This window comes from Amblyomma maculatum, chromosome 11, assembly GCF_055883805.1.
Source record: "Amblyomma maculatum isolate TAMU_Amacu chromosome 11, ASM5588380v1, whole genome shotgun sequence".
Taxonomy (NCBI): domain Eukaryota; kingdom Metazoa; phylum Arthropoda; class Arachnida; order Ixodida; family Ixodidae; genus Amblyomma; species Amblyomma maculatum.
In genome coordinates this window covers 28,453,532-28,587,547 of record NC_139354.1, presented here as the reverse complement: position 1 = coordinate 28,587,547, position 134,016 = coordinate 28,453,532, and the positions used below count along the sequence as shown (strand labels likewise).

The 134,016-nt window shown below is 43.8% G+C and overlaps 3 protein-coding genes across 3 annotated transcripts; all 3 read left to right on the top strand.

Annotated features, from left to right (window-relative positions):
• Nucleotides 1–29,364: 29,364 nt before the first annotated feature.
• Nucleotides 29,365–64,192, top strand: LOC146173263 (venom metalloproteinase antarease-like TtrivMP_A). Its single transcript, XM_084584989.1, has 13 exons — nucleotides 29,365–29,554; nucleotides 31,518–31,690; nucleotides 32,025–32,120; nucleotides 33,099–33,237; nucleotides 34,993–35,156; nucleotides 47,621–47,692; nucleotides 54,835–54,962; nucleotides 55,030–55,079; nucleotides 62,022–62,130; nucleotides 62,246–62,416; nucleotides 63,500–63,638; nucleotides 63,736–63,846; nucleotides 63,959–64,192. The coding sequence occupies exons 1-13, from the start codon at nucleotides 29,425–29,427 to the stop codon at nucleotides 63,995–63,997; spliced, it is 1,521 nt and encodes a 506-aa protein (XP_084441115.1). The 5' UTR covers nucleotides 29,365–29,424; the 3' UTR covers nucleotides 63,998–64,192.
• An 11,644-nt stretch (nucleotides 64,193–75,836) lies between these two features.
• Nucleotides 75,837–98,180, top strand: LOC146173262 (venom metalloproteinase antarease-like TtrivMP_A). Its single transcript, XM_084584860.1, has 13 exons — nucleotides 75,837–76,087; nucleotides 79,852–80,024; nucleotides 80,822–80,914; nucleotides 82,155–82,293; nucleotides 83,081–83,238; nucleotides 85,093–85,164; nucleotides 85,258–85,385; nucleotides 85,509–85,558; nucleotides 86,369–86,477; nucleotides 88,135–88,305; nucleotides 93,835–93,970; nucleotides 97,454–97,576; nucleotides 98,036–98,180. The coding sequence occupies exons 1-13, from the start codon at nucleotides 76,018–76,020 to the stop codon at nucleotides 98,069–98,071; spliced, it is 1,458 nt and encodes a 485-aa protein (XP_084440986.1). The 5' UTR covers nucleotides 75,837–76,017; the 3' UTR covers nucleotides 98,072–98,180.
• A 10,434-nt stretch (nucleotides 98,181–108,614) lies between these two features.
• LOC146173261 (venom metalloproteinase BumaMPs1-like) lies at nucleotides 108,615–122,855 on the top strand. The gene is made up of 13 exons (XM_084584393.1): nucleotides 108,615–108,749; nucleotides 111,011–111,183; nucleotides 112,224–112,316; nucleotides 112,945–113,083; nucleotides 113,686–113,843; nucleotides 115,258–115,329; nucleotides 115,402–115,532; nucleotides 115,625–115,674; nucleotides 116,041–116,149; nucleotides 117,703–117,870; nucleotides 119,591–119,729; nucleotides 121,953–122,090; nucleotides 122,479–122,855. Exons 1-13 carry the CDS (start codon nucleotides 108,698–108,700, stop codon nucleotides 122,632–122,634), a joined length of 1,578 nt encoding a protein of 525 aa, XP_084440519.1. The 5' UTR covers nucleotides 108,615–108,697; the 3' UTR covers nucleotides 122,635–122,855.
• The last annotated feature ends 11,161 nt before the right edge of the window (nucleotides 122,856–134,016 follow it).

The following is a 134,016-nucleotide window of genomic DNA, read 5'->3' as shown; positions in this document are numbered from 1 at the left end:
TGAGTTTTAGCCAATTTTACCTCAAAATTTCAGTTTTTGTTCAGGAGCATGTTCGTGGTGGAAAATCAGGTAAAACCGGGTTTTACCCGGAAACTAAAGGCCATATTTATACATACCGTTAAATGTATTAAGATATTGTCGCACAGTGGGGCTGTCCAGGAGTGAGGAAAACGGCGAAAGGCTTCGACAAAAATTAATTTACCGGGATGATCTGCGCGCGCCCGCTAAGAATCCCACACTCGGCGGTGCCAATAGCAACTATGGGCTTGGTGGTAACTCAAGAACAGAATGGCTGCTGCACTTGGCTACGTTCAATTTATAATGGGAGAGGCAGCTTCGAGACAGCGTTCCAAAAAAAAAAATAACTACATTCTGAAATAATGTGGAAGCATTTAGGCTCGGCCCTAGTTGTTCGAGATAAATAAGCTTTCACACATTTTACACAATTTATCTAGGTTAAAAGCTTCCATTTGTTGCATGGTCCGGCTTGACATAATAGCTTGCACAGTTCGCTCTCGAGGCCTTAGATTTTTTTTCCCGTGTGAAAAGATGTAGTTGGCATTTCAAAATATGTAATACGTCGCTACACTTTGGAGATGACTGAAGACGTGTTTTGTTTTGGGTAAATATCGTGTGAGCCCTTCGAATATTTTTGGACAGTATCAAGCTTCACCTTCGACAGCTCAGGTAGCAGAAATACAACTTTACCGTTCAATACAAATCAAAGACGATGTCCACGGTATCGATTCGATATGTTTCTCATAAAAACGCACACTTGGGGAGCAATAATTCAGAGTCCATCAACGTCTTTTGGGGTGACGGCGCGTCTCCACATGTGTCGTACAACGCGATACCCTTTCGTAGTTGCTACCCGAACCGCAGCAGCAGCCAGTCATACAACAAGCTAGCAGCATCAAAATTCAATGGCTTTTCAAAATGCGAACTCGCGCGCTTCGAAACTGCACTTTTCAAAACGCCGCGAAAAGAAAGCGCCACAACTGCACTCAGCAATACATCGCTTGATTGATTGAAATTCCTTTATTTAGAGGGGAAGGCACAATACATGTACATCGCTTTCTACGCAGTTAGCGTTCGCACCGCCGCTTCGTTCCTTCATGACATGAACATAGATTGACGCCAGCGCCTCCGTGCGGCCGCGTTGGGCAGCACAAGAAGTTCTCCCGTAGAGTGGCGGAGAACTTTCACGACCATAATAACAATGGTAAATAAACAAAAAGCAGTCTAGACTTTTGAGCAGAGTGACAAGTGATCAGTTCTACCCCTTTTTCACAATCAGTAAGAACGTTCATATTGGAACATTGTTGATTTCTGGCGCGTCATGGCTCATTTTCTGAGCGCGAGGGTTACATCATAAGGATTTCGGTGCAAACAGTCGTTGACGGGGATAAAAGTGTGAGTCATTGTTTATTACTGCGATCGCGAGAAAATAAAACGAGTGCAATGTTCTCTAAGGATCGTTCAGAAGTGAACTGCAAGGGTTTCCGGGCGAGTAATGTTTTTTGTAGCGCTTATGACTATTATTGCTCCTTCTTTAGCAAGGCACCAAGGTAAGAAAATGTGAATATTTAAAATAATTATGATGTGAATTTAAATTTAGTGGCACGCCCTAAATTCATTCACCAAAAGCCATCCCTCAAAAGTTGTATTAAGAAATTTTGTATGTATGCCGAAAGTATAAAGATCTTACGAAATTTATAAATATAAAAATAAATATTGTTGATCTCTAAGCCAGCTGTGATCTGCACGTACGCTTTACACATTTTCTTCAGTCGACACATATATGGTCCGAGATGATTAGTTTGCGATGTAGGTACGCGCCCCTCTCACCCCCTACTAATGTGCACGAGCGGGCACGCACGCACCCAAGCACGCACGCGCGCGCACGCACACACACACACACACACACACACACACACACACACACACACACACACACACACACACACACACACACACACACACACACACACACACACACACACACACACACACACACACACACACACACACACACACACACACACACACGCACGCACGCACGCACGCACGCACGCACGCACGCACGCACGCACGCACGCACGCACGCACGCACGCACGCACGCACGCACGCACGCACGCACGCACGCACACACACACACACACACACACACACACACACACACACACACACACACACACACACACACACACACACACACACACACACACACACACACACACACACACACACACACACACACACACACACACACACACACACACACACACACACACACACACACGGATGGATGGATGGATGGATGGATGGATGGATGGAATATAGGAGCGTCCCCTTTGAAACGGGGTGGTAGCAGTAGCTATCATGCTCATTTTTCTCCCTATATCTTAATTATTGATTTAGAAGGGTTAACTAAACCAGCATTCTATTTATTAAATTTTGTTCCTACATTACTAACATTATGTCACTTCTCTGCTTTTAAGCCACCAATCAATCTTCCAGTCGTTTTTTGCTAGTTTCCACCGCCGGTTTATTCACCCGGCCACTGTTATCTCTAAACCCCAGAGCTTCAGGAACAGTGATTGCGCCTGCACCAACTTCCGGATGGATACCATTACATTCAAGTATAATATGGGCAATTGTTTCACTGGAGTTTCCACATACAGCACATGCGTCATCTCTATTGTTAAATTTTTTTTTGTAGCTGCGTGTTCTAAGGCACCCTGATCTAGCTTCAAAAAGTAGGGCACTGCCTCTTGAGTTATCAAAGAAATCTTCCTTCCTGATTTGCATTTTCCACTTTCGGTATAATTACACACTCTGTTGCTTTTCCATCGAATTTATCCAATTTTTACCTTCTGTGTTTTTCACCTGTTGCTTAATGCTCTTTATTTCTCCGTCCTTGTTACTAGCATACTTACTAGTTAGTTTCCTAGTTCTTTTCTTCCATTGTGAGTCAACGCTTTTTAGGTACAGGTATTTAAATACTTTAGCTGCCCATCTGTTACTGTCCAATTTCCTCACGCGTTCCTCATATAATATTTTACTCTGAGCTTCCCGCACTTCGAAATATGCCCTGCCCATATCTCCCTGTACCGCCTCATTTGTAATTTTGCCGTGGGCACCTAGTGCTAATCGTCCAACGGATCTCTGATTTGTTTCTAATGTCGACTGTACCTCTGGTTTTAGGCACAAAACCGCATTTCCGAAAGTAAGTCCAGGCACCATAATTCCTTTCCAAATACCCCTCAAAACCTCATACCTATTGTATCCCCACAATGCCTTATGCTTCATTATCCCGGCATTCCTTCGCCCTTTGGCCTTAAGTGATTGCTCATGCTTTCCAATGTATGCCAATCCTTCGTTTACCCATACCCCAGATATTTATATTCTGCTACTCTAGGTATTTCAAGGCCTTGTATTTTAAGACCCTGATCATTTGAGCCGTTGAAAATCATCAGACCCGACTTAACTGCGCTGAAACTGAAGCCTAGAGCGTCCCCTTCGTCTCCGCAATACTTAGCTAGAGTTTGCAATTCTTCCAGACTCTCAGCTAGCAGCACAATATCGTCTGCATACATCAAACCGGGGAGGCGCTGCTCTACCGCCTTTCCACCTAATCTACATGACAGGTTAAAACCTAGGTTACTGTCTTGTATCCTCCGTTCCAGGTTTATCATATAAAACATGAACAGCACCGGTGATAGAGGACAGCCTTGTCTTAATCCTTTGCATACTTTGACATCCTCCGTACTTCTTATCCCTTCTCACGTAATTTCTACTTTGTTATCCCGGTATATTTCCTGTAGGAACTCTATTATCTCATAACCGATACCTTCTTCTTTTAGTCTGTTCCACAGGAGTTCCCTGCTTACGTTGTCGTACGCCCCGTTTATGTCCAGAAAGGCCAAATACAAAGGTCTATTTTCCACTCTAGATATTTAGATGCATCGGGTAAGCACGAACAGGCTATCATCTAAGCGCCTACCATTTCTAAAGCCGTTCTGAAGTTCTCCGAGTATCTTGTTACTTTCAACCCATGCTTGCACCTTTAATTTCACCGCCTACATGGCTAACCTGTACATAACAGATGTTATGGTAATCGGCCTGTAGGATTTGATGCGCATTCTGTCTCCTTTCCCTTTATAAATCAAATTCATTTTACTCTGCCGCCAGCTGTCCGGAATTTGCTGCTTATTCGTTATGACTGTTTCCAGAGTTTTTAACAACGTTTCCTTACTTTTTGGGCCGAGTTCATTAATCAGCTTGATCGGAATTCCATCTATTCATGTAGATGTGTTTTTAGGAATATTTTTTTCTGCCTTTTTCCAGTTTAGATTGGTCAGTTCCAAGCTGCTTTGTATTCTGCTATCTTGTGTTGCTTCCTGATTTGCGGAGATTATCCTGTCGTCGCTCTTAAATGACTCAGCTATAACTGATGTAATGTAGTTCACTGCGTTATCTCCCTTTAAACAATTTCCCTCGTTATCTTGAATCCGATCCTGCTTTCTTTGATTCTTCTTCCCTAGCCAGCTAATATGGTTCCATAATTTTCTTGCTCCGCCTCTAGAGGCATCGTGTATATCAGCCATCCAGCGATCGGTGGACTGTCTTATTTTACTTTGGACGAGGGCCTGCACCTGAAGTTTCTTTTGTCGATATGATTCCCATTTTTGGTCGATTTCTTCCTGAGATACCTGTGCTTTCTTTGCCATTCGGTGTTCCCTTGAAGCAGCCCGTCGTTGTTCAATAGCTTCCCTGATTTCCTTATTCCACCAGCTCCGTGGCTTCCCTTTTCCATTCCAGAGGTTTGCTACTTTAACCTCCTGAATTTTCCTCCTTATGAGTAGTTCTACCTGTTCATAATCCCAGTCTTCCATGGGGCTTTTCTCTATTGCTTCCTCTATGTCTGCTGCTATCTGCGCTATTTGATCGCCGTTTAATTTGGCGTTTACGTTTTGTCTAAGTTCCATTTCTCTTTTCATCAAGGGTCCCATCTGCAGACTAATACGTTTATGATCACTTCCTAGAATACACTCTCCTTCTTCGTCTATTTCCATTTTTGTGACCTTGCTATGAATTTCCTGCGACATTAGACAATAGTCAATGGTCGTCTGCCTGTTGCGGAATTCCCACGCGATTTGGCCTTCACATTTTGTTTCTCTATTTACTATAACTAGATCGTGTCGCTCACAGAAATCTAGCATTAGCTTTCCGTCACAAACTAATGATGGCAACGCCCCCTACAAAACTTCTGTTACCGCGTCGCGTGACTGCAGATGGTAGAAACTTTTTTGGGGGAAATGTGTGATTATCTTTTGGCGCCTTCGGATCCTCCTAAATTTTTATTGCCCTACATTTGGAATGAACTTTCTTGGAGATTTCATTGAGGCCCCTCAGGAGGCTTACGGGCTATGCCAAATAGAGGCAGATTAGAGAACGCGTCACAACGAAAGACTAAAGGGAATGCATTAGTGACGGAGGAATAAAATTTAAAACCAATAGGAAGGTGAGAGTGTGAGATAAATATCCCGTACCTGTTCGTTTGATCGCCCCTTCAACCCCCGTCATTTTGTAGTTGTTTCCGGTGGATATTTTCATGTTTGCGGTCTATGTATGTAAATACGGCCACATCTACCACTACTGTCATGGATCAAGAAAGTTATCCTTAAGCATTACGATTCATGCGCAAGTTGAGGCATTTCTAAAAGGGTGGAAAGGTGTATGTCTATTTACGGCACTAGATATAAGACGGTAGATAAACACCACAATAAATACATTCAATATGTGAAAATATTCACAGTAACAACTCTAACAGAAAATTGAACAGCTAACAATTCTTTTATGCCAAAGGCTGTTACTAATAAAAGGTTGACTGCAGTTAACACAGTTGCAAGCGTAGTTCACTCTAATTATTCACAAGCCCCAAGCACCGAGCCTCTTATATCAGATGCAGTAGCAGGCATGCAACAGCAAATACTAGTATGTCGTTGCAGCATGGATAAGTGAGTCAAAGGCAATAAATGACTTGGTGAATTCGTTTAATGCGCTCAACTATAATGAAGGGTGCCTATTGGTCAGATCTAGTGACGACAGCGAGAAAACTTGGCAGGAACCAATGACATTCATCGGACAAGGTTCTGTTCTGTAGTACGCTCCACTTAAGGGATGATGACGACGAGGACGACGATGATGATGATGCCTTTATCTAAGATTTGCCCCCTTCCGTAAGCTTTTCAGGCGCCGCTGCTTGTCTACCCGAAGCTCATTGAAGAGCGCAGTGATGGAGACACTAAAGTAGTCAGCCTTCACGGCGCATTGATACTGAACCTGCGCAAAAGCTCTGTGCTGGCACCGACGCTTCTCGTTCGGACATTTGAGGAAGGGTTACCCGTGGAAAATTACGTGAGTATTTCTTGAGCGTTAAGCGAATGAACTGCAAGTTGTTCATGTGACTTACTTTATATAGCCTTACTTCTGTATATAGGGAAACGAGAAAGAATGATTTCGATTTCAAAACAAGGAAAAAAGGAGTGAGAACGAGGAATCGATTCACATAGGGAAAAAGACAAAGTACCTTTGGCGAAAAAGAAAAGAAATGCTCTGCCAAAAGCAGTGACACGGAAACAAAGGGCACTTGTTTTCGAGCTCAGTGCACGATGACGTGATAGCAACATCTGTGTTGTGTTTACTTAGTGTGAGGGCATTTTATTTTTTACACTCCTATATTCCTGTAGACATCTCTAAATCAACGCAAAGCAAGAAGAATGACTCGCTTACTTTGAGGATAGGTAACCGAACTGTTGCTTTTTTCATATCCTGTGTTAGCGCCGAATTTGCTACCTCCTCGACTTATGGTGCCGAAAACAGGCAGGCGTGGTGTAATAGCGCAGTCATGGCGACAAGGAGGACGCTTGGGGATGTAGGTAGACATTATCGGCGCAACACATAAGAGGTGCATCCTCTCGTCTTTGTCTTATATAATAGCGCAGTCATGTAATCGGTGCTTTCCGTATTCCCTTTACCGCACTGAGACGCCGGGTTCGTTGTATTCAACACTCATCATTGATGCAACACGCGCTAGAAAAAATGCATGGATTTGTGTGGTGTTTTTATTTGTTTTAATTTCAAACGCTAGGTGAGAAACAGATTATTTCGCTACAAAAATGAGACGGCAAAAGAAGATGCTTTAATAAATGGCAGCTGTAGATGTTTCTTAATTCGATGAGCTTAAAGGGGACGAATGTATGAAACTTGCAGATAAAGAATGCGAAGTATTTTTGAGTGTTCGAACTGCTGACGTAATTGTCGAACAAAATGACGCACGCGTTCAGAATGCTTCGCTATGCGCTGCACCGGGATGGGGCCGCAACGCTGACGTCGTGTACTTACAACAGCGCTAAGTTTCAAGCGAATAAAACTTGTTTGAAGGAAGAAAATCAACGCCACCGAACGTATGGCTCGTGGGATAACTGTTTGACAGCATTGGATGCACTATGACATGTGGAAGAATCAAGGAGGAACGTAAAACTTCGGGTACAATGACGCCATCAAGAGTTTCTTTGCCCTGCTCTGGCGCACGAGGAAAAGAGATTCGACATTGTCACGGTTTCGACCCTTGATTTCGTCACCATTTTAAATGCGAGCACGAAACGAGTTTGCACGCTTGCCCAACAGACTTCGCACATCTGAGTCGTAAAATCTCGTCCTAATGTCAAGAAATCTCTTCTGCTTCTTTTTAAGTGTGCGTTATTCCGGTTGTTTCAGGGAAAACTTCCAAAAATTCCTAAATGTAGGGAACGCGAAATGAAAAAAAAAAAAGAAACATTTTCTTAAGCAATCTCTCAGCCATAATGGGTGTAATCTACGGCTAAAACTCTTGTATAGTTACACGGCTAATTAATGAAAACTCAACAATTACCCTTTAAATTACCTGATTCCGGTAGCAACTGCCAATCTAAAGCTTGAAGCCGTGGGGACGACGGTTCCGTATTAGCTTTTGAACGAAGAAAACTGTGCGTCGAAAACAGGGGCAACTTCTTGCACGTAAAATAAAAACTGGGCCCGTTAGACGCGCAGGAAGATCAGTGGATACGCCACATTCGTTGATGGCGTGTTGCAGCGAGTAACTACATGCTATTCTAATTGATCTACTTTGCTGTGCCACGCAATTTTCTCTGCTGTACCGCTCTCACAAATACTGTATTTGCCCTTGCTCCAAGCGAAATAACGCATATAACGTTACGCAACAGCGTGTGCAGTTCGAATTAGGTGCAGTGATCACTGTAACATGTCACCAGCTGGCGCAGAGTTTGCATTGAAATTAGAGCACGTCTCATGCGCTCAGCTTCAATTTTATGTGAAAAGCGCGCCAGATTTTCTCGCACGGCAGGGCTGTATAGATTAAGGAGCCTTTCGTTTGTTCAAAACTAATACGGCATATTGTTCACGGCTGAGAATTCTCCTCTGACATTAACCTCCGGGCTGGGGGAATTAACAAGTTAATTGGTGAACTATCGATAACCAGATAGTAGAGGAGATTTTGCAATTTATTACTACTGCCGCGGCTTTAAGTGCGTTCCTGAAAATACAATTCTATGTCAAACACTCTAGCTTTGGGAATTTTTGAAAGTATGCGCTGAAACAGCTGGCAACATTATACGCAAATAAACGTGCAATACTTTCTTTGGGCTTGAACACATATTTTTATCGCACAAATACTACTTTTCAGGTAGACAGCAGCGTCCTGGAAAAGCACTTGTACGAGGACAGCGAACAGCTAGCTGCCGTGAATTTTGTTCAACACGGAGAGGGCGCTGTTTCTTTGGTATGTATGCACATTGCATTATAATATTGCGTAATGTTCGAAGACAACTCAATTTTAAAAATAAGGCCTTATCTCGTTGGGTTTCCTCGATGACAAAAAGGCGAAAAAGAATGCTTTCCTTCTGCTTCCTATGGTTATCAGGGCCTGGTTTTGTGTCGCGATCAAAGATACAAGTTAAATGTATTAATATTATGCCCATCGTTAAAGGTTGCATCTTTCTCGTTAAAGGAGAAAAACGAAAATAGGATTCAAAATTTGCATGGCTATGCAAGAAAAGCGAAATTTTGCGTCGGAAAGCAGAAAAAACTATACAAATATATATAAAAAAATGAGCATTCTTATTTGTATATTGTATACGTGTGAACAGAGTCAGACTTACATCTTATACCTTGCGCCTGCTTAACTCAGCCTTCGAGGATGGAGATTAAATTTTAATTAAAATAGACCTGAAGTGAAGTTTATTGTAGTTTGCTCATTTGTGTTCGAAAAGAACAATGCGAATTTGTTGGATTACACAGACAGCTTTCAGTCGAAGTAGAAACTCCCGGCGGGTGAAGCAATCGCATAACAATTACTGGAACCTTACACGTGCATTAACAGCGAGGTTTCTTTAGCAGCGCCGATAGAGAAATAAGCTACATAAGGGAGAGGATAACATCGTGATTTAAGCTTTTTCTCTTTTTTTTTTTTGGTTTCAGGAAGGTGTCTTCTTTAGCAGCGCCGATAGAGAAATAAGCTACATAAGGGAGAGGATAACATCGTGATTTAAGCTTTTTCTCCTTTTTTTTTTTTTTTAGTTTCAGGAAGGTGTCATCGGCCCTTATCACAGGATAGAACCGGCAGAACAATCACCACGATCAAACGAGGGTGGCATTCCACACGCGATCCATTTGATCAGGGAAAGAAAGTTCAGGGATAAGGTTCACCTGCGGTCACAAACACGTACGTATCTGCAACGCGCTGCAGAAGAGAAATTTCTGCAGTGAAGCCTCTTGCGTGCACGAGAGAAGTTGACAAAATCGCCGCAGTCTTACCCCGCCTGCCCTCCATACGAATACCATGATCCCTACTTTCGCCCTCTCTGCCAATCCCTCGAGATGAAACAGGGAACGCATTTACTTCTTTATTTGTACGACCAATGTAACATTGCAGTTCTCCAATTAACGTAGAGGTAGCATTTACTACCGGAAAGTCCAGTACATCCAAAAACAAACTAAAACAAATCGCAGACTTAGTGACATAATTTCGCGTGGATAAGAGAAGGTGGTTGTACCGTGCTCCAGCCTCTTTTTATGTCAGTGCACGGATCATTTCTTAGTCAAACTATACGGACCCTCATTATTTTATGCGCGTTCAAGGTGAAGCCGCGAATGTGGAAGGAAGAAACGCAGGGACAGAAGGGTCCAGCCAGCTTCCGGAAAAAGTGAAAGTGGAGCTCTTCGTTGTGGCCGACAGAGCACACTACACGTACTTCCCCACGAAGCAAAAGTTTCTTGCCTACTTGTGCACACTACTACTCAGCGTGAGTCGATACATCCATTTCTATCTGTGGCTATAATAGATATAAGTATTAAGGTGCTATTAAGCGACATGAATTGCAAGCCATTTTTTTGGGCAGACTTAGACATGACCTAATGTATATTAATGCGATTATAACCTTAGCAAAACTTGTCTTAAGGAGTATGCAAATTTCAAAGTAGTGGAGAGAGAAATAGGAGAGCTGGCGAGAGGTCTTCGTGTTAGGTGGTCAGTCTTTCCAGTACATGGAGTGAACCCGAGCTATCTTCTTGGTTAGCAGGGTAGAAGTGTAGGCCAGTTGGTGAGACATAAGGAAAATAAAACCGCAGCAGACACAGGACGGAGGCTAGAGACAACACAGGGCGGTACTGGCAACTGAAACGTTTATTGAAAAAACAGGGGCTTATAAAGACAGATGGCACATGTGACCTTACAATCAGGTAAAGTGGGCTGAAACATGAAAACCAAACATGAAAACCAAACTTGTTGCCTTTCGATTCTTCTCATTCTAAGGTGGTGAAGCGAGGCCTAGCCTCTTCATGTTTTAGATCCGCGGTTTTAAAATCATGCGTTCACATGCTGCATTCTAGTTTTCATCTTCAAGTGGAGCGACTGGAGAAGGCAGGTTACCCGAGTTTCCTGTTAAGGGCGATTGCCGAATCGGTGGCCAAGAAGCTACGCAAGAAAGAAAAAGAAAAACAACCTGTCTCCTTACAAACTACTAGCCCGAAGAAACTTGAAGTCATTCCTTACATTCATAAGGTTTCACATAATCTTAAAAAGATTTCAGGTAAATATGGCGTCGATATTGTTCTTTCTGCACCTTGCAAACTGTCCAGATTGTGCAATTTGGTGGGAAAGAATGGTTCCATATCAGGCACGTGTGGCATAAAACACCTAGAAGAGAACAAGCGTGTCGCATGTGCGAAAGGGGTTATTTACAAGATTCCCCTCAGTTGTGGGCGTGTTTATATTGGACAAACCGGTAGGTGCTTAAATGATCGTTTACGAGAACACGCGCGTTCCTTGGGGGAGGCAGGGGGCTCGAATTTGCCGATTCACTGCCGTAGTTGTCGGGGCTGTCGCCCACAGCTCAGCCAGACTGAGATTATAGGAAGAAGGAAGGGACAACTTGAAAGAGAGATTGTAGAGGCGGTTGCCATCCAGCGTTCGCATCCAGATGAATGCGTTAGCTCACCTTCTGTCGCTCTCCTCCAAAAAGAACTAGATTTCCTTGTCATGTGACTTCTTGGGTGGTTGTTATACTGTTTGGTTTGTTTGCATCCACTTTCTCCCCTGGTTGTCGGTCGTTAAAAATTATTTTGAACCTCTTGTTTTGGATTCGTGTCATGCTCATCTAGTGCGGAGATCTTTGTCTTTTCATTCATGTGCTGTTGTAGATTGTTCAGATTATTTTGTAATGATTTCCTCTTTTACAGATTATGCTTGCTATCATCCTTTTATCAACTTCCACGTGCTGATTGTGGTCGTTTAAGGTTCGCCGAAGGTCTTGTTTGGTTTTCATGTTTCAGCCCACTTTACCTGATTGTAAGGTCGCATGTGCCATCTGTCTTTAAAAGCCCCTGTTTTTTCAATAAACGTTTCAGTTGCCAGTACCGCCCTGTGTTGTCTCTAGCCTCCGTCCTGTGTCTGCTGCGGTTTTATTTTCCTTCTTGGTTAGGTCGACTGGCCATAGAGGAATGGCAGTATAGCTTCCTACTGTCTTTGATGCTAATGGTTACATGCAGTTCTTTCCAGCCCTGCACCCTGTGCGGTAAGGTGTTTGGTAAATTCGCATGCATAGCTGTGGGTTTTGGCTGAGATCATGTGCAGTAAGGTGCTATGGACGTGACTGTTGGTTACGATTCTTCGTAAGGGGACTGCTTCTACACTTGTTAGCTTAGAGGGGGGGTGAGGAGACGTTCTTCTAATATCTCTGTAATGCCGGAGGATGCCATGGAGTATATTCGTTGGAGGCATACTAGGTTCCCCTATAAATACCACTGGTTGTCGTGCCCGGTAACAATATCCTCGAGGAGAGGTTCTGAGGGCCTCGTTTACTGACAGGCGGGCGTGTTTCGACTGATATAGGACGTAGCCGCCTGGGACGGGGCGTGCTGCGGTATGGCCGATGATTTGAGGTGTCATGGTGGAAATTCTTATTAGTAGTTTCTGCACGTGGTTAGCGAACAAATGATGACAATGGCATATTCGTTGCACATCCAGAGGGCAGAGGAATTTGCGGCCTCCTCTGCTGTACCTCTGTTATTTGATGAAATAGTTGCGGATGTAGTTTCTTCAGAGGCGGAACCTGTGACGCTAGTGCATGGGATTCAATTTTCTTCCCGGGCGTCTTGCTGCATCAGTGTTCTATTTCTGGGGTTTGCTCCATGCGCTTTGATTAGGGTCATCCGAAGGTCTTTGTGGCACGTACAAGCAGTTACCAGCGTTATTGTTGAAATGAGCAGGCAAGAGTATACGATTTAGGTTGCCGACGTCAAAAGTTAGATAGTTCTGGCAAGGCTCTTGGAAGATTCAGAAATCTGATGATACCAAAAACGAAAAATAATGTCAGAGTAAGGAGTGTGCTCAGTGCAACACCATTTCATGCAGCAATTGAAATACACCTTTTAGCAAGGAACGTTATATGAGCCCACGAAGAGATACCAGTGAGTAAACGCATCCACGGTAACAGACAAATATATATTTCCCGTATTTTTACCAAAATTAGAAGTCACTATGTACTTATTCGCAAGAATACGGTATAATTTTGACATATTACTTCAGATTGTTATTCTTCTTAATAATTTTTATCTAATCTGTGCTATTGTTCTTGGGCGCATGTGTTTCCGCTTTCTTTTCATATGCTGTGAATATCTGGTTTCCTTTCGTTGTTTTCCTATATAATCTCATAAAGTCTGGAAGCTAACAGATCACAAGTGATTGTTCACGTTTGCAATAATATCCGCTGTCACTGACATTTGTACTTTTCTTTCTTTTTTTTACTTTTATCCAATATCTGTGAAGTCATGATGGCTCAAGTGTAGTACATTGTATGAGTTCATTGACTAATTTACCTAACTAAGTACTGTCTTCATGTTATCTAATATAATGGTAGGTGAATCTACGCTTCTCCGGCATGAGTGATCCAAAGGTCACGATGATTTTAATTGGGGTGGAGTTGCCAAAGGTACGTTCAGCCCTCATGTGAGTTTTTATGCTGGTGATTATTGCTATGGAATCGTTTTAGGTCAAAGTTTGGATTTACATTTTCATTTTATGTTTATTGATCGAATGCTCACGTACACATTAATAAGTAGGAATTGTAATAGGTATATTCGAGGTTTAGAACATGAAAGAGCGCAGTTGCAAAAAGCAACATGAAGAAGCTTTTGTTAGATGTGACATAGGAGTGGTGTACATGATCACCCTTGTCCTGCGGAAAATACTATATCGGGCAGGCAGGGCATTGTCTCAATGACCGTTGAAGGGAGCGCTCTCAAAACGTAATGAAACAAGATAAGCTAGCGAACTTAGTGAGGCATGTTATGGCATGCAAGTGTGTACCCAACTTTAAAGAAGCAAAGATTCTGGGCAGGAGTTTTAGCACAAAAGCAAGAGTTTTGCTCGAAGCTTTCCGCATCGAGAAGAAAGCAGACAATTGCATTAGTGATCCCTCTATAAGCTTGCAGTCGGGTCAGAGCGCGGTTTTGTGGAAAAATTTCTATAGCACATTTACAAGGTCTTCCGTGCCTAGTCGTATGTCATGTGTGGTTTTTTCACATCAGTTTTCCTTCTTTGTTGTCACCTGTATCTTACAATAGCTACTGAAGATACTGAAAAGGCGATAAAACTACTTATATCTGTTATGTTAGTCAAAGATAGCTGGCGCCGCCCTAGTGTGACATGTGATGTGACTGCTTATATAAATGTGATATGCAGACAAAATAAAATCTGTTGATAGTAGCGTTCTTTTGTGTCATGTCCTCTTCTGTGGTTGTCTTTTTTGCGCTGTTTTCTAACAAAGTACTTTACGATGTTTTGAAGCAAATGCATCTAGTATTGTCTCGAAAAACAAGGTTGACGACTGGGTGCGTTGGTAATGATTCATTTCTAGAAAAAGTACGGGGATAATATATTGGCTCATTGTTTGGAGTGAAGTGATGATGATGTTCCTTCAATATGCCATTTCAGGAAGAACCGTACATAGTCGGGGCCGCTGGAACCATGAACGACATTCGTACACTCAATGAATTTCGGGAGCATGCCCGTCGGCATAGGATGTCATACAGACACGCGGATGCTGTCTTCCTTTTGACTGGGTGAGTATGCCTACATAACTCCCAGGGAGATGCGTTAAACTGACTCGTCGCTTTTTGAACACTCACAGGCGTGACGTCCACTTCGAGAAAGGCGAGGATATTGATGACGCAGGCGCCGGTAAGACAAAATTGCATTCTCTACCCGTAAGGCAATAGCCGCCAATACATTTAAATGCAGTGGTTGTTGATAAAAGCTTCTGGGCGTCGTTTTCGCTACTTAGCTTCTGAATAGGGGAAATCCATTAAGCACCCACGCAGTGCCTCGAATTAGATGAACATAAAAGCGAGAGCAAGCTTCGGAGTGGTGTAATTTGTCAAACGTGTTTCAGATCTGTTCTCGCATCACTATAAGAAGCGGTATGTTCCGCGGTGTTCCTTGCGATCTAAAATCAAGGGGGTGAAGAAAGGATAGTTCCTAAATTTGCAAAGTGGAGGGGGGGGGGGTTGTATTGGAGTTTTTTTTAGCTGTTTGTGATAGCCATCAATGTTGGAAAAATCTCTACGAATCAGGGCAGTGCCTTCAGAAAAACAGATGGGTGTATCGGTAAATAGAGAGATTTAGCTTACCGTGATTCGCGATCCGCCACCGTGACCCTCTACCGTGCGGGGGTAGGGCGCACAAGCCGATTGGTCCCGACGTGGCAGGTCTACGTGCCGACATCATGTGGCGCCATCTATCGGCGTCAAGGGGATCTGGGCATGCGCAGTTGAACGCGTGGTGGCGGATCGCGGATCACGGTAAGCTAAATCTTTCTATTGACTCAGTACTACACGGGGATGAAATTACAAAGGAAGAATCAACTTGGAGCTCCTTTACTGTTGTCCGGAATCGCAGCGGAGCCAGAGGTAGGGAACTCTCGCGTGTTACGGTATCAACTATTTAGAGTTCAACGCAACCGGCAATTAAAAGAAAAAAAAAACCGATATTTTAAAAAAGGGTGACTGTTCGTGCACGCATGCGGCGCGATTAGGAGTGGTGGTAGCCGAGTTGTCTAAGGCGCTTGCATAAGGAAGAACTCTTTTTTTCGCCGGTTGGTAGTGGTTTGAATCGTGCACGAGAATGAAGTTTTTCACAACGTTGAAGTAGGCTTTGTTCCGGCCGCAATGAAGAGAATTGGGGTTAGCTTATTAACTGGGGGGACAGTGGGCTTCTATGTATGTTTCCTGCCCCTTATGGACAACTAGAACAGGTGACCAGTGGGGCAGGCTTACAGACCAGGATTGCCCGTGTCGTACTTGCGTACAAAGCGTGCGCGGCCCGACTTTGTTGAGCCGCATTGAATGCTTTGTAATCTGCGCGCGGCTGCCAGTGGCCCAGTCCTTTCTTGGATAGGTGAGGTCTATGTGCTGCAGCGTATGGTCAAATACTCGCTTCGCTATCTACAGACGCCCATCAAAGAGGCGACACAGACGAGCAGCGATGGGTCACGGTGTATTTGGGTAGGTGGGTACGATTGCGGCCGGGGCTTCGTGACGTCAGAAAAATCCCCAAGAATTCTGGTGTACGGGCATGGAAGAATCAAAGTGCGGATACCAGCTGTACCAACCGGCGGCATCACGCCTAAAATTGAAAGGCGCGTCTTGATGTGTATGGGGCTATGTCACCACATGCTGACGTCCAAGTTGAAGGTTGCTAAAAAGTCCGAACCGAGGATGGGTTGATTCACATTGGTCACCATAAAAATCCACCGGAACGTGCAACGCAGTCGTGTAGGTGGCGATGGATATAGAAGTCTCCGGTCGAAGCTTAGGTCTTGATTTAAAATGTTTCAAGCATAGCCATAGAACTGCAGCGCCCGTGTCGTTAAGCGACATCATTTGATCAAGCTCTCCTCTACCTTTTTCTCCCGCCGTATAGTGGTGCAGTGGTTAGGGCTCTCGACCACTGTGGTCAACGAGACGGGATCAAAACCCGGCCGCGGCGGCCGCTTTTCGATGGAGACGAAAAGCAAGGCGCCCGTGTGCTGTGCGATGACACTGCACGTTATGGAACCCAAGGTGGTCGAAATTTCTGGAGCCCTCCACTACGGCGTTAGCGTGAGCGCTTTGGGACGTTAAACCTCACAAACCAAACATTTTCCTTTTTCCTGCTTTCACCTTTCCATCTGTGCGGAGTAACGAATTGAAATTCCGTGCTGATTTGCCTGCCCGATGTTCTGTACCCCATCCCCTCCCTTTCACCCTATCTCTCGCTTCAGTTGAAGGCGATTTAGCTGCTTCTGGTTAGAAGCAACCTGCTGCACACAAAACGCTCTGGAACAATGGTAACATTACAATACCGTTCTAATAAACCTGTTTCTGTTTCCGTGTTCTGCGCAAGTATAGCCTTCATGGCCGGACTGTGTACTGAAGACTTCGTTGGGCTTGGCGAAGACATTCCGGGCTCCTATGATGGCGTCTTTATCGTCACACACGAATTAGGCCACATGTAAGAAAGTCTACATTCGTACTTTCTTTTAGGCACACACAATTAGCCACATTACTTCAGCCTGCCGCGTATGGAGAGTACAACTGTGTTCTCGACTATTCTCTTTCTCTGCGGTTATCAGCTTGGGTGCTGCTCACGACGGGAGTGACCCACAACCCGAGGTCATCCAGGGTGATCCAGGAGCAAAAAAGTGTCCTTGGAAAGACGGCTTTCTGATGAGTTACGAAGATGGAGGACCAAAACACCATCTGTTCTCGGAATGCAGCAAGGAACAGATAAGACACGCCTTGAGGTGGGGACACTGTTGCTGACGTTCCCGCTATCATCTGCACGTGCCGACTGGAAATGATACAATGGGTATAGGTTGTGCACTATATGGTGCTTGTCCCTACTGATGGCTCTCAATTCTAGCGTAGCTTTACACCATAAATTGACTGCGCTTGGCGAGTGGATAGCGTGACAGATTTCCGGTACGTTTCAGGAAAAATTGTTTTTATGAAACTTTTGAGCTCTTCATCGAAGCACCGGCAGATCGATGTGGGCAACTGTCGGAGGTGTATAGATGTTATCGAAAACGGCGCAAGCAGCGAAGCGGACCAGTTAGTACACGACTTTGTTTGCTCTAGTGTCCGGCAAATGAAGTTACTTTTATTGCATGCCACATCAATTTTGCCACTAAATAATTCTCCATTTTTTTTCTCCCACCCCTACCTTCCTGTTTTACTACACCACCTATGCTTCGTCTTACATATATTGATTTATGACCCTGTGGAAGTTGCAGCTCTCTCCTCCTGTCAAGGCTTGTGGATCCCCGAAAATTGTCTCAAACATTTCAGCAATGGTGACCAATCCTTAAAGCACTTATTTCAATAAATGTGAAGATAGTTATGCTTTCTTTAAAAAGTACAACGAGAGTTTCGTTCACTGCTTAAACTATGAAAACAAGTCTGCAAACAGACCGGTGCAGAGACCTGCTGCGAAATGGTCCTCCGTCATTCACAAACAAGCCGACGACAAAATCGGCTGCGGTTTCCTAAACAAAGTAGTTGTGCAATGATTCTTTTTGTTTCTGTTTATGGAGCCATCAGTTGCGCTATAGAGGGCGCAGAGGAACGCTATTAAACAAAGCAGTTGTGCGATGATTCTTTTTGTTCCCGCTTATGGAGCCATCAGTCGCGCTATAGAAGGCGCAGAGGAACGCTATTAAACAAAGCAGTTGTGCGATGATTCTTTTTGTTCCCGTTTATGGAGCCATCAGTCGCGCTATAGAGGGCGCATAGGAACGCTATTAAACAAAGCAGTTGTGCGATGATTCTTTTTGTTCCCGCTTATAGAGCCATCAGTCGCGCTATAGAGGGCGCAGAGCAACACATTCACGAAGCGCGCCGTTCTGATTCGCTCAGGTTGCCGTAGTTACCGCAGCGTTAATATCCCTTGGGAGATGAAGTATGGGTACATATTTAGCGTCTTTTATGAAGTTCTGCGCAGGTTCTGTTGCTACCACTAAATTTTTCCGCTCAGTGCGCAATATGTGCGCATCAAATTTGTCATAAGCATAGCAAGGTGAGAGTTCTGGCTAGCAAACAACACAGACAGTATTGGACCGTTATTTTTTTTCTGTTTCTCAGTCGCTGCCATTGAAGGGTGCCTAAAATTGAGCAATTCGCAACTCTAGATTAAGTCTCAACTGTGGCTTAGCGACTTCATACACGCTTGTCCACACATTATACACTGCGTATAACAGTGTCCCTTCGATGGCACATTACAGAATGCGGGGACCTGAGTGTTGGATGGTGACCAGTTTAAGACAGTACATTCCGTCACCATTTTACCCCGGAATGAAGGTGAAAGCTGATCTCTACTGCCAAATAATGCACCATAAGATAAAGAATATCAAGGCAAAGCAGGTAAGTAAACAGTAAATTCACATAGAGTGTAACCGAAAAGAAAAATGCATCACCAATAATCGAAGTTCTCTGAGGAAAATATTTGCCGTCTTTAGTATTATCATTTATTTTGCTTTGTCCCAGAAAGATAATGAACTTGCAAAATGCAAAATGCGATGTTGCCATGTCCGTGGACCAAGACAGATCTGCTACGTCCATGATCTGCTTGATTACATGAGCTGCGGTGCACAAAAGGTAAGTTTCAGAATGCCACTTAAACGAATGCCACTAAAACGAAGTATTCAGCTGTGCGAAATTTTTAAATTCCCCGACCAAAGCTTCATTGAAACGCCTTTCACTTTAACGAATTTCAGTTTTTGCTTATTTCAGTTCTACGAATATTTTCCCTGGTGTCATCCTCCGTCGCCGGCGTGCCTGCGTCATGCTGAGAATTTTAACATCCAAAACCTGCACTTTTTGTTGAATATTTATACGTTGAGAACCACGTTTCTTTACCGAGTGACGCAGACTGGCCATCGTTTACCTTTAAAGCGAATTGGCTATCTAAAAGCTAGCTTTGCAGGCTTAATTGGCTCCAATGTCTTAGCCAGTCAAAGCCAGAGCTTCAGCTCTACTAAGCCTTCTAGTTCCAAGAAAGGCGTACGTATGCATGTTGGTTAACCGTGACATGCTGAAACAATGATCTGCTTAAAGAAAACGAATGCCTGTGCGGCCCAGCTGACAGTTGTGCCTGACAACGTTCACGGGAGATTGCACACAGTGACTGGGTTCAAGACCACTGCCGCTCTAAGTTCAAACGTCAAAAGTTACTGCGCTATTCGCTTGAAAATGAGCGTAGCGACAAAAAAATGAAATTAGATATCGTTGGAGCACACCATGTTGCTTGTAGCTAATGAAAACAAGCTTCCGCGCGTTCCTTTCAGTTCAGCGAAATTTCACTTTAACGAACTTTCACTTTAACAACTTTTTCCTAAGGTCCCTTGAAGTTCACTCAAGTGAGAGTGCGTCTAGAAGCGGCGAAAGTTGCGCTAATGTCTGTTAAAAGTATACGGCCCAATGGGTTCGCTGTAACGTGGCTCCTGGCAGCAATACTGGAATATAAATGGAAGCTAGAGGAGAATAAGTATAAGATTTGTCATCTACGAGATTTCGAACGCTAGAACTGCGTTACGAGCCCCGTTACAGGGCTGAAAAGAAAAACCCTTGGGCTGTATACTTTCGACAAAGACTGTACGTATGTTTGAAAACTTTTAGTTTGCCGCGCACAACAGCCGATCCCAATAGTTTCATAATGACAATTCTTTTTCCAGATTTGCCTGCGAGGAGTATGCAAGAAAGATTTAGCTGAGTGACTGTTGCAATAGGTGCCACGAAAATAAATAGGGTCAAGTCAACTCGTAAAAAATCTACTACTATGCTAAAAATAGAGTGTTCTCTGATGAAACGTGAAAGAACAATAAATAACAGTATAATTCATCCGGTCTACAATGAATGTATCCACATAAAGCATGGTTACACAAAAAACACGAGCTATAGATTTAGCTTCACGGTGTGCAGAATTGTACGTTTTTGGAGGTACCAGTTCGCTTCTCCGGCTCTGCTGTGTACCAAGTAAGGTGCTTCGAGGGTGTTGACAGCCTGTACGATATGCTAAAGGCATACAGTTGTTAAATGTGTTTGAACTTCTTTAACATTTGTAACATCGTACAAGGCATCTTACAACCTGTAATCATCTCAAAGGATGTTCTACTAGCAGGCCCACTTGACCATAATGGCCTGGTTTCGGCGAGGAATAAAATTAAGGGAAACAGGCTCCTTCGTAAGGATAGAACGGGATAGTTGCGTGTGGTCATCTGTGGTGCTTCCGCACGGAGAAATCAAGCAAGATGTGTCATTTATACTGCAAAAGCTGGCTCCTAACGGAAAGCGCTGAAGCCACGAAGGTGCACGTATCTCAAACGCAGGTACCGCACAAGGGAAACAATAGTGTTTGCTCACCATCCGATGGGGTAGCGGTGTACATAAGATCGTTGGGGTTTCCTCTTGGCCACCGCATGGCGGCCCCATCATGCCACGTCAAATAAAGACAATAGAAGCGCCAACACGTGCTTAGCATTCACTTAATTACAGGCTCTGTAATTAAAACTTCTTCAATTAAGCACTTCTTCATTCGCATACACTTGTAGGATGCCGCCTAATTCGAAATACCGCACGGAGTGCGTATAAACTCTCGCTTGTATCGAATCCATGCAAGCGTGCCTATGTTCCCTATTCGGCAGGGTACCTAGCTGACTACCTAAATGTCCTGGGGCTCAAATGGATACCGATATTTATGACAATCTTTACTTAAAACCAATTATATTGCAAAGTCAAGTATCTTGAGATATGCGACGGCCTTGAATTCACGTTACGTAGTATTTGAAATTATTCTCCATCCTGACATCAAGACCTTACGTAGCTCTCTCGACAACGCCTGTGTGATGTGGGCTTCTATACAAAACTTCGTGCAACGTGCAACGTGCAACGTCACACGTCATTATCTTCTTTTTTCTCTCCTTCCCCTTCCCTAGTGCAGAGTAGCAGGCCAGATATGATTTATTCCGGCGAACCTCTCTGCCTTTTCCTTTCAATAAATCGATCTATCTATCTATCTATCTATCGTGCAATGTGCAGGCTTTTAGTCGACCTCCTACACCGTATTTTATTGGAACGGAAGTATGAAAGGAGTGTAATCAAAACGTTTGGTTGCTTATTTCCTCTCATTAGGGATGCGTATAACGTTCCTGCAATAGATCACCGCATGGGTTTCGCCTCTGACCATTAATGTGTGCCTTAATTTTTGTTTTTCATCTGTTTAGGTTTTGGTTTCAGCAGCCAAGCTATGTCTTTGACATCAGGGGCAAGTCTGGGTCACGTTAGGGAGGAAAAACATCAACACAATCGGCGAATTTTCACTTGTTGCAATTCCTGGTGAATTGAAAATAGTTCACTCGTCGAGAAATGATACACAGAAAACCCCTGAAAACGGACATGTGTTGTACCGTGAATAGTTTGAAGGCGAGGGAATTGAGTGAAGTTGGGTGGTGTTTTATAGTTTATAAGACCACAATGTATATCAAGGCTACGGTAATAATTTATTAGTACGGCACTAAGAAGCAGCTTTTTTCGCCAATTTGATGACTAAGCAGACATTTGTTCAGATGATAATTATAACCGTCACTCATTTGGTTAACTTAAATTAAATAATCGAAATTTCTTGGCACTTGAAATAGGTGAAGAAGGACCAATGAAAAAGCATGAGTGATATAGAAAAAAAAAAGAGAGAATTGGAATAGAGAGGTCATCCTAGACTGGTGGCGGTTACGTGTTCAATTTCTGGATTAGGACAAACTTTTCTTCAACGACAAAGTTTGGGTGAATATTTTTTGTATCGTTCCTTAATAACCATTAGGGGGAGTTTCCATGAATGCTTACAGCAACTGGCTTATTTCAAATCTCTCTCCATGCCGAAAAAACATTTGTTCTACTAGAATAAAGGATGATGAAGTTGAAACTGAAATGCGAATAAAGGAAGGAGATCATGCCTTTATGAGTAACGAACGCGAAATAAAGGCAGCTGAAATTGAAATGAAACAGACCTAAGCGTCACCTGTGGTGTGCAGAGGAGCTGAATTTTAATGGCGATAAAGTGACCGCAAAAGAAGTGAAACCGAAGTAGGAAGACTAATGTTTATTACAAGGTGAGGACTGGAACGGGTCCTCGTCAGCGATTTCGACTAGGCAGAGGAGGTGATAATTACATGCCAGTCACTGGCCCAACAGATGTACTGAGTTGATCGTTAGAGATGACAGATATTCGCCGAATAATTTTGGTTACTTGTCTTAACACTTTCCTTTTGGAGCCCAGTCTCATCAATGCTGCTCTTTAAACACCTGAAGATGTGCGGCCTTTGCAAGTGAAGTGATGAAGATTGACTGCAATATTTTCAGACGACTTCGTTAGTGCTGCCCGGGCATGATAGAATATGTATGGCTGAACTGTGGTATTTCGAAGCTACTCTTTTGTTCGCCATTCTCCCTATCTGTAACCTCACCTCTTCCACCATTCTCCCAGAAGCATCACACTGATCTATTATATAACTTTAAATAGACATTAGGTCCCCGTTGAGAGCGGAGTCATATACAATGCGTAAACAGCGGACGTTAGGATGACTCTACTCCGACTGCGATTAACTGCTAGTCACAAATCAAGAGAAGGGCAGAGCAGGGTCTGACAGCAGTTTGCTTGAAAATACTCACTTTTGCTGACGTCTACTGAACTGATATCCTACAGGGCATGCATCTGCAGCTTATGTACAAATAAAATGAAACACAGCTAGTGACCGTACATAGCATTGACGGCTCTGCAGACGGCTACCGAAAAAAGGATAATTTATAGAGGCCGTCAAGTGTAAGTCCTCTTGAATAAACACTGGGTAGAATGGAAGGTCAAAAAGAAATGCTCAGTGTAAGAACGCAAAAGTAGTTGCATATGTAATGACTAACTTCGGCCACATAATTAATAATGTTGAATTTGGTAACATAAATAATTTCCTCAGTTTTTTACCCGTCTACTATGATTTAGACTTCATCCGTTAAAACTAACAAGTGCACGCAAAGTATACGGGACTCTGACGTGGTATAACAGCTAGAATCGAAGTCCTTTCACAAGTTCTCGAATGCGAGCGAGAATTAAGCCATCGCCGGAATGCTGCGCAGATCGTCAATAGTATCAAAGGTAGCGCTGGAACGGGGCTCGCGTCTCATATGCCGGTATATTAGTTATTTTATGGTATGCCAGCGCCTTCGAAACCTTATGTTTCGTGAACGGTACCACTTTCCCCGCTGGTCTTCCAGCAGCGGTGAGATATGTAGTTGAGAAAGCTTTCACGACCACCATTCATTGCTGCGCAAACTCAACCCCGGCCTGATTCTCGCAGAGTCGAGTCCGAGTACAACCATCACCGGTCGGAGAGCAACTAAGCTACATGTATAGACTGTCCAGTTGACGATCTGTTTCGGCTATTTCTGTTTATTTAAAAACCAGCTCTCATAGAAGAGGTTGAACAGGAGCAGTGACTTTAGTTAAAATGAAATTTCTTAGTCAGTGAAGGAAAGAGGCGCTCAGCCCGCTCAGCTGCCCCCACCTTACACATATATTTTCCTTTTTCTCCTTCTCTCCCTTTCTCTCTCTGTCACACACACACGCACACAAGCACACGCACAAACATCTTTACAGGTAAATTCCAAACATCTCTTTACTGCATAATGACCAGCGCTACTGTCAAACGAAGTTTCCAATATAGGCTAACGGCCGGGAGAGCCCTTTGTTGAGAAATCTGGGAAATGCGTGGTGCTTAAGGAATCTCACCTTGAAACACGAAAGCAACGACTAAGGGCGTTTGAGCAAGTTTCTTAGTAGCTGTATATTTTGTTATCGCTTTCATTCATTTGGACTGGACTCAAGTGACTTCCTCGTTGACACGATGAAGTAATTAAAAGAAAGGTTTAATAGGGCCGCGCATTACAAAAAAATACATGAACGCGCCATATGTCCCGCACTTAGCTCGCACAACAGGCCCACTCTACATCTCACATGCACGACCTCTCTCCCAAGAGTCGCTCGTAATGATCTATTATTATGATAGTTCTCTCGACGCGCCACCACGCAGAATTTGTGCCCTCTAAAGCTCGAGAGGGGTAAAGTCACACGTAGCAAATTAAATAAAAGATATCTAATACTTGGTCTTCTTGACATTTCTTAACGTCCTCGTTGCGCAGAGAAGGTCCTCGCCGTTTGAGGTGGGGGTTAGCCTGCCACCGGTGGTTGTACCTGCTGTAGGCCGTCATTGCACCAGCAACCGCTTCGGTGGCGGACGACGGGCCTTGCGACATGCGTCTCTCTCTCCCTGTTTTTCTTTCTTTCTTTTCTATCTTCTCCTGTCCGCACGAGGCAGCGGAGGTGGCTCAGCTACAGAGTTAGTAGCAGGCCCGTGCATTTTCTTTTCCATCTTCCTACACTCGCAACAAAAACGACATATCACTCCAACCTCTCTTCAGAATTAACATATCATCTAAATAAAACTTCATGATAGCACCTTTTAGTGGCCCCAGGAGTTTACTCATATGTCGTTGGAAAACTACGGGTGCGTTGTAAGGCCGAATATCAGTAATTCGAACTGATAAGTCTCATCTGGGGTGATGAACGCTGTTTTCTTCTTGGTCCTTTCTGTGAGGGGCATTAGCAAGCAGCATTGAGCCAAATTAGGAACTGTTTAAAAGGTAGCTCCTGCTAGAGCTTCAAACTGGTCGTCATTATTTGGAAGAGGATACTTCTCTTTCTTGCTTTGAGCATTTAGCCTACGGTAGTCAACGACCAGACGTTTTTCTCCATTCTCCACAGAACACAGTACAGGGCTAGCGTAGTCTGAGTTAGTGTCCGTCATCAGGCCAAGATCTTTCCACTCCTTAACAATCCTTCGAATTGTTTCTCGCCCTTCTGCGTTTATGTGGCCGCAATAAAACAGGGGCGCTATAAGGAACTTCAACAATGTCCATCTCTATTAGTGTCGTGCAGCCCACCCTGCCGGTGTCATTGCGAAATACTTATGGAATTCGTTTGTAAAGTATGGTTAAACATTCCATTTCTAGTATCTGGTTTGGTGAATGAGACCCGGCTGAACACTGGTTCGACAGTGACACCTAATGCGGGTAGTTGCAAACAAAGTCAGAGCTCTCAGTGGTAACATCGGTTTGTCTGTAAAAGTTTGTTCTTCACCTGTACTTAGAAAGAGAGAATTACATTTTAATGACACAGGAGAGCTGTTCCTGGTGCTGAGTCTGGGGTAATACTCTTTATGAGGGCGAAATAGAAGAGGACAAAAGGGGTAAAGAGAAATCAGTCACCCACACGCACACACAGACAATTTCAAAGGGTGTCTTCAACCCCGTGCCCTTGAGAAAAGGTAACAAGGCCCTGACACGTGCAGTCGAAGATAGATCGCACCAGGGTCCAAGAACATGTTCAAGACGCAGGGCACTGTCCTGAACTAATCCTAAACTGGAATGTAATGTCATGTAATGTTCTGCTGTGTGTGATAAACACTTAATAACAGCATGTTAAATGTTCAAGGTTTTCATGTATAGCAACCCGCGCATCTAACTCCGGATTAACTCCGGAGCGACATGCGCGCCACTCGCGGCGGAGAGCGCGCCCCTAACATGAATGCTAGAGCAAACGACGGCGCCCGGAGTGCTGTGCCATGCTGTGCGCGTCGTCACGAGTGAGCTCTGCGCCTCTCTCTCAATCATAAATGCCGTACAAAAACATCCGGGCGCATGGCTGCGTTGTAGGCTGTAGCAATACTTATATGAATTCACCTGCTGGAACAAAGTTTTACGGCTTCCCAACGCTGCATTGGGAGACGGAACGACGCCAGCGTTGAATTCCCCTTCTTCGCCGAGAAAAGTAAGTTTAAGCTCCGTTTTTTTTTTTTTTTTTTACGCACATCATGCTGTAGAAGTAGGCACTTGTGGAAGACTTAAAATGCGAAAAAAAAGGACGTTTCTTGGCATCAGCTGTGGATCCTGCTTATATACACGACGTCCGATAAAGGCGCCGTGGATCTTTCATTGTATGCGTGTAGCAGAGTATGCTGCTTATTTGTTTTTATGTTTACCTTTGCAGCGAAGATGCCACGGATTGGGTGCCTTCGGCGAGATCCAGGATATGCAGCAGCCGTTTTGTGGGAAACACGAAATCGAACCAAGGGCACCCGTCCTACGACCCAAGTGTTTTCCCCTCTCGGTTTACAAAAAAAAAGCGAAATTCCCCCAAAGCATGACGCAGCCCGAGGCGGACGTCACACAAACGAGCAGAGACCGTAGCGTGGTGGCCGTACACTGCGAGATATTCCAAGACAAGGGCTTGAAAAACAAAACAAAAACATTGTGGTGGGCACAGAGCTGCGATCACACAGGATACCTTGCTGGAATCATTGTAAGCGCAAAGAAACAAAACTACCCAAAATCCCTCCCCTCCCCTTCTTTCTTATCCTGCATGCACAGGTTACATTCGGTGACCAGGTGCATGGCTAATCGCGGGATAAAAAAAGGTAAGCTGCAACAATCCTGCGTCCCCCCCCCCCCCCCGCCCCCCTACCATTTGTCCATCCTGTCCTAAGTGCGATGATTGAGTGTGTCCGAGATCGTGGTGGGCGTTGATGGTATCCAGACGCCAATGGATGAGGACAGAGGTGTGACGGAGTCATCAATGTAGATGCGGCAGTGTGAAGTGTAGTATGAAGAGATGTACTTAAGGCCGAAGTATTTAAGGGCACGTTTAGAGGTGGGGACTTTACCTCGGGTGGGGACTTTACCTTTGATGACAGGTATACTTGTCCAAATTTGCCATTAACCAGACTGGCAAGATGACGGGACTGCACACTGTTATTGCACCGGGGAAATATGGGAGAGTGATGTCATACTGTACCCTGGAGATTGCAGATGGATGGCTATAGGTTCACCAGCAAACTGCACCTGGGCACGAAGCTGCTCCTGCGTTAAAAGCACACCTAGAGATGAACGTCTGCTCTCTGCCAGAGTATCCACTGTCGATCGCGCCTTTTTGCACACAAAGCCACTCTGAAGGCTTTAGCTTGCATATCTTCAAGCAGCTTTATGTTTGCTTTTAAAATTCCCGGAACAGCAGGGAGACTGTAGCGCGGAAAGCCTTCATAGTGTGCTTGATAAAGTCGTAGTACTGAATACGTCGTACGCTGAATTCGCGATATGGACTGGATCCCTTTGTCAAATCATCGCCTTTACTTTGCAGAAGGTCATATTGAAACTCTGGAACAAAATTTGAATTTTTTACTCTAAAAGGCAGAGCGAGTGATAAACGCAATGAAAGTGTGCTTTTATTTTTTTTTTTTTGTTCAAGAGTCTGCGTGTCACTCCAAAAATTGAGGTTTGCTAGAATCGCTTGAACATAGTTTTAATGCACGCTATAATGAACTTGGGCAGTTTTCCAACATTAAAATTTTATCTGGGTTGCCTAAGACCGCCTTCTCAAGGCAGTCGAGAAAAGGAACCCTCATGCCGCATGCCTGGCATGTAATATGTGTTGCTTCTATTACGTTCTGTCTACATGAGTGCAGCCAGGCGTTGCAAGGCTTGCCCATGTTTCCACAAAAGAAATAATTTATTCATTTAGCCTCACATGATCCTCGGTCTCCTAAAACTTTATTCCTTCACTCGAATTCATCGGCGAGTATCGGCTTAGAAATCTAACAAAAAATAGACTTCGTGCAGAAAAAGGGGTCAAAGAGAGCCCCTAAGCAGAAAAAAAAAAAGAATTAACCCTACCGCGGTGGCACAGTAAGCACAACGTTTGAACTCGAGGATTCGGGATTGTATATCTGACCTCTATTGCCACTTTTTGGTCAAGGCGAAAAGCAAGTCATCCGTGTTTCTGTGCAATGTGAGGGCGCAATGAAGAACTCCAGGTGGTCGAAACTTGAAGAGTTTTCTACTAAGGTGTCGTCATAGACTGACGCGCTTTGGCACGTTAAGCCCTATAACCGAATTAAACATGAAAAATTCGGCGCCAACCTTCACAAAGTGGAGCCCAATTTGGCTATGAGCAAGCAAAGCTGGCAATCCTGATTTTGCCATTCACTGTTTACAAGACCTTCATTCTCAATAAGATTACCCCTATCTCTTTTTATTTTACTAGAATGCGGTAATGAATCGATAAATTTTGTTTGAGATCAGTGACCTTGTAAGAAGGCGAACTGTTTGGTTTTTCGACACCTTAGCCGGGTATACGTTACCGTTCCGAAAGAATCTACCATGAGCTCACAAAGAGTACCGGTCACAGTTGGATGTTGCTGATTTTAAGGGGCACCTGATGACAAGATAAGTATGATAATGTCAAAGTCCACGTCACGAAGAGCAGGACAAGTTGTCATGTTAAGTTCTGAAGTCTCCTAGGCCGGAACAATGTCAGCATTTTGCTACGCGGCTGTTGTCATCATAGTTGGTCGTAACGATGACATTAAAAATGACTTGAAAAATTTACTGTCTGCGTTGATTTATTTGTTATATTGCCTTTGGGGCGCGCGCAAACAGCAGAAGCAAGCTTTGCGCTGACGAAAACAACAATGTAAGGGAACAAAGCGCAGGTTAGAGTTTTCAGCAGAGTGACAGGCGAATCGGTTCCCCTTTTGCACAATGCTTAAGAGAGCTTATTCCGCAACGCTTATTTATTTCTAGCCGTTCGGGGATCTTTTTACCACGTCACAACGAATTCGGGATAAGGCAGCGTTGACACAAATAGGGCTAGACATTACTTGATATTAAAAATGCGAAAAGAAGCAGTAAACTCTTTTCTGAGAATAGCTCTTCAGAAGCCAATTGCAAGGTTTCCCCAAAGAGTAATGCTTCTTGCAGTGTTTATGAATACTATTGCATCTTCGGTAGCAAGGCACCAAGGTAAGAAAAAACGACTATTTTTTAAAGAAGCATCTTACGAAGTAAATTTTAGCTGCACGCTATGAATAAATTCTGCATGTCGTCCCTCGAAAGTTGTATTAAGCGACGCTGTATCTATGTCGAAGGTCATGTTGCTACGGCAGCCATAAATGACAGACTGAATAGCATTACTTTTCAGTCACTTGAGATCTATATGTATATTTTAGACATTCCTCTTCAGTCGAGACATAAGCTTCGGGACATATTTAGCACAAGGCTGAAGCGACCCCCCCCTCCCCCCCTCCCCCCCCCTCCTATCCACCCGTCACGCGCATACAATGTTAATGGCTGCTGATAAACACTGTCTGCACGTACGTTGTTTATTGGCGTTTTGCATGTTATTGTATTTCCTTCCAAATTGATGCCTTGTTGGTTTCTTAGCTTCAACGTGCATTTTATGTAGCATTTACTCCTTCCAAGAGCATTTATTCAAAGGCTGACAGCATTGCTGAAATAAAATAAACGATACACTCCCTTTCCCTCCCCGCTCCTCCCATAAAGAGTGCATTTGTGCTACCGTGTCGAGAAAGCCGGGAGAGCAGGGTTTTTTTCGCGAAGATAAATAGAGCTAGAGGGTGTGTCCATTTATCGTTTCGCGTATTCCATGCTTCGCACCTTTTATTGTTCTCAACGTAGAATAAAATGTGTGTGCGTAATGTATTCCATAAGAAAACAAATAGGATTGTTGCGCAAAGTCTCTTGGAGGCCGTTCGAGAGGTTCCAGAGGCTATGTTCAATAGCGGCATCTCGGAGAGCTCTTCACAAAAAAAGCTATAAAGGAAGCGCTAGTGATATAGAAGGGTTTATGTTTAATGCAAATTCATGCTATGGGGTGATGGAAGTGTCCACAAAATGTGTCATCGGAAGTTGGTTCCCATTTGTGACGTCATTGCCAATTTACGTCGTGAAACAACGGCCGGATGAAAGTTGTAAGTCATGGTGTAAAGAAGCGCTGTACTATCGAGTCATGAGTCATTATTCATGTGACATGAATGCATCGAGTCATGTAATTCATGCTTCACAAGTCGTGTGAGTCAGATCATGAGACAAAATTGTTGAGTTATGCGATGTGACTAAGTAGAAGTAGAAAGTCGTTGACTAGGAGCCACAGACGTCGTGCTAACGCTAGTGCTCTTGCATTTTCTTTCCGAATGCAGTTTTGGCGATGATTTCTAATGGGTGAATTCGAATCATACACCTGGGGCACAACCAGAGCAACGCTTTCTGCTCTTTTCTGAGAAACTCTATTCCAAACACAGATCTAGGATAGGGATCCAATGACAGGGATCCAGCAAGATCCAATGACGACCATTGGAAGAGGTTTCTGTCGTCACCAACAAGAACTTAGCATGGAGAGTGTATGATCTTCTTTCCCAGCAGTGAACGTCATGATTACCGGATGGTTGATGAAGGGGGAGCAAATAAATCTGCGCGTCGGGGTATGAGTAAAGTGGCGAATGGACGTCTGGTGACTCTGCTAAGATCCGCACTCGAAGATTCTTTTACTGACCGTTTATCGCCCATTCGGCAGTTGCGATGGGGGCTGCTGGGGCGTACTGAGTTAGTCATACAAGACAGCGACGGTGTTGTTCCGCAGCAGGCTCCACCTGAATAGAGAGATTTAGCACACCGTGATCCGCCCCCGCGCGTTCCATTGCGCATGCCCAGATCACTTGAATGCCGATAGATGGCGCCACATGCTTGATGTCGGCATATTCACCTGCCGCATCGAAACCAATCAGCTTGTGCGCCCCGCACACGAGCGGTAGAGGGTCACGGTGGCGGATCGCGGATCACGGTAAAGTGATCTGGGCATGCGCAATGGAACGCGCGGTGACAGATCACGGTAGTGGATCGCGGATCATGGTGGGCTAATTCTCTCTAATTACGATGATGATTTCTGTTCCTTGGCCACTTCCATAAGCTTTCCAGGCGCCCCTTCTTGTCTACCCGAAGCTCATTGAAGAGCGCAGTGATGGTGACACTAAAGTAGTCGGTCTCCACGGTGCATTGACCCTGAACCTGCGCAAAAGCTCTGTGCTGGCACCAACGCTTCTCGTTCGGACGTTTAGAAGAGGGTCTCCCGTTGAAAACTACGTGAGTATGTGATTAATAAAACAAAATGCAAGCTGTTCTCGGTTTTCACGTATAGATCTCATGATTCTTTAAAATTCAGGAAAAGAAACAGAATACTTCAAATCATAAGTCAAGAAAAAAATGAAGGAAAAGTTGATTTTTGAAAATGATAACTAAAATGGCAAATTTATTGCTGAAAATATTTCTTTCTGTTTAAAAAAACCTATCTTTCGGAATTTTTGAAAGTGGTCGCTCGATCACCCGGTGTAGGGCAGGTAACATTATACGGAAGGGAACGTACTAGTTGTTTTTGTGCTTTTATACCATTTTTAAGCGCACAAATACTACTTTTCAGGTAAACAGCAGCGTCCTGGAAAGGCACTTGTACGAGGACAAAGAGCAACTAGCCGCTGTGAATCTTGTTCAACACGGAGTTGACGGAATTTCCTTGGTATATATGCATATAGTATTACACATATATGTGTAATTGTCTAACATTCCACTCAAGTTTAAAGCTGAAATCTGATCTGGTTTGGTCTTATCACGGCAAAGATAATATTTAAGGACTATTACGATACTCTCTAATTCGCAAATGCGTGCAGCTATTTCGGAGTTTTGTGATATATGGAGTCAAATAATTTGAGAGATGGTTGTTTATATCGATGTGCAATTACAAATCATTCTTTATTTTTCTGACGACCCGACGAGAATTTCACGGGAAAAGGAAAGGAGAGCCACGAGCGAGCTGCGCAGAGCTCGTGGCTCCTTCTCTTCCGAGAAACTCTCTGTCGTGGCTCGTGGCTCCATGACACTCTTTCGGTCGGTTACACCGACAACAACGGCGACGCGGCCCAGCCGCGGAACGAGTGCTTAAGAGCGAACGTGTGCAGCAGAAAAGTTAAAACAAAGTAAATGCTTAAGTCTGGTTCCCATCTTTTTGAGCGTCATTTTTTACGTTGCTATTGAAAACGGTAGGTGCATTTAATTATACCTGGCATTAAAAGATAATTTTTCTCGTTGAATGAGGAATTAGTGAAAGTTAGATATGTGAACAGAGATTAAGCTGCACTGAAGAGCTGACATGAGCTAAACAAAAAGATAAAAAACTGATAAAAAGCTAGATGTGTTTTTTTACGTGTACACGAAACAAGTTAGGTTCATTTTATTCAAAAGTACAAATAAGCAGTCTCCAAAAGCGTAGTATAATTTTCACCTCTTTGACTTAGTCCGAAATGACTGAGATTAAAATGTGTCTGAACCGAGGTGTAATGGTATTTGATGCACTACTACATGAAAAAAAAAAAAACGCATGAATTTGTTGGAATAGACAAAAGCAGCTTTCTAACCGAGATAGAAATTGGCTGTTGAATGAGTATTGTATTGAAATAGGAGTAAATAATAGGTTTAAGTGTCTTTTTTTTTGTTTCAGGAAGGTGTCATCAGCCCTTATCACAGGATAGAGCCAACCAAACAATTGCAACGATCAAACGAGGGTGGCATTCCACATTTAATCCATTTGATCAGAGAAAGAAAGTTCAAAGATAAGGTTCAAGTGCGTGCAGAAACTCGTGAGTATACGCATCGCGTCGCAAAAGCAACATTTCCGCAGTAGAATATCGTGTATACGGGAGCGGCAGTTGACAGCATGACCAGCGAGTCTTACCCTTCATACCCATCATCATCATCATCATCATCATCATCATCATCATCATCATCATCATCATCATCATCATCATCATCATCATCATCATCATCATCATCATCATCATCAAGGCCTCTATCACTCTACAAACATTGTAAAGAGTAACAAGGAACACATTTATTTGCTTCTTAACTTGTGCGACGCTTACAGCGGATGAGGGCTCAGATTGACGTGGTGGTAACACATACAAAAACTTTTACTTACTCTAAAAGCAAAACAAAAAAGGAATCACAGATTTAGTCATATACCTTGACGCGAATGAGTAGTGATGGAGGGCTGTACCGCGCACTTTGGCCTCCTTCTATGCGGGCACATGTATACCTCTAGACCCTTCCTTCAGATGACCAGAACTGGTGTTCCGCCTATAAACTTTCATACATTTTCGTCTGTCCCATGTAATGCCCGACGTATCACTTACGATGCAGGCAGTAAAAATAAGAATAGCTTTATTTTCCGCTTACAAGAGCACGTCGATTCCACTCAGGTTTCTAGAAACATTGTTCCAAGGCAGGTTTAGGTAAAGGCCAAAGGGTCACCTGCCAACGAAGAAGAAATCCAGTGGAAGGTCACACACATTGAAGAAGCTGACCCTAACTGTAAAACAGCAACTGTATACAGGTGTAGCGCGTTTCTGGTAGAAGACGAAGTAATTTGAATCTTAGTGTAGAACTGAGTTAGACGCTTGAGCTCTATTATCAACATTTTTCGACGATCAGAAATAGTTCTATCCATATCTAGCTCATTCGAATAATGCAGAAAGAAAGAAATGCTTGTTGGAATAATTTTGCCGTTCTTTGTTTTGTTTTTTGCACTTAGGCAACGTAGGTACCACAACAATGGCACAAATATCGAAGTTCACATTTGTCTGACGTATTCATTGCGCTTATGTTCAACGGTGCATTTCGCTAACAATATATGCAGGATTTTTTCATTTGTAAATACTGCGAAGTCGTTCATCCGTTCCACAGTTTCTCATTTAACTATACCGCTTCAAAGAAATAGAACACATCAATGCAGATTGCAGTTTTATGCGCCAGTTTAGTCCAAGGAAGAGCGCGCGTAATGTAGCGGGAGTGTCAAGTCACCAGGCATTTCAATAAATAGCCATTCAACTCCAGCCCTTTCACAGCACATACGAGTGTATGCTGGCCGGGAGCAAACGTGTCAAAAATACCGTAATTCGTTTGTTTTACTCGTCTCAAAACCGTGAACTAATGTTTTACAATTAATGTAGACGCATTATTACTCGCATCCCTAGATTTCGCCGAGGTGGCTGCCAAACCTCCTCAGGAAAACCACTGCGTTAGTCCACTGCGACCCTCGTTATCCTGCTTGTTTGCGAGCTAAGTTGCGAGTCCATCACGCTGCGTTTCAAATGTCATCATCCCCATCGTCTCCATCTCCTCTGACAAAGTTGCAAAGAATACCTTAATTGGGCCTCCTTCATCCCAATAAAAGCATGAAGTAGCCGTTAAAGACTTAGCTAAACACAGAAAGAAGAAGTGAAGCAAATCAAACAAAGCAAAACTTAGCGGTTCGAATGCTAAATTTGCTTCTGCATATATATCCATGCTTTGTCAACATAAAGAGCTGCTTAATATTTTTTTTATGTGTGCGAAAGGTAAAGCTACCAGTGTGGAAGGAAGAACAGCAGAATCAGAAGAGTCAGTCAAGCTTCCGGAAAAAGTGAAAGTGGAGCTCTTCGTTGTGGCCGACAAAGCGCACTACAGTTACTTCCCCTCGAGGCAAAAGTTCCTGGACTACTTGTGCACACTACTACTCAGCGTGAGTTGGTGCATGCAAATGAAAAGCTACCGACAGCAGATAACTAGTTAAGGTGGTATGAAGTGATGCGAATTGCGGGCTACTTCGCAGAGCTGATTAACAGATCGCTGACATGACTGTGACGTGACTTTTATGATTTTTGGAGTGTGACTGCTTCTCCCGTGCTCTAAGATAAGAGCAAAGTGCTAGAAGTGCAAGTAATCTACTTCTGAGTACTTTTTCTGAGTACTTCTTCTGAGTACTTCTTCTCAGCACCGTGGCTCAGAGAAAGGTGTTGAATAGTTTATTTTATTAAGTCAGCAATGCAGGAGGACGTTCGCATACTTCTTAGGGACATCTTTGTCTGGACATTAATAAAAAGTGGCAGGTGTAGGAAGTTATCAAAGCAAAACTAGCGTATTTGGTACTTTACAGTGTGCTTATTCATAGCTGTAAGGGGTAGGCGAGATACTGAGCTGTAAAGTGCCATGGATGTCACTGATGGTTAGAGATATTTTTTGGTAGGATGTCTGCTTGTTGTCTTGTTAGCTTACAATAATAATAATAATAATAATAATAATAATAATAATAATAATAATAATAATAATAATAATAATAATAATAATAATAATAATAATAATAATAATAATAATAATAATAATAATAATGATAATAATAATAATAATAATAATGATAATAATAATAATAATAATAATAATAATAATAACAATGATAGTTGGGTATCAAATAGGATTTTCTATCAAGTCAGCAATGTATGAGGATATGTAAAGTGGTATACAATACTTAGCCGGTGGTAGAGATCAGCAAAACTGCATCTAAACGCCATCTAGTGACAGCCACAGGAACAGCGACAACAACACATGCATGCCGATAAAATGAGGTATCGCTATTACTGTCTCGATGCCCGGTAACTATCGATAGATGTCGTTGCAATGCATTTTTCCCTAGGTTCGCCTTCGGCTAATTATTGTGTACCACTTTTGCTCACGACTGCACATATATTTCACGGGGACGTCTTAGATCTAGTTTCAGTAAGAGGGTGGCTAGTATAACAAATAAACTTAATAAGAACTTTGAATTCAAGGTTGTGTAGCCCTGCGCACCCACATCTAGTCATGATGACCAGGTGGTCGAAAGCGTCTATGAATACGTGAATATGGAGAGTCGGCAATACCTGAAGTAAAACACAGTATGATTGAGTGATGGGAGGCTTCAATACCAAGGAGGGCAAGAAGAAGGCTGGAGACTAGTGGGGGACTATGGTAAAGGCACTAGAAACAGCAGGGGGAGTTATTAGTATAGAGTCCACAGGATGCAATAATAACTGAGGCTTCAATACCAAGGAGGGCAAGAAGAAGGCTGGAGACTAGTGGGGGACTATGGTAAAGGCACTAGAAACAGCAGGGGGAGTTATTAGTATAGAGTCCACAGGATGCAATAATAACTGAATCATGAATGTTTTCTACAGCGAACTGAAGAAATGTAGGTGCACGTGGAAAGGTCCAAATTGGGAGACTAGAATCATTTATTTATTTATTCCTCACAGGTGTAGACATTACATAAGGAAGTAGGCGTTACATGGGCGAACAAGTATAGTGAAAATCTCGATGAAACGTTTTCCGTGGGCTGTTTCAATGGATTCGGGTCGATAACAACTTCGGTGGGTAGGCCATTCCTGTCTCGTGTTGTGCGTAGGAAAAACGACTGCTGAAAAATAGTAGTATGTGCTTGTGGGCGATGCACTGCAGTAATGTGGCTAAAGCAGGCGGGCAATGCGTTGGGCTTTTTTTATGAACGAGTTATGAGAGGTTAAGTTGCGCTATTCTACGTTCTGAGGCTGACAGCGTAAGTTTATTTGTAATGTCAGGCTGAGATGCTCGAGAAATACAATAATTAGACAAAATGAATCATATTGCTCTGGTCTAAAGCTGACTACTTATCTAACATGAAATATGCGCACCCAACGTGTTTGATTAATACGGTTTTGGCCTTCTAGATGCTATATGCTGTAATAAGGAACAACGTACTTACGTTGACGGTGAATGGGAAAGTAAGCAGAATGACATGGGCAACGTGTTAAACCAGTTCTGTGTGCGAGGAAGGTCGCTTTGTAATTCGAGATAGTCAGTGCAGTTTGGTATTGCTCGGTAAACGACAGTCATCAGTGTGCAGGCGGATATGGGAAGGTCATTAATTTATAACACGATCTGTCGGGCTAGTTGGTAACGATCCATATGTATCAGCAGCGCAAACACAATCAGAGGAAAAGAAGAAGCAAACACAATCAGAGGAAAGGTCCAAATCTGTCCTATCTTAGTCTTCTTTTCCTCTGATTGTGTTTGCGCTGCTGATACATATTAATTTATAATAGGAAAAGGAGAACCACGAAGTGGTAGTGCAGTGGTTAGGCGGAAGACTGCTGTGCCAAAATACGCGGGATCGAATTCCGGCACATAGCAACTCGGGCTATGAAAGACGGCGTAGTTGTGGAATAAACTGGGGTTGCTTAACGTGCGCAGATATCGCGCAGCACACGGCGCCTTCCTTTTCGCCTCCATCAAAAAGCGGCCGCTACGGCCGCTTTTCGGTGAAGGCGTTAAAAGTAACGTTTTAACAGCTTGGCCCATCGACGAATCAGAATCAAACGGGGATGTATATGAATTCAGGATCAAACTGCAGAATATATGTTCATCTTTAATTGAGGAAGGCGACTAGAGTATAGAGGCAATGAACGATAATTTAAGAGATATAATTGCTGAGTGTGCAGTAAAAGACACAAAAGCTGTGAACTAGACAAGTACATGAAATAAAGTGATTAAAAACGCCGAAACATGGACGCCGTTAACTCGACAGGGCAGAACTGGCAGAGCTATCAAAGCAAATCAATAAGCTGGAAATATACGATGTATTTAATTATAATGTGGAGAAAATTGAACATATTCCAAAAGAACGGCGCTGCGGCCAAAATAAACTTAGCTTATAGAGGAAAAATTAGATGTATGTACTAAGTCTTTTAGAGACAAGCAGACAATGTCGATACTACTGTGAATAAGATAGTAAAAGTAGACGAGGAGTTCAGCTTTGATCTGGAGAGTAGCCAAAGCAATCTAAGAATTCTGGCAACCTAAGACCTCAAAGAATCAGGCAGGCTTTCATATTAGCTATATTCTGCAATAGATTATATATGCACTATCAACCAGGGGATAGAAAAATATTTGGAACATAACAAATCTTCAGACTTAGCATTCAGTGGTTACGAGAAGTTATTGTAGTAATGCAGACATCGCAAAGTAAGGATGTAGAGCAGCCATATGTGAAAGTACATAAACAAGCCTGTAGTGGCTGCAGAGTAACCATAGTGCATCACAAAGCAAATAATAAGCTCAACCATCCCATAACAAATGGTGTTGACAAGGATACATGCTTACTCCAACATTATTTACCGCTTGATTAGAACAAATATTCGCACACCTTAATCGAGAAGAGTTAGGATTAAGGGTTGGTGAATACCAATAATCTGCTATACGCTATGGGCCATTGCCTAGCGAAGTAGGTCAAGGGAAGAATTTCAATAAATGAATAATAATTGTGACAAAAAGCGCCCTGGTAGACTTGAAATTAAAATGCAGAGAACTAAAGTAATATTCAACAGCCTTAGGTTAATTAACGAGGCATAAAATGTGGCGTGAAAATATGTCTACTTGGGGCAGGTTGACAACAGATCCGGAAAACAAAAGAGAAATAGGAAGAAGAATGAGATGAAATGAAGTGCTTTGGCAAGTACTCTCATGTCAGGAATGACAGCTCACCATTATCTCTTAGAGGAAAGTATATAACAGCTGTTTCTTACCAGTACTCACCTATGAGGCTGAAGTGTGGGGCTAACGAAAAGGCTAACCTAAATTGAAGGATTGTAAATACTTACGGAATGGAAAGTGGTAGGTGTAACATTAAGCGACAGATAGCGCGCAGAGTGGTTAAATGAACAAACGCAAGTTACTTACATTCTAGTGTAAATTAAGAGGAATGTGCAGGGACAAGGTATGTAATCAGAAGATAAGGCAACCGATAACTGAAGACAAGACACCGCTGAGAGTAACGGACTGGACACTAAGGGAAGGCAAGCGTAGAAGGGGGTGGTAGAAAGGCGGACAGTTTGCAGAGGTCAAGTGGATGCAGGTGGTACAGGTGCCGGTTTAATTGGAGAGACGGGGGGGAGGCCTTTACCCTGTAGTGGGTGTAGTCAGGCTGGCGATTATCTTGGGCTCTCCGAAATTCCTCTGGCAATGGTGCTCGGTTACCGTATCCTTGGGTTGAAGAATTGGCGGCCCGTTTCGTGTTGCTTGGAATGAAATACACAGCAAACAAAATCGTACACTTTCAGTGTCTATAACTCACACTCTCCAGAAAGCGTGCTGCAATCAGGGCGGCGCTCATGCATCAGTACCTGAATGTACCCTCTCTGGAGCATAGAAATACATCTTTAAATGTCTGAATTTGCTTACAGTGTACTTGGACAAAATGTGGGACCTGTAAAGTGATGTTTTACGTTATGGGGAGGGGTTTGAAGTGCCCTGCTAGAAATTCGTTTTAAGTAGTTCATACATGCGGATTGTGAACCCGTGATGGTAATCGGACTTACCTTGCACGTCGAGAGGGCCATAGGGAACTGTAGTCTTTTCTGCTGTGCTTGTGACATTTGTTGGGATAGTAGAGCAGGTCTTTGTGTAAAGGTCGAATTCATGACTCTGATGAAGTGAGGATGTCTTCTCGGGTATCTTGCTGTATCAGTATATTTGATATCTAGGTTTGGTAGCGCGCTTTAGCTCCAGTGTTGTCACGGTCTTTGTGCTAGATAGCAGCCCTAATTAACTTCATTGTTTAAATTAGAGGGCGATATTTTTCGCTCTGGGCGGGCGGCGTCAAACGCCAGATAGTCCTGGCAAAGTTCCTGGAAAATTCAGGAATCTCTGAACAACGTAAAACGAAAAATGTAAGAGTAAAGAAAATTTTAAATGCAGGGTCGACGGTAGCCGTTTTTCATGCAGCAAATTTAACCTTTATCTAGGTAGCTTAGATAATATGTCGTGCTATACCTGTGAGTGAAAGCCTCCTAGTGAACAAACATATTGTCACCAACACACGGAGCAAACAGAACAACAACCGAGCTGCCTTTTTTTAATCAAACTAAACTCGAGACAGACGAGGACGACGCTCAGCCACGCGCCAAGACATTCGGCCACTTGGTGGCACTAGAAGATGGGCAGCGGTGTCATTGCCCCCCTTCCAAGAGGCATCGACCCGATGCCGCAGACGTAAGGAAGCAATAGAAAAGTGGGGCAAGTTATACGGGAGTCTCTGGCTCTGGTTTGGACCTTAAAATTGTTTAACGATTGTAATAAGGCTTCATTCTGGCGACGTGAACTATTTCAGACTTCGGATGCCGAGAGGAGCGGACAGTGCCTTGTGGTAGCACCTCGTAGTTCACCGCGCTGAGGCGACGGAGCACCTCGCAGGGTCCAAAATAACGGCGCAGAAGCTTTTCAGAGCGCCCTCGCAACCGTATTGGGCTCCAAACCCAGACTTGATCGCCGGGTGTGTAAGTCACCTCTCGGTGTCGCAGGTTGTAGCGCTGGGCGTCGTGTACTTGTTGGTGCCGAATTCGCTGTCGGGCAAGATGGCGTGCGGCTTCTGCGTCACGAATAAATCGGTCAGCCCCCACGACAGTGGAGGGCGCAGAATCCGGAAGAAGCATGGCATCTAGCATAGTCAAAGGTTCGCGTCCATGGACCAAATGAAATGGAGGGAAGCGTGTGGTTTCCTGAAGTGCAGTGTTGTTGCGAACGTGATGTACGGCAGAATTCGGTCCTAGTTCCCATGATCGTCGTCTACATACATAGAAATCATGTCGGCAATTGTCTTGTTAAGCCGCTCAATTAGTCCATTAGTTTGAGGATGATAGGCAGTTGTTTTGCGGTGGGTGGTGCCACTGAGTCGAAGGACCTCGCTCGTGAGTGCCGACGTAAACGAGGTTCCCCTGTCAGTTAAGACGACTGTTGGGGCGCCGTGACGGAGTACAATGTTATGAATGAAGAAATGCGCAGCTTCCTCTGCGGTACCACGGAGAATGGCCTTGGTCTCACAGTAGCGACTGAGATAGTCAGTAGCAAACGCTATATACCTGTTGCCCATTGAGGACTTCGGGAATGGGCCCAGTAAGTCCATGCCTACCTGTTGAAATGGGAATTTCGGGGGACCGATAGGCTGCAGGAGGCCAGCTGGTTTAATGGGCGGTTTCTTCCGCCGCTGGCACTCGCGGCAGGTACGGACGTAGCGGTGCACAACGGCAGCTAGCTTGGGCCAGTAGTACTTTCGGCGCATCCGTGCCATTGTGCGAGAAAAACCGAGATGACCGGAAGAAAGGTCGTCGTGGCACGCACGAAGAACTTCGTCATGAAGCGTGGTGGGTACTACTAGCAGATAAACAGTTTCTGTTGGACCGTAGTTCTTCTTGTAGAGCACACCATCGCGCAAGCAAAATGACGACAGTCCGCGCCTGAAGAGCTGAGGAGGAGATGACCCGGTTCCTTCGAGGTATTCAATGAGGGGCAAAAGTTCAGAATCGGCCCGCTGCTTTCGGGCTAACGTGGACGACGTGATAACACCGAGGAAAGCGGTATCGTCGTCGCAGCTGTCCGTGTGGCAGGGAATAGGGGCGCGGGACAGACAGTCAGCATCACTGTGTTTTTGCCGGACTTGTGCACGATAATAACGTCAAATTCTTGCAACCGAAGGCTCCATCGAGCAAGCCGACCCAATGGATCTTTCAGGTTTGCCAGCCAACACAATGAGTGATGGTCGCTCACGACACGAAACGGACGACCGTACAAGTACGGACGAAATTTCATGACTGCCCACACAACAGCGAGGCACTCCTTTTCCGTAGTTGAATAGTTAACTTCAGAACGGGACAAAGTGCGACTGGCGTAAGCAATGACGCGTTCTGCACCGTCCTGCCACTGAACAAGGACCGCACCGAGGCTAATGTTACTGGCATCCGTGTGCAGTTCCGTGTCAGCCTCTTCGTCGAAGTGGCCAAGTATAGGTGTACATTGGAGACGGGACTTGAGTTCCGCGAAGGCTTGTTCCTGGTCGGGGCCGCAAACGAACGGTTCGGCGTCTTTTGTCAGGCGGGTCAGAGGCTCAGCGATCTTGGAGAAATTGTGAACAAAGCGACGATAGTACGCGTAGAGGCCGAGAAATCGACGCAAGCTTCGTTTATCTTCTGGTTTGGGGAATAAAGCGACAGCGGCCGTCTTTTCTGGGTCTGGGCTAACCCTTCGAGCGCTGACAATGTGGCCTAGAAATTTCAGCTCATTAAAAGCGAAGTGGCATTTTTCGGGCTTTAGAGAGAGACCAGCAGACCGGATGGCCTCGAAAACAGCGCGCAAACGTTTCAGGTGCTCGTCGAACGTGTCCGAGAAAATTACAACGTCGTCGAGATATACGAGGCATGACTGCCACTTCAGGCCAGAGAGTACGGTGTCCATCATTCGTTGAAATGTGGCAGGGGCCGAGCACAGGCCAAACGGAAGCACTTTAAACTCATACAAACCGTCCGGCGTAATAAAAGCGGTCTTCTCACGGTCTCGCTCGTCATTCTCTATTTGCCAATATCCACTGCGGAGGTCAAGTGACGAAAAGTAAGTGGCATGGCGAAGGCGATCGAGGGAGTCGTCTATGCGCGGCAGGGGGTACACATCCTTTTTCGTGACGTTGTTGAGGCGTCTGTAATCAACGCAGAACCTCAGGGTTACATCCTTCTTCGCGACAAGGACAACAGGCGAAGCCCACGGGCTCGTCGACGGCTGGATAACGTCGTCCTGGAGCATTTCTGTTGTTGTTGTTGAAAACTTTTATTGTCCAACAGAGAAGGACCACACCGCCTGGGCCGCTCTGTCTCACCCCCCTGTAAGGGGGAGGGGACTTAGCGGCCCAGCCGCACGGGATGGTCGCATTAGATGCTGGCCGGCGGCCTCTGCTGCCAGTTGGACGGCGGTGAGTTGGAGCTCAGGGTCCGAGCTTCGCAATAAGGTTTCCCAGGCTTCCCTACTGCTAATGTTTTGCGCCCTGCCTGGGGAGTAAGCGCACTCTCAAATTATATGGCCGAGGGTTCCTCTCGCCCCACACTTTTTACATTTATCGTCCTCGCAGTCCTATCGGATATGTTTATTTAGTACTGGGTTTGGGTGTACTCCAGTCTGCAGGCGTCTCCACGCCATTGCCTGACCTCTATTTAACGCCGTGTTTGGTGGGGGGGAAAAGCTTCCGGCATTGCCTGTAGTGTTCTGTAATGTCTTAATATGAGATTAATCGCCCTTCTCTATTATGTTCTGCCTGAGCCGAGCCATCCTGTACAGCTTGGAGGTAGAGATCTCGAGCTGCACTGTGGGCCGCCTCGTTACCGCTGACAGATTCGTGCGCCGGGGTCCAGATGATGTTGATCGTCCTATCAATCACTCCTTGTGTTAAAATTTTTGGGGTGAGGGGGTTTACCCTCCCCCTAGTGAAATTTTGGATTGCAGTTTTACTGTCGCTAATAATATATCTAGCTTTGGTGCCAACGCAAGCGATCGCTATCGCAGCTTCCTCCGCTATCTCGGTTTCTTTCCCTAGTATGGTAGCCACCGTGATGAGGGTGCCTCCCCCATCTACCGCCGCTATGGTCATGTATCGACTGTGTCTGTTTCCTGCCGCATCTACGTAGGCAATTTCATTTGGGGGTTTGCTCCGATATATTGTTTCTATCGCTTCCGCCTTTTTCTGTCGCCTTTCCCTATTAAACTCAGGGTGCATGTTTTTGGGTAGGGGAGGGATTCTTAGGTACGCCCTGATTTTCCTGTCAATGTCAACCCTTTCCTTTTGCCCCCTGTCTGTGGCTATTCCAAGGTTACTTAGCGTAGCTCTTCCCACTCGCGTCGTGCTGAGTCTTTCAAGTTGCGAGGTTTTAACCGCTTCCGTGATTTCTGAAATCGTATTGTGCAGTCCTAGGGCCAGTAGCTGCTTCGTCGATGTACATGTTGGGAGGCCTAGGGCCTTTTTAACGCATTTTCTGATGAGCGCGTCTATCTTTCTCCTCTCATCTGACTTTAGGTTCAGATATGGCGTGGCGTAGCCCACTCTGCTAATGATGAAGGCTTGTACCAATCTCAGGAGGTTTTTTTCCCTTCAGGCCGCCTCCGTTACGTGAGACCCTCCTGATGAGGTTTAATGTCTGGGTCGCGTGGTTTTCTAACTTTTTAATGGTGATCGTGTTCCTTCCGTGTGTTTGTAAGTGGAGTCCCAATATTCGTATTGTCTCTACTTTTGGTATCTCCCTTCCTTCCACGTACACCTGTGGGTCAGAGGGAGGTTTGTTCCTGAGTGCCTTGTCATTATACGCGAAGATTTCTGATTTTTCAGGCGAACATTTAAGTCCTCTGTCCGCCGCGTACTTAGAGATGACATCTGCTGCCGCCTGCAGCGTTTCATTGATCTCTGCGTCACTCCCTCTGTTGATCCAGAGATTGATGTCGTCCGCGTACAGGCTGTAATTTAGGTTGTAATTCCCAATTTTCCGCAATTCCTTCGGGAGCCCTCTCATGGCCATGTTGAAAAGGGTGGGTGACAGTACCGATCCCTGAGGTGTCCCCCTGTTACCTAGCCTGATCACCCCAGATTGTATTTCCTGGAAAGTTATAACCGCCGTGCGGTCCGTTAAGAAATTTCTGACATAGCGATAAGTTTTTAGCCCTATTCCTGCCTGCTGGAGCCCTTCCAAGATGGCTTCGTGCTTGACGTTGTCGAAGGCCCTTTTTAGGTCCAGTCCCATAATGACTTTCGCATCTTTGGTTCTGGAATTAATTATGTCTTGCTGCAGCCGCAGCATCACGTCCTGTGTGCTCGGATGGGGCCTGAAGCCATACATCTCGTCTGGCCATTTCTCTTTTTCCTCCATATAATTTGAAATTCTGGTCTGAATTATGTGTTCTTCTGCTACTTGGCGGCGGATGGCGTCACGTTCTTTTGAAGACACCCGGTATGGACACTGGCATAGTGGACGTTGGTCGTCTGCCACTATAATTCGGTGCTTCGTTAGTGGCGTCTGTCGGACCTTGGTGGTTGATGCAAAACAATCGCGGAACGAATTGATAAGATTCTCTATGCAGCGTTTCTGACAGGGCGAGAGGTGTGGGTTCAAATCGGTCTGAATGGCTGTAGACGTCGCATTGTCGAGGTCTGACGTGTTGGATAAAGCGTACTGGCCTGTACATTATCTAAGTTCTTCAAAATAAGTGACCGTCGTGTTCGCCGTCAAATGTTGGGGTTCACACGTGAAGTTTGTCACTAACACTTCGGCTTGCCCACGGACAAGTTCGACAAGGCCCCGAGCTACACAAACTTGTCGAGTGAGAAGCAGTGACATGTTAGCTTCGGCAATGCCACGCGTGTCGGTGCTGTGATCACATTTGACTGTGACGAACTTGCTCGCTCTCGGAGGGATTGTTATGTGGTCGTCAGAGACGCGCAACATCGTTTTCCGAAAGTCCGTGTTGCTGTCAACGGCTCGCTTGGTTGAAAACGATACTGTGAGCTGCGCCCGAAGGTCTATAACAGCCCCATACTCTTGCAGAAAATCCATGCCTAGAATCAGATCTTTACAGCAGTCTTTTAATACGGCAAAGGTGCGAGTGAAAGTAAGACCGCAGATCTCTATGCGGCAAGTGCACATGCCAATCGGCGTCATGACATGGCCACCGGCAGTGCGTATCATTGGCCCAGACCAAGGCGTCAGAACCTTACGGAGCGTCGTTGCTAGCTGCCTGCTCATGACGGAAAAATCGGCGCCGGTATCCACAAGTGCGGTCACATTCCAACTGTCGGCGGTTACAAAAATTTCCCCGAAAACAATGCGTTCGCAGCACGTCGGTAAGTTCGTCGGATCGGGTCGTCGCCGCTCGGGCCGTCGCGTCAAATCGTCGGGTGGAGGCTGTTTATTCTGAGCCGTAGCGGCGGCCTCACCCCCGGAGGTCGCCGTGTTTAGTTTTCCCGGTGAGGGGACGTGCCTCTGAATTGCCCAGAGGAGGAGTATCGACTGGGTGACCCAGAACGCTTCGGGAATGAGGATTGCGGCTGCCGTTGCGGTGACGTCGGGTGCATCTCGTTAGCAACCAGGTATTCCTCAATCTCCTGTGGTCTTTCTCCATAGCGAGGTCGAGGCGCGTTCGGTGGAAATCCTCTTAAGCCCATTCTCCGGCATGGGCAATTGCGCAGAATGTGGCCAGGCTCGCCGCAGTGATAACAGAGCGGCCGTCTGTTGAGTGTGCGTCACAAGTGCGCCTTGCTGATGGCGGTACGCTGGTCTTGCTGCAGCTCGACGGGGCGCAGATCTTGTTGCTGCTCGACGGGACGCAGGTAGCGAGGCGATGGTCCGGCAACGGGGCGGAATGAATGTGGCTCGGGGGCAGGTCGACGTAGGACATCACTATACGTCATAATGCATGGCTCTGGTTGTGGTGCTGGTGGTAGCTGCACCGCTCGCCGGATTTCATCACGAATGACGTCTCCGGTAGAATAATTCACTGCAGGTGGTGCATTCAAGTGGAGGTTCTAAACACGACCCTCATTGAGGACCTATGCTCAGGTTAACGAAGATACAGTTTGAGCAAACATCACATTCAGAAGTAGTGTTAAACGATGCTGTTACCATTTGTGCGTGTGGTGCATCCGTGGCTGGTAGAAATGATGAAAAACTGTGTTTGGGATGTGATGTCGACTCTACTTATATTTTTTAAGGTGAAAAAATAGACACCTAAAAATATCTTATTCCACCGGGAATTGGGTCATTATCTCCGAGATCCCCAGAAGAGCGCGCAAACATTACTCCACGCTGTTTTGTTTCTTTATTGCCTGCTTCAAAACACTAGTTCGACTACTCCACGCCGCACTTGTTGGAAACCCATCGTAATTATCCTTGTCTAGCGTATAATAGTAACGCTGATAATAACGATGTAGTTATAGTGTACTCAGCGATGATGATAATGATGACAATAGTGGTGATAATGACGCTGCAATTAAGGTAATGATGGTAGCAGCGATGACAATTACGGTGCATTTAGCTGATAATTGTGATAGCAAGGATGACAATGACGTAGCAGTCGGTAAAGACAGCCCTGTAAAGTGGCCTTCGCCACATCCACTCTAAAGCAGACTTAAGAGCAGTGCTGTTATTTATCTTGTTTCGTACCTTCCATAAAGTCCATGTTGGTCATAAGTGCTTGTTCACTGTTGAAATGTATTCTCCATTACTTGCCTCTATATTTTTCTTTTTTTTTTCCTCCTTGCCATAACATTCGGACGTCACAATGGCTTCAGTGTACATTCCTAATATTGAAATATTTTCTTGTTATCCAACATCATCATAGGTGAATCTGCGCTTCTCTGGAATGAGTAATCCCCGAGTCAGGATGCTTCTGATTGGGGTGGAGTTGCCAGAGGTAAAGTTGTTCAGCAATCATATACGTTTTTACTCAGTTGATGCGAGCTCGGTAAAATACTTAGAATGAGTTGTGCAGTTTCGCTTTTAATCATATAAGGTTCATTGTGGCAATAGTAACTGATAGGAATTGCACAAAATTAGGTTTAGTTGGTTTGGTTTTTGCGCAAAGCAAGGCGCAGTATTTGCTTCGCTTTTCAGTGGACACCAACACTTCCATAAACGCTATGCAGTGAACGTACACGTCATTTTTCAACTCCATATTACAAATAAATGGGAAGAGAAATGGGATGACACCACCTTAAAGTCTGCACAAATAATCGTTGCGTGATTATTGTGATACGAATTGACGTCCGTATTTTTCCCCATTCGTTTTCTCGACACGATTCTCAAATCTGGGTTACGGCAACGACCTTTTCGACAGAAAGAGCGGTATGGTGTTACCGCGTAATATGCAACAGTAGCGAGAACTCAGGCTGCTACAAACGGAGGAAACAACGCATACAATGACCGCCGCATCGCGTGTTATATTTCTTTCGAACGGTTCGCAACGAAACCATTTGTCTTCAGAGGAGCTGGATCAAGCTCAAAACATGCAACTGCAGAGCACGGTGCGTTGAGCAGCGTCAGCGTATCTGTTGATTAGGGCTCAAATTGGGACATTCCTTTATTAAGGTGGCTCATAGTGTCGTTCGTTTGGTCCCGCTATAGCTGTAAATAACCCTGACTTAGCCTTGCAGAGCACACGAGAAACATATCTTAGTTCGCCATGTCTAGCGTCTAGCCATGTCTAGCCGCCGCTAGTTAGTGGTATATATTAACCGATAAGGATAGTTAGCGGTAGCTAGTGATAGTCACAGTGATAATGCTAATGACGGAGATGACAGAATGTGACGTCATCTCTTGTTGGCGTCACGTCCGGTCATGAGGTCTCGACTGGTCATGACACCACCAGGCGATTCACGCATGAACGAAGCTCACCCTACCGGGCGTCCGATCCAGTCGTCCGTGCGGCGCCTTTAATTTCGCGTTTCCTTGAACGGGACACCACACAGCATACAGCAACTAACCCATTGCAGCAGTCATTGACCGTCGCAACACTGACGTTTGCTGTTCGCATCAGCTCCGCAAGTTTTCTACTGTTAATGCGGAATTCTTGACTGTTCACGTTTCGAGTAGCCACAACCGACGCATGAAGGTTCTAGGCACTTGTCTATCCTCTTTTCGGGTTCGCCTTCCCGATTTTACAGCGATTTTACAGTTTGCTCTGGGAGCCGGCCACCGCCACACTAGGATTAGGTCTAACCCTGCACGGCCGTGACTGCCCTGACTTCACGGCCCACCAACAGTGGTACGCGGTGCGCACTGAAGATGGGACTGTAGCCTCACCGATCACTTCTGATACTCCATCGAGATGGAGCCGAGCCATGAAGGCTCAGCGTATGGCTCAGCCCGAAGTCCTCTTTTCCCAATAACCCACCATGAGCTCGACTGCTCAGCCACCGGCCGGCACAGTCACAGTGACGCAGCCTACACATGGCGAGTCTTCTTCTACCATTCTAAAGCATCTACCACCGCTACCCAAGTTCTCGACACGAGATTTTGAAATCGTATTCCACCTCAGTGGAGGCCTGGACCTCGGCAAACACAACGGAGGCTATATACTGTCTTTTGTCGCCACCGCTTTGCATGCAGCTACCGATAGGTGCTGTGCGAACGCAGGACGCCATCCGATTTAACCCCCGGCACATGAACCATCCCTCCAAGTGGACCTGATCTGGGTGGCGTGATTCCATTCTCTCAACGGTAGGGTCCTCTGAGCAGCGTCCCCTGGCTATATATAGCTAAAATATTGTAAAAATGATTCAGAATTTACGGAGTCCTCCACTATGGCGTCTCTCAAAGCCTAATTTGCTTGGGGACGTTAAACCCCACAAACCAAACCAAACCAAACCAAACCAAACCTTCAGTGAGTGTATTTTACTTTTAGATTGTGTTCAGAGACACCTCTCGGTAAGAATCACCGTTTAACCCGCTGAGAGGCATTAGTGAGAAGAAAGAAGTTGCGGGACCCTACCGTTGAGGAGACGAAATTATGCATCTGGGTGCCTGCGTACTCGATAAATCCTGGCAACGAGGCAGTCAGTGTCCACGTTGTTCGATGACTAATGAACTGGGCGGAGGTGGACTCGGACCTGGACAACTCGAGAGAGCACATGCATACCTTCAGAGAGCTGACGTAAGGCTCCTCTATTTTTTAAAGGTAGCGATAGGTCTTGATCCAGCCGCCCCTCCCTCTGATAGGCCGGTTGGCTGCACGTGACCTCTTCGCCGCCAAGCTCCGCCCAAAGGGTCCAGCGGTGCTCGCTGCGCCGCTGAAAGGCACTGCGATCTGCGCTTGTCAGCGTGATATTGGCCGATTAGTTAAGCAAAAAGTACTTCGCGCACCTCTATTGCATTTTTATGAGTGTATATGCAGTATTTAATGTTCAAGCTAACGCAAGAATTACATCTCTGAACTCAAATTTTGAAGCGCACGCGTGGCATGCGCCTGCGTCGGGCTGCTGTGCTTTCAGCTGCCGGAACCGTGCGGAAGACGCGAAAAATCCATTTGCCATTCCTCGCGGTGACGATAATAGCAACAGAAGGAAGCTATGGCCTCATGAGATCGGGCGTAAGATTTTCATGGCCACAGAAAACACCCAACTATGCGAAGTGATTTCTGTCTGCTTCAAGAACCGTTCGCTTGCCCGGGATGACCTTTGTTTGGGCATATGATATTTCATCAGCAAAATATCAAGAACGCTATGATTATGTAGCCATTACTTATACTGTGGATGTCTAGTGAAAACTCACTGCCGTTTCGCGCCCTCTTGGTTTCCCCGAACAGATCAGGACTGCATTATAACGCGTGGAATCAATGGCGTCAAAATGCTCAGAATGAAAAGGCGATGCTTGATAATGCTTATTATGAAAATTTATTGCGACCAATTGATCAGTTAAATAATATAAATGGAAAATGAAACATCGGAAAAAGAGGAGGTTGCAAATGTGTCGAAATGATCAAAATGGAAAGTCAATATTTGCCTATGCTGAATATCGGTGTATAAAAGTAAAAAAAAAAAAAAATGTACAATAAGAATTGTAAAAACACCCGTGTGTGTGAAACGCTACTAAGCTTTTCTTTTAACGGAGGAGTCTCGCGGCGTTGCACCAGATGCAAACAAGTTCCGCTCAACGCGCACAGGGACTCGTCAAGTTTCAAGAGGCGGCATCCAAGATTGCTGGTGACATTATTGCCCGGTAGGCTATAAGGAAAACAATATAAAGCAAATAAAGAATAGAAAAGTGAGAAAACGTTATCCGTGAGCTTTGTATCGCATCATGCCCGATTTTTTTTTTTACTTGTTGGAAGATATACATGCGTTCGTAATGTACAGCTGCAGAGAAAATGACTTTTTTTTCCAAAATAAAGCTATTGAAATATTGTGTAAATGAAATAAGCTCGAGCCAAACAAGTGTATAAAACGGAGTATACCAGAACGGTTACAAACGCAATGACGCCCATATTGCATTAGAGCTCTATGCGCAACGACGTTCCCAAAAGTTGCAGGAAACTCGCAGTCTACTTATTTTTTAGTAAGGAACCGAGCCCAATACGTTTAGTGAAATATTGTTTCTACTTGAAGTTCGCTACTAATTTCAAAGCATAATTAATGAACAGTTTCCTAACTGCTGTACTGAGGCGAACGGTTCAGAAGAATGAGCTGGCTCGTTTAACGAACGCGTATTTTTCTGTTTTGGCGTTTATGCTGCACACGCATGTTTAAATTATTATTCCTGTCTTTTGAAGCTTCTTGAGCAGGATAGGACACAAATCTGTTGAATTAACCGGCTTATGTGCGCACCGAGCGCGGCTTCATGAGTACGCGGTATGCACGAAAGAGGGCGGCGCGCCGTCTGCTAGCGCTACTCCCTGGACCCCTCGAGAGGGCGCTCGTGTAGTTGTCGCTACCTTTAAAAAAATGGAGGAGCCTTAAGCTGACGCAGGCCTATCGACCCGAGCGTCAGCTCCACCCACTATAACACCCATCCCTTATCATCCACCACCAAATCCTATGGCTTCGCCTAGAGACCCGAACTTTCCCCACGCCCCACCTACTATCCCGCATACATCCGTGTACCTTCACCCTATCTTGATGAAGGAACAACGTAATGGACGAGACACAGAGACCCGAGGAAGCGGAAACGCAAGGTGCTGATTATCAACTCAGCTTTATTTGCGCTGTTCCTTCACCATGCAAAACCAACTAGCCAGTCAACTCACTCTTATTACCCCATCTTGTTCCTTCTGCTTCCATCCCAACGCTATCCTGACACATATCCTGATAGAGTGCCCTGCCGATCCTCCCCTGCCGGGCTCGGATCTCTCCACCTGGGAGGAATGGGAGGTCTTTCTGCGTGCGACGGACCGGCATCGGCAGAAGATCGCCATCACGCGGGCTGCGGGTGGGATGCACCGACCTGGACTGTCACACATCTAGTGCAGTGAGGCTGTGCCTGGCCCGGGCTTGCGGCCCACACCGGTAGACAATAATGTCTTCTCTCTCTCTCTTCGCCATCAGCCCGCCAGCCGAAGACCGTGCACGCAGAGATGTAGAACTAAAATTTATCAAGATCATCGACCAAGACTACCCAGTGAAAATGTACATTGCTGCTCCGGATAACGCTATCTGAGTCATCATTTATAATGCCATCTACGAACAAAAATCCGAAGAAATTCATTGTAGTGTACGTGGATGTTAGCGTACAAGGCTGTGAATAAAAACTGCAGTCTACTGTCCGTTCAGACCTAGCCTGAATCAGACCTCTGTGTTTCAACTTTCGGAACCACCTGTATCTTTCTGCGCTGAGCTCTTGGCAGTTCAGGAGACACTCTGCTCCATGGTCATCACAACTATGTTTCCTGCTGCCCACTTGGACATCCGCACTGATGCACTTCAAACAGTATAGTTGCTCCGACGTGTCAGCCGTTCACCAAAAATATGTCAAAAGATCCCCCAGCTTACGGCACGCATCCCGCAGTCAGTACGTTTTAAGTGTGTCCCACAGGACCTTATGCTTTCCCAAAGTCATGTAGATTTAACGACCCGCCTCGTGACTCAAGACTCACCAGTGTCACGACTATTTGATGTGGACGACGCTACCCTACTTTTATCAAAAAAAGGAACGCCTCTAGCGCATCCCTCCGTGTGAGGTAACCCTGCCCCGCAGTCTCACCCGTGCAGAGGAGGTTGTGCTTAGGAGGATCCGGGTTGGGTTTGCCCTCGCACCAGCTGTCATTCGGACGTGATCTCACTTCCGACACATATCCCTGGCCAGGGTGTCCGATATGTAAAGACGAAAATATTGAAGTCGACATTCACCACTTGCTCTGGAACTGCTCAGCATTTAAACCAACAAGAGTCGGGCAACTGACGATTGCTGGCCTACCAGCAAGCAATCCTGCATCATATATCGCCAGGACGCAGGGACGACATCATCGCTCACTCCTGAATTTCATAAAATCAGCCAACCTTTTTCTATTCATTTATTCCTTTTTTTAATTGTTCATCTCATGCCAAACTGAGGCCCCGAGGCAATAAATATTGTTATAAAAAATCTTTACAGAGCTGAAAACATTCAATCAAAGCCAGTTTACTGCACAATCCTCTTGTATCGTTTCAAGGCGAAAACCTTTCTAGGCAACTGGAGTGAGCCCCGCCGGGGTGGTGCAGTGGTAAGACGCCCGACTACTGTGCCGGAGTTCCCGGGATCGAATCCCGGCCTCGGCGGCTGCGTTTCGATGGAGGCGAAACGAAGTGGCGTCCGTGTGCTGTGCGATGTCAGTGCACGTTAAAGATCCCCAGGTGGTCGAAATTACTCCGTAGCCCTCCACTACGGCCCCCTTTCTCTCTATCCACTTTCACTCCCACCTTCATCCCTTCCCTTACGGCGCGGTTCAGGTGTCCACAGAGCAAGTGTGACAGATACTGCGCCTTTCCCTTCCTATGAACCAACCAACCAACCAACTGGAGTGAATATCGCGCGGGAGCTGAGCGCATGATCTCTGCGTCACATCTGTGCTCTGATGTGTCATTTGCAAATAGCGGACGTCTGTGGAGGGGGTTTATGAATGAAAACAATTTATGGTGATAAGAGTTTTATTAAAATATATTTGGACATCGATAGAGGTAATGAGGAATGCTAATTAGTGATAAGGATAATTAATAATGACTAAAATGGCTTGCACTGACTAATATGTCCAACCACTACTTGCAATGACTGCTACTGACTGGAAAGGAGTAGAAATGTTTAGCGATGAGTGGCAATGACTGAAATGACTTGGCATGACCGATCATAATTGCTAATGGCTACGAAACGACCAATATGTCAAACGACGATTTGAAATAACCGCAACTGATTGATGCTTAGGTATCAGTGGTAATGACTACATTAACTAGGCATGAATCATCACGACTACAAAACTAGGCTTTTGATGGCGAAGCTTTCGCCGGTCTCCTTTAAAGCGACATCTAAAAGACCCTCTAATTTTTTGTTATCTGGTTATACAGATGAAGTTCTTGTTCCGATTGTCTGCCGAGTGATTAATGCTACATTAAGGGGATTAAGTCACAGTTAACAAACTGTACTTCTAATTATGAGCCCTATATAGCTCTATAACAGAATGGATGTAATAGCGCTGTCAGCCTATATATTGCATAGCTACCTTTTTTCTGGTGAGAATCTCCCCAAAACAAGAAAACGTGATTGCATGTTACAATATATGTTTATGATTTTATTCGTGGAAATTTGTGGCGTTCCTTATGCAGGTCTTGACTCTTATAGCGCTGACGAAACACCACAGGAAGAAAGACACAAAAGGACAGAAGCGCTATAAGAGTGTTTCGTCAGCGCTATAAGAGTCAAGATCATGTACCAACTAACCCGTCAAAAAGTCCTTATGCAGGTTAGGCCAAATGCGAAGCCGCATAACGCAGCCAAGCAATAGCATTTTGCCCCTGTGGGGAAAATAATCCAGGATAATGCATTTACTTATTGTTTGCTGTTAAGTGATGACACTGCTTGATCGCGCCATTTCAGAAAGAACACTACATAGTCGGAAACGCTAAAACCATGTACGACGATCTCACGCTGCCCAAATTTCAAAAACACGCACATCGAATGAAGAAGGCATACAAAAAAGCGGATGCCGTCTTTCTTTTGACTGGGTAAGCAAGCTTACATAGCTCAGAGGTTATAAGGTAAACTCACAATTTGCTTCTTGAACACTTACAGACGTGACGTCTACACCAAGGAAGGCAAGAAGCTGGATTACGATGCTGCCGGTATGATAAAATTTCAATCTCTGCAAGTAGGAAAATCGTGGTCGTCGCATTTCAAACATTGATGGTTCAGAAATGCTTCTCAAAATCATTTTAACTGGGTTTCCATGGCGATGTTTCACCTCTGGGAATTTTTATTGGGGTATTTTGCTTCACTACCACCCAAGTAAAACACCAACAAAAGAAAAATTCTAGGACTTCATTGGTATAATAGATGGCGTATATAGGACACCAGGACTTGACGATTGCAAGATTGGACAAAAAAAGTTTAGCACTGCTGTTTCTTTCAAGCTTCCACGAAACTTTTAATGTAGAAAACAAGTAATCTGCTTTGCCTGAGGCTGTAGCTGATGTTGGACAGTGATAGTGTGTGGAAGGCTTTGAAACAGTTTTTGCACTTGATATGCACAGGTATACGTTCCACGTTTCACAGTTAGTTTTTGGCTTCCCTTTATAGCCTTGCAGCTTGCAGCACTGTTGGTCTTCCACCATAAATGCCCAGTGCCTGACTTTGTCGTATCTCCCGTCATACACTGGCCTCTGGCCTGTGAAACTGTGCCTTTCGAGAGGCTGCAGGGGAAAGGAAGATTGTCTTCCACGTTTTCGTGGCAGGACAGTAGTATCAGCTTTTGCTAGGCCTTCCACGATACTTAGAGTGAATTCAAGTAAATTCATATTCTCTTTGCCTGACCCTTGAATTTCAACGTGGCGCTTGTATTCAAGCCACGAGTTATTTACGGATAGGTTCATGAAATGCGTGATAACTCGCAGTGTCTACTTTCGGTACAAGGTTATCAAAAGTCAATTTACTCCATCTAGAACCTTCATCCTCATCTGCGATTTCAAGGACATTTAGGCTATGTTGACCGTTCTGTTGTCCATCCATCTCATGATGATGACTTTTTTGTATCGCATATTTCCATGCCGTCGGACCCTCGTCCCTCTTAAGTTGACATTCTGGCTTTATTCGGTCCGGTTGGAGCGGATTGTCCCTGCAGCACATATAGTCTTCTCACGAAGCATCCGCAAAACTGGCAAGGAAGTAAAATAATTGTCAAAGAAATGTTTATGCCCAGCACCATCCTGTACCCGCCTCGCAAGATAGAAAAATGCTCCGGTCACACCAAAGTCCTTTTTGTCTGCTGGAATAATCTCGGTAGTTGAACCTTGATAGACGAGGATGTCGTAGAAAATCTCTGTGGCACCGCATAGCATGAAAACTTTCACTACCAATAGACTAGGTTTCTCCTTGATGTACTGTTTTATATCCAGCTCTCCTTTGAACGGGATTTTTTCGTCGATGCCAAGATGTTCTTCAAAAGGCAAGTTCAGAGATTTTTCACAAAATGATTTCAAAAGTGACCTGACCTACCAGTGACGATCATTGATGTTGTGGTCTTCATTCACATAAACAATGCGCAACCAGCTCCTCAGCTTCTCGAATCGATTTCGTTACATGTTCGCAGCTGAGAAAGGCTCAATTTTGAGCGATTATTTCTAGTACATGCGAAGACTTGGGTAACGAAAGATGCCCCATCGCCAGATGGAGTGAAATTAGCTTTCTGTTTTCTTTTTCATTATCTCAACAGCATTTCTCTCATGAAAAACAGAATACATGTTTGTCTTGTCCGCAAGGTCAGCAAACATGCTCATGGAACATACGCAGGATAATATTCATACGGGGTTGCCGGACCATTGAAATAACTCTCTTTATGGTCAATAGGCACTTCGGGTTGACACATGGCTGCTGGATTTTTGAAAGCTGTTCTTCTCCATCTTTCCTTCTGTGTTAAAGACACACGCACACATACTCTATCTCCCCCTTTTTCCTCTCTCTGCGCTGCTTTCCGCGTTCTACGCAACTCAAGCCTGCATAAGATGTCAGAAACTTGTTACCACTGGCGGTAGCTGGTAATAAAGCTGCTGTTAAAAAAAGCTGGGCAGCACAGCCAGTACCTAACACTAAACGATACTCTGAGACTGCGAGAGTTGTTTGTCCTCGGACAGGGACCATGCCGGCCTCGCCGGTGCCTCTTCCTTAGCGCTGAAAGCTATTTAGAAAATCTGTCGATTCCTTCTGTTTACGACAAAGTACTTAAATATTTTAGTTCCTGCATTTAAAAGCCGCTGATAAGTGAACGTGGGAGGTCATCGGTGCTTATGAGGAGCAATGCTACTTTCCACTCCCATTCTGCGCCAACCCACGGCGCATGCATATTCCATTGCCGTGCTCTTCAGTTGAAACTCGCACAGCCTCTCTGTGTGTAGCAGCTGTCGAATGTCCGACCGCAAGTGTGTCATGACACACTGAGACTGCAAAGCCACAACATATTTCATTCGCCCTCACTGCATCTCGAGGCTTTCCAAATCGCGGAATGCACCGCAACGGCTCGGTTCTTGCAGGAGCATTGACGTTTTTCATAATTGGCGCCATTATGTAGTAGCAGACGACAGCGTTATTTCTGTTTTTCATCATAATCCGTAACCCGACTGTGCGCTTATGTAACCTTGCACTTTCCTACTGCACACGTTACGCGTGCGTCACGTTTTGAACGAAATGGCGAATTCTCGAAAATAAGGCCCTAGTACAACTGAGGAGAAATAACCTCGGGCGCAAAAAATTTGTCGTAAAGAACCTTGCGCTATTGAGACCCCGCTGTTAAAAGAAAAAAGAACGAAGGGAAACTGGATTATCACCTATTTTTTTGTTTTCTACTAGAGAAAGAGGGCACGCAGTATTCCGCTTCCAGTGCTCTGAAGAGCAACCACTCTCTGGACGATATTAATGTCGCCTGTGAACGGCGGGGAATAGAAATGTCCGCTCTTTTGAAACATTTATGCGTATTTATAGCAATCATAATGTGAGTCTATGCGCGTCCGTAACGGCTCCGGCGAAATGCATATTCGCCAGGCGGTCTTGATTCAATGTCACATTTCTCTGTTCAGAGATTACGGGCATGTCTTCGCACTTGGGTCCTGATCTGCAAACTATACCGGCCACAGCCTTTCAGAAAGTGCTTGCATGAAGGGCACGACAAAATACCATGTAACAGTCTGGTCAGACAGATAATGTCAAGAATATCCGGCGAGGTCGGCGAACTCACTTGACCTGGCCAGAGCACACTCTCCTCCCGTGTTCGGGAGGCTGGATGACGCAGTGCATCAAAGTTAGAATAAAGACGCTTTAAAACGAGTATGCGGAGGGGCCAAAACACAGCACTGGGTTTTATTGCATAAAAGAAGTTTTGAGGTTCACGATAAACCAGAATTAAGCGGGAAATACATAATACACAATTTTTCTTGCCCGGGTGCGGGATGTGTTTCGTGCTTGTCTGTTCCTGCGAAATTTATAAGAGTTAGGAACAAGGTTTCTTTTGCTTTAGAAATAATTTTTTACCAGTGATTTAGTTAAAAGACAATTTGAAAATCGCCTGTGAAACGGTAAAACTGTAAGGGGTAGCTTGTTTTGCTTATGGGCTGTCGTCTATATAACTTGCGAATGTTACGAACTACGCTTGAACGAACGAAGTATCAGGCCGACGGAGTCGCCCTTCACAAGGTGCATTCAGGCTACACTACAACAAAGTGGCGTATAAAGACGTGACCAGTACACGTATCAAGTTTATACGAAAGAAACTTGCTAGTAATCTTTAAAGATAGGCTTTCGGAAAAATGGAAATGGCTCTGTCTTATAATTACACCAGTGTTGGCGCACATCACAATAAAAGGGGAATAATGTCAAGTGATAAGCACTTAATTAACTAAATTTTGATAACTTACTTAGCAATTACACTTTGGCACCTAAACGAAATCACAGATTTAAAGCCGACAGTTAGTAATAGGTATATTAGTGTTAAGAATTTCAAAAACGAAATTGTACTCGGAGCTGTGACAAACCAAGTTGGGCGATCTCACGACAAAGCACGGGCACTCTCGAAGGGCGGGCATCCTAAAGTATTGGTCAAGCGCAGCCAATCTCTGGCCCAACTGTACCTTTACATTATTAAGGCGAAAGATTTCTAGGCTCATGGAACGAAATCCCGTGCGCGAGAGTTATGCGCGAGATCTGCGCCCGAGATCTGTCAACTGAGCGCCAGTGTCGCGAGATGTGTTCTCCTTGTCTAACGTTCCTGCCATCTGCAATCGTTAACTTGAACGCGCGCCAAGGAACGCCACGCTACATGAGCGATGGTGTACCGTTGAAACTCTCATTGGCCGGAGGAAGTGTGACCGATACTGTGCCTTTCCTTTCCTGTAAACGAATTATATTTAGCACTGCAACGGACACCGATAAGAGGCAAACGATGAGAGTAAAATGAAAAGAAAAGAAGGGTAGGCTCTCGCCATTCTCCTCTTAAGAGACATCTATGAGACCCTCAAATTTTTTGCCCCACGTGGGCTGCAGCATCAAGCAGCATTGAGCCCTGTAGCGCAGGCGGAAGAGACAAGGCAGTGCGGAACTTGTGTGATTGATCGACGGCACTGGGGCCAGCGCTTAAAGCGAGGGTTTTACGGAAGCGTCCGTTCCCTGGTGCGAGACAGAAAAAATTGTTCAGCCACACCGCCTAGGGTAATCGCGTATTCAGTATCCCAACCACGGATATGGCACTATTAAGGACCGGCATCAAACCTCTAATTGCGATGCCTAACCACAGTAGTTAAAACAGCAATTATCAGAAATCAGTTAACAACAAGTTTCTGACGGCTGCCAACGCTCAGACAATTCTCCAGCAGGAACAGTCATGTCTCAAAAGGCGTACATTTAAGCTTTAGTAGCGGTCTTCTTTGACAATACATAAATAGCAATACACGACCAAGCGCACATACTTTGCATTGTTAAGTATTAAATATCGTTACGTTGTGGCAAGTGATGAAACACAGCGACACAACCGAAATTGAACGACGTGATGACGCGAAGGTGAGGTATGATGAGGGTGAGGATTTTATGGCAGCAGGCCTAGCTGGAACGAGCGCTTCGCCCCGCGCCATTGTCCGCTTCGTCCTCTTCCCAGCATGACCAGTGGATACCGAGCGATCATCCCAATCGGTTGCTGAAAATTTGATGCATGATACGCTGATGAACAGTGGTGGAGGAATAGGAGATGAAACGATTGTCATCACAATGAAGGGGAAGATGCAATGAATGCTTGCCCCAGAGCATCAGGTCCAGCGCTCGCCGTTTGCCGGAGGCCAATTAGGGCCCATGGACACGTCGGACGGCTTAGGCGGGGGCAGTGTCTTAGCTTTTGTGGTCGTAGGTCCACTTCGTCATGTGCTAGGTCGGTTCGGTTCGGGTCTTCTACATGTCGTTGTGGTTTGTGGTCCGGCTGAGAAGAGCAGCTGGTCAATGCGGGTCATGTTGAGCTCGGGAGAGCCGGGCGACAGAGTTCAGGTAGCCGCGGCCGACGAACAAGGCGACTGCTTCCTTCAGATTGTTACATGGTGGCAAGTTATGAAACACACGACTCAGCAGAAACAGAACAATGTGATGACGTGACGATGAGTTATGTTTCAATGGCCAGCGTGCCTGTCGCGAGCGCTCCGCCCCACGCCACTGCCCGCTTCGTCGTCTTTGGAGCAATATGTATTCCTAAATGATTTATTCGGATTGTTGGTTCAAACCTTCTGCCACATTTTCACTGTCTTTACTGCCAAACGAAAGTGCTTAGTGCGACTGACTGTGCACAGTAAATAGATAAAAGAGCACAATAGTGAAATATATTTCATATGCGACAGTGCTTTAGAAAACAGTAGATAGTGTTGTACATGTTCGATGCTCTAGAGGTTCCGTAATTGTTAATGTAGCATGCAGAGACGGTGTCCATAACAACCGTTCTAGTTTTGGTTGATGTTCGAAGAACACTGAATTTCTTTTCATGTAATAACTTATGGCTTACAATTGCTGCTCTTTTGCGATTGAGCTCGTAATATTATATCTGAGAGATGTTTCTTGACGACAGCGGCATAAAGAAGTTATTACAGTGGAAAAGCGATCGCGAATAAAATATATCTTGTCAAACCGACCAAACACAGTCATGTTAAGTCGATCATCAGCCGACCTAGTTTTTGATGGCTCAGATTTCTAAGCACAATTTGTAGCTCTCAACGCAAACTAGAGTGACTGCCCAAGTGCTTACAGTTAATTAGCCTTTTAGAAATGCTTTATACCTCTACATTGTAAACACAGTGTCTTCGCATAAAATGGTCTAACTAGCACTAATTTAAATTCAGAAAAATTTGCCATCCTTCATCTTGCAAATACAAAAGGTCGGTTTAATATCATTCAAAGAACGCAAGAAAATAATTTCACAACACACTCATTATGGCAGCATGTACTCTGCCGTATTCTTGCAGTCACATCTTGAAACTAGTACTAATGCCTTCCTTATTCTAAATTCATTACGTCACGCGCGTGTTAAAAATACGAAAGCTTCGACACTTTTTCACGGCGTTGATTCATAAATCCTCTTTTGTTAATAGTGGCGTTTCCGACTACTTTTACCTTTTATAAGGAATATTTGCGCCCAATACGATACTAAACATTTGCTGTTTTCATTACAAAATTAGCCCAGAGATAATATTGTGGCTTAGGCATGTTATTTAGGCGCGAAGGTGTTTGTTTCGTATCGAATATGGTAAATGGCGCCAGAGAACGTATGGATTAATCGAAGTGCCGGCGCAGACATTGCTGCGCGCACGCTGTTCGAGTACGTCTAGAGGTCACGCTATGTTTTCCTCTTTCCCATCTTCGCTCTCGCCTCATGTGCAGAGTCATGGACTGAAATTTTCTGCTCACTAGGTTACCCATCTTCCCCCTCTCCCTTTGTTGAAAAAGATCGAAGCCGTTCCGTGAGAAGCAACCTGATGCTTTGCAAACGCTAGGATACTTTGGTGACGTTGTAACAGCGATTTGATAAGTTGCTTCTGTTTCCTTGTTCCGCGCAGGTATAGCCTACATGGGTGGACTGTGCACTGAATACTTCGTCGGGCTCGGCGAAGACATTCCGGGCTCCTATGATGGCGTTTTTGTCTTCACGCACGAATTAGCCCACATGTAAGGAAATCTACCTTCTTACTTTCTTACAGCTGCATGCTATAGCCACATTAGTTGTGCCAGCCGCGTCGGTAGAATATATCTCTGTTCTTCAACAATTCTTTGCATTTATCAGCTTAGGTGCTGGACACGATGGGAGTGACCCAGATCCCGAGTCTGTCGAGGGTGATCCAGGATCAAAAAATTGCCCTTGGAAAGACGGCTTTCTAATGAGCTACGAAGATGGAGGGCCGAAACATCATCGGTTTTCGGAATGCAGCAAGGAACAGATGAGACACGTCTTGAGGTGAGGACACTTTAGTTGAATGAGCCGTTCTGTTTGCCAAATTCGCCGCAGGATCCACACCTGACGGTAAGATATTTGAGATATATATTTGAAATATACTCGAGATATTTGAAATATACTCGCAGGTGTTGTTGCTGCGAGTATATTTCGATTTCAATAAAACGGAGAGTTGAGCTAGTTGGTACATGTTTAAGGAATAACAGCGCGGAGACGAAGGACAAGGAAGAAGACAACACCAGCGCTGTCTATCAACTGCAGTTTATTAGAAAGAAACACGCAAAATATACTTATTTCACAACCAAGAGCGCATGTGCAACTCAAACCGCCAAACAGATAACTCAGTTTTTGAATCAAGATATATTAATTCACAGCCATGAACAGATACAGAAGGGGTGCTTACACACGAGTCATGATTTTTATGAATGTGAAACGCTTCACTGATTTCTCTTGTTAGTTTATCTTTGCGTTTGTACAGAATTTTGGTTTCATTAAAAAGAGGAACACATGACTTTTCAGAACAATTCAGTTGGTTGTTAAGCGGACAGTTCCTGTAATGCAGAGCAAGATGTGAGGATGGAGCGCCCTTCAATGAAGTGTTGTGGTCACGTAAGCGGGTATTTAGGCCCCTCCCCGTTTGGCCTATGTAGGTCTTCCCGCATGTGAAAGGCACTTCATACACAACTCCCTCTGCGCAACAGACAAACCTCAAGTCATGCTTTATCGGCACCCTGTTTTCGTTTTTCTTCGTTTCTTTTTGTTTTCCCTTGATTTTGCCTCAACCATGGCGCATATTTATCCCAGCTTTTTGGGTGCAGAAAATTCGAATATTTCGATTGCGCATTTAATCTATACGCATAATATATCGCAAAGTTGGGTGTGACCGTCAGAGAAAACAACCCAAACGCTATTACTCAGGTGTGTTCTGCACATTTCTTTTTCTCCACCACTGCCTTTCCCTCTCGCCTAAATGCGGAGCCTCATGTAATAGAGATTAGGCCTAAATGTGGCTCAGCGGCTTGGTTATATGCCATTCAACAAACTATACTTTGCATGTAACAGTGCATTTTCAACGGCACATTTCAGCATGCGGGGACCTGAGTGTTGGAGTGTGACGATTTCAAAGGCCTACGCTCCGTCAAAAGTTTACCCGGGAATGATAGTGGCGGCCGATTTCTTCTGCAAAAGAGTGTATCACGGGAAAAGCAGCGTCAAAGCACAGCTCGTGAGTGAACAGTCGTCATATTGAAAATATGATCGGAAAAATGTGGGTTTCATGAACATCCTCTTTCATTGTTACTACATATTCTGCTTTGTCCCAGAATGACAATGAACTTGCCAGATGCAAAATGCAATGCTGCTATGGTCGTGGACGAGATGAGAAGTGCTACGACCATGATCTACTCGACTACATGCGCTGTGGCAGACGTAAGGTAAGCATCCGTGGTACTTCTAGAAACAGCGAAGGCTGCATGCCTGAAAAGCTTTCGTCGACTTCGCACATATCAGATGCTAATATTTTCATAAAGCCAATTCTTTTTACAGATCTGCCTGCGAGGAGTGTGCAAAAGACAAAAGGTTTAGTGACTGTTGAAACATGTGTACGAAAAACATATATCGCTGTGTCCGATATTGTAAATGTTGTCATAGTGAACGTGAAAGAACAATACAAAGGTGTAAAAATCATACAGCCTGCAATGAGTGTCAGCATAAAGCTTCCATGATAGGTTGCACATCATGTGGCAATAGGTTTATAACCAGAGTTTTTATAAGAAATAAAAATAAATTTGTTACAAAGTGATGACTATTTCTTTGGACTAAGACGGCGGTAGGTACACTATTAGTGTTGGTTTCAAACACTGCAAAATAACACATAGAGCATAAGCTATACGAAACGTAGACTCAAGTTTCGTCGCGCGATGGCAGCACCACATTTCTTGCCTAGTGGCGAACTGTGAAATGTCGCACGTTTGGCGAACGAGTTGCGCGAAGTGTTTTTTTTTTTTTTTTTTTTTTTTTTTTTTTGAGACACAGAAATGCTCCCGCCGAAGCGGAACAGAGGTACAACGTAGTGTTGTGTTGTGGAGCCCGCAACAGCACGCGAAACATTACAAAAAGCGACCCACGTGTGAAAATATACAGATTTCTCTGTCAGCTTCTCCGCAAGTCTTGTTCCCAGCCAAAGGGTGTCGTTCTGAAAGGTCTCGCATTCTGTGTGGAAACTATATGAGCCACGTCACCCCATCTGCGGGGACCCAGAAATGTCTACAGTTGACAAAGGTGACTTGGAGATGTGTAGAAAGAGTAGAAAAGTTTAGTATGATGGCCTAGAAAATAAAGGCAACGGAGAATTGCCCTGCGTCTGTCTCTTTGCATGTGACTTGTTTTGCCGATTTTATACACTCTCTAGAGCGCTTTTATTAGTGCTCTGAAACTCAGCGCGCCGACAGAAATCGTGCATGCGATGTACACGACGCGCAAGTGTGAATGTGCCCTAAAGGCCACCTGTTTTTATTTTTTCAACGACGAAGGAAGTGTCGAGGAAAGAGCCATTTTGGTATGAAAACAAGCTTTATTGAGAAGCCAACTTACAGGTTTTCGAATATTGGCCAATCACGGGAACATATGTTTCGCGCATGATACTGAAGCGCACCTGGCAAAACACCGCATACACGGACCACTCCATTTGCACCTCAGGTTTCATGAGTAGAAGGTTAATATGTTCGTAAATGTAGTGCAAGCATTTTATAAGAACCGAAATAAATGAAACTAGTACTAAGCCGGATCTTTATGAGCTTGAAAAAACAAACCAGCGAGTCAGCTATGTCCCCTGTAGCGCATGGGACACAAATGACACCAAAATTATCAGGCTTTTATGTCTAGTAGATTCTTGCCCACGCGGAAACACCTATTACCCCGTGTGCAAAACTGCAAAATTGGATTTAGCAACGTAGTAATATAATACACCAAACCGTATACATGTCGATGCTACAACCAAATACGTCGGTAAACGTGTACCTCCGTTATTTCACGGTGCTGATAATACTTTTGCGTATTGTAAACATTTTAAAGGCGATCATGTAATTTCCTACCGGATTTGCCTGGAGTTGCATGTCCTCTACACGATGTTGTCGCTCATGTGGAAAACGCGTTTCGTAGTCATATGTGACGCACCGTCATCTGTCGTGTGCTCTGCACAGTAGACGTATTAATAAGCTCCTCCTCCTTAATTAGGTTTCCTTTGCGAAAACGCGTGACATTCTGGCCAACCTTCAAGGCGAAATGTCGGCGGTACATCGCGACGCGCCAGCTCAAGTGTGTACACGTGAAACATTGGTTTAGGTTGGTTGGTTTGTGGGGTTTAACGTCCCAAAGCGACTCAGGCTATGAGAGACGCCGTAGTGGAGGACTTCGGAAATTTCGACCACCTGGGGTTCTTTAACGTGCACTGACATCGCACAGCACACGGGCGCCTTGCTTTTCGCCTCCATCGAAAAGCGGCCGCCGAGGCCGGGATTCGATCCCGCGTCCTTGGGAACAGTAGTCGAGCGCCGTAACCACTGCGCCACCCCGGCGGGGTAAACATTGGTTTAGTTACGTTTTTAGGGTTCAGCGTTCCAAAGCGACTAAGGCTGTGAGGGACGCCGTAGTGGAAGGCTCCGGAAAGTTCGATTACCTAGGGCTCTTCAACGTGCAGACGTCGAATGCACACGTTCGTCTTAATTTTGTCTCCATCGAAAAGCGGCCGCCGCGGCCGGGATTCGATTCCGTATCCTTGGGTTCAGCATGCAGTGGAGCGCCATAAATACTAAACCACCACGGAGGGTGAAATAGATTGATTGATTGAAAACATCTTTATTTATAGTCTCTTCATAAAATGCCGGTAAAATGTCATAAAATGTCATAAAATAGGCCACCTAGTCAGTAATTCACTGGTTATCGTTACCATGTTAGCCCTCCCCACCAGCCAATGCTGACTATTAGGTTCATCAATGAGCATAAAAAATTCTCGCTGCTATTCGGAGGGTTTCGAATGGGATCAGCTAAGGGATTGAATTAGGATGCCTACACAATTTTTTCTGATACATTGCATGATCCCGAGGATTTTCTTGGTGGGTGTAGTAAGCCCCTTCAGTTTAGTCATGTTCTGTTGGCCATGCAGGATGTACTTCCCTAAGATCTTGATGTCCGTGGGTTTCTAGACTGAGTGGTTTACTAAATACACCATGATGTTCTGCGCTAGTGGTACCGTCGGGTTTTGCAGGATGAGAAACTCGTACTTTTCCGGCGCGCATTGGAGGCCTCTCTCCCTAGATTACCGTTCCACCGTGTCGGCTGCTGCTTGAAGACGCTCGTAGATCTCGGATTCACTCCCAGAGTTGCAGCAGATAGTGATATCATCAGCATACAATGTGTGTCTGATGCCCAGGATTTCGGAGAGAAAGCCTAGTAGGTCTTTTATAAGCAGATAGAAGAAGGGGGTGACAGTGCTGCATTTGCAGGGTTCCTCTTGAACCTAGAGTGGTAGGATCCTATTTGATTCCACCGAATATTACTGTGACTTGCCTGGTGGACACGTGCAAAAAAAAAAAAAAAAAAGAAAGCGCGTGGAGCACTCGGCGAAACCACCGAACGGAAGCCACCGTCCCAGTTTGCACTTTTTTTTTCTCTTATGGCTTTGTGCAGAGATGCTGCTGCGCCGCTCAGCGAAACTTTCGGAGCCTATCGACATAGTCTACGCTCCTTACGGCGTGATCTATGAGATTGCCTGTGTTTAGAAGTACAATCTTCCTTCTTCTCTACAAGAGTACTCCCACTCCGAGACCTTAGTGGCCATTATTACCAGGCCACTCTGCACCGGTTTCGGCAGACAAAAAGCATTAACGCCGCCTTTGAAGACATATCCTTCATGAATGTTTTGCTTATTGTCAGCAATGCTTTGAGAACCAACAGACATTCATAGAGAAATGTATCCCAGAAAACGTTCCTGAAATATGTGTCACCTGACAGCACACATCACCGAAGTTATTCACACCCACATCTCGGGGGGAAGGGGGGGGGGGGCGGTGAAGTTGCATTAAATTCTGACACATGAATAAAGTGAGACAACTAACGATTAGTATTTATCTCTTTACGCATGCTACCTCACCGCCATTATTTATCAGATCATTATTGGCAGAGAGAACTACATACATAATAAAAGATTTGATCAAAAATATTACGCAATGCTTACTATAAATATACGGCTCATAAAACCTATGTCGCAATATTATTAGCTGATAGTGTATTAGCGTTAGTTCACAATAACCGCTTTAGTACCTTGTTTATGCTACCAGGTGGCCAGAGTGAGAGGCCGTTTCTTATTGTCTTTGTCCTAATTAACTAAATTCAAAGAGAAAACATTACATTCACTGCCGTTGGCGCAAACGTACCACAAGTTTAAAGGCGGCTGTATTTTCGGATCATTTAACTTCGTAAAATTGTTGCAGAACGGTTCTACTAAGAGATATCTGCCTCTTTGATTTAGCGTCAACTTCGACTTAGCTCAAGTATTTAGCACGCACAGCAGTGACGATCAGCGCAAAGCTTCTTCCTGGTGAAACACAGCTTTTTGCTTATGGTGTACTTTTGTTTTGTTTTGCTACGCAAAAGAGAAAAAAATAACCAATATCATCTTCACCTGCGGAACTACTGCAGTGGTGGAGGAAACGCTGTACACAGATGGTTAGTTCGGATCATAAGGTTTATCGTCCCAAAGCAACTAAAGCTATGGGGACATCTCAGTGAGGAATTCAGCAAATTATTGACCTTTATTGTGCATTGGTATCGCACAGTAAACAGGCGCCGTGTCTGTCACCTGCATCAAACAGCGGCCGTCGCTGCCGTGATTGGATCCCCCTATTTACATTCACAAGGCGAGCACACTAACCGCTCATCCACCGCGGCGGGGCCATGAGCAACAGATACAGGAAATGGGTCCTGTATGTGTAATTACATGGAATGAGTTAGAATTTTGCAGGCATGTCGTCAAGTGCAGTGAGCTGAAAGAAGTACCGCATGGATTAGTTAAGCGCTGTAACTGATTTAGGTTTCAAAAATTAACATGGCTGCCACCTTCGGTCATAGAGGAGGGCATTAAAGATAATTTGGTGGCAAATTTCTTGTTAATGCTTATCCGCCTGGTTGCATTGCTCACGTGCTAGAATAGTTTTCGTGGAAAGCAAATTTCGGCTTTCCTTCAAACCATATATGAAAACGTGATTTTGTCTTACCTTTATGATTAGCTTTTACTTACTGTCAGAAACGAACGAATGGGGCAGTGTAATGACACTGTCCGTTTTTGAATCGTGTAAAACTGCTGATTACGAACTGCGACTCTGACAGCATATATGCTGCATAAAAGAGGAGGAAGCAAGCAGAATTATTACAGGGGCGATGAAATGCTGCTTGAGGCGCTGTAAACCAGAACTGACGAATTTTTTTCCATCAGGAATCGCTCCGGGAAATATTATTTTCAACGGATCCACGAAGTAAGAAGCGTAAAATGGTTGAAGTACGGACGCAGATATCAATGTCTCTGGAGATGACGTAGCCGAAGCGTGTCAGACGTCATTATCGTCTGCGTAGCATCCTGTGACGTCAGTTATTTTTCTCAGCCCAACTTACGAGCTGAGCGTGTAATAAGAAGCGTCATGAGATCGTTCCCTTTAGTTCTTAAAAACAGACCATCACAATATGTGTACAATGGCTTCGCGACACTTTAATAGATCACGCAATATACAAAAACGCTTTAAATCACAAGACTACTAGGATCACTGTTGCAGTTGTTTCTTGACATATGGCATTGAGGCAAACGTTTAAAACATGCGCTTGAGATCTTCTATAAAAAGGCGGTTTCGGGAGGTTACTATATAACGCCATTTAGAAGTGCTCACAACATTTCAACAAGAGTGGCTTCATAAAAAATTCAATGCTGCTGTGAGATAGTGTTTAGAAGGATTGTTTTATGAAATTCCTTTTAAATATACTTGGGAAACCGGTCAAGAAAGGCTATTAGGATGTGATCTCGATACAAGCAATCTGAAATATAGGACTTAATAAACATAGTAGACAGATGCTGTCAAAGAAAACAAAATACAGCAGTGTCTGCGGTTGATTGACGATACTTCTGCAGAAAAGCACCCTCCTTTTTTGACTGCCGCATTCCATCTACTTTTTCTTGTGAATTTTTCTCAGACATTCTATATATAGCGATACCTGAGCGACAAAATGCAATCGCAATCGCGGCCGGTGGCCGCATTCCAAACGAGATGAAATTCAAGAGATGCCATGCACTGTACGATGTCATTGCACGTCAGTGAACCTGAAGTGTTTAAAATTTCTCCGCAACCCCCCCCCCCCCCCCCCCAATAGGTCTCCTTTTCTTTCATTCGCTCTTTCTCTTCATTCTTCCTGTTTTCCTCCAGGGCATGGATGAGAAGTCCACAGAGAGGTGGAACAGATATTGCATTGAATGTTCCATTTAATCAAAGTAAATATCGTATGCCCTTCACGGGCTATTTACTATATTAAATGTTTGGTCTACTGTGCAACACCAAGACCCCGAACACGATTATTTCTGTGTGGCATCGGCGTGTCAGGGAGGTGGGGGTATTGGTGATTGATCTGACGCCGTATGCTTGGGCGTTTAAGGTCCTCGGCGGAGGCAACGCATCACATCGCTCTGAACCCCACCTCAGGGCTGACCCGAGGGAGAAATCGGCATTTGCCTCCTCCTCCCCCCCCCCCCCCCCCTTAAATGTGTCACTTAAATATCTTCTGCCTCACAACTTTCCTGTCTTTTCTTCTTTCAGGCACAGAGTGTTAACGCTGTGTAGTGAGCCAACCAGAGCTCTCTCATATTTGGTTATAGTTATGGTGTACTGTTGGCGTGGGCAGGACTTAGTTCATATATTCCTGTGCCTATTCTCACGTTAGGAAGTAACCAAACCGGCCATTGGTGATTTGCTTCTTAAACTTCTAGAAAGTGTGCGGCATGCACTCAAAACTTTCAAAACAATATTTCCCTTGGGGTACCCTCGCGTTCATCACAAAGCACAGATCCCTTAAAGAAAGCCGTGGCGTAATATCCGAAAGTAATATACTATATGCGACCGAACAAGAAATGCATAAATGGCTCGCTGACCAAGAACCTGTAAAGATCACCAAATCAAGATCCAGGAAGATAACAAAAAGATACCTAGCTACTAAACACCTTGTTATGACACTCAAGCAAAGTAAAGGGCACCGAGAAGCTTGATAGATAAAGATTCGAGTACGCCCCTATATACCGATTTCCCATAGATAATCCAAGTGTCAGGAATATGGTAATGGCTCACTCAATTGTCACAGCCCTCAAATCTCCGATAAATGTGCTTCAAGAAATCACCCTCAGACTCAGACAAGGAAAAAGAAAATTGCGAAGAAGACCACACGTCATACTCCAAAGCATGCCCATCGGAAAAAAAGAGAAGAAACTTATAACCGCACAGGCCAAATAAAGTGTATCACTCAAAGTACTAACACGTTTTCAATGACACAAATCGCATTTCCATTCACTGGAACTATGAACATCACCAATGTGGTGCGACCACACTAGCCATCGGCCACGGCTACCTGGTCTCGGACAAGTTCTTTCGTGCCCAAGGCAGGGATAATGTAAACTGCCCATTGGCATCTAAGAAAGAAAGCTGCAGTACTTCCATACAGCATGAGAAAGAAGAAATTCTCACACTTGAAGGTTCTCGGCAGACCTTCAGCTACTCTGAGCAGTGGACAGATGCAACCCATCTTTCATCCCCGTTGCAGCGGCGGCCCAACTTTCTCGGACGAGAAAAGAAGAGAAAATGCGAATAAAGGGACTGGACAAACCTAAAACCTGAGTTTTTATTCAGCTCCGCATAACTCAAGAAACCGCTCGTTCCACAACGGAACTACCATAGACTTATAATAAGAAACTAGTCACATAAAAGCCCCTTATACTCATTTTCGCCCGTATTTTTATGCTTGCAGAAAACTAACTGTGGACGTTACCAAAAGGAGAATAAACAAATTAGGAGGACACTTGAAGTTCGCCTTAAAGGTAGACATGATAGGGCACGTTTGTTTACTTCATCTACTTTTCTATCTACGCCAGACTACGATGCAGTCGCTGATCATTTTTATTACAATTGACTAGAGCACAATAACTAATCGCTTTCAATTCTTTACTTCTAACGAAGTAGGACCGATGACTCACCACTTTGTTTTTAGCTGCGACGCACTGAGTCAGCATTTTTTGAGTTTTTATTTTAGCTATCCTTAATTTTATTTCGTGTGTCTTCATTTTATGTACGTTTATTTTATTTTTATTCTAGCTATTTCAATCGACTATTGATCAATGAGTTATCGATTTAGTATACCACCAACACCATTACACTTCTCATTCATTACCTAGCACTCATCAATCAAAGGCCGGCCGCCATTTTTCATGCCATATGTTCCGATCACTTCCTACAAGCTGAGGAACGGTGGCCGGTTTTCGACCGGCCGAGCTTTATGTACTTCACGCAAAAAGACACCCTTTTGCTGCCATCTAGAGCAATAAAGTGGAGGTGTTGCTATTTTAGTCTTGAAGTAGGCTTGAAACACATGAAATCAGCCTAAAAATCAAGTATCAAGCCGCTGTTGTTACTGTCGTCTATGTTAAAACAATGACAAGATGACTTGCATACCTGCAGCCGCTCCTAACGGTACCCATTTATGACTTAGAAGTTTTATAAAAGCAATATAGCCTTATCATGAAAGTAATGATTTTAATTCCCAATCGTTCTTCAAGGGAAGCGAACTACTAAATGACACTTGAAGTCAGAATGTAGAAGGTTTCATCCTATACAGCAATGTTGTTCTGCTAAACAAAGACAGTGAAACTTACTACTCTCCGAGCTCCGAAAGTTTGAGCTGATCGAATTTATCTTTGTGTTCGACAAACCGGGGTGGAAATGATCATCGTCCCATATTTATCAATATTTTATATTCTCCATCAATCATCTGTAGGAACACATGTCACTGAAGTTACAATTAGTGGAGTGGCCAATGTTTAGATCGTAAAAAAATCCCAGAAAAATGTTTTCAAATCGCCTCATAGTTGATGAGCTCATTGAACTGTTGACTGCTGGTATCGTCGCTGCCTCACATCTTGCTATTCTTCAGACCTGAGGATTGATACGGGAAAATCAGAAATTGTGGTATGCAAGAGAAATCAAGGCAGCGAAGAAAACAGCAAAACGAAGCATGGCGCACTTCCTGCTGATACCCAACATTCGAGAACTTGCGTTTTTTTTTTTTAATAAGTGAGAGCTAACTATCACTATATTCGTCAGAGTGCGAAAAAATTGCCATGAAAAGGTTTTGTTTCATTCACAGTGAGCTCAATCACGTAAAATAAAGTGTTTCAGCAAGTTCGCAAGATATATAGTGACATTGTCTCATCATATTTTCTCTTCTGACAGCACCGGGTATTGAAATAAGTACAAATGAGCAGGCGGGTGTACTAGGCAAGCGTTCCTAAAGGGTTTCTAGTGTTTCAAACTCCACAAAATAATTTTTAAAATATTAAAGCCCTGCAAAACAATAGACTTCCATGAACTGGCCGCAAGAAACAAACCTTAAGTTATTTTTTTAGAGTGGACGAAATGCGTCGACTAATACCTTCTTGCAAGGAGACAGCATCACACCCCAAGAAATGCATAACAAAATACTGGCGCATATATCTGAACCACCAATAGAAGTTCTTTTAAACTTGTTTAACAAGATATGGGTATCGTGGAAAATACCTGAAGCACAGCAAAATAAGTCATTTTGTGCCGTTCATGAAGACTGAGAAGTCGCTGATCTCTTCAATACGTGAAGATCAGTAGTCCTGATGAGTTGTCGCACTAAACGTTTTGAATGCATTCCGAGTTTGTCGTTTAGTTCCGGGAAATTGTTGACGTCAGTCGACGTGGTTTCAAAACGCATGCAAAAAATGACCATCTCGTCTGAGATGAAATGCGGTTCGAAAAGCATTTATACCTAGGCAGCACTGCTTAGTGGTCTTTTGTGAGCTCCGGAATGCCTAAGACACAGCTTGCATGTTCAAATTCCTGCATGACCTTGCAGACCTTGACATTCGTGGGAGGTTTCTAAGGAATTTATTTCGTATTTCTTGAAAACACTCATTCAACGCCCGTCTAGTCACAGTCGTATGGAAAAAAAAAAACTTTGATTAGGAGAGCGGGGTATCGCAGGGGTGTTTCTTAGGTTCTATGCTGTTTGTTGTTAAAATTGGTTAGCTAGAATAATTCCAAAGCTCATTGTGCATTCAGTATATATTAATTACATTAAAATAGCTGGACATCCTTCGGCATACCAGCGTGCGAGAGGCAAATACAAATGAGAATAAACAAGATCACCCCTTGGGTAGACACAAATTGTATTCATCTGATCCGATCCGATGAATCTCTCAGTCTGATCCGATGAATCCCTTTGTGATATTCTCCTCTTGTCGGTGGAGGCGGTGGGGCGCAGCACGACGTTTCCGCTACTCTCGTTTCTTTACACGTTAATTAATCCGAAGCGCACAATTAGAGCTCCATTTTACCCTGCCCCTTCTTTATGTTATAAGTTCACGTAGTAATGATAGAATCACAAATATTGAGCAGTCCTTGGAGAAATGCTCAGTCATAAGAAAAAAAGCAAAAATATCTAAAAATGAGCTGGCTATGAGTCCGTGTAACTTCGTGCAACATATAATTAGATAATTGATTACACGAGTAATTAACTAAGTCATCTGAATTGACCCATCCAGTTTTAGGTATTGACTAATTCCGGTGCTTAATAACTTCTTTCGATTATTTACTTAACCATTTATTAAGCATTCTGGCTATTAATCAAAATTATTCGGTCACCAAATGTTTAATTATTTGGTTTGCCAATTAGTTGAGCAAATCATAAAATTGAAATGAATTGCTCAGTTACTTAGACTCTGATAGGTTCTTTCATCAAATATGTGAATTAGCTAAATACCCACGTAGTTATAATTAATTCAGTTATATTGTTAAATAACTACTCGAATGGATCAACCGATGGGTCATTTAGGTGAAAAGGTTCGCCACTCATTTAAGCAAATAATCAAACAAATTAATTGAATAATCGGCGAATCAATAAAAACGACCACGCAGCAACACAGTCGGCAGCATTAACAGAAATGCTTTCGCATTACTGCACCTAAGCAGACCAAAGTACAATACTATATTTTTGCTTTCTATTATACAATGCGCTACCAAACCAAGTGACAGCCGTAAGATTGGGATAAGAGAACAGATTACGCTATATATTCCAGCTGAAAACCCTTAGTATATGGAGCCTCACGATCTAAAGCGGTGTGTATTCATTCACAAATTAATGACTTGAAACTTATAACACAGCACTGAATTCCAAATAAACATTTGTCTCGAAGCTTTTTAATTCCAGTAGCTCCAACGTTTTTTTTTTTTTTTTCACATTTCCTACGTTAACATTCGTCGCCTAATCGTCAGCAAGTCTTGCCATGCATGTCAGAAAGACTGGTAATTTCGGTGAGTACTGATATTCATCGAAGAAGAGTTGTGCGTACTGGGTCATTCGTATTTTTCGGTTAAAAAGAAAAGTCCACCTGCTAGTTATATCCTCTTGATTGTCACTATTTTTGTGCTCTGAGTTTTCTCCGGCTGGAACCGCTAAGCTGCTGTACAAGAAAATGAATAAAAAAACTGGCCTTTCTCTCATAGCGCGTTTCAGGTATCCACCGAGAGGGAGACAGCTGTCGTCCATCAGCATTATTCTTGACTAATTAATGAAAATTAAATATTAGAAAAAGTGTTCATGCACCCCGAAACCACTGCATTGGGAGAGGCTCAAAGATTCTTGAGAACGATATGCGCTATGAACGAAAAAAAAAAAAGAGCGGTCCTAGCAGTGCTGTGGTCGGCACTTAAATTTGTATACCACGTTTTGTGCTTTGAGTAACTTTCTAAACAAGGCGACATTCAGGGCTAAGACCAGAATATTGCCTTGACCCACGCAACGCGCCTGCAAAAGTATTCCTGAAATTTTCAGGAAAGTTACCGGGAGCTTTCGCTTTCATTTTAATTTTTTCCTAATAACAAGTGCAACGTAGGCGTCTCTAACGACATACGTCGTGGACTGGTCGTCTCTACATCTATAAAATATAACAGTATAGCCATTGTTTGCTGTCGAGACGAGTGCCTAATTTTCTTGTCGGTTGGTGGCCTTCTGGCAGACAAAACACATCCTTCAGTGACATTTCATACGCGTGTGTCATGAGCACAAGTTAAGACCTAAAAGTTTGGTCCGTTCTGTCGCACTGGGCTTGCGTTGAAAGGCGAAACATATCGACGACAGTGGCAATAACACCTATATGCACTACGTCAGTACTGAGCGCGGTTGTTACTGCATTGACCTGCGCGACGAATTTAAATATAACGCGACAAGAACGCCTGTATCGGCAAAGGCACTTCGAGACGAAACGGTTCTGCTCCTTCGCAATGTCTTTTCTCGGTCCTCACAAGGTGGGAGCCGTCGTTACCGCACTTTTTCTGGCAAGTACTGTTAAAGGTAAGGCCAAACGTGAATTTCTATGGCATTGAATCTTTCATGATTGTTGAGTGTGAGGGGGAAGCATTGATAAAGATAGAGTGGAACTGTCAAGCGTATCACGAAGCTTCCACATAGTTTTGAACGTTTAAAAGATGAAACGATTAGACCGCTCCTCTGCTCTTTTGACTTATCCACGCCTCTCATCCTCTTTTTGTACAGATAGCAAAACAATCAATTCCAGCCTATCTTGCATAAACGAAAAAAAAAAACAAAAAAAAAACAGTAGCTGCCCTAAAGATTCAAAGGCACTTAGAGTTTTCTTTTTTTCCTTATGTCTTCTGTACATGCGTAAACTGGATTGCACCGACTGCTCCTAGCTAAAAAAAATATTGGTGGTCTCTCATATGTCTCCTAATGCGCGAATGGCGAAAGGCTACCCTTCCTTTCCTATCATTTGCCGCTCATCGTTTGTCTCATTCTCGTTCGTAGCAGTGGTATATAATAATAATAATAATAATAATAATAATAATAATAATAATAATAATAATAATAATAATAATAATAATAATAATAATAATAATAATAATAATAATAATAATAATAATAATAATAATTGGTTCAGAGGAAAGGAAAAGCGCAGTATCTGTCACACTTGTCTCTGTGGACACCTGAACCGCGCCGTACGGGAAGGGAGGAAGATGGGAGTGAAAGTGAAAAGAGAAAGAGGAGCCGTAGTGGAGGGCTGCGGAATAATTTCGACCACCTGGGGATCTTTAACGAGCGCTGACATAATTGGGTTATAGGAAAGAAACGGCGCAGTATCTGTCCCAATTTCTCCCACAAGTGGTGTTAGACGGTATACCGTCGCTCCTGTCGCGTGGCCTTCCTTGGCGCGCGTTCCAGTGTGATATGCCCCGCCGGCGTGGTGTAGTGGTAAGACGCCCGACTACTGTGCCGGAGTAGCCGGGTTCGAACCCGACCTCGGCGGCTGCGTCTCGATGGAGGCGAAACGAAGAGACGTCCGTGTGCTGTGCGATGTCAGCGCACGTTAAAGATCCCCAGGTGGTCGAAATTACACCGTAGCCCTCCACTACGGCTCCTCTTACTCTCTATCCACGTTCACTCCCACCTTCCTCCCTTCCCGTACAGCGCGGTTGCGGTGTCCACAGAAAACAAGTGAGACAGTTACTGCGCCTTTCCCTTCCTAAGGAAATCAGTTTAAAAAATTCAATCAGTTCCAGTGTGGTATTGCAGATGGCAGGAATGCTAGACAAGAACACATCTCGCGGAATATGACAGATCTCGCGCACAACTCGCGCAGGGAATTTCGTTCCATGAGCCTAGAAAGGCTTAAGTTAAGTTAAATTGGTTCACAGGAAGGGAAAGGCGCAGTAACTGTCACACTTGCTCTGTGGACACCTCAACCGCGCCGCAAGGGAAGGGAGGAAGGTGGGAGTGAAAGTGCAAAGAGAGAAAGAGGAGCCGTAGTGGAGGGCTACGGAGTAATTTCGACCACCTGGGGATCTTTAACGTGCGCTGACATCGCACAGCACACGGACGCCTCTTAGTTTCGCCTCCATCGAAACGCAGCCGCCGAGGTCGGGTTCGAACCCGGCTACTCCGGCACAGTAGTCGCCTAGAAAGGCTTGTGCCTTAAATACTGCTCTTAATGGTCGCTGCTTCTTGGGAAGTCGGCCGATAAGTGCCGCAAAATAACGCAAGGACTGTACCATTCAGTTTTTTTGGTTTTAGCAACTATCGACTGCAGTGCCTATTCTGCTACTATTATGGTACTTTGGCAATAAAATATGCTTATTTGCCAAGAAATTGGATTTAAAGCTGAAAATTTTCATCGCCATTCGAACTTCGAGCTCGTGACGTCACGACCAGAAAGGACTCCGTTATCATTATGTGGAAGTTAAGTGCACTGTAGCCAAGAGTCATGGATTCAGGCAAAAAAAAAAAAAAAAAAAAAAAAAAACAGATATATCGCTGTCGCATTTGGCTGAAACATCCAGTGGTGGAGATGTATTTCCTGGCCTTTTCCATCTAAAAACGCTCATTTTCAGTAAATGTAGCTGCCTTGCTGCCATTCAGTGTGGTACTTGTTCTTTGTTCACTTTGTTTGAAACTGTGCAATTAAATTATTGCTCGCGAGCCGCCTATGTTCCATCTTGTTTTCTTTGCATATTGCATAATATCACAAACTCCCCTAAGCTGAAGATTTAGCTCCTCTATGCGTCCTGTTCTGAAGCTAGTGTAAATAAAGATTAAATTCAATTCAGATCAGTTAGAATGTGGTAACTGATTCGTACACGATATCGTCAAGCTTTCAATTTCATTTTAGTGACAAAATTAAGAAGGAAGTGATGATGGCGGAAAATATTTTGTGACATCAATAGAGATAAAAAGGGCAGGTGTCTATGTCCCCATTTATTCCGGTATTTGTTCAGGAAAGGATGTGCACTACACAACTGCCTCCCTAATGCCCTCAAGGAACGCGACTGCTTTCGATAATTCCCGATTGCCTCAGGCATACCTGTCTTCCTCTCCATACCACGACCTTTTCCTAAGCATTCCCTTTTGAAAGTCGGAAATTTTTTTTCGGCGTTTCGCCATCGCCTCAGGCGTTGTACGTGGCATCTATTGGCGCGAAACTAAAATTCTTTTAACCCACAATTTGTAACCATGCAACGTTTAGAACTCATTTAGATGAAAACGTATTTGATTACTGCAGTTGTGGTATACCAAGGTATAATTTTCTCTCGGGTTTACAAATTTATTTTGAAATCTGAATGACCTACATGCTCGTTTTTTTTTTACCTGCGTATTTTCAAGCCATCTTGCAAATTGAAGGGCGAAAAAGCCATCATAAGGTGTACAGGTGGCCATGACTATTACCATTCAAAGCCTTATTAAGAACAACGCACTGGGAATAAATTACATTTCTTCTCTACTGACCGTCGAATTCGGCGAGTGCCAAAATACACTTTCAAACTTGGGCTGTTCTTCGTTTTTAGCACCCCCTCAATCCTTGCTGTGACTGAATAGCTAAATATATTTCAGTGGCTTGTTTCTTTTTGAAAGTCTCAAACCAAATGCCAATAAATAAGCGTATTTTTTTTTATTCAGCAATAAGAGTCTCCTGAGATTGGCAGTATTCTGCAATAAGAAAAAAAAAACCACCCATTCATGTTTTCTCTACCCGTTAGTTATTTGCAGCAGTACCTAGACAATCCATGAATAAATTAAAGCCAAGACTCAGTGACTTTCGAGACTAGCATCCTCTACACATAAAACAGCGTGAAGAATTATTGTTTGTTAGTAGCTTTTTATGGTTGTGAAACCTCCTTCGAGGTTATACGCACACACTAGAATGATAACTGAGAGATGTATGAGTATTGAAACGAAGGCGGAAAACCGCACCTGTTAAATGAAGGAACCGGAAACTCCGAACAGTACAAGGGGCAGGGGAGATGGGAGCCATAGCGTCACCCCCCCCCCCCCCCCCCCTTCAAAACTTTGGCCATTCTCTACATGAGAATAAGCAATGACTGACCTGTAATGTAGTGTACGTGTTGAATAGCGTCAATCTCAACTCAAACATTGAAGACTATTTCAACCCTTTGACGTAATGCTTGAGTAATGCCACTCACTCTAGACTCGGTACAAAGCTCTCACACATTATCACATTGAAGTTCCATGACCAATATGAAAATATGAATAGGCGGGGTTACTTTGTGCTCACATTAACTCTCCCTCCATTTGCACTAACGATAAAGGGGCACCAAAGCCAAGGCTCGTCTACCCGAGACTCTTGGAGGAGAGGGCTGCTGATGGCGCCAAGCTCGTGCACGTACATGAAGGCCTCACCCTCAGCTTGCTCAAAGCGTCTGTTGCGGCAACGACGTTGGCTGTTCACGAGTTTGAAAATGGCAAATCGACTGTCCGCTTCGTGAGTACAAAACAGAGCCTGCTTGAGAGCTTTTTCGTTCTTTTCGTTTGTCAAGCTAAGCTGGGACAAGTAACTAAATGCTACAGGAACGATGTATAGGCCATCTGAGCTAAATAAGAGATGATCTGCCATGCCATTTCATTATTTTGCCCTACAAAAGTAACAACGTTGATCTAAGTGTATCCTCTATATTTTAACTGAAATATGCAAAACAATTGTACAGATTTTGAAATGTGGCGTGACATTGAGAATATCTACTACATTGATTATTAGCACAATAATTGGCGCTGCTGGAACGGACGGACTGGTTGCAGCTATGGACACTCCGAATGGAGCGTTTACGTCATGCATACGAAGAGTGACGTCAAGGAAACATGACGTACACCTTAGCCAGCTAAATTTCCTGACGCAAATGAAAAGCTTGGTAGTACGTCAGTTTTACAGTCATCAACCCATCTCAATTGCCCAGTAATATAGATCAGAAGTGTAAAGGCTTTCAATGTGACGAGTTTCAGCTGGCAGGAATAAACCTGGAAATTTGAGACGGTAATGATTTGTTGAAAAAATGAACAGCAACGCCAATGCCATGAAGAGTCCGAAATTGTATTAAGGGGAAGTATTACATTTCATATAACTGTGGACAACGGAGAAACAATGACGTTTCTGACTGCAACATTCTGCACGCCTTCCTTAATTGAGCGATTACAGCAGTTTGGCATCCCGACTTTTGTAGAAAGGGGTCCATGTAGGGTAGAGAAACAAGGTGCGACTGCTTATATGATTTGGTTCATTTCCAGATCAGAGGCGAAGATATCGACGGAAATCTTTACGAAGACGAAAAACACTTAGCAACTGTAGCAGTAAGAGCTGAATCCGACGCTTTCGAGCTGGTAAGTATTGTGAAGGAATCGTCTTGTTATGAGTATACGGCCTTCATTGACCAATGTTAACCTTAGTGCGCTAAAAAGCTTTGCTGAACGGACCTCCGAAAGCACCTGAGGCGTTGTGTCCGAAATAGACATCCGATGGAATATCACTGAGTTCGCATGAAGATACATGTGTCTGTACTAAACACCACAATGTTTTGAGCAGTCATGAAGACAGCACTGTCTAAGCTCCATGTACAGAATATTAGCACGGCATTACTTAATAAAAGTTGACTCATTGCGTGTAGATGTCACCGATGCTGTAAAACCATAAAGTGTGTCAGGCAAAGGGTAATGAGTCAATAAACACTGTAGGATGCTCATGAGAAACTTCATTGCATTTGCATTCTTTAGCACGTGCCTATGTAATGATTCCTATCCATAACAAATTTATTCATCTCATCATTCACTCTAGATGTCGGTATCTCTTAAGTTAGCAGAGTGTGCATAGCTCGAAGTGCTTTGTTTCACAGTGAATTGCTGGGGGAGGTCATATGTCTAACCTGGAAGCTTGATATCCGCTTTGGGGGCCTGAGTAAGAGTAGAGAAAAAATATCTTACAAAGCATGCCTATTTATACGAATCAAATACTCCTAATGAGAAAAAAGAAATATTGATAGAAAGAAATAAGAAATAAAAAGAAAAAAATATTGATTATGGGATGACACACCCATTCAGTGAAATAACGTTCCCGCTCCTATCATGTAAGCATCTGCTCTAATTCTCCTATTCCTACACAGTCAAGTGGAGCAGTAAGATAGCATAAATTTGGCAACGTTGATGTCGCTACCATTTACATCGATTTATGTGCACATGCCATTGCATGTATCCTTTTTGTTTATTCGCGTGATTTGATTGAAGAGCTCATAGAGGCGGATAGTCTAGAGAAAAAGTCATATTTTGCGTTAAAAAAATAGTGTTACAGAAGGTAGCCAGAAATTCTGAGTGCGTTTATTTGAAAGGCGACCTAATCAGTGAAGTAGAATATAATGTGAACGCGCTACTCGGCCTGATATCCTGGGGAGCGGAACTTCAAAAGAAATGAGGCGTATGTAAACTGAGCTATGGTGCTGGTCCTTCGTGTCCACGATTTTTAAAGCATCCGATAGTAGCCAAGCATTTGTGTCAACGCAAAACAACTAATAATATGCAATAAGAGCCAGACTGCTCACGTTTATTTGTTTTTCTCAATCGCTATTTCTAGGAGGGCGTTATCGGACCGCGTCACAGGATCGCTCCGGCACCAATGATGGAAAGGTCCGAAGAAGGGCACTTGCCCCACCTCATCTACGAAATAGTAGAGAACGAGGGGGCCAAATACGATGCTCTTCTCCCCAAAAATGGTATGTTTCTGGGCTATAGTGTAGTAGGCAATGTAGGAATAGACCGATGCGTCCATGTCACGCAGTGTACCAGTAATGTGCACTATATAGGCAGTGCATACTGTAGACTTTGTCACGTGCGACCTTTAGAAAAACCGGTTTCGGGGGGGGGGGGGGGGGGGGGGTGGCTTGGATGAAATTCCTTCGTGTTCTGCGAGCACTACTCAGTCTACTATATAGCACTGCCCTTCGACGCCTTTCTTCAATAGTCTATAATGTTTGAAAGGGATTAACGGTTCGGCAGTCGTTCATACCACGGTTCTTCAGCATTCCAGTATGCATGTTATTTCTATGAAGAGAGCTTACGTAAAATAAAGAATATTTGTGCAAAAGTTCTTTCTTTTTTATAGTGTGGTGCAGTAAATGTCCAAATCGGTGTATATATGACTTTACTTCGCTACTGAAAATGGCAAAAGTAAATGAGTTATAGGATGCGATATAGATAGGACCGATGGTTAGGTTCTCACTGTTCATTTCTTGGCTGTTGATTCGTCTTTGAAATATTCGACGACTGTAGCTAAAGAGGAAACTAAAGCTCCAGGCGACGTCCTCTGTTGTTAAGTTTGTGTAAGCAAAGGGCACTGAAGGGCAGACAGCAAGTTGTTCTAGTTAGTGTGTGTACGTGTTTTCCGCCAGTAGTTTTTAGTAGGCGAAAATAATAAAACAGGTTTTACGTCATCAAAAACTGATAGATGTATAGTTTCGGCCTGGGATATCCTTTACTAACTTCTCATATTTGGTATTTCAGATGAAGCAACCTTGATAAGGGAGAGACAGTATAACCCTTACCAAAGGGTTCCCGCTGAAGTCACAATAGAGTTATTTATCATCTCAGATAAAATACACCAAAAGAGCTTCGACAAGACGGAAAGGTTGCTCGGATACTTGTGCGTCATGGTTAACAGCGTGAGTCACACGGAACATTTCTCTCCATTATTGCCTCACGGTTGAACTTTGCATGAGCGCAATGCAAAAAGATCAAGCGATCATTCTACAAATATTGCAGTGCAGTTTGGCTAATACAACACGACTGGTAGTTTTCTTTTAGTTCATGAGTGCTGAAACTAAAATGACTTGTAGCGACAAGATTAATGAGGCACGAGCTTGGACGGGACGTGTGAAATAAATCAAATAAGTTGACGGCGCCAGTGTTGGTTTGCTGGTTTTCTAACTGGCAATATAGTCATGAAAATAAGAGACCAGTGCAGGAGCTATCAAAGAGGGGAGATAGGCCGTTTATAGGACTACCTCAGACGGTCACGGGAAAGTCGCTGCATCTTCTACACTTTTTACATAAGCTTATAGTACTTCTCAAAATGAAATCCTTTTCGGCAGTCCTAAAATTAATTAGTGCCGCACTTTAAACAGCAACAAGGTGTGCTTCGTAATCTCAGAAACTTCATCCTGTATATATCATGCATGATATTGCTACAAAGATGACAAAGCGGGCAGTCGCTCGCGCCAGGCCCGCTGGCCATTAAAGCATATTTCATCGTCATGTCATCACGTCGGTCTGTTTCTGTTGTGTCTCCGTGTTCCATCGCTTGTCATGTCATCACGTAACATTTGGTGGAGGTGCGGTTCATCCCCATCCTCGCCTTGCCCCGTCGAAGCCAACCGTACGCAGGGGCTATCGGCCAAGAGCCCGTGGAGATCGCCGCACAGCTTTACCCCAGTCCTTTGTGCTCAGACCCGACCAGCCGCTCTCCCCAGCCCCGTTCCCAGCCTTGACCACAACACATGACGACCAGGAAGAGCCTAAATCCAATCCGACCGACCCTACGACGAAGCGACCTCACGACCACTCGAAAGAAGACAGCACCCCCGCCCAAGCCGTTCGGCGTGTCCATGAGCCTTGGCCTTCGGCAAACGGTGAAGATTGGACCTGATGCTCCGGGGCAAGCATTCATCCCATCTTCGCATTCATTGTGATGTCCAGCGTTTCATGTCCTAATCCTGTGTCTGTGTTCATCGTCACTTCATGCAATGGATTTCTAGCAATCGATCGGGACGATCGCTCGGTGGCCCCGGGTAGTGCTACGAAGATGACGAAGCGGGTAGTGGCGCGGGGCGGAGCGCTCTGCGCCATGCCCGCTGGCCATTAAAGCATATTTCATCGTCATGTCATCACGTCGGTCTGTTTCTGTTGTGTCGCCGTGTTCCATCGCTTGTCATGCCATCACGTAACAATTTGTAGGTTTTAAAATAGGGAAATACGAGTAATTGAGAGTAAGGAAAATAAGTACATCAGCTTGAGTCTCTTATGTATGTACGACACAATAAATCAGTCACGATGGAAAATTAATAACCCCAGGGGAGAGTCAGCCCAAATGGTATGCACCTGTAGGAAAAAGTAGCTGAGAAATGAGAACCAGAAAGGAAGCTGTAGAGAAAGAATAGCAGTGTGTGGGATTGGAGCTGTGATCTTATCCAAAAAAAGATACCTCAATGCGTCTTTCGATGAAGCTGGTATTTATGCGACGTGGAGGCATAGAGGCATATAGACATTCCCTTTGATTTTGATGTCTATTCCTGATTTACGGATGCCCGTGAAAGTCGCCGAGTTCATTATATACACCGATAACATGCGTGGAATCAATTTTAGGCTAGCACTTATATGTATACCTCTACAAGTAATCTGTGCAGGTATGATGTAATTGTTAAAGTTTGAAAACACATCCCTGCTCCAAGGATACGATTATACTTGGACGGAAAATAGTTGTCATTGCATTCACACGTCGCCACTGCTGCTCCTTCCAGGCGAACCTGCGCTACAAGGACACAGTCTCTCCTAGAGTGAAGCTCCTGCTGGTGGGACTCCAAAGAAGCCAGGTGACTAATAATTGTGGGCATGCACCGGTGTTATGCTGTATCATTTAGCGCTGCCATTACTTATAACCTGTTTTTGTTTTTCTTTTTGAGCAGCACGAACCTTACTTTCACGGGGACGACAAATACATGGATGACACAGCCACGATACAGAGCTTGATTCAGTACGTTCAGTTGAAGAGGAGGGAATATGGTTACCCCGATGCTGTCTATCTCATGACCGGGTAACTAGACCAGATCTAATCAATCCAAATCCAAATCTTGTTTTTGTGCTTATTCCTCTTGTAGTCATTGATGTCTCTCCCGGCTGTTGAGCTGAGCCTTATCGTTTCGTTGTTTTCTTTCAGACGTGACATGTATGCTTTAGATAACGGCGTGCCTGACACCAGCCGCAAAGGTAAGGCTGAAATATATGTACGGTACTATACTAAACACAGAGGATTTTTGTGCTTGTTAGTTCCATTTTGTGCCATCTTGTTGCTCCGGGAAGTTTTCTGAGCAAAAAGAAAAAAGAATAAATCTGCCTACTGCTGAGAAACAACAGGTAAAATAATACTTTTTTCCCCGATCTTGGCCTCAAACTCGTGCCGTCGTTGATTACATAAAGTGCAATAAGAACTCTATTTCTGATAGAGAGAGCGAGAGAGAAGAATAGTGATGGGATTTAGCGTTCAGGATGCATGGGTTTATGAGGAAACGTTCGGAGAAAGTACCTGTGCTTTATCGTGGTCTTGGTGTTTTGTTAAACTTAAAAGTAGGCTCTCTGCTATTAAGCGCGATTATCAGATATTAGATTTACTTTTCTTTACTGCCACCTAAAAGGTGATGTAGCCTTTACGATATTATTCGCACAATCAAATTTCACAATTAAACATTCTTGTGATTTGTTTTAGAGCAATTGGAACAGAATTTTTTATCCCTTTAACTCACCTCAGGTTTTCCGAAAATTGCACAATCCAGGGTTTCAGAACTTCGTATTCGTGTACGCGGGTTGATCAGCCAAGCGTCTTAACCTCCGATTCACCACGGCGGGTGCTGCCGCTCGCTATAACCAGGTTTGAGTAAGGTTGAAATCAGTAACTTTTTTTCTTCGTCTCGAGCTCCGAATTTGGCTGTTTGAAAAATAATTGAACTTTCTAATCGAGATCCGACATGGTGTTTTCAAGATGTGTAGCCTGTGCATTTTTGCTTTTCCCTCTTCATTCAGGACTCGCCTTTGTGACGGGAGTATGCACTGCTTCCATGGTGGCCATCGGCGAAGACACTCCAGGCTCATATAACGGAATGCACGCTCTCACGCACGAGACGGCGCACTTGTAAGTCGGAGATCGTATTACAACTAGCGCGCCCTCTTGGGATTCAATAAAGCAACAGCATTCGAGCAGCAATTTGAACCGACCCTAAAATGCTTTTTTATCGTTTCATGCTAATGCAACACATCTGTGGAAGAAGTCTTCGAGAACGTATGGGTTCAATTCAGAATCTATGTGTTGATCCTACATTTGTTCTTTTTTTTTAATATTGCTCTTCTCAATCAATTAGGGCAACACCTCACCTGGCATTCCTGACAGCCCCTTCCCAGTTAATGGAGTTTGGAGAATCTGTGAATCTGGGCGAGGCTTGTCACATGGAGCGTACAAGAGATGTAGGCGCGACAGATCGCAGTGGGTCGTATGCACGACCTGTCGGCTTGATTGTTCCCTGCGCGTCGGCGTATGTTGATTTGAGGGCGCAAGCGAGGAGTATGAGTTTTGGTCGATGTCATATGCGGTGTTAGCTGTGAGATGGCGGTGAAGAGTTATGAGATATCGAGTGTTCACGTGTGTTTGCACATCCGTATTGTTTAATGGTCTTGCTAGAGAATGACGGCGCAATAAAGAGAGCACAAGAGAAGGGAGAACATTTGCGCACACTGCCAAATGCTTATTTTTCACCGAGAAAAGGTCTATAAATAAGCACTAAACTGAAGTGAGTGATAACAACCAAATTTATTTATTTATTACATACTTCTAGTTCGTTATAACAGTAAGGTAGCAAATAAGTCAATCCATGCATAGTGATGAAATGCCAAAAGAAGCTGACGCAAACAAACCGATAACATAAATATCACTGCTAGGTGCTGCACAAATGATCTTAAAAACACAGACGAAATTGCATGGTAAAATACTGCGACACCACGACCTCAGCTAGGTCATTCGAATTACCTAGCATCCATTCAGCAGCATGATAACACTGGAACAATTTAGGTAGCCTAGATTTCCAGAGCATCCGCCTCACCAGGTTCTAGCTGCTCGCCGAACCGTAGCACAACAAACGACGTCACCGTTGGCGTAGTATTTGGTGATTTGGAACTCCCTATCTGCTGTGATGCAGCTCTTAGCTAAATTAACGTCTGAACATGCACTGACATCACATGGCCCACGAACGCCACTTCCTTTTCCCTCCATTGAAGGGGAAGCAGGTGTGGTCGAAAATGTGGCAACTGCGGTCGTGTGGTCAGTGTGCACAGAGAAGCGGTGCAATTCCTGGGGTGAGAAATACTAACTAACGCCCTCATTTTTACGCGGGAGTAGCAAGCGAAAAATTTGGACCTCTGTAGTTTTACAAATTTATAGCAGTAATGTCAGAATTAGGTTAATGCTTACAGCATGTGAGTATATGATGAACACATTTCAGAGATTCTTTATTGAGCAGTAATAAAATACACGTTGACTCTCGGACGACGTGGCACTCCAGTTTCCACTCTACCAACTTTGCAGCAAAAAGTAAATCATTGGGCTTTTTACATTGCCTTATATTGTCCTAGGTAAAATACAGCGGTCAGAGAATCAGTGTATAGGGTAATTTTGGCACTGCAGGCGTTTCTTCAAAGTAGCAACTGCGCTTTGCATGTGGGGGTTTATTGGAAAAAGGTTTCCCGCTTCTGACCGCATGCTCGTGTAACTAAGCCTGCTGTTCCGCTTGTGTTTGTAGGCTTGGCGCTGCCCATGACGGAGACCCACCGATGACTGAGCTTGCTCCGGGCCACCCGGGCGCCCTAGGATGCCCCTTCAGTCAGGGGTACATCATGAGCTATGTCAACAACGGACCAAACTACCACCGCTTTTCTTCTTGCAGCATTAAGCAGATTCAATTCGTATTAAGGTAAGTGTTCCGAAGCTGACTATGGTGTTTTGCTGTTGCTTAGCAACGGTGGCTGTAGGCATTGATTGTGTCCTGCTTCAGAGAGCAGGTTTTCGAGTATCGACCACGCTGAATACTGACTGGCTGCACTGATTTAAATTTACAACACTTCACAAGAACAAACCTGCTGGTCAGCTGAATGTGACGACTTGAAGCTCATTAACTGCAAAATAGTTAACTACTGATGACCAATGAAGAACGGAATGAAGACAGAATTTCATCGTTTGAAAGCGGCATGCCACCAGACGTGCAACGTATACGTACGTGGGTTGCTGTAAGTTAGGTCTGATTTGGATTGTGGGGTTTAACGTTCCAAAGTGACTCAGGCTATGAGAGAAGCCGTAGTGAAGGACTCCGGAAATTTCGACCAGCTGGGGTTCTTTAACGTGCGCTGACATCGCACAGCAAACGGGCGCCTTGCTTTTCGCTTCCACAGAAATGCGGCCGCCGAGGCCGGGATTCGATCCCGCAACCTTGGCAACAGTAGTCGAGCGCCGTAACCACTGCACCACACCGGCGGAGCGCTTTAAATTAGGCACAGCAAATGCAGTAAAAAATTTTCTCTTGTTCAGGGTATAAAATTTAACTATCTATGTGTGTAATATTGTAACCCGCGCTAACCGTGTCAGTTCTGGAGGGAGAAGAAGACGACGTTCTGCGGAGTGCGCGTGGTTCTGGGACGCCGCTGCTTTTGCCTGGTCAAGCGCCTGCTCTCTGCCTCTTGTGCCTCAACCCCGTCCTTTGACCGTGTCCTTCTGGACTGCCGTCCGGGTAGCGATAGAACCCGTGACATTCTGGTGGAGGTGCGGGGTAGAACGCGCAAGAAGACGCGTGGAATGGTGCCTTCTTGACCTTCCAGATGGGCGATTACTTCACGGAGTTCAGTGTCGTGTCGCTGCCGCGCTGCCATATCGACCGTGCTTATGGTACCTATAAAAGCATCTTCATACTCGTCGTCTTGACCATCAGACGCTGATTCTATAAGGGCTCTCGAGAGGCAGTCAGCATCTGTGTGCCTGCGACCGGACTTATAAACTATTGTCGCATCGAATTCTTGCAACCGAAGGGCCCACCGTGCAAGTCGCCCTGAAGGGTCTCTCAGAGTGCTGAGCCAACATAGAGAGTGATGGTCGGTAACCACCTGAAATGGGTGTCCGTACAAGTAGGGTCTGAACTTATTAATCGCCCAAACTACCGCGAGGCATTCTTTTTCAGTGGTCGAGTAGTTAGTCTCCGCCTTCGATAATGTTCGACTTGCGTAAGCGATTACACGCTCGGTCCCGTTCTGTTTTTGAATGAGCACGGCTCCGAGGCCCTTGTTGCTGGCGTCTGTATGAACTTCAGTCTCGGCGTCCTGGTCAAAGTGCCCGAGTACAGGGGAGGTCTGTAAGCTTTGTTTAAGGCGGTCGAATGCACGCTGCTGTTCATCCGACCACTGGAAGGCGACGTTCTCCTTCGTGAGATGAGTAAGTGGTGCAGCGACATGAGAAAAATTGGGAACAAAGCGCCTATAGTAAGCACAGAGGCCCAGAAACCTCCGTATGGCGTTCTTGTCCGATGGTGTTGGAAAGGAGGCGACGGCGGCTGTTTTATCGGGATCTGGACGGACGCCCGCGCTACTGACGACGTGGCCAAGAAATTTTAATTCCTCGTAGGCAAACTTGCACTTTGTTGGCTTTAGAGTGAGGCCTGCGCTTCTTATAGCTTGTAGTACCGCTCTCAGGCGAAGAAGATGATCGGAGAACGTGCTTGAGAAGATTACAACATCATCAAGGTAGACCAGACAAGTTTGCCACTTCAGTCCGGCCAAGACGGTGTCCATAACGCGCTGAAAGGTTGCTGGCGCGGTACAGAGGCCGAACGGCATCACTTTAAACTCATATAGACCATCCGGGGTGATAAAAGCAGTCTTCTCTCGGTCGCGCTCATCAACTTCGATTTGCCAATAACCACTTTTCAGATCTATGGATGAAAAGTAACGGGCATGTCGTAGATGATCAAGTGCGTCATCAATGCGAGGAAGGGGATAAACATCCTTCTTGGTGACGTTGTTGAGACGGCGATAGTCAACACAGAATCGAAGAGTGCCATCCTTTTTCTTTACTAGTACCACTGGAGCTGCCCATGGGCTGTGCGAGGGTTGGATTATATCGTCGGCCAGCATTTCTTGCACTTGGTTCTGAATAACTTCACGTTCTTTGAAAGAAACTCGGTAAGGCGACTGACGAACAGGGTGAGCAGCGTCATCGGTAATTATTCTGTGTTTGGCAATGGTCGTCTGGCGAACTCCGGATGACGTAGAGAAGCAGTCTTGGAATTCTGCAAGCAGGGCTATCAATTTGGCCCTCTCGCTCACAGAGAGATTAGGTGCAATGCTTACACCCAAAGGTGCATCGTTCTGCTGCGAAGAGAAAGAGGAGAAAGCACCTTCGGACAGGGCAACAACTTGAATAGGGGCGGTAATGCTCTCCATGGTACCGAGAGCCGTGCCTTTCGTAAGGCGCTGTGGAGTGCCACAAAAGTTGGTGACTAGGACGTGTACGCAGCCAGTATCCAGCTGCGCGATACCTCGAGCAACACCAAGACCCCGTTCAAGAAGCAGCTGAGCACTTCCTTCCAGCAGAACTTCGCCAGAAGCAACGTGGTCGGACGTGACAGGGAGAAATACGCTAGACTGGGGCGGTACGGTTACGTGCTCCGCCAAAACGCGTGCCGTGCAAACTTGGGGCTTTGTTTGCGCCGAGGTATATCGAGGTTGACGAAGCGTGAGGCGGCGGTCGGTAAAGTCGATTACAGCGCTGCAATCACTCAAAAAATCCATGCCGAGAATAATGTCTCTGGAACATTTCGATAGTACAACAAAGGTAACTGGGCACCTGAGACCGTTAATCTCAATACGAGCAGTGCATCTGCCGATTGGTCTCACGAGGTGGCCTCCAGCGGTTCTGATATCGGGGCCATCCCACTGCGTCGTTACCTTGCGAAGTCGGCGGCATAGCTCCCCACTCATAACAGAATAGTCTGCACCGGTGTCAACGAGTGCCGTCACGTCGTATCCGTCGATCACAACATCGAGGTTATTGTACACTGTGGCGCGACGGTCGTCGGAAGCTCCGTCGGGGAGTTCGTCGTGAAGTTCGTCAGAAAGCTCGTCGGAAAGCTCGGCGGGAAGTTCGGCGAGAAGTTCGGCGCGAAGTTCGTCGGGAAGGTCGTCGGGCTGATCGTCGGTTCGCGTGGGGGAGCGGGGCGAAAGACGTGGAGGCTCTTTAACAGGAACGGGTTCGGCAACGTCACCTCCAGACGTCGCCGGGCTTAGTTTTCCCGATGAGGGGACAGGCTTTGCCGTCGATTGCTGCGAAGGGGAGATTCGTATCGGCGGGACGGTGTCGAGCGAAGGTCGCGACGTGAAGATCGGTCGGGTGGTGGTGAACGGCGCAGATAATCCGCGATCTCACGGGGTTGCTCGCCGAACTCCGGGCGGGGAGCATTCCGCTGGAAACCGCGAAGACCAAGCTCGCGGTAAGGGCAGCGACGGTAGACGTGGCCTGCTTCTCCGCAGTGGAAGCATAGTGGGCGTTGGTCGGTTGTCCTCCACGCGTCAGCCTTGCTCACCCATTGCTGCTGCGGACGACGATCGTACACAGGGATACGGGGTTGTGCAGGCAAGTACTGACGGCGAGCAGGCGGCGGTGGTGGCTGCTGCGGCGGCGGGCGACTAGCAACGGACGCGTACGTCTCAATGGGCTGAGTAGGTGAAGAAACAACGGAGCACTGTGGATAAAGGGCACGTTGTACTTCTTCGCGGACAGTATCCGTGAGGGCGCAGGATGCCGTACCATCAGCAGGTGGAAGCAGCTGCCGTATTTCCTCGCGTACAACTTCGCGGATGATCTCGCGTAGGTTTGCGGTGTCGAGGGAACCAACAGGGAAGCGAGCAGCTGAAAGGTTCGAAACGCTGGGACCTCCAGCAAGGCGACGATAATGGTCCGCTCGCGTAACCAAGGCTCGCTCAATGTTCGTCGCCTCATTTACAAATTGTGCCACTGTAGTCGGCGGATCACGAATAAGCCCGCCGAAAATGTCACTCTTGACGCCCCGCATGAGTGCACGCACCTTTTTTTCCTCGGTGGCACGGGGGTCGGCACGGGAGCTAAGTCGTAGGATGTCTTGAACAAAACTCGTTACAGTTTCGTCGGGTCGTTGTACTCTTGTTAGCACGACTTAGCAGCAGAAGAAGCCCGACAGTTAGCACGACTGCGCATCCAAGACCGCCAGCACGTCGATGCACGCAGGTACAACCTCCGGCATCGTGAAGTTCATTTTGCACCTGGTGATAAAGTGTGGGTGTGGACTCCCGTTCGCCGTCGCGGTCTCAGCGAGAAGCTGCTAAAACGTTACTTTGGCCCATACGAGGTCGTTCGCCGTATAAGCGACGTGAATTACGAGGTGATTCCTATTGTTCCGAGCACATCTCGTCGGCCCCCTCATCCTGAAGTGGTGCATGTGGTTCGCCTCAAAACTTACTGTGAACGCTAGAACCACGTATTCTGACTCTGAGCTCTGCTTGATTTAATGTTTCAGTTACGCTGGAGCGCGCATCGGGACGATGCGCCTTTCAGGGGGAGGAGTAGTGTAACCCGCGCTAACCGTGTCAGTTCTGGAGGGAGAAGAAGACGACGTTCTGCGGAGTGCGCGTGGTTCTGGGACGCCGCTGCTTTTGCCTGGTCAAGCGCCTGCTCTCTGCCTCTTGTGCCTCAACCCCGTCCTTTGACCGTGTCCTTCTGGACTGCCGTCCGGGTAGCGATAGAACCCGTGACAATATGAGTACCGTTGGATTCAATTAGTGCTTTGAATAATCAAATTATATTTTTGCTCACAGCCATTGTTTTCGATAGACTTGTCTCAGGCGGACAAATATCGGAGTTCATGTATATTGAGGTGACTTAGTTGTTGGAAAATAATTTTATGTGATAAGCTTTTTTAACTTCTTTCCAATTCTTCTAAACGAAGATTATATTACAACTTTCTGCTATACCAAGTTATGTGCTTTGAAGATTGTTTATTACGCACGTTTATTTTTTCATTTATTTTGAAATAGAGCAGGAATATGATATAAAAATCCCACTCACGCTCAAAAAATCAAGATATAACACAGCTCAGTTTGACAAAAGCAAAGGAACAATAATAGTAATAGCTAAACAACTTGGACAGTATAGTAAAGTAAATAATCTTCTGACGTTTTTCTAAACTTACTCTTTACTATTATGGGGAAGAGATTCTGAAAGCAATTTGCCATCGGAGATGGTTAGAGGACAAATATGCTAAGAGAGATTCGTTCGGATAAATATTGGCTGCAGCATATGCTCTACTGTGTGTCATGTTTGCCTGGCAGTAAAAGAACGTTTAAAACTGAATACAGTGGTAAAACTATAACCTATTTGTACGCTGAATATAAAGGCTTACTATTATGTGCCTTAAAATATTTTCCAGGTTGAGAGGACTAACCTGCTGGCAGGTTAGGTCTAAAGGACACACACTGGATGGATACTACCCCGGTATGCTGGTGAAACCAATTGACCTGTGCAGGTACACATTTCCAAGCAGAGCGGACATTGCAGTGGACTCGGTATGATATATTTCTTTACGATTGTGTTTAAACTCCTTGGCACGGTCGCAATTTCTTCATGACGCATATGGATCGCTTTACACGAAAAGAGGGTGTGAATTACGTCTAATTAGCTGTTCATGGATACCTGCAACAGTGATCATAACAAATATCATTTCCGCAATACTATCAATCGCAATACATTGTTTTTTCACAAAGGAGAGTTACTAGCGTAATATTGTACATATAAGCTTACTCGACGCCGGGAAACCGTGATGAGTGACCCACTTTGTTCCACCCCAACCAGTGCGCATGTGCAGTAGGCTGCCGATAAATAAGATGCACGTGTGCGCAAGTTCGAGCCAGAATTTTGTGACATCTTTTATTCGGGAGACAACTGTAGGACACTACAAGGCACTGTTATGCACACATTGCTGGGAATAATCTAAGCTTCTGAATAGCGGAAAAAATATTCTTTTAAGTTTTTCTTGCGAAAACCCGGCGCTCGCACTGAGTACTTCAAACTGGCATACACAGCCAATGGGCTATGTGCTTAAAATAACTGTGAGCCAGTTGTGAAATATTGTTAGATATTTTTGTGGTTGGTTTATGGGCTTTTTACGTCCCAAAGTGACTCAGGCTATGAAAGACACCATTGCGGAAGGCTTCGGAAATGTAGACCGCGTTTTGCTCTTTAACGCGCACTGACATCCCACTGCATACAGATGCCTTGCTTTTTGACTCCATCGAACAGCGGCCGCCGCGGCCGGGACACGATCCCACATCCTTGGGCACAGCACTCCAGCGCCTTAACCACTCAACCACCGCGGCGGATAGATAGTTCTGTGTACAAATTGATAGAACTGGTTCAAGCTGCCGATGTGTGGCAGAATTTGCATTCTTAAGTTTGTCCTGTCTTCATAAAAAGTAATTAGGGCTGCCACAGAAAACCAATGGGGCAGGTATTTGAAATTGAACGTAATAAAAGCTAAAAGTTTGCCCATGGTATCTGCAGATATATTGCTATCATGAATTTTGTCAACATGTGAAAAATATTTAATGACTAATTCTCAGAAAGCTTTGGTTTGCTTTATGTGGTTTGATATCCCGAAGTGACTCAGGCTATGAGAGATTTTGTAGTGGAAGGTTCCGGTAATCTCGACTCCGTGACGTTCCTTAACGTGCACTGACTCCACCGAAAAGCCGAAAAGCGGCCGCCACGGCCGGAGTTTTATTCCACATTCCTGAACATAGCCGTCGAGCACCCCAACCATTTCACCACTACGATGGGGATCTTTCCCAGAAAACGTTCAAGATTTCTCTGTATGACACCTCCGTTAGCTAAGACTCTAATATACTAGATCCCAGGATTAGGTTCATTTAAGGTTGTTGCAAACTTCCTGCGGAATTCATATTGCGAACTCTGCTGGCAAATTCTCCACTGTAGAGACACATAAGTGCTAAATATGGTTTAAACTTTAGGTTCATATTTGAGACCTGGCAGATCTGCATCGCCATATACGCAATAATCCACAATAGTATGCAGTCAATTCCTGTAATCTTCATCTGGAGTCCACATCCGAGCACTGAAGGAAGTTCAACAAAATGCGTGAAGCCTCATTTCTGTCTGACTGGCTTGCACACGGGAATACAATGTCCTGAAGTGAATTGTGAGGGTCTCCTGTCTTCTTGGCGGAAGCGAACAGCACACGCATTTCCGCGTTGGGCACGGGATGACACACAAGAGAAAGTACTAGTACGTCCCTGCACTCATCACAGGAAGAACATAGCGGAGATAAAGCCAGGCCTGTCTTATACATCTACGCGTGGGTAGGAGAGGAGCCCGAACGAATCAGGTGTAGTAACATGGCTTGCGATATATTTAGCCATTTGGCCACACGTGGCGTGTTGGGTGGGCTCCACAGATTACTGAAATGGCTGAACGCCGGTAGTTTCTCTGAAGAATATCTTGGCACCTTGAGGCGCTTTTCTTGATGGCTTCCTATACAGCGCTTCATTTATTTTCCCTGAATACCTATGTGGAGTTATAGGTTGCACGCTATGGGCGAGGCTGTCCGCTATCTTGATGACTATGGCACTGCATGCAAGGGCATCGATTTGAAATGTATAGACAATCCTCTGCTGGTCAGGTTATGTGCCAACCTAGAGCACTAATAGACAACGCTTCAGTAGGGGACCCGTGGTCTAACCTTTGAAACAAAGATTTTAAATCCATCAAGGGGACAACAGGCTGAGCTTGACCTCTTAGCTTAAGCAAAGCCGCCTCAGTGCGAAAGTTTGCGGCTTTTGGGGAGGCCATAGCTTAGAACGGCAAACTAGGCTAGTCGGAATGGGCTCCTACTTGAAATAACCAACGGGAAAACACGGACGAAGAAAAGAGCAAAACATATTTCCGCTGCTAAATTGTTTAAATACAGAAAAATTAGCACATCTACAATCTCAAGACACACACACACACACACACACACACACACACACACACACACACACACACACACACACACACACACACACACACACACACACACACACACACACACACACACACACACACACACACACACACACACACACACACACACACACACACACACACACACACACACACACACACACACACACACACACACACACACACACACACACACACACACACACACACACACACACACACGCACGCACGCACGCACGCACGCACGCACGCACGCACGCACGCACGCACGCACGCACGCACGCACGCACGCACGCACACACACACACACACACACACACACAAACAAACAAACAAACAAACAAACAAACACACACAAACAAGCACATACGCACACACACATGCACACACGCACATGCACATACGCACACACACATGCACATGCGCACGCGCGCACACACACACACACCGGCACGTGCGCACGCACGCAATCGACCCCACCTTTACAGATTACGCGAAAGGTTTCAAAAATGTTTATAGATTCGTGATGGCAAAGCAAGATCCGACCTTCATGGAAGAGCGGCTTACAAATAGACATGCTTTTTTCTTGTTACTTTTCCCCCTTCTTTCGGTCAACATGTGGCTGATAGATGACAGATGCGAGCCAGCCGGGTCACCCAGACCAAAAAATGATCTCGTTGTCGTACACTGACACAACGTCCTGTCTGGCTGATATTGTAGTGACAGCACGACAAACGCAATTTGTAAACAACCCTATCCTCGTTGGCGACCTTACAAGACATATGTGCTTGGGTGACCCGGATGACTCGCGTCTTTCTCACGCGGAATCTCACGGTGGCAGGTGGAATAAGGTGGCAGCGAGTCCAGATGCCATAGTAGGCCTAGCCATTATCTAGACTCATCATTATCCTCGCTATCCAGGCTAGAGACATATACGCCTCATCCGGAAATGTGCTATGATTTTCCTGCACTATTATGTTTACTCGAACGCTCGACGATTAGATGAACATAACTTTTATTTTTCCTCGCAGTCGCCTGAAGTCATTCAACGCTGTAAAGTGCGATGTTACGTCATCATCACAAGTGCATATGGCTACAGGAGGCTGCATGAGGACCTTGAAGCGCATGACTTCACAAGTTGCGGCACGGGGAAGGTAAGGGGATCTCTCCGGACAGTTGCGTAAATACCATTCGTAATATTGGAAATATTATATTGGTGTTGTGTGTCAAATGAGCAAATGTGTCCTCTCATACCATGAGTTTCAATATAGCTCTTTATGCTCCCTGAAAGTGAACACTTTATTATAAATTTTGAATTGGCTGAAGAGAAGCAGTGTAATATTTGCATAATGCCCTCTTCACAGGATGCCCTTTAAGTGTATATATGTATGCTTCCGCGTAATCTACTTCCATAACCACCCTTTCCCAACTTTATATTATTTACCTGAGTAACCTACCTACTTCAAAGGGAAAATAAGCACCCCGACGTTGTGGGCCATATACATTATATTTGAGGCAAACCGATTTTATATGTGCGCCGCGCTTATCTGGGATTGTGATTTTATGGCTTGCAAATCCCTTAAAGCACTGACATTTCTGTTTTTCTGCTCCAGGTTTGTGTCCGTGGAATATGCGGACAAAAGCCTTGACAAGAGCCTGGGTAACAAAACATTGTTTGAGATTGCGAAGCCTAACGGAATAAGAGGGATAACGGCCACAAGTAGTTGTGTGGGTGTGTTGTGAACAATACCGCAAGAAATAAATTCTTCACGTAAACCTTGACTGTTTGTAGCAGTCTTGGCCGTTTGTCTTCTTTCTTTTTTTACTAGAAAAAGCGGCATATGATAAATTCTGGAAGAACTCTCAACATGTGCTGTCTCTCTGAAGCCTGATAGACGCCAGTGGCCATAAGCGACAGCAAAAGTGTGACATTTAAAGGTGTATATGAGCAAATGTTTCACTTCTTTTTTCCTTTCTGTAAGACAATAATTTACATCACCGTAGCTTGTAGTTACCTTTACGTTTCGCTTTTGATGTGCCCCCCCCCCCCCCCTTACTCAATGCTTTGCCTTAGGAGTCTGTAAGGTATATTATATAAGCAAATAAATAAACTGTGAAGTAGAAGACAGGCGTACGCTGGAGCCATATAGCCATCGCCTTGTACTTGCGGATGGCTGATCTCGCCTGTTTGTACGCCTGCTTCAGTACCTCCAATGCATTTCGTGGAGGTGCCGGGTACGATAGATTCTCTCGCCCTGGAACTACGTAGCCGCACGTTACTACCTCCTGCGATGCTTGAAGACGACCACCACCAAACCATCCAAGTGGGCTCGGCCGTTGTTTGTGCCAGCTCTGTTCGCCACCGACACCCTACCATCTTAAGCGGCATTGATCACCATGATGTGTAGAAGTGGGCCACGTATAGAGTGGATGAGCGCTTACAAATGCGACATGGAAACCAAACTTTACAACGGTATTTTACCTAACTACTGTAGCAGATCTGTGGTACTGGAACCACAAGGCGGATATTATGACAAGGTCAGTTTTCAAGAGAAGCGTTTTAGAAGTTTTCGGCCGACAGGCTGTCCGAAAACTCCGCGCAGAACAGCGTTTGTGAGCGCGGTCTCAGCAGGTCGGTGGGAAATTTGCAAGTTATATTGAAGATATCGTTGACCTCTGCAATCGAGTCAAAGCACAGATGTCAGAAGCTGGAGAGGTCAAACATATTCTCAAATTAATCGACGACTACGGATTTCAGATGTTAGCGCGAGACCTGCGCACCATCACTAAGTCGTGACACTTTGCCGAAGCTTCGACGAACTACGCAAGCAGCGGGCTCTGACTCGCGAGAAAACCACGTATGCTGAGTCACTTGCTGGTCGAACAGATGCCGGCGACCAGTCTTCACTCCTGCCGCTGATCGAGAACTTCATTCGAGAAGTTGCTAGACAGCTCTCCCTCATTAGCGGCTGTCAAGGGCCTCCAAAGCCCCTGAATCCAAATCTGTGCCACCTTATCGAAGAACAGGTCGCTGAGGCTCTTCCTCAAGCTCTTCAGCACGTATGCGAAATATTCTGCCAGATAACCTACCTACGCTCCGCCTCGGCAAACTACTAACTATGCTTCACTTCCTGTTGCCGTTCGAGCACCCGGAAGTTTCATTCGGCATTCTACTCACATGCGACATAACCCCGACAACACCGAATCACCACCGCTTGACATCAATGCTCTCAGCCCACTTCCATCTGCCCACCTGTTGTCGACCGACCTAATCGCTCAATTTAGACCTTTCTTGCTCCACCTCAGCGAAGCCAGATTATTGCGCTCCTTCAGCCGCATGGCCAGTGCTCTGCGCTCGCAACTGACTCCTCTCACTGATCTCGCCTGCCTGTAGCCTGCTTTAGTTCTTAAGCTTTACGGATATCATCACTCTCTACCTAAAAAGATGCATAGATACCAAACAAGTATGATTAAGCACGTCGTATTCTTCTACGAACATTATAATGCGTCATTAAATGTTCTGTTTTAGCGGCGAATATGTTTAGTTCCGCTCAGAGTGCAGCTTAGGTTACATGGCACACGCAAAAAGAAAAATTGCGATACATCATTAGGTGCTGAATTAAATTCAAAGCCAAGACAATTTGCCCAAAGGTTGCCATTAATGCCAAGAGCGGATTTTTTGAGGTGGCAATGTTAAATGCCAGCTAATCAGTATGGGTAAGTGAATGAAGGTACAATATAAGGGACTGTTGTTTAAGCGAGCTTCAAAGTACGTACGCAAACGAGTATCCGCAAAGGAAGCCCGCATGCCTTTTTATGTATATATATATATATATACCTGCGCGGAGTTTTCGGACAGCCTGTCGGCCGATATATATATATATATATATATATATATATATATATATATATATATATATATATATATATATATATGTTTGTATTTGCTTGGTACAGTTTGCTTTGTTTGCCCACTCCTGCCATAGCCTCATCGAGGCTGCAGTATGTACAAATAAAAATAAATAAATACGGGAGCCATTAATACTGTCGCATCGGGGCCTGAAAGGTGGAGCAGAAATACCTGCTAGGTCCCTTATTTCTACCTCATTTTAGCAAGCATACAGATATGTGAACATCGGCCTCGATGGGAACAACCGATAAGACAGTATTTTTTATTTTATCGTGGAACCAGTTTTTTTTTCAGCAGTAACATTGGACTGCTTCACGTGAAGCTGCCATTGAAATGAGGCTGCAAAAAGCAGGAATCACCGGCGCCTAGTTTCCAGGTTACAACTCTGCGCGGATCTCCTGGCAATGTGTAGTTGGCGCTGAAGCTATGCTCGCGGGTTTAGGCCCATTGATATTGAAACAATTTTTATTTTTTATTTCTGTCTTCTCTGTCTTGATACGTGCTCTTATTTCCCGTTGCCATCTGGCTCGCCTGCGCTTCTAACTATCCAGTTCGTTTTCATTTACGTTCGGCAAAAAGCTTGCGACGCTAATAATTGGCCTTCAATAAGCACTTTTTTCTTAAATTGTTCTGTGTAGCAGGAAATAACCTATGTGTCATATTAAAGGTAGATGACAGAAGACTCGTTTACTTGAATTTTTGTTTGCAGAAACAGTATACCCCCGTTGTGGTGGTGCAGTGGTTAGGGCGCTTGACTATACTGTTCCCAAGAATGCGGGATCGAATCTTGGCTTCGGCGGCTGTTTTTAGATGGAGGTGAAAAGTAAGGCACCCGTGTGCTGTGCGATGTCAGTGCATGTTAAAGAACCCCAGGTGGTCGAAATTGCTCTAGCCCTCTAATACGGCGTCTCTCATAGCCTAAGTAGCTTTGCGACCTAAACCACATAAACCGAAACTAGAAACAGCATACAATGAAACGTTTTTTATGGAGTTCCTAGCCATATAATCAATGCCTACTGGCATCATATTTACACCCCTTACTCGTTTCTTCTCGGATCTTTTCTGAAATCTGTTGTGCACCTCTACCAGCAAAATATTTGTGACGACAGCCGTCCTGAAGCAACGGAGTTTACAGATATCCCAGATGTCAGGACTCTAGCTATTGTGCTTTCAGTTATTGTAAGGATGTGATTTGGGTTTGATTGATAAACTTTAATACCTATAAATTGGGGTTCAGGGCTAGTAGTTTAGGAAAGAGTTGGTGAGAGAACAATGGTCGGTAGTCCTTGGTCCAGGAGTCCGTTGGCCTCAGCTGCGGCTCTGGCTCGCAGTGCCAGCATGAGCTGACACTGCGCATCCGAGTCGGCTAGAATGTCCTCCTAATGCTTAGGACTAGAGCTATCTATTTTAGACATTGTGGGGCTATCTCAACATCCTTATGTTGCGTGGTATAATGTAGCAGTGTCTCCACACCAGACACATTTGCTTTTGTATCGTGTGGGTCGTGTCTTGTGGTACAGGGCTCTGTTTGGACATGTGTTTGTTGGCGCCTAAATGTAGTGGCTTGCTCTCGGCTTAGTGTGTCATGTAGAAGGCCGTACTTTCAGTGCTTCTCCCTGCACGTCTGTATCGTTTCCTCATATGTTTCCGGTATTGTGAAAGGCTCTACCGATGACTCCGTCGGCCGGCTAGTAAAACCAGATGACGGGATCAACTCTCCACCCTAGCGTCGGGGACCCAAACAATCGTGTGTTGCCTACTGGATCTGTTCCTTCCGACCGGCCAGCCAGGAACTTGTTTGCTACCAGAAGGATATTGGTGTTTTGGAATTTGAGACGTGCATTCAATGTATGGAATTGTTAGGCATGCATTGCCGCTTTATTTTTTTAATGTTCCAATGAACAGCGTTGAGGAGTTACAGTTAGACGTGTGCTGGAAAATGCATATTAGTGTGTGAAGAACACATTTGGGTAAGTGCTTCTGAGGGAACTATCCTTTGTCATCTTGCTCGTGTACGCACAGAAAGTGTCGGGGTCTATAGAACACAGCCTGCAGCGCGGCAGTTACACTGAATACTGCTCGATGAGAGGGGGTATCGGGTTAGCAGTTGTGGCAGCAATATCAGCGGACGTGGTTGCTGTGATGTGTCTTTTAGAGCTTCAACTCAGCTACTCAAGGTGCGACATAGGATTTTGTTTCGGTTTATCGCAATGACCTTTGACCTTCAACCCCTTTCGTTTCTTTCGGCCACCTGCGTCCATCGGAAAATTTGACAAACACTGCGCCTTTCCTATGAACCAGTTTACAAATCAAGCGTAAGTGTTCACCTAAAGGTGAAACATATATACTTCGCTTTTTCGTTTTTCGCTTTTACTTTCCCCAAAAATCAAAGTAAATAAAAGTGTTAAAAATCACGGAATGAAGAGGCGGCGTTACAGGTTGTATCGCGTCTGCTCTTAATGCGGGCGAAGCTTGAGTCTCCGTCTAATCCAAGTCGTCAAAGCGTGTTCAAACTTTCACTCACTTCTGTCTGTTGTCTTTGTTTTCACCTCAGCTTATTTATTTATTTGTTAGTGCATCAAATACCCATAGTGTAGGGTGTTGCATGAGGGATGGGCATGATGTTAAGTGAAGAGTGATTCGATGGCTGGCATGAAGCTCTGTGTGCCGGAATGGTGCACAGCGTTGGAAGGCAGATTGTCCAAGTCCCGATCGGTCTGTACAAAGAAGGAATAAAGATGGGCTGTAGTCTCTGTCGGGGATGGACTAACGACTTTAAGGTGACTGGTGCGCTTGACAGCCGATCAGCTGTAAGATAATGGTGCATAATAGAATTTGTGGAAAAGACAGAGTCTGAATGCACAACCCAGGGTTTCAAGTTTAGGTAGGTTAGACCATGATTTAAGAGCAATGACAACAGTAATATAGGATTAATTCGAGAAAATAAACCTGGCAGTGCAATTTTGAACAGCTTTAAAGGTGCTAGAAAGGTTAGATTGATGGCGGTCCTAGAGCGAAAGTGTTTACTGTATTTTAGACCTGAGAAACGTTACATAGTGCTTTCATAGGTTTCAGATGTTTGGTCATATGTTTAGATGGAGGCAACCAAGAGTGAAACTGGCTTGATTAGTAATGTTCATTATGCTTTCAGACCAATGATGACCAAGGATGACGTTAAAGTACTTATAATACTGAACAGGTGGTATTTTCCAGCCATGATGAAAATAAATGCATGGTAGTTTTTCCCGCGCTGAAATGAGAGAAAGGTTGTTAGCGTTCAGCCCTATTAACCATCGGTCACACTAAAATTCAATTTGTTTTAAATCATCTTTTAAACTTTCAGTGAATACTATGTACACGTCTGAGCTGACATACAGCTTTATTTTGACCGAAACTAATTTGTTCCTACTTGTTGAGACAAACCTTTTCCTTTCGTACCAGAAATGTAGACTATCAATATAGGGGGAAGCTTGAACTTCGCATTAAGAGTTGACATGATAGCGTACAAATCCGGGTCTGTTACGTCGCATCACACGAATTCATTATATCATGCGCACCTTATGAACCAGCAATCACAAATTCTAATACCTAATGGTCATCAGCAGTTACCAATCGCTCAACCACATGTTCAGAAATCACTATCAAGCAGCAGTCAAAATGTACCTAATCTCCAATCACCAGTCACTAATCACTCAATCATGAATCAAAAATCAGGTATAACCAGCCATCTTCATCTTATTTGAACCACCAGTTAGCAATCACCAAAGTCCGAGTCACTACTGTCTAGTCGTCCTATAACTCCTCTCTAATTAGCGCTCAGCCATTTCCAATCTCTAAATTAGCCATCCCCAATCACCAATCATAAATTACAATCACGAATCACCCAATCAACCATCCATATCCCTAACTTTACCCTACATACGACACCACTGACACATCAGCACCACACGAAGCCTCCATAATGTTTCCGTCCGACACGTTTCTGACACCTCCCTCATAACCTAGTGTACGATGACGATTTTTCGGCGCAACGAGACCTATTCGCTCCCGCGTAATAAAAGAAAAGTAACATAACCGAACCGGATCAATAAAATATAAGCTACCGTTGCCGCATAAAAGGATAAAGGCGTAACACATGATCTCTTTTGAAGGCATCTTGACTTGTCGAGGAGCACACTGTAGTCAGTATGACATTTCTGTACCCCGATCATTTTTATGCCTGAAGTCTTGATGAATTATATTCCCGTGACAGCTACCAAAGTACAATGTGAACTGTGCAAGCACCTGGCCTTCTGCATGTTGAAAGCCAGACACCAGAAAGACTATATATGAGACGTCCTAAAAGCTGAAATGCAAAATATAACCAGAGCTGCTGCATGAGTTAAAAAAGTCGCTTCGGTCGTCTCCGCAAATAGAGCAGTTTTGCTATTTGAAGCCGGGAACAAAATATTCTTTTTTCTTTGTGGAAGATCTTTACAGGCGACCTTGTCAAAAAAAAATCTAATAATGTTGTAGAAGAGATCTTTACCTGAAAATAATTATGCATAGCGACTGTGTCTCTGAACCATCTACAAACTCATTGCTTGTAAGGTTAGTGACACGATGTAATTCATTATAATAATGCGTGGAAAAAACAAAAGATCACCATTAACACTTCTTACACGGCTGCACCGTGTATACTTGCGACTAAAATATTAAGCGTTCTGAAAATTATATTCCGCGCATATTATGACTACGTTGCAGATTTATGCTCAATCTTCAAATGTTTCTTACCTTAAAAATGCGCCGGGACACTATAAAAGGACAGATCATACGTCAGATAGCTGATACAGCGACTATCTGAAAGATGTGTGCGTGTAACGAACGACTTGACGTATGACCGGGATACACTGGAATACCACTGTATTGCTGTTGATGCAAATGTGCAGCCATGTTGTGTGTGTTCATCGGTTAATAAGCTGTTCAGGCCTATACGGCAGCTGTACAAGCAAGAAAAAATTTTTTTCTTGAGTACCCTTCGATTCGAGCTTTGGCAATAAAAAATGAGCATCTGCGAAACAAAGCCTTAGTTCATCTCGGCACAGTATCTCAAAGAATTGATTAAACTTCACGTTAATCTTGAAACAGGTCGTTCCCCTAGAAACCACTGTGATCACCCATAGCAAGGTTCCCCTGCTGTAAAAAGACACCTAGCGGGAGGGTGGTAGCTTCAACTTTGGGACGAAGTTTTTAAGATGACACTCAAACACAACGCATAATTATGTGCCTCCGTTTTGTCCAAAAGTAAAGTGTGGGATCCTAAAACGAACTCACACCAACTAGCTCAAAAGAACAGCATTTTTGGAAAAAGCACTGTCTGAGTGTAGTTAGGTTACGGCATGTCAGGGCACGCGTTTGGATGGGCTTGGGGCAGAGACACTCTATTATACTCAGTTGGGCGGTCGGTGCCCTCTGAAAAGGCCAGAGGGGTCTTGTAGTCGAGGGTGGTGGCGTAGCGTAGCACACGGTTCGACCCTGAATAACGTGAGACTCTTTTTCGGTGAGTCCCCCTTGACGAGATGGCGATTCAAGCATGAAAAGGAAGCCAGTGGCGAAAAAGACCGTGTGGTGGCTGCGCTTGTAGTCGGGAGTGCGCTCGCTGGCGGACATAGGAGATCGCTTCGTGTGCGTATTCAGAAAGCGGAACAATACAGGTATACGGAGCAGCGTTTGCAGAGGTAATTAGGGCTCGTGATAGCACCAAAGTCATAGAATGGGGAGTAACCAGTATTTTCATGGAGGGAGAAGCTGTAAGCATCTCGATCATGATGGTCCGCTGAGATATATAGGCTAAGTACATTGTGAGTATATCGATGACAGCGGGGTTGAAGCGCTCGCTGAGGCCATTTGTACAAAGTTGACAGATGGAAGATAGCTTATATTTTGTGTATTAGGAAACAACTTGCGAGAAGACGAAGGACCACGATAATCAAGAAGGTTATGGGGAGCACTAATTTATAATAATAACTAACCTTAAGACCAACATGTTGCTGACATACCTATAATGGGCGTTATAATATAGCACCAATAGTCAAAAGAGGTCACGATTGAGTCAATAAATTTTGCAGATGACACACGACAAGGATTACACATATTTGTTCACCAAGGCTCAGGTACCATTACATTCACGTACGTTAGTTCGGAAGGTTGTGCACTCTATGGTCAGAACGAAGGTCAAGCGCATGCTCACATCTCCAAGTATAGTATTATTCATTACCTTCTGGAACGCAATGAACAAGTATTTGTATTAAGATATATGACACTCCACCATGTAGCATATGATATGGGCCACTTTAAAGATTTCTTTTGTGATGCTTAGCAAATAGACACGCAGTAGCATTGAAGGAACATTTATATGCAAGTTAGAAAAAGTGCCCTTCCCTATCGTAAGCTACTAATATATGATTTTAAACAGTGGTGCCTTAAAGGGCAAATCCTGAAGGCTGAAGATGAACTAGCGAAGAAAGCTAATTTTTGAGTGGTCAAAGTTTCTTTCACCCCTGCTTGAACGGGTGTAACTAACGGTTGCAGAAAGCCGTAAAATGTAGTAACCAAAAATAAGAAATAAACTGTCCACAATAAAAAACGGTCACTACACTTGCTTAACCTCAGTGAAGAACTGAAAACGCGGAGCAATATGTTGAAGGCACGTCGCTTGGAAGGGCTGTCAAAGTCTAAAAAACAGATTTGAAAAAGAGTACGACCAGGCCTTGCAAAAGTGCTTTTGAGGTGCAAAAGCGGAGCGGTTTGTGGACGTGACAAAATTACGCTCAACTGCTGAAGCTTCATGGTTGAGAACGAAGTGGAAGCTGAGCAGGTGGAAGACAAAAAGGAAATTAAACAAAACACATTCACAGCACAAATGTTATGCGATAAACTTTCTTTTAATTAATCCGTGCATAGAGAATGTACTCCCTGAGGCAAATCATTCACTATGGACGACCATTAGAGTGGAATATTGACCTTTTGAAAAATTCTGGAAGTTACTTTCCCTCCACAGCCAAAACACATTGGCCATGGAGGCCACACCTATTTTGGGGGCAGAATTTGGGTACAGGGCTAGGTATGTCTAGTGCCATAACATTGCCGAGCCCGTTACCCACACTCCTCTGACTTGTATTGCTGTGGTGATTGAACGTCTAAGAGTGGCTCTCAGACCACAGCTTCCCAGGAACTATTTACTCCCCCCCCCCTCCCCCGCTGCATTTACAAATCAATGCAGCTCTTTAGCATTGTGCGGAAGCTAAAGCATAAAACTAAAGTATTCAGCGCTGCACAGAACTTCTGCCTTTATGACAGAACGCGCTGTATTGGTAAAGGGTGTTTTCGCTATGCAGGAATGCACACTTTAACGGGCTTTTGGAAAGTGTCTATAACGTGTGTAAAAACCTGAATTTTAAAGCAGGTCTCAGCAAAGAGCTAGAGTTGAATTGAAACCATGCGAATGTTCTCAACATGTCCACCATTTCTCTAAATTAGAGTCTATTAATTTCTTTCTCTACACACACACACACACACACACACACACACACACACACACACACACACACACACACACACACATGGCTTCATGGTTGAGTTGAGATTTTTCTCGACACGCTCAATTTCAATATATCAGGACGCGATAGACCTCGAACGGCCTCAGCAGCTCGCTCCTCGCTGCGGTCGTCCGAATATGGAAAGCGGTGGTCACGCAAAGGCAAAGTGAAGGTCCTTGCTCTCTGGACTTGTCAGAAGTTCATAAGAAGGCGATGCACTGGACACTTATGCAGAAGCCAAACTTGAGAGTGATGACCCGTCACAAGGGCCAACGGAAAGAGAACTATCGGCTTTGACTAGAAACGCTATTCCTGTTCATAGAAATACAAGAAAGATGAAACTAATCCAACTATATATTACCTTGCTCTTTAAAATTTTTTGGATGTTTACGAAAACAGCCTCAGCAAAGAATCCCAGACTGCAGTCCAGAAGTAATTTTTCCCAAATGGAGGCAACCGAACAAGGCTATTATAGAAGGCGGATATACTATTTAGGTAGCGTATATTTATTTACACTGAACTAAGACACTTCATTGTTATTCTGTCTTCTATCCGTCACTTCATACAGACAGCCGTTGGGTTCAAATGACATGAACTCAAGAAACCTTTTCTACAGGAAACTGCTGTCAAATACCTGGAAGTATGGCTGATTTTATGCGATGGGGGGGGGGGGGGGGGGGGGGTTAACGGGCTGGTATAAAGGCACTTCACTAATTTGCAACTTGTACAGTTATCGCAGTACATCATGGACTGAAGTACCGCTCTTTCGGAACTAGTCACCGAATGTCATGGCCATGTGCTGCATTTGTATGATCGTTTGGATGATACTTCAAGTTGATGGTGAGAAGCACATTTTGTTGAAATCGTTGCTTGTAACGAATTCATCGTTAGAGGAATACAAATCAGTATCGTATGGTAGCCACAGTTCCTCTGGGGGTGGCAGTAGAGGAACCTTGCAATGCATACGCAATGTGTACATATTACAAATAGAAAAACTATGTACCGGTGCAGACAAAAAGTAAACGGAGCACGCAGTTTCCTTCTAAATGTTTTCATGCGTTGAATAATTCAAATTCGGAGTTGTGGTATGTGCGAACCAGTAGTAGACTCTCCGACAAAAATTGTTTACTTATCTGTAAAGCAGAAGGAGTGATTTTTATTTGGACGGAAGAGCGTGCTTCGTTTACTTATTCCGCACCTGTACATAAAGGTAATGCGAAACTGAACGCTGTGAAGTTTTCTCCTAACTTCTTCCCCAAGTAGGTGTTCTCCTTTAGTCAACGATTGGCTCAACATAAGAGGAAAATAGTGACAGCTGACTAGCGCAAGGTAGAGGAAAATAATCAAGTTTGGAAAATTTAAAATACATTCACTAGAACTGCGCTGCATGCTGCTTAGGTATTCTGGCGCAATTAAAAAGACTGTCTTTATATACTGCAGATAAGAGAGAAAACTACACTGATGCCGTGCCGAGACGCTTTACGAATCTCCCCTGAACTTTTAGGCCGATAATTGCTAATACGTCTATGTGTATGATGAATTCTGAGATCGACAGCAAAGTGTTTTAGAGTGGCCACAGTGCCACAATCACCTTTCGGAAGGAACAAATTACTTCAGCCGAAAACTGCCAAGAGCGAAGGTCTATTAGTGGACGTAAAAAATAAAATGAGATAACCTGCAAAGAACGAGAGACGCATGTTTGAGGAATTAAGAAGTGTTGCTCTTCTCCAAGAAGTGTTGCCCTTCTCCACACTAAGAGGCTATTTTATTTTGGCGCATTTGCTGTCTCACTTTGTTCCTAATAATCTGGGAAAGGGGCACAGAGTAGGCTTGAATATGGAATATGTTTGTGCTAAATCTTGATTTTGAAGATTGAAAGTCTAGTCGCAGAAGTGAGTCTACAGAGCTTGAAGGGACCCGCGGTTCTCGCAGCCAAGTTTTTCGCAACATATTTTGGAGAAAAGCCCTTTTTACCCGGTCACCGAAGAAATAACAAAACAGTAAAGAAGGGCAACGAAACTCGCCAATGTAACAGTCAAGCGAATGAGACCACGCGTGTGCATCGCTGGATATAGCAGTGACGTGTAAGCTATAACCTCCACTTACTGTTCATAAACCAGCTCAGTGCATTGCGTGCGTAGTGCTCGTGCATGTAGTGCCTGTAGTGTCATAAGAAGTAGGCGCCTATGATTGGCGAGCACACGTCTGCGACGACAAATACCCAGCGAAAGGTACGGCGGAGTCCGATGTCGCGAGTCACCGACTTCTGGCCGTATCTCCATATGGTCGATCCGTTGACTGCGATCAGAGGCGTAGTTCTCAGTGCATTACCAAGTAGCACAAGATGATGGGGAATATTCCTGCATAGCGAAAACTTGGTTTTACCAATTTATAAGACTGTTCAAGAAACGGATAATTTGGTTTTCAAAGAGATAAATTCATTGCTTTGTATTTTGGCTGGTTCGGAAGTAAATGTGGTATAAATTTCTTGTGGTTCATCAGGATAATTATCCAGTGCACATGTTATGAAAGCCAAGCCACCAATTTTCTCTAAATACGGGAAGTGGGAGGCAGCCCTGACGAGCTGAAACCTGGCCCAGCAAGCTTTGATCGTGCAGATAGTCCCCAGCCAACTGTTGCCTGCGGCTAACTGCACTAGGGGCATCAACCACCCATCTCTCGCAAAATTCTTTTTCCAGCAACATGACAGCTCTCTCTCTAGAAAGTATCCGTGAACTCGTCGGCTGTTGAAATGAAGTTCAAGACCATGTTCGGATTATCACGTTTTGAGGCCTGTTCCTCATTGCAAGAAGCTTCGCAAGATTGTGATGTCCATAAAAGGTCCTTTTTTTAAATATGTGGAGTATGTGCTCTTAGTTTAGGTTATCGTAATACAGAAGCCCCACAACTAGTTTATTTTCCTGAGGTAAATTACTGCTTACGCACGTAGTGTCAGGTAAGAAATGCATTTAGGTCTAAAACTCAACTAGTATGTGTTCATTATGTCAAGCTGTGTATGTAGATACACTACTACAGCCCTTATTTAGCCCCACTTCAAACCTGTTTTTGCAGTCCAAAGCAAAAACGTCTTTCTTCTGCAGCTTTGCAGAAAACCAGGCTTGTTTATCCACGCCTGCTTGAAGAACGCTCTGCGGATGGACGAGTGGTTGTCCACGTGCATAATAATCTAACGCTGAACCTAAGGGAAGCGTCCGTTGCAGCGCCTAGAGTCCATGTCCTCACAGAGGAGAACGGAAAATCCGTGACGCAATTCGTGAGTAAACATTTACGGTTTTCCTGCTGTCATGTTGGGACCTTGAAAGAAGTTTCTAAACAAAGGGTGCCCTCGATAAACGTTGTTATAATATGATGGCATATTAAGAAGAGACATGCAAAGTATGAATGTCTTGCGGACCGAGAAGTGTCCCTTCTTTAACAAATAAAATGAGGGCGAAGAGTATACATATTTTGTTTAAGTTTTTGCACCATGGTCATTTGCTTGAAATATACCGCTCACAAATATAAATTAGGTTTTTATAATGCATTTCGGTACGACTTGTATATTGGGGCATATGAGGTGCAAATGCCATAATGTGTAATAGGTCTCGTTAAGGAGGAGAAATCGTTGCAGAAACATGGCGTAGATAGCCATGCCTGTAGATTTTGGTAGCCGATGGTGGCAATATGAAATAGAATGCAAATGAAAAGTGAAACACGATCAGTTAAGTGATTAATATATTACTTGAGTCAAACTAAATATCATCGCATTTACTTTTCACTGTAAAACGCCAACACCGGCGTTCGTAAGAAATAATGATTCGATATTCTGAAAAGGAAGTCAACAAATAAGCAGAACGGAGGGTTGGAATGAAGTTAAAATTGGCGAAGAGGTTTCTGTGGTAAGGGTACACAAATTTTCAAAATAAAGAGGGGCACATATTGGTGCTGAGGATCGAATCCAGGCTATCCGCGGAGCGAATGACCGCTCGGCACATAGGCCACAAATGCTCGTTGGTATATGCGTGTTTAGCCTAGGGCCCATAGAATTCGTTGTGTTGTAAATGAGGTTGCAACATTTGTATGAGTTCTCTAATGGCGTGCAGTAAGAAAAAGAGAAAGAACACGGCGCTGTCGGGTGTTACTCTTAGGTCGAAGCTTATGCGACCATCAAGCTTTTAGCTGTCTCTTAACGCTGGTTATAGGTTTTCATATAGTTATGGTTAGGACCTAAATTTCTGTTCGCTGGGGATGTCTGTCACAATCACGCATTCGTAGGTTTTGTACGTGTAGTAAATTAAGCCCATTCACTTGCAGTACAAAGGTGAAGATATTGACCGGTATATTTATGAAGACGATGAAAAAATTGCTACAGTTATGATAGAAAAACTGCAAGGCGGATTACTAATGGTAAGTCAAGCAACGACACTGGATGTATAACTTCTTACCTCTCTTTTTTTTTTTATAACAAATCGTCGTAATACCAAAAAGGTATTGTTACTAACAGACTTTTAGACTCTATACCAGAGAAAGGTTATCTCTTCAGCGTGATCTAAATTTCGGGTTTAACAACGTACACAAAAGGCAGTACCTGTAGTATTAGGTGGCGGCAAGGCACAGTGTAACCCGTGCCGAAAGTTGGGCGAGTTGGTCAAAGTTCATGATGAAAAACAGTGCAAAAGGTACACGAAGGACGGACAAGCACTATCCTTGGGAAATTGAAGGGACTACAAAAAAGGAAAACTTCTACGGTAGCATTTTGTATATGGAGATTTTTCGATAAAATAGGCTTATTTGGTCACATGTACTTCCCGCGCCATAGAATATATAACTACACGGCAATAAATGGCAAGGATTTCAAAAATAATCTATACGTGCATCTCAGGACAACAAGCTTTAATTGGCATAATGTCACAGCTCACGTTCGGTGGCGTTTGGTGCATTAGTCGGATAACTACGTTAGCAAAACTCACACTGAAATGTAATTACAAGCAATATTTTGGGCTACAAGAAATGTCTTACGCCGTGTTTGATTTAGAGAGGACTGATTGGTCCAAGACATAGAATACAACCAATGCCAGTGACGGAGAAGTCGGAGGGGACTTTGGTGCCTCACTCCGTCTACGAAATCGAGCAAGAGGACATGCTGGACAAGACTTTGAATGATGTGCACACAGGTGATCACTATTCTTTTAAACTTTTAGGTGAAAGGGCTCGAATATTTGATTCACCTGGGAGTACGTGTGCATGCTGTAGGGTGAGTAAAGTCAGTTATATATATATATATATATATATATATATATATATATATATATATATATATATATTGCATAAATCTCACCAGTTTATTTGTGTAATACGTGCACACATTTGTGCCAATTCCTGAGGCCGTTGAAAACCCTACGTGGCTGGTTGAATGGTTGATTGACACAGGCTGCTAAAGAACTTAAAAATTATAAGAACATTTTCACACTTGTAACCTTTCGACATGCTATACTCAAAATTAGAAAATAATATCAGTGCCCATACTAAATAATAGAAAGTTCTTATGAGCAGTGAGAACACCATGGCTTCAATATGATGAGGTGCTTAATTAGACACCCTCTATCTAGTGACTAAACTACGAGCACAAATGCAACTGCATGTACCTGCATAATTCTCTTGAAGACAACGGAGAAAATGTTACAAGGACAAGTATTGTAATTACAGAGATACAAAAAATCATCTGCTCTTCCATAACGCATTATTCCTAATCTAGCGGATGTACTCCATGGTGCAGCTCCAGAAGGTATTCTCAGTGAGAGGATGCATCAATACCGGGGCTATCTGCCTGACATCGTGAACGTAGAGGTGTTTGTCGTGTCGGACGGGCGTCATCACCGCCACTTCCAGACCAGGGGCCATCTCTTGTGGTACCTTTGCGTCTTAATCAACTCAGTAAGTTGGCATCCGCCCGCACGTTAACTAAATTTTACCCGGAAATATCTAGTGCTAATTCCGTGGCAAAACACATAGCCTTGCTATGATTATGCGCAAGCAGAGTACTTATGCGAAAACGTCACTACTTCACCTCGGGCCAAGGTGAGCGACTGTTCACGTTCAACCTTCACTGAGACAGAAGACAAAGTGTATGGCTATAATAAATGACTCTGCACCACCCTCAACCACATTTGACAGTTGATAGGAAGTGTGGCTATAAGCAAATACCACTTCGACTATTAACGAAGAAAACTGTCTGAAACGAAAATCGAACCACTATCCCTCCGATCCTCACAAGAGTGCGCAGATCACTGCACCAGACCGTAGAAACAGATCATAATCCTTCTTCTTAACCTGAGGATGATAGTAGCGATAGAAATGACGATAAAGTTAGTGATAATGATGATAATAGTCATGGTAATAACACAGCAGATGTTGATATGATATTAGTAGCGATTACTGTGGCGGTGTAATTAGTTAGTAACGATAATAGCAGCGATAGGGAAGATGATGATGAGTTGCAAGAAACACGTCGCCAAACCGTCGAAACACGTCGAAGGCTAGTTTGCACCACCCTTCACTCGAAAACGCTGATTACGGAATCATTTAGAACATTCGCACTATGTACTGGCATGGAATGAGGCGTAATTCTAAATATAATTTGGCCTACCACAAAATATTCAAGAACTGCAACAAGGAAATATTGCCCTATATCAAAGGCTGACGCCCATGAAATGCATCCTGGATGCTTTTCCCGCTGTGTCTAACCCTCTTTGAGGAGGGAAGGTCACAAATAGACGGACGTATGAACATATATCGCAGTTTCTGCAGGAACACGGTCTTAGCGAGCTTGGATTAGTCTTGCTGGATGAATTAACAATGTTAATAAATGATTGATCGAATATTTAGGGTAAAAATGTGCGAACAGCTTATGAACAAGAGCCATCTCTACCTCGTTTGCGCTTACAAGCAGCCAATCGCCTGGCGCTATCGAATTAGTCATGGAAATAACCACGCACATTTATTTCTCATAAATGCATGTTCTGACATTTGACTGATGATTTTATATGTCCTATCATTTTCGAGAGTATTTCATCTAGGTCCGTGACCTAGATGCCAATCTGTCCTTGTGCTCCGCGGAAAAGTATGTCGTCAGTCTTAATAAACAGCCCACAAATTCTTCGCGTAAATATGCTAATCTCTGTAGGAAATTCTGAAACGTTACAAGTCAAGCATGGAAATCGACAGGGGGCAGGATGTGGTGGTAGGGGGCTATAAAGGTCCTCTTAATTATTTTGGATCGGCCCTCATAGCTGTTAATCTGGCCTTGAATGTGCGGACACCTGCTCACTCTACTTGTTTTGCCTTCTAGGCGAATCTCCGATATCGAGCGGCGTCGTATCCGAAGATAAGACTGATGCTAACAGGTGTGGAAATGCCCAAGGTAATTTCATTATCTTTTTTTCTTTTCGTGAAATGCATGTGATTTTTGACACCGAAACCTTTTTGTTTGTAGGCGGAGCCATATGCTGTTATATCACAGCAGGAATACTTATTTGATGAAGGAACAATTGGGAAATTCAAAACCTACGCGTTTAGAAAGAAAAACGAGTTTGGAAATCCGGATCTCGTCTACCTTATGACTGGGTACCTATTTCTTCTCACATCACTGTCACTGCAGAGTTGCCGCCCTTAGTAGCGGCACCAATAGCAAAACCTTTTTTTATTTTTTTTTTCAGGCTTGACGTCTATACCGTGCTCAACGGTAAAGCTACTGACGCTGGATTGGGTAAGCGGTGTTCAAAATCTTTTCTTTTGGAGTGTGCAATGATATTACAGGGATAGTATCCACATTGTTCAAAGCCACTGTAGAATACCTTGGATGTGAAAGCTCCATGTCTGCTTCAAATTCATACAAATGTCAATATTCTAATTCACCGATAGAATATTTGCCTATCACCTATATGTTTTGCATTGAATATTTACCTTGATATTCCGTCAGCAGAAACACTCCAACTCCTGATTTAATAGTTTGACAACACAGGTCAATGAAGAGATTTCGCTATATATCAAAATTGTCCCAGGTATATGTGTTATTTCTTATATGAAGTATAAGAAGGAGTTGTTGCAAATGTGCCCATATTTCTCGTTCCAGGCATTGGTTATGTCTCTGGTGTTTGCACGGATCACTACGTTGCGCTTGGAGAAGATAAGCCAGGGTTATTCACTGGAGTGCACACTTTTACTCACGAAGTCGCTCACCTGTAAGGTGCTCTTCTTGATATTGCGCCCATTGTCAGTGCGACATCTACGATGTCGCAGACTCACACGCCAGGTGGCAGGCAGCTTGACCGCAAACTTCACATGCAAAATGAAAGTATAGATGGACAGTTGTGAGGACTTTCAACATATAGCTTTGACGGCAAAATAGCCTATGATTTACTTGCGCTAGAGTTAACTGTAATGGTATCATACGTTTTATGAAGTGTAGATTGCTTGTATTTTCATAATGGTTCAACAACTCAATGCTCCAGGGTGGCAGGTTAACTTGATAACGTGCGAAAAAAATCCGTGACATACGTTAGCAAAATGTAAGTGGAACATTTGTGGGTCGAAAGCAGGGCAGTGGCATAAGGGCAAAAATTTAGGATATAAAATAAGTCGATCATAAAGTGAATGGAGCTTAAATAAAGAACGCAATCTTTTGATATAAAATACAATTCAATTAGAAAGATTGGCTGAAAATGTTGAAGTGACAATAAATATACCGAGCATGGGGATCTGTTCACGTTTAAAAGGGGAGGCTGCAATATTTCATCTAATTAATTGTAGAGAACCCTATAAAGGAAAGAGACGATACGGTGATAATGCAATATGCCAGGTGAACAAAAATTCCCGTCTTAAACAAATGGGGCAAAAAAACCCTAAGGTGCTTTCGGAGTGAGGCCGGGCCTTCCTCAGGGATCTGAGTTCACGCGCTTACCTGCAATAACCTGGCGCACATGGGGCGTAACTTTACACTTCACTATACTTAATTCAATCATTATACTTCACGAAGTAATTCTATTTCACGTTATACATTTCACTCTACTTAATACACAGCTGTAGGCGACACTTGCATGATTATGTTCTAGCATTTAGTACTATCCGTCAATGGAGAAAAAAATGGAATGGAGAGAGTAACACAAAACTCCTAGGACTTTTCCAATTTCTCTGAGACTAATTGGAGATGATGCCACCTGCATACCACTACCTTGTGACGTCCGCTTTTTAAGCGCTAGGATATAGAGCTCGTTCGATCAAAAAGCTGTCGGCTTAGTTGGCACCTTGTGCAAGAAATAATTGGGGACTGCGTGAAAAAAATTTCATCATGGTAATTTGTGGTCTAGTGCTTGATGCTTGATTAGTGTTTAGATGAAAATATTGTAATTTATTTATTCATTACTGAATTAAAGAAATTACAAAATGAAAAAATCGGAAAAAAGGAGTTTGTAGGCGTGAAAATGTTCAGAATGAAAAGCCAATGTTTGATGATGCTAATAGGAAATTTCACGGGTCGTAATATCGTAATTGATCAATTGAAAAAGTTAAAGAAACTCAAATTGCACTCAAAGGTGTCACACCGGCCACAATGAAAATCAAATGTTTGCGGATGCTAGGTATAGGTGTATGAAAAAACATAATAACAAATAACAAGGTGTAAACAAAAATTGAACAAGTCAAAGAACATCGTCCTTGTGTGCGAAACATCGCCTCATACCCTTAACGGCGGAGCTTATGTGTCCCCTCATTTTTCTTTTTCTCGTGGTTGTGCAAGCCTCGGCGCAAAGCACGATGGAGACGCTGCCGACAAGAATGAGTTGGGCCACCCCGGAGCGAGCGGATGCCCTTGGGGCGACGGCCACATCATGAGCTACATCAACAAGGGCCCTGAGCATCACCAGTTCTCGCGGTGCAGCTTGGAGCAGATGCGGTTTGTTCTCAGGTACGATGTTCGGGTATCGACTGGCTACCACCGCTGTCGTATCACTAATTTGTCTCAGATAATAAAGTAGAAAACAATAGAGGCGTTCACTGTCGTTCTAGAACCTTAAACGCCATAGGAAAAAGAGAGTTTTAGTATAGCTCATAATTTTTTTGTCCTAAACTACTTTGCTCTAAAAGCACACTAGATAGGTGTTTTCTGCACTTATAAAAGAAAGCTTGTTGGGTGCGGCAAACATCAAGAACACGAAGTGCCTGCTAGCCCTTTTTTTCAGGCTATCGGAAAGTGGGGAAACAAACATTTAAGGCTTTGCCTTCGCATCACTGGTTGTTCCGGCGGGGGCTACAGATAGGGACATACTTGGAAGTCTACGGGATACGTGCCCTCAGGAATGGTATATTGTCACGTAGTGGTGACAAGGCCGTAGACACCAAAAGATGATACAGGCTTGATGGTACTGAAATTAACTCCTTACTGGGCTGAAACGCGCCCGCAAAAGAACTATGCAACTCGGCTGCGGCGATAGCACCAAACGGGCTCGTCGATCGTCGAACAAAGAATGCCCGCCACACTCGTCAACGCTCAATTTATTGGCTGCTCAGAACAATCTAGATAACGTCGAAAACTGCTACTAGCACAACCTGGAACATTGTAGAAATATACGCAAGTAATCGGAATCTTCGATACAGATCTCGGCGCATCGTTCGCGACAAAAAAATGATAACGCGTCGTATCGCACCAACAAATACGAGATACAGAATTGATACCCGTGCCAGAATCACTGCAGTGATATAAGACCGCATGCCGGCGGCTGTTAAAAAACAACAAATACAGTTTTGAAGGTTTCGCGGCAATATTGCTCCCTCCTCTCACGCGGACATCATGTGTGGGCCAAAGTGGGCAATGAATAATTGGATAAGATTAGAAAACCTTTATTGTCAGCATCGAGTGGCAACGGCAGCGCACCAGAAATGTCGAAGATAAGGACAAAATGCAAATTTTGTGCTGCATGAGCGGAGCAAGATATGAGAAAACCACGATCTGGGCAAGAGCGGAAACAAGTCTGAACTTCTGATCTGTGCTCATTATGCTGGAATATATGTCTAATCTTGCGTGATACGTTTGGACACGCCCCCCCCCCCCCCCACCCTCATATTAAAATGAATGTGGTCTTTTAGATTCACTTTGTGAATACCTTCTATTGCTTGGTGTGTGACCTTTATGATTTCTCTCCACGCCTGCCTATATTTTTATATATAATCCGCGCTACGACTTGAATAAACAGCTAATAGCAACGCTGGTGAACGCTTCGTGTGTATCCTGTTCTGTCCTCATTTGGCTTTTACGCCGTCTTCCTCACATCATGCAATATCAACTAGCTCGGCAGCATTCCATCCTGATATTTATATATCATTGCTACATTTAGTAAAATTCTCTACATTTCGTAAAATTATAATGTCAGAGGATTACAGCAATAGTATAATGTTGAAAGTATTCTTTGCCTTTTTATTTTTCGTATTTTCTAACAACTTTCCTTACGTTTGTAAAATTCAAGTCACTGTAGTATTCTTGCACTTTGTACAATCTACAGAATCTGCATAAAATTCAGCATAAGTCTAGACTCGGAAATTTGTTTCTATTTCACATTCAGGAAGAAAAAAAAAACAACCTTTTCTATATTCAAGTAAGCCAATTTTACTCGTCCCCTGTTCTGTTCCAGGCTACGAGGAGAACAATGCTGGCGGCACAGTACAAGTGGTTACGCCGTGGAAGACAAATTCCCTGGAATGATGGTGTCTTTTCAAAAATTCTGCGACAACCTTGTCAATAAAAAAGAATACACTTTCGAGGCTTCCCATGTAAGCGAAAACTGTCAAGCATTTTAACACCTTTATACTATATTAATACCAGCCAGTAAGTACAACGGATAGCAATGACTCATAACGCACGAACACACGTGTATTCATTACAGAGCCCTTCATTAGCAGGGCCTCCATCGCGGGGCTCATTGTCGTATTACGGCTGAGCTCTAATTCGCACAATGAAATTTCAGCTGAGGCAGCCAGATAGCAAACTATGCAGAATGCTCAAACACCCATATTCTGCGCGGTTAAAATGCCTGCTAGCGAACCCTAAGGAATGCCAATTCATCCGCAGCTTATGGTTACGGAGTCCTTGTGAGCTCCCGTGCATCTTCATTGCGTTAACCTATATTTTTTTTACCAAATACCGCTTGGTACCGGCATTTCTTTGAAAGAAATCAAAAGCAGATTAGATGTATTTAAACCTGTGGGGGTCTCCACTAAGAGAGAACAGTATACAGATTTTATTTAATATCAATCAAAACTTTTACCTAAATATGTAACGATGTTTCCTCAGTCGATAAGTATATATGACACATTAAACTTTCTGCACGCTGTGTATATCCAAGTTGCGCTTTAAATGTTAAAAATGAACTGTCTTAAAGACTTCCAGGAAAAGGAAAAGTTAGTTTAGAGGTTTTTTTTTTTTTTCAAAGAGACAATTCAAGGAACCGAAACTGCCAAATTTGACTATAATATTGCAAGCTTCTTTATCTATACTGCTAAACAAAAAGTTTATCGGCAATGATTTTCCGCGGTTCTTAGACAGCCTGAGCACAAAGTCCACGTTAAACTCAATATGAGTTAGATCTTCTCGATGCACAGTTCATATTAAACCACATATGAGGTACTTTTTGTCGGCTTGGTTCTTGCATCCTGAATCGCTTGGAGCCTGGCTCTATTATTCTCTCTCTAGCTCAATTCTCCGATAGATTGTATAGGATGCGGATAGATCGGTGGAATATGTGAAAGCAGAAGACGACGATAGCATAGGTGTGTTTAGCCCCGCCTTCGAACCGGCCTCTGTTGCATTGATTCTTACATTGCTTGTTACATTGATTGATGAAAAGAAGGTGTTCAGTTGAGATAGTTGGCACTGCCACCCTAATTTCATTATTTCTGAAGAAATGGCACACAGATAGGAAAAAAACTGGAAACTGGTACAGTTGTCGCTTTGTACGCTTTCTGCATCGACCTTTTCGAAACGATCAATAACACACTATGCTACTTTGAAATGGAATGAAATTCAATTTCCCAAAAATTCTTTTAGCTTACTACTCCGCTGCCGATGTGGGAGCAGGAGTAAAAAAAAGGCTACCACATCTGCGCTTTCGACGAAGCCTGCTGTTCAAATTTATTTTATTGACTACGTTGGTAAAATTACACAGTGCCCTTGATTGCGAAAATGATGTATCCTAATTTTTGCCTCTGCTTGCTTCACAAATAAGCAATTTAGCATTATTTTCATAAACAAGGTTCGAACAATAGATTAGAAATAATATTTTCAGGATGGCACTGAATCAAATTCACGGCTTCACAGAGGAAAGAGCCAGGTACAAAGTTGGCCTTTTGTAATTGATCAAATTATTTGCATAAAATTTCAGGATGTGGTGATCAGATCTTTCTGTAAACTACACGAAAAGCCTTTTACACAAGGGCTTGAGCAGTGCTGTAGTATCCGCGTATATTACTTCCCGTCTTTCTCAAATTCACGGCTTCACAGAAGAAAGAGCCAGGTACAAAGTTGGTCTTTTGAAATTTATAAAACTATTTGCATAAATTTTCAGGATGTGGTGATCAAGTGTTTGTGTAAACTACACGTAAAGCCTTTTACACAAGGGCTTGAGCAGTGCTATTATTAGTTCCCGTCGTTCTCAGATTGTTTATGTAGATCTGGCTCATTACAAAAAAAAAAAAGTCTCTTGAGCTGTCACTTGAATGGCAAAATTATTTTCGGACTGTAACTGAATGTGCCGAAGTTTACGAGAAGTTATTCGCTAAAACATAGATTACATTTGAATGAAAAGAAAACAAGGCAGGCATCTAATTACATAAAGGTTCTTCTATTAATTTTATTAATTAGAAGGCTATAGGTTTCATGGCAACAAGTTCTTTGGTGATCGAAACGTGTTTTTGAATCTTATGTATTCGTTTTTTTTTTCATGCAAACATGGCTAAGAAGCAATCACGAATTTTGTGGGATATTTTTGTTTCGAACAGGTTGATCCAAACTCGTGTAAAGTGCGATGCCGATACTACAAATATCAACGCTACAATCTTTATCGAGGTGGGATGTACAAGATACGCTACGAATACAAAGAAGACGCGTTGGATTTCATGCCATGCGCGGAACAAAAGGTAAGATTGCTTACTGCATATGAAAATGAACTTTATTTTTACACACGATGACCTTCGAGTCTGGTTGGCCAAAATGGGATTAACATTAGAACCTGGATGGGGAATATTACACTGTCACTTCTTTTGTCATGAGAAATGCATTTCTGCACCAAAAAGAGAAAAAAAGTCGGCTAAAGGTAGAAACTAATAATAAATTTTCAGACGTATACTGCTTTCGCAGTTGTTACCAAAAAGACAACAAAAGGTACAGCTGACGAAATTATAAAGCTAGAACATTAGTAAAAGCAAACAAAATTAACAAACAAACAAGCAAAAACTCTCGGCGTAAGCTTGCCTCAAGAGGAAACCAGTGAGCAAGTGCTTCTATCCCTTTTTCCGTCTCTTCCAGGTTTGTATTCAGGGTAAATGCGTGCAAAAACCAGCTCACGTGACTGAGGCGACGAGACCCCCTGGAGCACCTACAACCAGACAACCCATTACTAGCCGGCCGCCTAGAACGACCAGTACCTCTACCACACGCTGCGTATGCGACGAAGCAACATAATACGGAGGACGCCCTACGTCGACAACGTATCCGCCGAGGAGGCGAGGAAGGTTTTCACAGTGGTATCGCACGAGGACTCAATGACCCTGCTCAATGTCATCATATTTGGCGAGAAACGGCTACCTATTAAAAGAACAAGCCAAAACTTCCTTGCGTAATTCATTCTTTAGTCATTTCGGCTTTAAGACGTTTCCAGCCTTGCTACAAATTAAAAAAGAAAAGTATCAAGGAACATCTTGTTTAGTGCTGTGTTTCCAAGAAAGTGAATATCAAGTTTTATGCGTCGCTCTCAGCTAGTCTATTTCCAAATGTAGCTGAATGGGTGCTACCTGACTCCGCAAGAGCACAATCTTTCTACAACACTCGCATCCACCGCGGACGCTCAATGGTTATGACGCTTGACTATAGAGATAAGAGTAACTGGATTTGAACTCGACCGTGGAGGCCGCGTTTAGACTTAAGCGAAACGCCAAGGCGTCCATGTGCTGTGCGATCTTAGTGTACATTAACATACTCTGTTGGTTGAAGTCATTTCGTAGCCCTCCAGTACGGCACCTGTTTCTATTCTTCACTACCACCTTCCTCCCTTATAGATTCTGGTGTCCACCGAGAAATGTGAAAGATGGATGCCGTGCCCTTTCCTACCATCATCATCATCATCATCATCATCATCATCATCATCATCATCATCATCATCATCAGTCTGACTATACCCACTGCAATGCGAAGGCCTCTCCCGTATGTCTCCACTTAACCCAGTTCTGTGCTAGCTGCATCCACTTGATCCCTGCGAATTTCTTAATCTCATCCGCCCACCTAACGTTCTGCCACCCCCTGCTACGCTTTCCTTCCCCTGGAATCCAGTTTGAAAGGTAGGCTTGAAAATCAATATGCAGAAGACTAAGGTAATGTTCAACAGCCTCGGGAAGGAACAGCAGTTTACATTAGGTAGCGAAGTACTGGAAGTAGTAGGCGAATATGTCTACTTAGGACAGGTAGTAACCGCAGATCCGGACCATGAGAAGGAAATAAGAAGAATAAGATTGGTATAGAGCGCATTTGGCAAGCACTCGCAGATTATGGCTAGCAGCTTACCGGTATCGCTCAAGAGGAAAGTATACAACAGTTGCATCTTACCTGTACTCACCTATGGGGCTGAAACGTGGAGACTAACCAAGAGAGTTCTGCTTAGGGTGAGGACAACCCAGAGGGCTATGGAACGAAAAATGGTAGGGGCAACATTAAGAGACAGGAAGCGTGCAGAGTGGGTCAGAGAAATAACTCAAGTTACCGACATTCTAGTGGAAATTAAGAAGAAGAAATGGACATGGGCAGGACATGTAGTGCGAAGAGAGGATAACCAATGGTCGCTTAGGGTAACAAACCCTTTCCTATAAATCCTTCTATATTTATTTGCATTTCTACAACAGTCACCGATGCTAGCTATTCTCATGTTTTCTCTTAAAACGCTCGAGATCGTTTATTGGTCACTTAGAAAAAAAATGCAATGGTTTAACGCGGCTAAGTCTGATATAAAGCGCGAAAGAAATAGTTTCACGACGAAACCTTCAGCGTAATGCCTCTAGTTGCCTGCGTATTCTGAACAATATCATTGTTGCATCATATTGCTTGGCATACTTTCCAATTTTCAGGTTTCACTATTGTGGGAATTTTCTTAAGAGCCTAAAAGGTGCAAAATTTGAGAGCACCCTGTCAGACGCCAAGCAAGTTTTTAAACAAGGAAAGTGGAGTTGATATTTTGCTTTTAGTGGACACTCCATCTGCGCTGTGAAGGAAGCAAATGAGAAAAAAAAAAAACAGTAGGCATATGTTTTCAACAAAAGTGCTGCAATGTTTAATATTACATAGAATTCCTTCTGGCACACATACGGATTTGATATCTCAAGCTCCCAATCGCAATCATGCAAGGACTTGACATTTGGTAGTTTCTATATAGAAGCGTTGTGCTGTTGCACTGCAAGCCAGGTTTTGCAAGAGTGAACTTTGTAAGTTGACTCAACTAGGCTTCACCCGAATGCCATGAAATATAAATGGCAAGGTGCTTAAAAGAGGTGATACCAGGCTTAGCATATACCTGCAAGTAAGGGCCCTACCACCTGCCATTTTCATGAAGAAAATTTGATATATCTAGTCATTTACTGTTTGTCACAAAGCTGTATACTTCCTCAAGCTCAATTAACAGTGGTCTGATCGAGCTGCTTAATTGATTGATTCTAAAAACAAAAAATGCAGCACATCAAACATGAGGACAGGCTACTGCTCAATTAAAACGTTTGGGGAGAGTGCAGCGTAAGTAAATTTAATCCCTTTCAGTTCTAGGCGGCCTGCGATCTCGCTTTGATGCTTGACTGCGACGCCAAATATCGGCAGCACTTGTGCTGCGCTCATCTCTACAAACCAAGCAACGCTATGCATCTGGCCATCGATTGGCAGTTCTCGGCCGGCGCATTGTCACCAGCGACTCTCCCAGCGACTTGCAGTTGTGAATACAATTATTTGTGAACAGAAGAAAATATATTTTTAAAGTTTAGAAAGTATGAACCTTGACGCATTGCATTACGTAACGCCGCTGAAAGCTTGTGCGATTTTACTGGCAAGTACCTCAATCTTCCACAATTGATCCCTGCATAAAAAAAAAACACCTTCTTTGGGAATGCTTCAAAATATTCTTTTGTTCTACAGGTACTTTAATTCGATAATTATTGAAAGCACAAGTAGATGTTTTAACTGCAAAATTCTTCTGAATGATGTTCAGTCAAACAACAAGCGTGTAACTTAAATTTTAAAGTAAAAGCGATAAATTTGAAAATCTAGTGAAGATGCCAAGGAAATGTAGGAAGAAATGCATATGTTATAAAAATGGCTGAACTATGCGCAGTGACTTACTTAAACACTCAGCATGAGTCAGCGGGGGAGAGGCGACACTACTTCGCGTTCACGCCTCCTGTGGGCTCATTCTAGTGTGGCCCTGTTAGCATGAACTTCATGCAAGAATGCAGTTTCGAAAGTTGAATCTCTGCTCTCTACACGCTGCCCCCAGATCCACTCTCGTTGAGGCGACGCCATCGTGGTCCGCCGCGATTGCTTCATCAGCAATTGATGTCTCGCTTTGCTTAGGAAATAACCTAGCCTTTTATGCTCTGACGTCAAATCTCTCGAGCACAGCGAACATCATCTGCAACACTCGCAGCGCAGCGGCGTGGCAGCTCCTGGACCGTCGACGCAGGTTTTAGATTTTTATCTTGTTTTTCTAGCCACTCTTAGGAATATTCGCAGAGCTTTCTCTCGCCGAGCACTTCCGCTTGGATGCTGACCCTGATAGCCTGTGCGATGAACAGAGAAATTTAGACAGACCGATAAGAGTGGGACATTTAGGCCTGGAGGTGAAAACTTATACAATCACTTAAAGCTACTTGCTTGATGGCAACGCCAAAGTACTGACTACGTTTTATTTCGAGTGTATGAGCAGGGTTTATTTACAGGGCTGGGTGGTAGAGGCTTAAATACTGGCGCACATTGCGCTGCGCACAAACCACGACACTTTTGGTGCCTTCCTTCTTATTCTGCACTAGTCGAACAGAGCGGTCGCTGAGTCATTTCCTTCACTACACGCTCACTAATCCGCATAACCCGTCTTTATCCCATCGTGATCTGACGTTTAATTCTTTCCTAACCCATCACAATCAACCGCTGCCTAATAACAGTGGGTCAGTAAGTGTGCTAGACTACTAATCATAAGGTCGCAGGTTCAGCCTTGGCGGCGGAAACAGCTGTTCAATGAAGGCAAAAAGCAAGGTGCCCGTGCACTGAGCGATATCACTGCATGTTTAAGTACCCCAGGAGGTCGATGTTTCCGGAGCCCTTCTCGAAGGCGTCCTTATGCCTGATCGACTTGTAGTGGAGAGTTAAACCACGAAGACAAAAGCAAAGCAGTCTACAATTGCGGAAGCGTATTTAATCCCACTATTCCAGGCTGATTCACTCTTTTAGAAATAACCCCTTCTTAATCTACTCTTAATTATTCAATTCCCAACTTAATAAAATACATCCACCTGAATAACTTCATAACTACTTTATCCAGGATAATATCAACCATCAACCTGTTTAATAAGCCGTTATTCAACACAGCCCAGTTTATTCCGCCATGCACCATCAATATTCATCAAATTTAAGCATAAATCACTCTTAATCTACCACCGTACATTAGGATTCCCCGCAATCTGACTTGTTCAAACATATTTCAACGTATTAAACTCATAATCAAACCACGGCCGGTCTCGAGGGAGAGAGCGCGCGCTCTTTCTTACGGCCTTCTCAATCGCCGCGTGAACAATGGGAACTTTTCTCCTTGAGTCACGTTCTCCGCCGCCGCAAGGGGCGCGACCTGCTCACTGTTCGCTCCGCATCTGCTTCAGTGGCGGCGGGTGGCTTTTGCCTGGATTCGCGCTGTCACCCGCGGGTTTCGTGGTGAGTGCAGCCCCTAAATGAAAGATTACAGAAGGTAGATGCTGCAGCGGCATCTTGTCAGCGTGCTACACACGTGAATGGAGTATTTATATTAAAAAACACTGTCGCTCAGCAAACGCTCGACAAGCATATGACATGTATTGCGGCATGGTATCTACTTTTGTTCATTTTAATCTGAATTTTTGCCCAAGCCTGTACAAGAAGATGAATAAAAAAAGTGAATGAGCAGTGATCACATCGAAGCTTCTTCAAGGCAAATATGACAGCGAGAATGGCAAAACAGTCTTTCAGCGCTAGATGAGAAACCATCGAGGTAACACCGAAGATGAAAATAATTTTATAAAAATATAATGTAAGTTGCACAATGCTTACATGACGTAAAGTGTTAGTAGTATAACGTCAGAGTAAACGCTTTTAAGCTTTGTTTTCAATTTTGCTATAATTTATAGACCAGCAAATGTTTTATGTTGTATTATAAACATCATTTTAATTTTGCAAATAAACGTTGGTTGCAAATAAACGTTGGTTTAATGAAATGTTTACATGATATCATGATTATTTCATGAAAAAAACAGGAAATCTATTTCAAGCACTAATTCCTAGCAATATTTTCTTTCTTTTTCTAGTATGTTTTTGAACTAATAGTTCCTTGTAACTATCTGTGCAGTAACGCCTGCCTTAGAGAGCAATCGCTGCCCCATTATTTTGGTAGAATGCTTTGCTTATTACACATTCGCCCCTGTTACTCAAGGGACACTCCTCAATAATGGATATAACAGCTTTTCTCTGTGCTATTTATTCAGAGGTGACTATAGGAGTTGTATGTCGCGCTGTATTGCGAGCCTAGGCACCTAGTGTCGACACCGACGAAATCATTTCAGCTCTGCCTCAATCAGTAACCGAGGAACTGAAAGAAGTGATGGTACCTCCTATCATCCCATTACCCACTGTCACGTATTCTGGTTTAGCTTACGTCGCTGGATACATTGTGAAGTTAATAAGTGACTTCGGGTGTGACGCTTGTGCTATCCTTCTTGAAACCAGCGAAAGAAGCAGTCCCATGTACACTATTCTGCAAGGACAAGATTCTAGCGGACTGCATTATCCAAAACCAGAGTTTGTAGCTCTCTTGGACAAGGTTGTGTCTTTTTTTTTTGAAAAAGCCGTCGTGCACCTACCACACACAAATGTCCTTGAAGTCCTTCAAATCTTAATCCAGCCAGCACTTGAGAACTCACCTTCGCTGAGTTGCCCGGAAGGCATTGACAATAGCCAAGGTCCGCTTCTTTAATATGTGAGAAATTTCTCAGACTCCTTCTTGTCAATTATACAAAGAAGGTGACAGACAGGAACGAAAGGCCAGCTCCTTATGTGTACAAACCGTCCAGAAAGATTTTGAGACTTTAATTTTCTAGCCGAATGTACCGTTTTGATGAATGAGTGCAATGTGTTAACTTTGAAGGACATTTTTTTTTATTGCTTGCTGCTCTTTTCAATTATGCATATCTGTTTATGCCCATTTCCTTGATTAAATGTTGTTTTTTTTATCACTAGTATTAAACTGACTACGACTGTCTACGTGTGCGTCAGTCGCGAGACTACGTATACATCTGCTGTCTTTCAACCTACTTTTTTCAATTATGCATATCTGTATATGCCCATTTCCTTGATTAAATGTTTTTTTTTTTATCACTGGTATTAAACTGACTACGACTGTCTACGTGTGCGTCAGTCGCGAGACTACGTATACATCTGCTGTTTTTCAACCTACTTTTTTCAATTATGCATATCTGTTTATGCCCATTTCCTTGATTAAATGTTTTTTTTTTATCACTGGTATTAAACTGACTACGACTGTCTACGTGTGCGTCAGTCGCGAGACTACGTATACATCTGCTGTCTTTCAACCTACTTTTTTCAATTATGCATATCTGTTTATGCCCATTTCCTTGATTAAATGTTTTTTTTTTTATCACTGGTATTAAACTGACTACGACTGTCTACGTGTGCGTCAGTCGCGAGACTACGTATACATCTGCTGTCTTTCAACCTACTTTTTTCAATTATGCATATCTGTTTATGCCCATTTCCTTGATTAAATGTTTTTTTTTTATCACTGGTATTAAACTGACTACGACTGTCTACGTGTGCGTCAGTTGCGAGACTACGTATACATCTGCTGTCTTTCAACCTACTTTTTTCAATTATGCATATCTGTTTATGCCCATTTCCTTGATTAAATGTTTTTTTTTTTATCACTGGTATTAAACTGACTACGACTGTCTACGTGTGCGTCAGTCGCGAGACTACGTATACATCTGCTGTCTTTCAACCTACTTTTTTCAATTATGCATATCTGTTTATGCCCATTTCCTTGATTAAATGTTTTTTTTTTATCACTGGTAATAAACTGACTACGACTGTCTACGTGTGCGTCAGTTGCGAGACTACGTATACATCTGCTGTCTTTCAACCTACTTTTTTCAATTATGCATATCTGTTTATGCCCATTTCCTTGATTAAATGTTTTTTTTTTTATCACTGGTATTAAACTGACTACGACTGTCTACGTGTGCGTCAGTCGCGAGACTACGTATACATCTGCTGTCTTTCAACCTACTTTTTTCAATTATGCATATCTGTTTATGCCCATTTCCTTGATTAAATGTTTTTTTTTTTTATCACTGGTATTAAACTGACTACGACTGTCTACGTGTGCGTCAGTTGCGAGACTACGTATACATCTGCTGTCTTTCAACCTACTTTTTTCAATTATGCATATCTGTTTATGCCCATTTCCTTGATTAAATGTTTTTTTTTATCACTGGTATTAAACTGACTACGACTGTCTACGTGTGCGTCAGTCGCGAGACTACGTATACATCTGCTGTCTTTCAACCTACTTTTTTCAATTATGCATATCTGTTTATGCCCATTTCCTTGATTAAATGTTTTTTTTTTATCACTGGTATTAAACTGACTACGACTGTCTACGTGTGCGTCAGTCGCGAGACTACGTATACATCTGCTGTCTTTCAACCTACTTTTTTCAATTATGCATATCTGTTTATGCCCATTTCCTTGATTAAATGTTTTTTTTTTTATCACTGGTATTAAACTGACTACGACTGTCTACGTGTGCGTCAGTCGCGAGACTACGTATACATCTGCTGTCTTTCAACCTACTTTTTTCAATTATGCATATCTGTTTATGCCCATTTCCTTGATTTAATGTTTTTTTTTTTATCACTGGTATTAAACTGACTACGACTGTCTACGTGTGCGTCAGTTGCGAGACTACGTATACATCTGCTGTCTTTCAACCTACTTTTTTCAATTATGCATATCTGTTTATGCCCATTTCCTTGATTAAATGTTTTTTTTTATCACTGGTATTAAACTGACTACGACTGTCTACGTGTGCGTCAGTCGCGAGACTACGTATACATCTGCTGTCTTTCAACCTACTTTTTTCAATTATGCATATCTGTTTATGCCCATTTCCTTGATTAAATGTTTTTTTTTTATCACTGGTATTAAACTGACTATGACTGTCTACGTGTGCGTCAGTTGCGAGACTACGTATACATCTGCTGTCTTTCAACCTACTTTTTTCAATTATGCATATCTGTTTATGCCCATTTCCTTGATTAAATGTTTTTTTTTTATCACTGGTATTAAACTGACTACGACTGTCTACGTGTGCGTCAGTCGCGAGACTACGTATACATCTGCTGTCTTTCAACCTACTTTTTTCAATTATGCATATCTGTTTATGCCCATTTCCTTGATTAAATGTTTTTTTTTTATCACTGGTAATAAACTGACTACGACTGTCTACGTGTGCGTCAGTTGCGAGACTACGTATACATCTGCTGTCTTTCAACCTACTTTTTTCAATTATGCATATCTGTTTATGCCCATTTCCTTGATTAAATGTTTTTTTTTTATCACTGGTATTAAACTGACTACGACTGTCTACGTGTGCGTCAGTCGCGAGACTACGTATACATCTGCTGTCTTTCAACCTACTTTTTTCAATTATGCATATCTGTTTATGCCCATTTCCTTGATTAAATGTTCTTTTTTTTTATCACTGGTATTAAACTGACTACGACTGTCTACGTGTGCGTCAGTTGCGAGACTACGTATACATCTGCTGTCTTTCAACCTACTTTTTTCAATTATGCATATCTGTTTATGCCCATTTCCTTGATTAAATGTTTTTTTTTTATCACTGGTATTAAACTGACTACGACTGTCTACGTGTGCGTCAGTCGCGAGACTACGTATACATCTGCTGTCTTTCAACCTACTTTTTTCAATTATGCATATCTGTTTATGCCCATTTCCTTGATTAAATGTTTTTTTTTTATCACTGGTATTAAACTGACTACGACTGTCTACGTGTGCGTCAGTCGCGAGACTACGTATACATCTGCTGTCTTTCAACCTACTTTTTTCAATTATGCATATCTGTTTATGCCCATTTCCTTGATTAAATGTTTTTTTTTTTATCACTGGTATTAAACTGACTACGACTGTCTACGTGTGCGTCAGTCGCGAGACTACGTATACATCTGCTGTCTTTCAACCTACTTTTTTCAATTATGCATATCTGTTTATGCCCATTTCCTTGATTAAATGTTTTTTTTTATCACTGGTATTAAACTGACTACGACTGTCTACGTGTGCGTCAGTTGCGAGACTACGTATACATCTGCTGTCTTTCAACCTACTTTTTTCAATTATGCATATCTGTTTATGCCCATTTCCTTGATTAAATGTTTTTTTTTTATCACTGGTATTAAACTGACTACGACTGTCTACGTGTGCGTCAGTCGCGAGACTACGTATACATCTGCTGTCTTTCAACCTATTTTTTTCAATTATGCATATCTGTTTATGCCCATTTCCTTGATTAAATGTTTTTTTTTTTATCACTGGTATTAAACTGACTACGACTGTCTACGTGTGCGTCAGTCGCGAGACTACGTATACATCTGCTGTCTTTCAACCTACTTTTTTCAATTATGCATATCTGTTTATGCCCATTTCCTTGATTAAATGTTTTTTTTTTATCACTGGTATTAAACTGACTACGACTGTCTACGTGTGCGTCAGTCGCGAGACTACGTATACATCTGCTGTCTTTCAACCTACTTTTTTCAATTATGCATATCTGTTTATGCCCATTTCCTTGATTAAATGTTTTTTTTTTATCACTGGTATTAAACTGACTATGACTGTCTACGTGTGCGTCAGTTGCGAGACTACGTATACATCTGCTGTCTTTCAACCTACTTTTTTCAATTATGCATATCTGTTTATGCCCATTTCCTTGATTAAATGTTTTTTTTTTATCACTGGTATTAAACTGACTACGACTGTCTACGTGTGCGTCAGTCGCGAGACTACGTATACATCTGCTGTCTTTCAACCTACTTTTTTCAATTATGCATATCTGTTTATGCCCATTTCCTTGATTAAATGTTTTTTTTTTATCACTGGTATTAAACTGACTACGACTGTCTACGTGTGCGTCAGTTGCGAGACTACGTATACATCTGCTGTCTTTCAACCTACTTTTTTCAATTATGCATATCTGTTTATGCCCATTTCCTTGATTAAATGTTTTTTTTTTATCACTGGTATTAAACTGACTACGACTGTCTACGTGTGCGTCAGTCGCGAGACTACGTATACATCTGCTGTCTTTCAACCTACTTTTTTCAATTATGCATATCTGTTTATGCCCATTTCCTTGATTAAATGTTTTTTTTTTTATCACTGGTATTAAACTGACTACGACTGTCTACGTGTGCGTCAGTCGCGAGACTACGTATACATCTGCTGTCTTTCAACCTACTTTTTTCAATTATGCATATCTGTTTATGCCCATTTCCTTGATTAAATGTTTTTTTTTTATCACTGGTATTAAACTGACTATGACTGTCTACGTGTGCGTCAGTTGCGAGACTACGTATACATCTGCTGTCTTTCAACCTACTTTTTTCAATTATGCATATCTGTTTATGCCCATTTCCTTGATTAAATGTTTTTTTTTTATCACTGGTATTAAACTGACTACGACTGTCTACGTGTGCGTCAGTCGCGAGACTACGTATACATCTGCTGTCTTTCAACCTACTTTTTTCAATTATGCATATCTGTTTATGCCCATTTCCTTGATTAAATGTTTTTTTTTTATCACTGGTATTAAACTGACTACGACTGTCTACGTGTGCGTCAGTTGCGAGACTACGTATACATCTGCTGTCTTTCAACCTACTTTTTTCAATTATGCATATCTGTTTATGCCCATTTCCTTGATTAAATGTTTTTTTTTTATCACTGGTATTAAACTGACTACGACTGTCTACGTGTGCGTCAGTCGCGAGACTACGTATACATCTGCTGTCTTTCAACCTACTTTTTTCAATTATGCATATCTGTTTATGCCCATTTCCTTGATTAAATGTTTTTTTTTATCACTGGTATTAAACTGACTACGACTGTCTACGTGTGCGTCAGTCGCGAGACTACGTATACATCTGCTGTCTTTCAACCTACTTTTTTCAATTATGCATATCTGTTTATGCCCATTTCCTTGATTAAATGTTTTTTTTTTATCACTGGTATTAAACTGACTACGACTGTCTACGTGTGCGTCAGTCGCGAGACTACGTATACATCTGCTGTCTTTCAACCTACTTTTTTCAATTATGCATATCTGTTTATGCCCATTTCCTTGATTAAATGTTTTTTTTTTATCACTGGTATTAAACTGACTACGACTGTCTACGTGTGCGTCAGTCGCGAGACTACGTATACATCTGCTGTCTTTCAACCTACTTTTTTCAATTATGCATATCTGTTTATGCCCATTTCCTT

Bases quoted from the DNA above. Each gene is read 5' to 3' on its own strand.
- LOC146173262 (XM_084584860.1), top strand. From the start codon at position 76,018: ATGTCTTTTCTCGGTCCTCACAAGGTGGGAGCCGTCGTTACCGCACTT. The intron at 86,478-88,134 runs GTAAGTCGGAGA...TTGTGTTTGTAG, and splicing joins ACGCACGAGACGGCGCACTT to GCTTGGCGCTGCCCATGACG. The intron at 97,577-98,035 runs GTAAGGGGATCT...TTTCTGCTCCAG, and splicing joins CAAGTTGCGGCACGGGGAAG to GTTTGTGTCCGTGGAATATG.
- LOC146173261 (XM_084584393.1), top strand. From the start codon at position 108,698: ATGGCCATGTGCTGCATTTGTATGATCGTTTGGATGATACTTCAAGTT. The intron at 108,750-111,010 runs GTGAGAAGCACA...TTTCTTCTGCAG, and splicing joins GATGATACTTCAAGTTGATG to CTTTGCAGAAAACCAGGCTT. The intron at 111,184-112,223 runs GTGAGTAAACAT...ATTCACTTGCAG, and splicing joins GAAAATCCGTGACGCAATTC to TACAAAGGTGAAGATATTGA.
- LOC146173263 (XM_084584989.1), top strand. From the start codon at position 29,425: ATGCGAAAAGAAGCAGTAAACTCTTTTCTGAGAATAGCTCTTCAGAAG. The intron at 35,157-47,620 runs GTGAGTTGGTGC...ACATCATCATAG, and splicing joins TGTGCACACTACTACTCAGC to GTGAATCTGCGCTTCTCTGG. The intron at 63,639-63,735 runs GTGAGTGAACAG...GCTTTGTCCCAG, and splicing joins GCAGCGTCAAAGCACAGCTC to AATGACAATGAACTTGCCAG.